The following is a 120,577-nucleotide window of genomic DNA, read 5'->3' on the forward strand; positions in this document are numbered from 1 at the left end:
TTGCTCTACAAAGTCGAACTTCAACTCTAAGTCGGGTATGGTGCTGCTATCATACCAAATCATGTAGCATTGTACTGTCACACCATTTTTACTCTTTACACCAGTCATTTTTTAAAAAAAATTAATAAAAATATCCTTCATGAAAACTAGATTCCGTTCAATATCTTGAATAGGTATACAGTTTTCAAGATATTCAATGGAAACTAGTTTCCACGAAGGATAGTTTTGCACACACAAAAAAAGAAAAGTGGCTAGCATGCAAAGAGCAAAACGGATAGTGCAAATAACAGGGCTCCAAAGGCTACACTTCGAGACAGACAGACAGTCCCAACCCGATCAAAGCATTTTTTATTTTATTTTTATAATGGATGTAGATAGTCTAGCAGAACTAGTCTTGTAGCACCAAAGTTTAGTGAAGTGTAGTATAAGTGTTGTGAATAACCCTTTGCTTTCCAATAGTTTATAACCCTTTTCAGTTTTCTCCCACTAAATACTATATTTTAGTTTAACTCATCAAGCTAAAGTAAATTGCGAGTAAAGTTCCAACTACGAAAATAAACTATCTTAACTAACCAAACCAATCAAATTTTAACCGAGCTAAGCTTAAACTAAACCTAACTCAATTCAATTCTTTTTCTTCCCAAAATGAAAGTAAGTGAATGTAATATATCAACACGACATTATGTCAAAATTGGGATTAAAATAAATAGGTAATACCACATTTTAGAGCTTGAGTTTTGTTTTGTTTTTTTATTTTGGAAAAAGAGTAGAATTAGCATTTTAACATGTTGAAGCAAAGCCATATGATAAGAGTACTTGTTAAGGAGAAGTCACCCACCGGCCGGACAAGCGAAAGATGCAATTGCTTTTTGACCACCAAATATAGTACACGGCCCAATGAAAAGTCTATAATATTGGAGCATAATGAAATTACATTACACCCAGGTAATTTAGATTACCTGAACATACGCCAAATTGTTTATTGCACAAACAATGTTATCTAAGGTCTTTCTAAGCTTGTTTTCTTTTTCTCTTAAAAAAAGAAGAAAAAGAAAAGCATGGAATAATATTCTCTTTTGGTCAATGAGGAACGAAAATAACAAGTTCATAGAACCATAGGCTGAGCATCTGCCACTTTTGATGTTTTAGAATGCTTGCCAACCATTGGCTCAACACCCAACCATTTTTGAATATGTTGAAACACTGTTTCATCTCGTAATATTCCACGGTGAGAAGCAGCAACTCCCACCCTTTCAGTGGCTTCAAGTCCATCACCCTGTATTATGAAGAGACAGAAGAACTCCACAAATTAATAATGAACAACCATAATCATTTTTTACTACATGATACATTCATAGAATAAGTAATTGCTATCATAAGATAAATTTAGAACTATGTATTAATTAAGCATCACATAGTTCAAACAAATGGCTTTCTATTTGAACTACTTCCATATGCATCAATCTTCAAAAGCCAGTAAATAAATGCATTGAAGGCATTACAGCTCTGCCCAAAGCAGTTTATGAAAATTTCAACATGGCTACAACTTAGTGTTATACAGAATAGAGAAAGATCAGAGAGAGTACCTTGGCAGATTCAGAAGGAACCGTTCCATCTCCATCGACGTAAGAATATAGTGGCTGAAAACATAAACAAGAAAATTGCTTAATGCATGCATGTATACACACACAATAATGTATTATTGACATGAAATGACAGAATTATATCCTAGAGACAAAAAAAATGCAGAGTAAAATGGCAAAACAATAAAGCAGTAGAATTTTCAATCTCTTTTGTATCAATCATAGATATTCTCTTGAAACTAAAATAAACATAAAACAATGCAAGAGAAAAGATATGCTCTTCTAAAATATGCACATTTCTCTAAAACTAAATACATGGAAGGAACTGCAAAAGCAGCAGCCTGCCCTAAATCATATCCTACTTATTTTGTCAAAACCATTAATAACAAAACAAAAAAAAAGAAAAAATGCTTCTTCCTCCACCATAACTAATTCAATCTCTGTTTCTCTTGCTAATTTTGTTTCATCGTTTTTGGTTTATTCTCTACCACAAGAGAAGAGGTGTGATTCTTGATCACTGATCCTTCTTTACTTCTATTTCCTGACTTCAAGAATTGCAATGGATCACCATCACTCAAAATGCTACTCTTTGAGTTAGTTAACCTTTCTGTGTTCCCATCAAAGGTAGGTAATTCCACCTTTCTTGTCGAAGAACTAGCCTTTGCTTCGCCACATTCTGACCCACTCTCCATGTTGTTCTTGTCCAGCTCAGTTGAATGGGGATCATCCTCCTCATTCAATATCTTGTGCAGCATGTGTTTCAACTCTGAAATGCTGGTCTTGCAAGAATGATGCCTCCTTCTTCAATGACCCATTGATTCTGGTTTGTCTTCCTGTTTCTTCACCAACAGTTCAAAATTTGCTTAAGCTCAAATGAATTGTTTGTCCCCTTTTTTCCGAGTGCTGTGAAACTCCGTTTCTTTTTCTCAATAAGAGATTTGATTCTTTCCTTCTTTTCTTTCTGCTTTCCATACTAGTTCTAACAAACAGAAAAGAAGAAAAGATAACACAGGTCATTCAAGACACCTGTAACCTCCCATCCAATCCTACTCTTCATTTGTCTGTCACTTCTCTCAGCCTCCTCTTCTACATCGACAACTTAACAGAATATCCCACCCCTTCCATGCCCTTCTTTCTCTCCCTTTGCCACATAAGCCTTCTGTAATATCTGTAGTGTTAGTGAATATTCCCTCTTTCCTCCCTTGCATATCTCACGTGATCCAGCATAGGGGTGCCAAAGAGATAACTCATGAGTTACAAGACATGGACTATTAATGCTCAATAAAACTAGAACTGCAATATTTGTAACTTTGAATTTTTTTTAGAAGAAAGTCATAATGTTCTTACTAATATTTTTATTTTCAGTCTGTAGAGGGAGCCCTAATTTTTTTTATAAGAAAGACCCAGAATTGTTTCAAGTTCAAATTTAAAATTCAGGATTTGCTGGTGTCAAGTTTAGGATTATGGCAAATACTAGCCTCTCAGTAGAGATATAAATCGATGCAGTATCAATGACCTATTTTTAAAGAATGAAGATTGAAGAGTCATTAGCGGCCTTCATCTATGGCATCTAAGAGATTTAAGTGACTCACCATTGTGTGGCATATTTCAGATAAGTCCTCTATTGGAGAGTTTTCCGAACCATAACTGCATTAGGCATGAAAATTGGGACATGTGAGAAGCAAAAATAGTATAGAAACTTTTGAATATAAAGAACTGGAAATTGCATTTAAATTCTCATAAGGATGAGATTATCCTTCTTTTGTATCAAGCTCGATTATCTGTGATAAGATTCTCCTTCTTATGTAGACCAAAATTATGAAAAAGGGTTTTAAAATTTTATAAAAAAAAGTCCAGATAATGGAAAAAGTTCAGAATATAAGAAACTGATTATGGGGTATTGTAAAATTCAGATCAAAATTGTAAGGAGGATAAACATCTCAATTTCAATTTTGTAAGGAAATCCAGTTTCTACCGAACTTTCCAATCTCTCAAACTAAATTAATACGGTTTATAGATGTACTTTTTTTTTTCTAAAAAGCAATTTAGTCACATACCAAACATCAAAAGGTGTGTCCAATGATGTCCCATAAATGTTATAGAAACAGACTCCATCTGGCAGTTTAGCATTAGCTATAAGTTGACGTGTTTCAACAGCCCAGTCAAGGATATCAAAGTTAAAAGGCAGTGATATCGTTTTCCCTTTATAATTTACCTGCAAAAAATTTCACCTATAAGTCCTTGGTATAAGTAGATAGGAAAATTGCATGAGAAATCTTTTTTTTATTAGAAAAAGAAAGATAACATGTGTCATTAAATTCTATGACTGATATACCTTCAATGATTTAACAGAACTTTAATAATAAAGATATATTTGAATTCAATAGTTTTTATATTATCTTATAACTTACTTATCTATTTTAACAGTATTATATTTTAGAGCATGCTTGGGTCTATGTTTGCAGCACCTTGAACGGACGTTTGCAGAAGAAACCCTTTGGTAACTTTCGGATTCAACATATGTTCAGAGACTGGCTAATGGGTTTCCAAACATAGGCTTAATAATGGATTGATTGTATAAATACTAAAAGTTCAAGTTTGCTCCTAAACATGTCAACAAATTACTTGGTAATCATACAAGAAAAATCAAAGTTTCATCATATAAATCCTTGAATATTTTAAAGCATATATGCCCACACATCTTACATTTCATCAAACCTAAAGAAAAGTTCAAATAGATTACCTCATTGTCCCTCAGTGCTTCTTCAAATAAAGAGATACTCTGGGTTGGTCCATAAGATTCCAAATTGATGTTATTGTCCCCATCCTTGGTATGCTTTCGCCAAACTAGAATTTCTGGTTGCTTTTTCCATTCATAATATGGATTTGCCAACATCTCATAGATTGATGGACACTCCACTAGCTAATGTGGTAAGAAAGATCATTCCAAAAAACTTAGTTGTTTAACAATATGTTACAAAGAGTAAGAAAATTGTCACTATTCTCAAAGGAATGAATTGAACTATGACCAAGCTTTGGATCTCAAGAACTATTGGATATGAGCTGCAGACATCAGTGAATAACTCTGACGGGTGCCAGATAGGTTAAACAGTGTGGAGCCTTCCATGGCTAAGTTAGAATGGGAGAGAAGCTCTCAGAGAAAGTCTGAAAGTGTATACATGGGGAATGATCTTAGCCATTGGAGGCTTCATAGCAGAAAACAACTCCAGCACCCCTCACAGCCATTCTGTCCTGTATGCAGCTCATATCCATTAGTTCCAAAGGATTCAAAGCTCAGTCACCATCCATTCCTTTGAAAAGCCAGTTCATTTGAACTGGATCTTGACCCCTTCCTTGGAAATGATGCCATGATTTAAACTTTTGAAAGTGCAATGGAAATTTTTCCTTGGAAAAATATTATCCCAATGGTCAATATTCAATTCAAAGATTATGACTGAACTAATTAATTGGGAACAAGAATTTACCAATTGATGCATAGTCCACCTTTTCACAAAAAAATAGCTTTGAAAGCCATCAACAAACTCTAATCCAGTTAATAAAGAATCATTGATGCACCCTGGGGCTCCTGTTCATGTGTAATTCATATTCAAGCATGGATGGTTAAGACATCTGGGAAAAAGGAAAAAAGAATAGTATAAAGGAAAATATCCTAAGCTCTTAACATTTGTGATGCAGAGCAGCAGGAAATTTTATTCAATATATTTATGATCGCACATTTTTCTGACACTTTCATCACATCAATATATTTGAGTAAGGTCCATAGTTAAAACAACTCTACAAGAAAAGAGATTTGTTACTCTTAGTAACCAAATATTGGAAGACAATTACGGTTTGGTATTTATTTCTATCCGGTCAGTGGAAAAACGTCAGAAACAAATCAAGTCACTCATGAAGAACAGACAGATAAAATTATGGATTTGAAAGGGGTCCATGCTAATCAAATATATGAGATGAAAATTTCCATTTGAATATGAAGAGTAGATAATCAAATTAAATGATATTTTTGGCTTGCTGGGGGTGTCTAGGAGGTGGGTGCCAACTTAGTTGGAATTCAGTTTCTTGTTCACGACTGCAGCTTGCCATTTCCAAAAAAAAAAAAAGATAATTACTCTTGAGTAGTTTCACAAATTTGTAGAGTACAAGATTGTCCATAAATTACATACCAATAAGAAATTATTGCTTATGAGTTTCACATTGACTATATCATATGGCTATCAAGTTTATATTCAGCAAACCTAATGTTCCTAAATTTTCTATCACAGACTAATACAATTGACTATTGATTACCCCTATACATACTAGAAAAGGTAGGGCAAACTAGGGGAAACCACACAAGAACAGAAGAATCACCTTGGAAAGGGCAAGCCAAGCAAATCCACTTATTCACATATTTCGTAAACACCTGCCAAGGAACAATGTAAACAACCACTAGTTACGCTATAACTTCCCTCCTATATATTGTAGAAATAGCACAAGCATTGAAAGAGGCCATGGAGAAAAGTTATGCAGACATCTCTATAAAGCGACATGAAACACGATATCATGATTCCTCCCATGGAATGGGAAATCAAATTGACTTTTCTTCCCCCAGAAGCTTTGTGAGCAGTTTCCAACTTGCTTTTAAGACCTTCCATTACCTTGCCAATCCTACCATCAACAACAACAGCAATAATAAACACATAGTTTGGACTTGGGCTCAATTTGAATAAACTTCTCCAGAATCACTTACAGGAAAATAAAAAAGATGGTAAAATGATTGGACTTTTCCAATAAATTAAAATTAGCTTATGCACCTCATCCTTTAGAGAAGTCAGATGATGTGCATAAGAACTTTTATAGAATTTATTTCACCTAACTTCTTACTTGAAACTTTCTATCCAAACATAGCCTTACATGACAAACTTAGTGGAGATATAAGGCTGATCTAGTGGTGAAGGGAGAAGGAAAGGGGGAGAGGTCGCGGGATTGAATCCCCTGCTGACAACTAACTAACATTTGCCGATAAAAAGAAATGACAAGCTCATTAAACTTCATAATAGTGTACCTATTGCTTTGCCTGAAATCATATCCGTATCCAAAGAGTGTGGTTCCCTTGTTGTAACCACATCCAACAAGCATGTCAATCATGTCATGAAAATGATACACCTCCGTCAAATGTATACACTTGGTAAACTGCCACACAACATAACAGAAACACTTAAGCACAAGAAAACCAAATAAATAAACAAACAATGCTTACAAAAAACAAAAAAATTAACTATAAGCATAACCCCTTAAGATTGGTTAATTACCCATGATGGATCCAAAATATCGATCGCATAGAGGCCGTGATCATCGTCAGGGACCACAATTTCAGACTTCTTGTCCAACGTTTCAGTGTAACCTGAAAGGCCGTGCCAATTTTGCTAGAGAATGATGATTGAACTGAAAAATTGAAATGCATAGGGTGGTGTGGTAGTAGTAACAGAAGTGTTAAGCAAGGACCTGTTTGGGGATTGTAAAGGGACCAAATCTTGTTTCGGAACTCGACGTCAGCGAGGAGGAGTCTGACCCAAACCCGAGTGGTGAACCCGAATTTCTTGGGCTTGGAATTGACAATGGAGCCGCCCATGCCCGAAACCAGCAGGACCGGGTCGCGATCCGCCACCCCCTTGGCCTCCTCGGATCCAAAACACGGGCAAAAACGCATCGCTTCTTCTTCCGCTTCTCACTTCTCAGACTCTGAAGCTGCTTAAGGAGTTCCAACTACCCAACATGAAGAAACTACTACCCTATTAGCCTATTACTATGCACGCACCATTTTATTTATTTATTTACCCGTGAGAATAATAATAATATTATTATTAGTATTGGTTCGTACTTGTTGTTGGTAGAACTAGAAAGACTGAAAGACTTTCCTCTCCTGCTTCTTTCTGGATTTTTCTCCTTTATCGTCTATAGTAAGGAAACCACTGCTCAACTTCTGTACAGTGTACTGGCCATTAATTTTGCTTACACGCCCTTCTTCTTTGCTTTATTTGCTTTACACTACCATGAAGAGTAAAAATTTACAGGTTCATTTTATAATAACTATTAGTTAGAAAGTATACTCTATTGACACCCTAGAGGCTTCTTGGAATTGCACATATATAATATTCTTCAACAAACTAACTAAAAGATTAGTTAAAATATAAAAAGTTATTTGATAACTGCAAATGGTTAAATTAATTTATTAAATAATAAATATTTGATAAAATTATATGTTTAAGTAAGTAAAAAATATAAAATAAGATAAATAAGTGTATGCATGTAATTTGAGTAGATGAATTCGGTTTGAAACTTAAAATCAAAATTTGAGTTACCAACCTAACTAATTGAATTTATAATTTTTCAATTTTAATCGATCTAAATTTTTTTTTTATTCGAATTAGTTTATATTTATCATATAATCCGGTTGATATAATATTCCACTCATGCTATTGTATCATATTTTAACCTATCAATTAAATATGTATACACAGTAATATTTTATCATATTTTACAAACTTCAATTAAATGTAACATATGTCTATTTTAAGTTGATTAAGTAAAACAACACTAGATGTTGATATGATGTGTGATAAATTTAAATTTTTACTCGTCTTTTTAAAGTGAAATAAATATAAGTAATTATGTGAATATTTTGGAGGGTTAAAGTTTTTCCTATCTTAAATGAGAGTGATATATCCTTCTCCTAAATTTTTTATTAAAAAAAATATATCGCCTACGCCTCATGCATATGTTTATTGGACTTACTTATACGAGATCATCAATTTCTCCTTTTTGTCCAACCAAGCACGAGCTTTTTCCATATGTGTCACAATTTGCCATGTTCATCCAAAGCAAATTCTTTCCATATTTATCGATTTGTTGAGCTATTTGAATTATTATTTCATTCCACATTTGGCAAGAGTTGAAAAGGCAAAGGATGTAAACATATTTTTTCTTTGCTGAATATTATTTATGCATATTTGGTATACCCCTAAATTAAATTATTACTAGTGAATGAAACACAAGTGACGAAGTAAATTGTGCCAAGCTTTGTAAGAAGAGAAAAATGGTTAGGTTAGAAGGAAAATAATGTCAAATTGAGGAACCAGAGAATAAATTAGTGATTTAGTTATAACTTAAACTTAAGTCGAAAAATAATTAAATAAATAGACACGTGCTTCCCTAACACAAATATAAAATGGAGCCACGTGTTTCGTCATAGACTAGTAGAAAATTCTTGTACGGCATGTGCAAGCATCTAAAGTTATAAATGGTATATCCTTTTGCCAACAATGCCATGTGGCTCTCAATGGATTTTCCGGAATATTCGTAGCTCTTATCACATTTTTTTAACATTCTCAAAAAATTAATTAATAAATATAAATATTAAATATTTTATAATATTTAAAATTTAATTGAAATAAACTTATTAGATAAAAAATTACATTATTTTCTGATAATAAATTATCATGTATAAAAAATATTGATAAAATTAATAAATACTCTATATTTCATTTTAATAACATGATAATAAAAAAGTATTTATAAAAAAATTATCATATTTATATCAAAAATAAATTATAAATGATTATAAGTTTATTAATTTTTAGAATTATATATATATAATAAAAACAATATTTACAGTTTTTTAATACTTTTTTTAGACCCATTTACTATAAACATAAACCATCTCCCAATTGATTATAAAAAAAATAACATTTCAATCTTGATAGTAATTTACATTCTTCGTATTTATTTTAAGATATAAAACAAAGTATCGAGAAAGTAAACTTAAGAACATTACATACTAATGTTTGAGACAAGTTTTGAATAAATACTTTAAAGAATTGTTAATTTTCAGAAATACAAAATGTTTTTATTAGCCCTTCTTTCTTATTCTCACAGAGAAAGTGGACATGTTATATTCATCTGGAAACAAAATTTATTTTCTACCGTAACTATTTATTTTCACTTCATCCTTATGCCTTTTCATTTACTTTTATTCTTTCAATCTCTTAATTAAATAATCTTTTTTCTAAAATTATCGAATGACAACTAAATATTTTTGTGGATATAAAATTTCTAAACGTAATACTCTTACAAATATAATTCCTAAGAATATATATATATATATATATATATATATGATGGCAACTCCCAACTAGTAAATTATATGGCACGTCATTACGAAATCTGATAGATGAATCAGCCAAGGGAAGGTGATCGTTGAAAATAAGTGGGAAAAGAACGTGTTTTTTATCCTGTTTTTAGTGGAGGCTTTTTTGTTTTTTTAATTCAAAGTAGTGTGCTTTTGGTAATTATTTATTAAAATTAGACACTTAAAAAAATTGCTGTGTTGTGGATGCTTTTTACTAAGCGACAGACCTTTCATTTTATATTTTATTCTTATCGTGTCAATAGAGAACTGAAGATGCAAATTTATGTAAAGTATGCTTATATCTATAATTATATATAAAAGAAATAAGATATTTTAGTATAGATATTTTATCTTTATAACTACAACTTATAAGTTATTATTTTATTCCTATAATTATTTTTACAAATTATTCACTAATTTTTATTTAAAAATATAACATAAAAAGAGAAGTTAGGTACGGAGTGTATATTTTCCCCTAGTTAGATATAATTGCATCCCTTAAAAAAAGTATAGTTGCATTATTTACTATAAAAATGAAAAGAAATAAAAAAAATCACTTCATAACATTATTTTAAGAGGAATATTAATTATATATTTTATTATTTTTATTATCAATTAACAATTATTAAAAGCACGCGAGTCTCACTCTTCATCACTAATTAAAAATACATATAATTTTGTAAAATTTGAATAAACTTTAAGAAATGACATAAAATATGTTAAGCACTTAAGCCACTCCTGTAAGCTCAATTATCGTGGGCATGTGGTACTAGGCCTCCAGCTTTTATTAACCAGTTTAAACTTTAAACACCCTATCCATTTCCAGCTTCCCTTATCCCTACTTACTAACCAAAGTACCAACAACAATTAATATCCTTTCCTTTCCTTCTTAAAGTAATTAATATCCCTTCCTTACTTCTAGTATTATAGATCGAAATAGTTCACATGGCTCGTGGAAAGTCTATAATCTATTTCAGAGGAATTTTTTTAAAGTATTTAGTTAAGAATTAGATTTTAAATTATTTAAAAAACTTTCTAATTCTAAAAAACCAAGTGATTGAATTTTAGCTTAGATAACTTTTTAGTCATTATAGTTATAGGATTGTTTTCGTTTTAGTTCTCTTCACTTTTGTTGGATAAGGAATACTATTTAGATAAAGGAGTTGTAACATAAGGAATTAAACTTGATGTGTTTTGTAGATTAGAACAACAATTGCAATGTGTTAACGACATAGGTTTGAAAATGAAGAGGATTCGTATACTGTGTGTTTAGTTTATATTTTTATTTTCTATTTTTATTTTTTGTTTTCATTTAAAATTCTAAAAATATGATTTGACTTCTTATTTTTTATTTTTATTTTCAGGAGATAAAAATACTGAAAATTTATGATATATTGACTTGTTTTGTATTTTTAGATTTGTTTAAAATTATATTCTTTGTCACCCTATTTTCATTTTTAGATTTTATTGTTTCTATTTTCTAGTTCGTTTGGGAAAATATTTTCATTGAAAATATTTTTAAAAATCCAACCAAACACATTTTCATCATCATTTTCTGTTTCTAGTGAAAATAAAAACAAGAAATAACCTAACCAAACATCCCTTTATCCCTCAAAGTTGTTGTGCTTAAATCCATTTCCTCATGAATCTTTCATAATGTTTGGTTTGCTCAAATAATTTAAATTGATAGTAATGAATACTTGATAAATTCTTTGCTCTATTAATGCTTGACATGATTTATGTACTTGTCGTAATTAAAGTTTTATATTCTCTATTTTTTTTTTTACTTCAACCAAACCTCTGAAGTTTTTAGCGTCATTATAAGAAAATTGTTGTCAATAACAACAAACTCGAGAAGAATTAGATTAAACATTGTTTATATTTCCTTTACTTTATTTTAGCGTAGTTTGTTTGTTTTTCTTTGGTTCTTTTTAGTGTCTTTAATTGTCTTTTCATTTCTTGTCTCTTTTTTCTTTCTTTAAATTTCATATTTTTCATTTTTTAATTATTTTGTTTATCCTTTCATTGTTTATTTTTCTCTCTTATATTCTTTTAAACTTCTACTTTTAATTTCTTGCTATTTCATTGGTTGAATGTATGTACAAATTTGTGACAAAGATTTTGGCAGACTTCAAAAGGTATTTCGTGGAGGTATTGATCAGAGACAAAGTTCATTCTTGGGGGGAATCTCTGGCATAATATGATAATAGCAAATGAAGTTGTAAATGAAGCTAAAAAAAGAGAAAAATACATGGTTTTAAAATGGATTATGAAAAGACATAAAAATCAGTGTGTTAGAAGTTTCTTTTATATATAATGATAGATTGAGATTCTATGAAAATTGGATTAGGTGGATTGAATGATGCTTAGTTTATAGTTTGATTTCTATTATTGTTAATAGAAGTCTAAGCAAGTAATTTATGTTATAAAGGGGATTAAGACAAAGTGATCCATAAGCGCCTTTTATTTTCACCATCATGGTAGAGGAGAGGAAGATATCTTCAAAATAAAAAAAACTTGCTTTCGGGTTTCGAAGTGGAAAAAAACAGTGTTGAAGCAATCTTATTGTAGTATGCGAATGATACAATCTTTTTGTGAAAATTTTACTCTTAACAATGTAGTGGTAATTAAGAGTGTCATGCAATGCTTTGAATTTGTTTTTAGATTGAAAGATAATTTTTATAAAAGTAGATTTGGAAGAATTGGAGTGGAAGGGGAAATTATTGAGAGATTCTCAAGCTACTTTAATTATTGAATTTTGCATCATCCATTTAGTTTATTTGGGTATGTGAATGGTACTAATCCAAATAAAAAGGAGACTTGGGATCCCATTGCCAAATTTACCAAGAAGTTTGCATCTCGGAAGCATAATGCTTGAGCTTGGAGATGCTGGACATGATGTCGAAGCTTTTGTAACCATCGTCGTGGTCATCAAAGAAAGTGGCGGAGAGGTCAAGGATGGTGGGTTTTTGAGCATGCAACATTGGAGATAAAGTTGGTAGTAAAAGTTTTTTTTTTTTTTTATCGAAAACATAGGTGGTAAAAATGACATGGACACTCACATAAATGAGTATTTATTGATTAAGAACTAATCAGGTGACCCGTGTGTCATGTGATGCACTTGTTGTTTTTCTTTTTTTATATAATTTATATTTAATATCAATTAAATTGAAAACATAAGTTTATAATCAATTCAAAATTCAATATACTAAATATTAATTTAATTAGTATGTTCATTAATTTAAGAATTATAAAAGTTTGATGCAAATAAACTTTTAATGCTTTTATTATCAATGTTGTTACCTTAAATTAATCAAATTGAATTAACATAATTAATCATTAATTTTTATTATTTTTTATTAGTAAAACATAACAATCCCTTTCTTGGGCCCAACCTCAAAAAATACTTATTGGAAACTCATATTAGCAACATGTTAGCTTAACTAATCACAATCACCTTTTTTTACGTCACATGCTTTGCACACCAACCCTTTTCATAGCAAGCATCTATAATGTCTCTTCCATAATTGAGAAGGACATAAAAGAGAAGAGAAATTAAAAGGGAAAAGAGAGATTGAGAAGAGGGGTTTGAAAGGATTTGAGAACATGGACCATAAAAATTGAGATTTTAGAGGATTCAAAGATAAAAATTGAGATTTTAGAGGATTCAAAGAATGTAAATTGCAAATGTGAGATTTGAGGGCATAAACTTTGATAATAAACAATATGTGTGAGAGAGCGGGAGAAAAGGACATAAATTCATAGGTACATTTTAAAATTCACAAAAATTGAACATTTGACGTGGGAGAGGACTTGGAAAATGAAAAAACACTACTACACCGTTAAATTGCATAAAAACCGAAAAAGACATTTACTTCTCGAGATCTATGTACTAATCAAACAAAAATTGTGTAAATCAAATGTCATTAATAAGGCTAATTAGGTTGTCGATAAATGACCAATAAGAAATGTTTACTTAAGGTCGAAGAGGAAGATGAATAAACATAAATGTTTAACTAAGTTTTTTAAACATTTAATTAAATTACTTCTAAAAAATGATAGTAAGTCATGACTAATTTAATTAAAATAATTAAATTTCGTTAAAATTGTTGACAAAAATGTTTAATTAAAATTTTTAAACATTTAATTAAATTATCACTAAAAACGTTAGTAAATAGTAACAAATTATGACTAATTTAATTAAAAGAATTAAATTACACAAAAAACAATTTTATTGATGTGATATATGAATAATGGTGAAAATTTTAGCCAAAAAACATCACATAAGTAACAACTTTTATATATATTATGTCACTGTCTACAAGTGGGGGTAACTAATTATATATCTTTTGTAGTCACAGATCGTTGTCCTACGTACTTTTAGTTGGCCTTTGTATCCTACACTAACACGATATTACGTAGACAATCTGTTGTTTTGCAAGTCTTTCCCATTGATAATTTTAATTGTTGCTTTTTTTTACTGCATTAATTAATTATTGATGCTATCTCAACTGGGTGTTGTACGCATTAGATAAATAATGCAGCTTAGCAACCGGAAGTATTAAGTTAAATGCATTTATCAATGGCTTCTTCCTGCCATATTTGAAAATTGAGAGTATCACTTGTAGTGGCAGACCTACAAGTCATATGAGGATATGCAGTTACACCCTCTCATTTTTTAAAATTCATCAAATTTAAAAATAAAATCTTATATTTTTATATTTTATTTCATCTATATTTATATAATTGAACCCACTGATTTTATTTTTTATAATTTACACCCACTGACTTAGGGTCTTAGATCGCCAGTGATCACTTACCATTTTTCCCGAACTAGGCTCCTTACATTATTCCAATTTTCTGTAGTTCCATTTTCAATCTCTGAAATATGCTGTTGGTTTCACTACTTCCTTTAACAGACAATAGTTTATTTACAGATTGATTGTTCTGTATTTTAGAAGTAATGTGGAGTTTTTGTCACATGGCAGCGCCTATTGGATATTTGTAAACCTTAATTGTTCAATTAGGAAATCCATACAACTTTTCTGTCAATTGTCAGAAAGGGTGTTATTCAATTTGATAGAGAACCTCCGACTAAAAATATTTGATACAAATTTTTGGAGAACATGAACAGATGGGCATCAAGTGGCCTTCTTTTTTCCGAGCAGTAAGCTCAAAGAATACGTGTTTCCCTTCTGTTCAGCAGCTTCTACTCGACTTTTGCCAATCTACAGAGTTATTTGTACATGGTATCAGTATGTTACAAACAAGTATTTCGATCAATGTCGAGTAGTACAATAAACCAAAAAAATCGTAAAACAGTGACAAAATGCATATTATTGAGATGGAAAATACCTTGTCCATGACCCAATAACCAATAGTTGGCATGTACTGAACGAGATACATGACAGCAAGCACAGGCTGCACTCAAAGGATTTAAGGATTAAAGTTGCAATCTGGAAATTATAGTTCATACTAATTGAAAGAATCAACAACAGTATACTCACCATAAAGAATGCACAATATGCATGCAAGACAATTAGCCTATCTATCATAACCAAAAGCAAGTATTAAGCAGATTCACTGTACGAAATACAGAGAATCTATGGAGGCACAAACATTGAAAGATGGCGGCATATTTAAACAGAAGTATATTGGTAATATCAATGCTTTTACCTGATATGATATCCAAGCTTCCTTTAAGCCATGAGTTGCAGCAATAATAGTCAGCTCTGCACACCTTTCAGATGGCACACGCTTCTGTGGAGACAGAATTTTCAATGAAACAATGTATCCAGTGCAACACCACGTGGCACGAGTTCAAGTGGACAATATAGTAACAACTAACAACAAAGGAAAGAGGGTTCTGCATAATCCACGATCTCATTTTCTTTTCAAAATAACATTCGATACTTACATATTTTTAATTCCTGTTTCATTTAGCAAACATGATATCAGCAAGCCATATTCATAGTTTTAAAATAACAATTCAATATGTGCCTACTATATCAAAAGGAAAAATATGTAGTAAAATTACATTCATCAGCTTTGGCTAAAAAAAGTACCATGAAAACAATTTTTTTAATTCTTGCAAAGCAGGCATCTATAAACATAGAATTATATCTTTATTCATCACTCTCAGTGAATTAGAAGTTTCTAAAGATACTTGTACTGTGTATTATGGTGGGAAGAAAGTAAAGAAAAAATACACTCAAGTTTTGTCTTTCTTTACAGTAGTAATGGATGATGAATTAGCAAATACACAAACCTCAGATGGAACCCTTGATCCAGCATTATTTGATGTTTCTATTGGACCAGGACAGACCACAGTTACCTGGATTCCTTTCTGACAAAGCTGCCACCATTAAATGATTAGTAGTGCATGATAATTAGAACAAAACAGCATCCATTGTACCCATTTTTTCTTCTCATTGGAGGAAAACTACTGCATTTTATCTTCCAGTTATGCACTATAGTATGCTTTATCATGGTAAATTGCATTCCTTCTACTGAAGATAATATACACACTCAACATACCTCTGAACGCAAGGTATGGAAGTAACCATTGAGCGCATATTTAGAAGCAGAGTATACAGCCTGACCTGGGGCAGGTGTCTTTCCTGCTGCACTACTCATCTGATAGTAAATGAAAATACAAAAAAGATTATCAATTTATGAATGGAAAAAGGGTTAAAAGCAATATTGAACAAGTTCTCCAAAATTATGTGCATTAGTTATTAGCATAGCCAGAAACTAATTCAATAACATAAAACATGCCAATATATTTTTACCAAACAGTTAAGATTGTGATTGTCCATTCAAGGATAATATGTAACTGAAAAGCAGACTAGTGACTACTCTCTTTTTTGTTACACTTGTTTTGGTAAATAAACCAATTTAGTCAAAACATCGGCCAGCAAGCTCCACCTGCTGAGGTTTCTAACCACTTAAAGTTTTTTGGTTTGCAGTTGGTGCACTTTCTGGAGCACCCAAACGTGAAGGTAAGAAATCCATGGATTGCCATTCAACGTGGAAATAAACGTGAAAACAAACACACACTTAATATACTATTGCCATGCAGATTCCAAACCAAAATCAGATATTATCAAAGAATTCTTGTGTACCACCACAAAATGACCATGCCCCCTCTTCAACATGAAAGGTGCCAAGAGCTTTGTGAGAGTTATTGTCCCCAGAACATTGACATCAAAGGTAGCCTAATCAGGAGAAAAGAATAATATTAAACTTCATATGACTACTTTTAATGTTTTGAAAGAAGACTAAAAAGGGGGGAAAACCTATTTTAAAGTAAAGCTTTGGTAAAAAATGGCAGGAGTGAAAGTCTCCTCTATGAGATACCTTAAGACCTTCCTCAGTTACATCTAAAATTGATGTTTTCTGCAAAAAAAAAAAATTAATAATAATCAATTCATAATACCTTTAATGAAATTAGCATATAATATATAAATACCCATTAAAACAGATAGGTGAAGAGAAATTCCATCAACTCTCAACAAAGCATCATCACTATATCATACTGGCATGAAATGATAAGCAAGCATCATCCAATGGCATTTTCTCAATTGCTGGTGTTCAGTTAATAAAGATAGTTGCTACAAGTATGCTGACATGCAGAGACGCCAATCAAATTTATCACATTTGAAGTAGGAATTCCTGCTGATGAAATGTTTTTCAACTCTGAAGTTATTGTGCTATCTAGGAATTGGAATAAACATACACAAATAGAACCACACACACATTCTGTACAGTGAATTAGTGACTAATAATGTTGTCTATAAATTGTATTTCCAAATTAAAGGAGGGTAGTCAACTTTTATTTACTCTTGTTTTACACTAATATAACATAAACATATAGAAGTATTGTTTCCTGGTGTAATTTCAGATTATGAAACAAACCATTAGATAAAGCAATCAGTCACTTACAGGACGCTCAAAAGCTGCATTATGGACCATGTAATCAACACCAGAATCCGGAAAAAAGGATTCCGCTTTCTCAACAGCTATCCTAAGAGAATCCTCTCCGGATGATAAATCCAATGGTAAGATCTTGACGTCATCAGGTGCATGCTTACCTGGTGGTATGCAAACCACATATTAATAGAGCATGGCATGTGTCTATATCATTATTTGTACACAATATAATAAGTAATTTAGACCTCACACGTAGCTGCCAGTAAAACAACATACCTTTCAGCTGTGTCCTTACTCGGTTTAGCTCAGCTTCATTCCTTGCAGAGATAATAAGCTTGGCCCCTAAACTTGCAAACTGTTTAGCCAGAATCTCCCCTTCATACAATTCATTGAAGAAACAAGGAAAAAAAAGGAATCAGTTATAAAAGCAATTTTTTTTTGGTTCTCCATAGGTAATCTTCTTGGATAGCAATCATGTTTGAGACAGTGTTGGATACTAAAAGTGGTCACCTCTCCCAGTGGAGATTTGAATCTTAGTTTATCACATTGTGGGAGACTAGTCCCATCTGCTAGACCCAACACCCATTGGTTTATGCAAGCAAAATTAGTTACAATTAAGTAAAAGATTCTGGCTGTTCAAAGGAATCCTTCTATATTGTAGAGAAGAATTTAAGTAAAAAAGAATCCTGAAATAATAAAATAAAATACTCAAAAACTGGTATCGTTCAACATTGCAGATTAATTAGATTAAGGCACCTGTTCAATAAATTGAATTGCATTAAATGTCTTTATTAAATTAGTCGGATTTGGGATTGGGCCTAAGGGTATTCCCACAGTGGAAAGACATGAAACTAATCTCCCCAGGAAGTTGAATACCCGCTAAAGGGCAACTCCTCTATCCACAGGTGTTGCTCTATTTGCATAGTGAGGGATTGAAGTCCTGTTATATGTTTAAAGGACCACATGTGCCACACATTGTGGGTTTTGATTCCTTCACTTATCAAAGTGATTTCTGAATGAATTGGAATTGATATTGAATTTGATGTAAGTCCAATGTTAACATGAATGAATGAATCAACCCTATAGATTTAGAAGAGTGATATAAAAAAAATATAAAAAAATGGTAGAGTTGTTGTTATACCAATTCCACGGCTAGCACCAGTAATCCAAACAACCTGGGAGGAAACGAAACATTGAAAAGACAAAGTCATTTATTTAAGACACGAAGAATGAGGAAATCAAGTGTGTGCATCTCATTCATTCATGTAACCTTATCTTCAATCTCTTGGCGCTTAGGTTGCTTCTTAGACATCAAAGTGAAATCGCCTAATTAAAAAAAAAAGAGAGAGAGAGAGAGAATTAGAATCGAAATAAAAAATAAAAAAAGGATAAAAGAAGAGAGAAGAAAGAAGTGAAATGATAATACCATAAGCGATGAGGAACTTGTAAAGAAAGATGAAGAAAAGGAAGATGCAAATGAACACGATCAACATGGGGCTTTGCGATGCAGTACAATTCTACAAGCTTATGCTGTGCAGTTATTTTCGGGTTTTCGTTGCTGCGGCGTCAAATGCCTTGGCGATTTTTGAACCGGAACGGAAAGCCTATAAGCTACTTACAACAAAGCTGATTTTTTCTTTTGACGTTTAGTAAATGCAAACTTTTTTTTTTAGATACTTGTATCCTCAAATTTGGAAAGTTTTTAAAATGTTATGATTACATTAGGAATAAATAGATTAATAATATCATCACATTATAATTATTTATTTTTATAATAATTATTTTAAAAAATTTACTAAAAATATATACTTTTGTTATAAATCAATTCTATTCGAATTAGATACAATTATTATATAGTTTTTTTTTATGAATATTTAAAGTTTTCTAAATTTTTTTTTATTTCTCCATTACTTGATTTTCTATTTTCGTTTTCAATGTCTTTATGTTGTTATAAGGTGTTTTACTTGTGTTTTTATTTATGGTTTCTATTTTTTATTTACAAAAATATCATCATGCTTTCAATTTGTTTTACAGAAATTTAGAAACTCCTTTTTAATATTTTTCATGCAATTCTTTGTAAACAGAAAATAAATTAAAAAAGCGTGACAATTTTATAATTAAAAAGTAAAAGAAAAAAAAAGGAATAAAATGAAATCTTTGAACTAATGAGGTAGAAAAGATAAGAGACGTCTTCTTTGTACAATGACAACAATAATGTTAAAGTTTAAACTCTATATATAAATATTTCTTTGTACCTTTCATTCTTTTATATGTATTGAAAATTGCAAACCCTGAATTAAGTTATTATTTATTGTTATTATTAAAAATTTATTTCTTTTTAATTGGAGGGTGGGTTGGAAAATGGAGGAGGACCGAGACAGAGGGATGAAGAAAGTTGGGCCTAACGTGTGAAGCCCAGCAAGTGCAGGAGAAGAGGTGTTTGGGTGGCATTTTATCATCCATCTAACAGAGAGGAGAGTGAAGTTTTGTGGTGTGGTTTAGTGTCAAATGGCGGCGAGTAGAAGCACTTTTCCTCTGATGAAATACTTGAGAGTGCGCGTCGACGCTCTTCCCCGCAACACTCCCTTAACCCTCGCTCCCAACTTTTTGATTCGCCGCTTCTGTGAAGAGGTTAGGGGTTGTTTTCTCGACAAGTCTGAGGTCACAGATCGCGTCATTTCCTGCGTCAAAAACTTCCAGAAAGTTGATCCTTCAAAGGTGAACTCAATCTCATTTCCGTTTACATCTGTTTGCTTTTCGCTTAGGCTTAATTTGTTTCTCGATCGTGTTATATTTTCAATTGCTACGAACCCTAGAATAGCTGTTTTATCTCTCACAGTCACTTTATTGGTGATGTTAAATTAGAATCCAGGTTTTGAAAAAAAGGTTTCAATCGCGATTTCGGCTGCAACGTCAATTATGTTTGAGTGTTTCGCGACCGTAATTGTGACCTTGACCGTATCGGTCGCATTTGTATGCAATTTCTCGCAATATCAAGAAACCCTAGTTTAGAATCTTAGTTTGAACAAACCACTAATTTCGTCGTGATTTTGGCTGCAATGCAATGATGTTGGAGTGTCGTAACTGTGACCGTGGCCACATCACTCACATTTGTATGCAATTTCTCGTAATATCAAGAAACCCTAGTTTAGAATCTTAGTTTCAATAAACCTCAAAGTGAGCATTAGTTTGGCTGCAACGGCTATGACGTTGGAATGTTTTCAAACCGTAATTAAGACCGTGACCACATCGGTCGCATTTGTATGCAAAATGCAATTTCTTGCAATATCAAAGAACCGCCACCATAATTTAAAACCTCGGTTAAAATATTATTGTTGTCCCTCAAGTATTACCTTCACTTTTAAATAGTCTCTAGAGTAATAAAACAACTTAAGTATTACCCCAAGTATGAAAGCAATCCACATTTTTCCCTACCCATCAGTGTTGTTGCTAATCCGTTTTGTGCATTGGAAAAAATGAACGTTTGATGCCTCTGAAATAGCAATCCAAACACATAGTTAGTCCTAAGTTGAAGGGTTTTTTAATATTTGGGGTCTAGTAAGCATGATTTTTATATTGTTTTTTCACTTTAGGGACTATATAGGAGAGAGAGAGTAATCAAGATAAAATTGATGGTTTATTTGATGACGTTAGGTATATATTTTCGCTGTTTAACCTATGAACTCTGTTTTCCAATGCATTAAAGTTTTGACTACTTTATTGGGCTGTTTTAATTATTTGGCTTCATTTGTTTTGAAATTTTATATTTCTAATGTTTATTGACGTTATTCTGAGTGTTTGTATTTGACAGGTTAACCCTAATGCTCACTTCCAGAATGACCTTGGATTGGATAGTTTAGATTCAGTAGAGATTGTGATGGCTCTTGAGGAGGAGTTTGGGTTCGAGATTCCTGATAATGAGGCAGACAAGATCAACTCCATTAAACTTGCAGTGGACTTCATTGCATCTCATCCTCAGGCAAAGTAGTGGAATTCTTTTGTTTCTCAACATCTAGTTTAGATGATCCATCAGACATTTTTGCTTCCATAGTGGAACTTTGTTTTCTCATCCCTCAGAAGGGTGTTAGCTGGGGATGTGCCAGCTTCATTTGGCGGTATTGGCATCCAGAACTTCACATTCTGTGTTCCTCCTATATTCCTGTCAATAAGAATTGTGTTAAATTTCCGATTATGAAATTGTGAGGTCTTGAGTTGTCCTCAGGAACAGATGCACTATGCTATTCTCTTTTGCTCTGTTTTCTGTTATTACATCATCCGTAATAATTTTGCTTTTGTTTAATCTCCATGCATCATAATTGAAGTTATACATTTATACTCTGCCAGATGGTTCTTATGTAATGAGTTGTTTCCGTGTTAAGAAAGAACTGCTCTTTTAGAGTTCTAATCTAGCTTCTGGTGATTTATTGTGACGTGTCATGAGTTTGTTGGTGAGTTAAAATTTGAATTTTTATGAGTTTATAATTTTAGGCAGAGAAATTGAGTTGAATTGCTGGAAAACTTATTTCTTCATAGGCTCGGGTGGGATTTTCAATCTTGTCCATAATTGAGTCTTAGTGCGTGAATCCTTCACATTTTTGGTCGTGGGAAATAATTTTTTGTGCCAATTTTTTTCTCTATTATATAAAAGATGCTTGCACCACTGAAAATAAAATCTTAGTACAAGGCATTTCTATCTGGGTTTCAATTAAAATGTCTTTTTCTTTTTGTTTATAATCAAGACCGGACCGGAGGAAGTATATTACAACCAAGTTGAATGCCTTAGATTTAAAAAAAAAAATTCAAAATTAATTGTATAGTTTACAAATTTGATTTTTTTTAATTGGAAAGAAGATGAGGAAAAAATAGAAGAAAATTTGAAACATTGTTTCTTGGGGGTTGCTTTGGGCACCTAACATTTTTGTCATTGTCTCTAGCGTGTTGTTTCTGCTTCTTCTTTATCTGATGCTTCTTCTTCATCCTCTGCTTCTTCTTTGTTCAGCTTTTTCTTCGTCATCTGGTTCTTCTTCCTTTGCATCGCGCACGTGATTCTTCTCACGATCATTGCTGCTTCCTTTGGTACTTCTTCTTCCTAGTTCGTCATCTTCATTTTATATATCCTTTGTTTTCTGTTTGTTTTTGTCATGTACTTTACTTGATTCATTGTTTTGTTTGATTGAATGAATCAATGTGTTGTTTCGTTGTATTGAATCAAATATTTGTTTGATGTGTTCTGAATTGGTTGCCAAAAATGTAATTTTTGTGAAAAAAATCCATACGGATCTTGGTCATACGGATTGTTGATTCATATGGGTTATTTTATTTTATTTTATTTTATAATTAAGAGTATAAATTAAAAAATAAATTATTATATATAGTTATCAATTTATTTGAATTTTTATATATTATATTAATATATTTATAATTAATAGCTTTTTCATAAGTACATGAGCCAAGCCAATTAATTATCTAAATAGACTTTTTTCAAAAGTTCCGCCAAACCTATATTCACTAAATATGGTTTTTTTTTACAACTCTAAGTTCAATCTTTTAATTAAACATACCATATATAAAAGAGATCAGGTCATAAACTTCTGCCTCACTAGTTCTCATCCTTAGGATTAGAAGTGATATATTTGAGGATGAATTTAGTGGCATATAGATCCAAAATATTTTTTCCAAGTGGGAGCAAAAAGATAATCTAACATTTCTCGGATGAAAAATAATACAAGTTTTATTAACATGATATTAGCTTTGAAAATAGTAAAAATTAAAAAGATAAAGAAGGTAAAATAAACTATTATATATATATATATATATCAATTTATTTTTCTTCTATCTTGACCACTTTTTGTGGTCATTTTTTTAAAAAAATCAACTTATGGGAGCAAGAAAAAATATTTAATATATAAAAAAACAAATACTTGGATGAAGGGTTTAATTAAATTCACATATATATATATATATATATATATATATATATAAAGATGAAATAATTTATGATAATTTATTTAAAGTTGTAGTTGACATTAGAAATTAAAAAAAATTTATATACATATTTATCAATTTATCTGAATTTTTATATATGATATTAATATATATTTAAATTCTCATTTTAAATATATTTTAAAAACTTTTTTTAATCAATAATAAGAATAAAATAATAAATTTTTTAATATATATAATTATGTTTAACAACGTTAATAATTCAAAATTGGTTGTGTTTAAGGATTTAATGAATTTTTTATTAGTTAGCATCAATCAAATGGGATGGTTTTCTTCCTTTTTTGTTTATTCTTATAATTAATGATGGAATTTTTTAATGAGAACAAATATTACTGACGGATAATCTATTGGTCAAATCTGTTGCAAACACTTTTTAAAAAAATTGTCAATAATTTTCGTTACAAAATGCTTAAATTACTGATAGAAAAAATTCGTCAGAAATATTAACATTTACGATAAGAAATCATAACTCAATTTTTGTGACGAATGATGAGAAAAATGTAATTCACATTTTTCTTGTAGTGTTGGTAGATCTTCTACGATGGACATTCCTTCATTCGGAACAATATGAACATAGTTGTCATGAATATAATGCTTATTGATGTCTATATTTAGAGGCTAACCATCTTAGCTAGTGAGTTTGACTATTTACTTGCCCGCAAAGGCTTGTTAAAGAGAAATTTCTTCATTAACATCCAAGTCATCCTCTTCTCTTATAAAGACATCATGGGATTGTTTTCTAACACAAAATAACAATTCCACATTTCCACATTTTCCCCATTACTGATTTCCTCTCACTGAAGGTGATCTTGGATTCATTCAGTGCACCATAAAAAATTGAGATTTTGAAGATCTCTCACAATGTCTAGGTTTTCCCTTTAGCATCAAGAGAGCTTGTCCAAAGGTACTTCTAAGTCAAACTTTTCCCTACAAACAACTCCTTAAGAGTGCATTATTGTTAAACAACATGAGAAACATTGGCATCTACTATAGTCTTAGTGTTTAGAGTGTATGCAGGAATAACATAAGATTTGGCCATAGAAAATCCACCGCACTTGGGCAAGCGTGTACCCTATAGCAAAATTTATCTAATAAATATATACACATTAAGACATATCGACTTGTACATTGTAACTAATTTCAGAATATTCAGAAATAAAACTTTTATAGTTTCTCTCAAAATCTCCAATCATTTCTCTAATATATAATATATCAAAGATTTTCTATGCTTGAAACATTTGATGCTTTTTAGGTTAGCAATTTTGGATCATATATATATATATATATATATTATATAATTGAATGAGTTAGGATCATTATATAATTAGCCAAAATATTAAAGTGGTATAATTAATATAAAAGTATAAGGACATATATGTGGCTAATTGTGCAAATACCATAAGTGATATTATAATTTGATGAGGGTCAAATTATAATTATCAAATTGCTTGGAAGACCATAACCTATTACCAAGAAACAATGGTTTTTTACATTTAGAATATCATATAATCAATCTTTTCATCAACCTTTCATCATCATTCTATTATGATTAATCTATTCTTTCGGTATTTAGTTTTTTCATCATGATTTTGAGTATGAGACCACAAAGAAATTCTAGTCATTTTTGTACAATAATTTCTTTCTACATGAATAGAAAACATGTAGTTAGGATTAATAATGGTCTCTTAAAATTAAATTGAATTCCAACATTTGAAATTGAATCCCAACATTGCTCTAAATTAACACATGAATAAAAAAAAATAGATGGATCATTTATCACCCTATACTAGAAGGAATGTTGTACCTGACATATAGAAAACAATGATAAGAGAAAAACATTGAGCCTCTAACATCACATGTATGATTTTGCAGCAGAAATAAAAGGATGGTCGAGAAGCATGTTGGCCGTCCATCTCTGAGCAGAATCCTTGACGAAACACTTGTTCAAGAAATCTTGGCAAAGAGAACTCAGCCCAGAAGGCAACGGTGGTGCTTCTTTGAGGAATGCAAGTTTGAACATCAAGTCCCTTGTGGTAGGAATGTGGTTCCATGCTGGAAACCCGGTCATCATCTCGATTACCAAGCACCCAAGAGACCATATATCCAATGGTGTTTCGATTCGGCCCATGACGGATTCCGGTGACATGTAAAATGGGGAGCCTCTGAACTTGATCTTCCAAAAGTCTGCATCAAACACCTCGTCTTTGGTCCTTGAAAGTCCGAAATCCGCGATCTTGAGTTGATAATCCACATCATTCTCCTCGCCCGAAGGAAAGAGAAGAATGTTGTCTGGTTTCAAATCGCAATGAACGACCCCGAATCGATGAACGAGAGAAAGCCCTTTGAGAAGCATGCGTGAGTATACTCTCACTTGGCTCTCCGAGAGTGGTTTCTTTCTGATCAAGTCTCCCAGAGAACCGCAAGGGGCAAACTCCATGAGGAGATTGTAGACAAAACGACCATTCTCCAAGGTGAATAGGCTCCAAATGCATCGGAGAATTTCTTTGCAGCCAAAGAATGAATCTAATATGGTTTCTTCTTTCTGCAATGAATCTAAACCGTGAGGCTTTGAAGTCTTGACAGCTATTAGCTCTCCTTTTGCTTCTTCCGGGGCAGTAAGCACAGCTAGGGAGACGGTTCCATAAGAACCCTCTCCCAATATCTTTAGCTTCTCCCATTCAGTCACAGCTTCATGATCAGACCTTGCAGCCACGATATGATCCATGTTTCTCAAAATAGGTTGTCTCTCCAACGAAAAACAAGAAAGATCTTACACCAGCACGATCGTAAGTGCAATGGAGGTCACCAACCCTAAGCGATAAGCGATAGAGAGGATATAGTATGATAGAGAAATAGCCATTTGTATGTGTTGTATAAATATTTATAAACCATGAGCTATCTATCTTTTAAGACTTTGAAATTACTGATTCAAAAAATGATTATATTTTCGCGGGAAACATTAATAATCTGACCGCCTCTTCGATCAAGATCAATTAATACCTATATTCAGATTTAATTCTTCTAAAGAAAAAAAAAAAGAATAGATCCTACTATGCCTTTTTTATTTAAATATCTAACTTTCCCGTCAGCCTAAAATAATCTAGAATATTTTATAATGATTTCAACAATTTTAACTATCATATTTGTCTTACTCTAAATTTCACACTCTCAATTTCTTATTTTTTCTTTTTCTATTTCTTCTCATTGCTTAATAATTAGACTTACGTCACTTAAGTACAACTAAGTCCATATAGATTCGATACTTAGATTTTCATTTTAATTTTTATTATTTATAATAAAATTAATATAGTTATCAACGAGTTAACAACAGGATTGTGAACGTAGGAATAAGGATAAGGGCTTGAACTTTATTAAACAAAATTATATTGTGTATGTAGGCATGAGGTATTAAATCATTAAATATTTTTGTTTTTGAAAGACACGGGTTAAATCATTATAATTTTGATATTATGGATATATGCATGAAAAATCGAATCACATCAAATAAATTTTTTTAAAAAAATTCTTATTTCTTTATAGTGTTACCTTTATTTCTTTCATTGTATGTTTTCTCATCATTGTATGTGAAGAGGTGTGTGTTTTACCAAACACGCTGGCCAAGTGTTCTATAGTATATGTTGTTGCAGGTGGTGATGTCTATAGATTACATTGTTTAATTTTTGGTCCTATTGGATGTTACTTTTTTTTGTTGCTTATATTGAGGTAAATTGATAAAGTTTTAATTGGAATTAGTTTTCTCTTTACTTTGTTAAATGAGCATATATGGGATCAATATTCATGTTGTCTTCCGAATTTGAGTGATAAGAAGTATGAAATCATCAAGAGTAGTTGTAGCTTGTAGGTATTTGTTGAGGGATTTTCACACCGTATATTTGGAATTGAATCTATTTAGTTCTTTCTTTTTTTAAAAAAAAAGTGAACGTGGAATCAAATTTCTTGATCTTTGTTTGTTACGCTTTAATTTACCATATGAGCCTCCAGATACAAATCATCTTGCAAGTATCTTGACACATGATTTGGGAATTTGAATTAGATATATTCTACATATGTTTTGCTCTGCCATTTTTGCTGTCATATTCTTTTGCTGTTGAATTTTAATCAACTTTCATGATGAACTTAGTTATCTGGAGACGTTCCTGCTCTAATTACAATTCTTCTGTATATTTTCACCAACACTTAATTATAATTCTTCTGAAATTCAGTTTGTCATTTTGACAAAACTATATATATCAACTCAAATTTTATTAAGACCCCCCTCCCAAAAAAACGAGAAAAACAAAAGATAGGATGCCAATTCAGCCCAACAAACACCTAAGCTACAATCGGCCCATTATACAATCAAGCCTCCACAAACTTAGGTCATTCAATGTTTTCTATATCAAAACACCTTTCAATTGCCATTTAGAAGTTATATCAAGTTTTGAAGTTTGTCTTACAATCACTTCATCTCTAGAGCAATCAATCTTTTAGTTGATTAAGTGCATGATTACATTAAAATTTACAAACTTAAGTTTGTAAAAGTATTTTGAGCTTTACTTCTTTCAAACTAAGTTATGAAAAAATAAATTTGAGGAGTAAATAAATATGGTTCCAAATTCATTTTGCTCTCAAACGTACTTTTAGAATGACTTCACTCGAAATCCAAACACACCCTAAATCATATTATGTACGTGATGCTGATTATTTCAGAAACAATGGTCAGTGGGTTATCTATGTAGTTTATGTCCTGTTATGTTGTGAATTGTGTGCAACGTTTATTTTTCCACTGGCTTCTGGTACCTTTTTTTTCTCACATGTATCCCCTTTGGAGAAGCAATATATTTTTGTGAATTTTGATCTCTGGTTTGAAGAACTAATATCATTTATTAGACTCAATCTTCATTTAGCTTCCGGTACCATGCAATTGTAACACAAACCATTTTTTCATTTTATTATTTTTTTAAAATTAAAATAAACAAATTCTTATAAACCTAAATATTTATATTAACAAAATTCTTTATAACAAATATCCCAAACGTATTAGTTAAAAGACCAACAAATAAAATATAAAAATCACAATAAGAATATATGAAAAAATACTACTCTTTTTTGGACTGAAATATATAAGTAAATTTTAACTAATTTTTTCTTATTTAATGATAGTATTTATAAAATATATTTCATTTAATTGGGGTTTTGTTTTCAATAATTCTTTTTCTTTTTTTGTCTTATATAATTAATATAAATGTTACTTTAAGAAGTAAACTAACTTTTTTATTGAGTCTATGAAAATTAAATAATATTAATTTTTTTTCTTATATTTCAATCCAGAGATAACACTTATTTTTTTTTTAGGAAAAAATGTAAATTATATTAAATCCAGAATGATACATCAAATGGGACATACCCTGCAGTTCGAGAAGATCAAAGGTCTTCCTAATACATGAAGACTTATATCAAAATGTTAAAACAAATGTAACAGGTACGCTTGTCTATACATAAGAAATCTTGCTAATAACCTCTATTACAGAAAATTGATAATCTTCAAAAATCAGTTTGTTCTTAGACAGTCATATACAGTAGACTCTAATTGTTATAGTTAGACAACGAAATTTTCCTTAAACACCTTATAACACTTATTAAATGGAGAAATGAAGGCTCGGAAACTTTAGAGGACTTTAAGTCATCATTGACTATTCATACGCGTTCCTCAAGTCGTCCACGAAAAAACGTGGAAGGAGATTCAATTGAACAAAAAATGTCTTTCTCACTATGCCTTCTTGTAAGGTCTCGAAGACTTTGACTTCCTCTTTGTCTCATTTTATATAAAAAGAAAATCTAAAAAAATAAAAAATGACACAGAAATGCAATAGAGAAACGGTACCATTGGCTATTGCTACGTCAAATTGTCCCTCTACTCGACAGTTGCAACACTAATTAGCATTTCAACCATCTACATCATTTTATTTCCAAGTAAAGACCACGCTAAAGCGGCAAGACAAATAAATAGTAAATTATCAAACTTGTCTTAGAATTAATTAAATATTGTACTATAGTGATACTTTAGTGTGTGTGGCATATATGTAATTATGATGGCATGAGAAGGGCAAAGAAGTAGATAGGTCCTTTAAAAATCTACTCTGCAATTGGAAACAAGTGGTGTCAGAAAGCAAATATTGCCTATTCGGCAATATGGCGGAAAATGGTTCAATTGAGCTGAACAAGTTTGTGTTGTTTTGTTTGTTGTTGCTAATACAAGTGGCAGTTTCTGAAATCATTTTTGAAGAGCGATTTGATGGTATTGCTGTTTTCTTCTCTGTTATTTTTTTTATATATATACTTATTTTTTAGTTATATCATATTTATGTGTTTCAACCGTTACCACATGTGGGTAGTTAGTTAGTTTGAGTTGGTGAATACCGACTAGTTAGTTAATTGGTACTTAAGTAGATGATTCATTATATATTTATATTTATATAAGTCACGTATGTATGTATGGTTAGTATGTAATGTTTTTTTTTCTTATTTAGTGAATTTCAATTTCTTAGATCACTCTTCTCCACCAATGATTTCCAGCACCCACTTCCTTAACAACTATTCCTTTGTTTGGTTGGATATGGAGAAGGCACCAGTTTTTCATTTTCAATTCATACTTTTTCACTGATAATTTAAGAATGCCACTTTTTTTCCCTTTTGTCTTTTGCTTTCACTACTTTGCATCACTACTTTATGCACAAAAGCAAAATGAAACAAAACATTCATGGCATCACTACTAAAAATATTAATTTGAAAATGAAAAAACAAACCAAACAGCTCCATATCAAAGGAATCCAACTTGTAGTTTATAGGGGGTTTTGGTTTTTCACTGATGATAGGAATATATGATATGAGTATGATAATGTGTTGGTTTTTGTATAGATGGATGGCGAAGTAGGTGGGTGAAATCAGACTGGAAAAGCAGTGAGGGCAAAGCAGGTTCATTCAAGCACACAGCTGGAAAATGGGCTGGTGATCCAGATGACAAAGGTACTTGTTGATTTAGTATAACTTCATAATGCTTTTGCTACACATAAAATGTGAATGGATTTTATTGAGTTATTATTAGTATGTTTTAACAAAAAGTTTAGGATGGACATTTGCATTTATATTAATGATATCTGTGTTTAAATAAATGGATTCTCTCTCTCTTTCTCAACATTTAAGGGTGAACTAGGGTAGGAAAGAAAGACATCCATCATCCATGAGCCAATGATTCAGTTAGCAAACCTGTTAGGTATGAGAACATTTTGGAGTTAGCTTGTATTTTTTTAGAATATAAATATAAGGAACTTTTGTGTAATTTTCATAATAGAGAGGAGGTTTGTGCAGAAATGCAGAATACAGATCAGAGGAGAGTAATTTACTCCCACAAAATTTTAATTAGTGAATAACTTGTATTTGTTTCCTTTCTTAATATGTACAAAAACCTTCAGTGATGCCAAACATTACACTTCACATTATCATACTCATATCATATATGGTTGGTTTTGTAACATGTTGCCATTTTGTGGATATTGTAGGTATTCAAACATCCAGTGATGCCAAACACTTTGCCATCTCTGCAAAAATACCAGAATTCACAAACAAGAACAGAACATTGGTCCTTCAGTATTCTGTAAAATTTGAGCAAGAGATTGAATGTGGTGGAGGGTACATCAAGCTTCTCTCTGGATTTGTTAATCAAAAGAAGTTTGGTGGAGATACACCATATATGTATGTTGCTTATTCCATTTTCTTCACTTTGTTTTTGCTTCTTGATTTATATCAAGTGAACAGATAGTAAATCTGCAACCTAACTAAGCTAACTACTTTTAAAAATATTAAAAGAAATTGACTATCTCCTCTTTTGTATTTTCTATTTTTTGAAGCTTAAGTAAACTAATGAAAACTTAAATTACAACATGAAATGAAAAATAATATATCAATGCTGAAATTTTGGTTCTTGCCAGACAAGTAGATGATATAAAGAGAAACAAAATAGAATAAAAAGATGGTTGGATATAAGATGATAGCATTTACTACTCTCTTTATAATATGCACTTGCAGTTTTTCAAAAATACATAATGATCATCATTTACTTGTAACTTCCTCAATTCTCCATCTTAGGCTGCATAGATAAAAAAAAAAAGTGCCTAGTTCATGATACTGTCACATTAGCTGTTGAGATATAAAACTTCTCTCCTAATGAATGGACCTTATTACTCAAAAGACCCAACATCTGTATTCCATACTTGTTTTAGTATGTTAATAATTTAAACCCTCAAGCTTAGTTCTTTCACTTCAAGACGGGCATTGGAACAGAATTTTGTTTCTTTACAAAATTTGTGAAAGGGTGTCCTTTGATTATAATGTTAGTCCAAGATCTAATTTTCTAGAGGATAGGAAATTGAGTTATAATGACTTGTAAATTCATATTGAATATTACTTGTTTTATAAAACTTTGTCATGCCAATGGTTTATGATCCTACCCTTCTTGTTACTGGTAGTACTATTTTTATGATGTGACAATGTGAAGCACGGTAGAACAAATAATAGACTGCGAATTGACCTACTACCTTAAAAAAAATTCTAAAGCATGTTAATATATGTTATAAGGTTTTCCGATCAGAAGGTACTCATCATCTTACTGTGATTAGAAAATAGCATTCAAGGGGTGAAATATACTAATATAGAGATTTCATTATAGTGTAGAAAACTCGGTTCAGAAGTAACATAAAAAAGAAAGTTTATGCATGTTGAACTCTAAACTTCTATTTTATATGCATGTTATTTTTATCCTTTTACTAGCTTGCTTTGATCATAACATCTCATTTTGCTTCAGTTGCATTATTTTTATAACACTTTATGTACCACATCTGGTCTAACTTCATTTTTTTCTTGATCCATGTTTTCTAGTTTTACCTTAAAAAACAGAAAGAAAGAATGTCCTGCTGACACATTCTCTATAGTTTAATGTTTGGACCAGATTTATGTGGCACGGATACAAAGAAGCTCCATGTGATACTCTCCTACCACGGTCAAAATTACCCCATAAAGAAGGACCTGCAATGTGAAACTGACAGGTTAACTCATTTCTACACATTCATTCTCAGGCCAGATGCCACATACAGTGTCCTGGTTGATAATAGAGAGAGAGATTCTGGAAGCATGTATACAGATTGGGATATTCTTCCTCCACGAAAAATCAAAGATGTCAAGGCCAAAAAGGTTTCATTTTGAGCTGTTTTACTCAGTAGTTAACTTCAGAATTCTGATGTTGTCCTTTTGCATGTTTTGATGCTTTTGGTCTTCTACATATCTTATAACAATATTATAAGATTTCCTAGAGTACCATAAAGAGAATTAACTTATCTTAATCAGATCCTATTGTTGAGATATTTTTTTTTGTTTCTGACTATAACTTGTATTTTGAAATTAAAACATCTTCCAAATTGCAGCCTGCAGACTGGGAGGAAAGAGAATACATTGAAGACCCTGATGATGTCAAACCTGAGGTATCCAAAAACTCTAATGATAATGGAACAAGGGGATGGTAGTTTTAGTCCATGAGATGGCAAGCTCATTTATTTGTTTATTGCTATTGCAGGGATATGATTCAATCCCAAGAGAAATTCCTGACCCAAATGCTAAAGAGGTTAGTGTTAGTTCCTTGCTTATCTGATTTGATGCATTATTTGGTTTTCTAATGTGATTATTTCTCAATAGGGAGATAATTGAGCAGCTTTTTTTTTATACATTTGTTTCCTTTTAATTAGCCTGAAAACTGGGATGAAGAGGAAGATGGGAAATGGAAACCACCAAAGATACCAAATCCAGCATACAAAGGACCATGGAAAAGAAAGGTTAGTTGATCAAGTCTGAGGAGCTAACCATTATGCCACAAACATTAATTTTTCCCCATTCTTATTCGATTTTCTTTCATTATCCATTCAATCTTACTTGCAACCTCTATGTTGACAGAAAATCAAGAACCCTAACTACAAAGGGAAATGGAAAACTCCATGGATAGATAATCCAGGTATGTTCAAATGTATATCTAGGTTCTTTGTATAATTTAATATATATTACGGATTTTCCTACATACTAAGGAATGCTTAAATTTCATGTTTTCCTTTATCAGAGTTTGAAGACGACCCTGATCTTTATGTGCTTAAGCCTATCAAGTATGTAGGTATTGAAGTTTGGCAGGTATGATGAATGTAAACTTCCAAATTTGGTGTTGGCATGTTATATGATACTGTAGACTTCTCTCTCTCCCTCTCCATAAAGTGCAAAGCTGTTAGGCTAAAATGGATGGATGCAGTTACTATAAGCCAAATACTGTGTTTCAGGTTAAAGGCGGTTCAGTTTTTGACAACGTTTTGATTTGTGACGACCCTGATTATGCAAAACAAGTTGTTGAGGAGGTGTTTGCCAACAGGGAGGTGGGTTTTTCTCTTGCATCTGATTTAACTCAATATGCGACTTGTAGGTGGCACTTGGGTTGCATATTAAACAACAACTAATACTTTTTTCGTATACAATTGTATTGAAATTTTCATTGATTTTATAGAAAGTAATTGTATTTATTTAAATCTATATTATTTATGTAAACTTGTTATTGCATTGTGGGTTTTCTTTCCAACAAATGTACATTTTCTTGGTGAAATAGTGTCTATACTTTTGAGCTGTTTTCTTTTTAGTCTTCATGGAGTTTTTTAATGAATGAAGTCTGTAATGAACATGTGTTCAATGTAGTCCTATAATCAACTGTCATCCAAATTAGGCTGTAAATAGAGTCAGTTGCAGCTTATTTGGATGAAAATGTGTAACATGATTTGATGTGCAAAGTAGACATTTACCAATCAAACATCTATCAGCTTGTTTGGATGGCTATCAACAATTGGAGATAACTTGAGACTTGAACACAAATAGTAAATTAAGGGACTCAATTGAAAATTTGAAACAGCATGGACAGATATGAATGCAAGTTTAAAATGTATGGTCTAGAAACTTAATCAAGCCTTTTTAACTTACATTTTATTTGCCTCAACAAACGTCTATTTAATAGAAAGAACAGTGTATTCAATTCTCCTTAATATGTGTCTTGTCTTGGGGTACATGTTAAGATTACTCTTATTTTTTGGCATCTCAGATTGAAAAGGAAGGTTTTGAGGAAGCAGAGAAAGTGAGAAAAGCCAAAGAGGAGGAGGTACACTTTTGAGTTCCATCATCTGTATTGAGTCACCTGGGTTTCTTTCTTCCAGGATCCTAACTCTTATTTTTGCAGGAGGCTCAAAGAGCAAGAGAAGAAGGTGAAAGGCGTAGACGAGAGAGAGGTCATGATCGACGATATCGGGACAGATATAGAGACAAATATAGAAGGGTATGTATCATACATGAATACATTCAATGTTTATTCTTTTCCTTTTGAGGACAAGACAAATGGCATAGGTACTAGATTGGAATAAGACTCCAGTTCTAGAGCAGTGTTCTAGTATTTATAAATGTGTCTTTGATCTAATCTCTCTTTTAAAATGTGTGGAAGGTAAACCAATTTTCCTAATAATGTTATGGGGACTATTTTACTTGAGTTAAGCCTTACCTTATGGGAATTTGTCATTAAGTTCTCTTAATAATTATATATACTTGTGACTGGTCATTTTTAGAGCAGAATACTATGTGATGCCCTTGAAAGTTGAAACTAAAAGTTTAGCCAATGAATTAGGGAACGTATGAACTTTGTTTTGAAACATTAGCTACAGTACTTCAGTTAGATCTCAATAAATGTATTTGAAAGAGAATAAATGAAGAGATTGAATTGGTTTATTTGTTACTCATGATGACTTTGGCAAACTGTTTTGAGATTTAATCCTCATAAAAAAATAAAATAAAAGATGTTTAAAGAATTATGAGGGATTGGTAAATAACATTCTCCATGATGTTCTTTTTGAAAAGAAAACCGATTGTCGTTATGGTTATCTATGTTTTGGATTTAGATGCTGATTTCCCAATACTCTTTTTATTTCCTTGTTTTGCAACAATGATTAGCTTTTCTTACACTTAGTTGTTTTCCTATGTGCAGCATCGCTATGATTACGATGGTCATGTAAGTCGCCTTTTTTTCCTAAGTTATTCTCTCTAATGCTTAATTAAATTCATTGAAATATAGGTGACATTTTGGTGATCAATCTCCTAATTTGTTCACCTTAATTCATTTTTGAATCACAACTTTACATGTCACTGCATTAATTAAAAAAAATTAAGTTGAGAAAAAAGTTGTCAGCACGTGGTTGAGGAATGAGTGTGATTGATTTGCAATCTTTGACATCTTTATGATGTTGTTGTACTCGGAATGACTTTCTTTGATATGCAGGACGAGCTTTGATGGGATAAAACGTCCTTCTCAATTATCTGGTTGACAAATTTCAAGATTGTTATGAATTATAGTTACATTGATAGTCCATCTCATGTTACTTTCCAAGGGAAACTTTTTAATTTTAAATAAAAGTGGTTTATTTGTCGCATATCTATATAGGAGTATTATTTTTGTCTTGTCTTCTTTCAGTTGTCATGCATTTACTATAGACTGGGGAATATAAACCCAAACCCAATTTGCCATCGATAAGAAGCTTGCAACAAGGGCTATAGAAATGTGCACGAGTTTTTTTTTTTAGCAGCGTTTTTACATTCTTCGTATAACATCCTATTAATTATTTGTGATATTGGAACAAAAATAAACAGCATAAACTCTAAATAATGTTATTTACAATAGAGGGGGAAAAAGATAAATGTGAGATAAAATGAGTGATGTGATGAAGAAAAAAATGGTTATAAAAAATATTGTGGGAAATTGTTACAAGAGGATTATTCAAAAACTATATTAAATTGACAAAAAAATATGTATTCCTTGTATAATTTAATATTTCCTGTGTTTTCTATTTCATAAGTGCTTACAGGAAATCTTGCTAGGATCCCCGTGTATGTTGTTTTTGGGTAACTATTTGTCCATTAAGTAAAATAAAATAAAATGATCAAGAGTGAATTTGTTGTGAATATATGTATACATGATCTTGATGATGTCAAAAGAAGAATCAAACAAAGTTGCTTTAAAAGATAAGCATGACTTCAAGATTAATACAAGATTGTTTCAACAAACAAAGTCTTGCTTCAAGATTAATTCAAGATCAAGACTTGCCTTAAAACAGAGTGCTTTCAAGACATGCAAGGCTCTGGTAATCGATCATCAGGAAGTGTAATCAATTACCAGAAGACAGGGTTGAGAAATAGTTGTTGAAAAAGGTTTTGAATTTGAATTTTCAACATGTAATCGATTACCATATGTCTGTAATCGGTTACCAGCAACGAAACTCTTGAAATTCAAATTCAAAAGTCATGACCCTTCAAATTATAATTGTGTAATCGATTATACAAACATTGTAATCAATTACCAGTGAAGAGTTTTCAGGAAATATGCCAACAGTCACATCTTTTCATTGGATTTGTGAATAATCATCAAAGGCCTATAAATAGATGACTGGGCATGAATTTTATGAGAGAGTTTTGATTGATCAAAATGTCTTATCCTCTCAAAAGACAATGAGAGAGATTCCAAAAGAACTTGATTGTCAAATGCTCTCTCAAAAGAAATCATTGGTCAAACACCTGCCAAATCTATAGGGATTTTTACATGGATCTTCATTGTAATATTCTTCTCTTGAAGAGAGAATTCTTCTTCCATTCTTCTTACTCAATGAAATTAATTAAGGGACCGAGAGTCTCTTGAGTTGTAAGGATTCTTGAACACAAGGAATGGGTTGTCCCTGTGTGGTTCAGAAGTTGTAAAGGATTTTACAAAGATAATGGAAATCTCGAGTGGGTTACTAAAGATAGTGAAAATCTCAAATGGGTTGCTTGAGTACTGGACGTAGGCACGGGCTGTGGCCAAACCAGGTGTTTGCATTCTCTCTTCCTTTATCTTATTTATTTTGTTGCAATCAATTGTGTCTTGCATATTTAAAGAACATTGTTAAATTGATTGTTGTTACTTTTTCTGCATTCTAAACTTATTCCTCTTAAGATTATTGAGGTATCAAGGTCTAACATTTGTCAGTCATAGAACATTTGGTATGTCTTGGTGCCTGTTCAAAATTATTCAAAACTGAGTGTGACTTGAAAGAGCCCCTTGCAGGCTAAAGCCGAATAAGGAATAGCAAGCATATGATTTGTTTTTAGTTTTAACTATATAAAATCAGGTTATCGACAAAATACATTTTAAGTTTGCACGACTTGAGACTCAGAAACAGACTTGAAGACATGCAAGTCGGGGTCTCGTAAAGCTAGTTACTCTTGAGTACAAGGACAAGTTGTAACATTGCAGGTGAAAAAATCAACCAAAACATGAGCATGAACTATGGAATATTTAGGTAGACATTATAGCCTCCATATGAGATAATTTTACCCTTTCAAACAAGCAGTAGCAGATGAAAAAAATAAAGAACTTTATATAAATTTATTTATAATTTATTCCATTCTTCATTGTTGCTTTTTAATAAATGGTTGCTATATACCCTTCAAACTTCAAAGAGCAGGGCCTCTCCTTGTTTCGGTAATTATTATTTTGTTTTCCAATGCTGACATGATATCATACGAGGGAACGAGAATAATAAAGCTGTAATGTTTTTTTTTATTCGTGGATCCTCTGTTCTTCACATTGATAATAGTAGAAACATCATGCAATATCAGAGGAAACCAAAATAATATTCGTGTCAAAATTTCAATATATAACATTAATAACATTAATCAATCTAACCGGAAAACTTATCGCTGTTTCAAAGTTTACAAGCAATTCAGTTTAAAATTTCTTTTCATTTGGGCACAGAGCTATTAATATGAAATTAAAATTATCAAATACTGCTACTAAAAGGTCAACCTAAGATTTCATTGATTACCAACGCCCTCAAATAATGCCTTCTGCGGTAGAGGAAGCTAACTTATCATCTTCTACGCACACCACCAGAACTTGGTCCACGCTGTACTGCAGATCCTGGTTGCTGCTGTGCCGGAGCACCAGGTTGTCCGCCAGCTTGTTCCTCGGGCATATTCATAGCTTGAGTAACAGCATTCATTACTATGAGTCCAAGCGGGATCAGGTACATCCACTGGTATCGAGAAAGATTCCAGATGAAAATGTTAATTCAGAAATGCATACGTTTATAGTTTTGTTTTGAAAAGAAAAAAGAGAAAAGGTATAGTTATCGCTTTAAAGATCAAGCCATGACGTAGTTGTAGTTGTATACTCACGTATTTGGCCCAAAAGGACCTTTCTATTGGCTGTACAGCCTCACCGTCTCCCTCCAGCCCGCCAAGCGCCTCTTCAGTAAATATTGGAGCTCTGTTGAAGCAAAAAAGATTTGTTTAATTAGAAATACACAGTATGATGTTAAAGATAGCAGGTTTAATAACCATGTTCCAAATGATAGCAGGTTTAAGATTGTTCCTTTTTGGATTTCTGATTATGTCCTGAAGCATATGAAAATCAAACCAAGGTATCTCATCAAATAATCAACGTTTGTTTAGCTTTAGTTAAATGAGTTTAATCCTGAGAGCAAATTTTCCTCTAAACCAAATAGATGGGTGAGTTGGTTACTTAAGCATCTTAACAGCATTTTCAAAATCAATAACATAAGACTTGAATAAGCAAAAGATCGATTGATTAGAAAACATTTGAACATTTGTCAAACATACCAGTTACGATATACAAGAAATAATACTGCATAACTTCAAAAACAAAAATAAATAAATAGTGGTGGGGAATAGTGAAAGCCAGACAAGGCTCTATAGTCTATATTCACCACCAACTTCATCTAAGCAGCCTTTCTACTATACTAGGAATAAATATGCGAGAAAACCAGCATTATGCATTACTGAAATTCATTTTCAAGAAGGAAAGAATAAAGAAAGAGAATAGAACATATTTTCCGAGCTTTTTATTGGTTAAAAAGTTTTCCATAACTGAATGTTACTGCCTTAGTAACCATGCTAGGAACACATGCTGCTTTTCTGAAACTCTTTGTATATTAAGTAAAAAAAAAAATAACAATTAAGATTTAAGAGTGAAATTATCAATCATTGAACATATACCTTGGTGCCTGTTCACTGCTTTTTAGAACTGTGTGTGACTTGAAAGACCACTTTCCAGGCTAAAACCAAAAGAACATGTATAAGATTAGCCTTTGCAATATAAAATCAGGCAATAGACATAAATTTTATGTCTGCACAGGCTTATGAAATACATTTGATGACATGCAGATTAGGGTTTTTGCACACCCTGTAACTCATAAGAATAAGGACAAGTTTTGGCATGGCAGGGTTATAAAATCAACCAGAACATGAGAATGGATTATGAAATATTCAGGTTCTAAAGGCACAATAAGCATGGATCAGGACTATAATATATTAACAAGGTATGTCTAAACTTCCATAAACCAGCTTTGGATCTAAACACTCTTTTATATTGAAACACGAGATCATAAATTACCTCTTATGACATTGGCATACATTCATACAATAATCATTCTAGATGCTTAACAAATAACTATATATATGGCAAAAACACATAAAACTGTTGAATAATTTCTGTACTTATATGAGGTGTTGCATATAGCAATATTTTTAGATGCTTAAATAACTATGATAAAAGCACTGAATAATTTACGTATTTATATGATTTTGGGTATGTTAAGGAAAGAGATAGTATTATTGACGATTGAGTCCTGGTACAACACAAACAATTAGAAAAAAAGATATTGGCCCTGCCTTTTTAAAAAATCAACAGTGTGAGTACAAAAGAACAGAAGCAAGAGAAGAAGAAAACAGAGGACAACAAGTTGAAAAGTTTTAAAAGTTGAGCTAAGCTCGATGAAAAACAAGAAATAAGAGCAATTGTCAAAAATAGAAGTGATTTACAAGCTTCAGTTGTCGGGGATAAGGGCAAGCCCCTGGGGCACCATAACTGACAGCCAAGATGTTAACACCTTCCTGAAACAGAAATTGAAAGAGTGAAATTAAAAAGAATGTGAAGATAGATCTGTTAGAAAAGCTATACAACCAAAGTTCAGTTCTGCTTCCTGGTTGAAGTATTCTTCTACAGTATTGCACAGGGAACACCATTCGTGCTCTTGCAAGTTTTTTCATTTATATGAAATATGAGAAAGCAAATGCTAATACATGCCCTTAAGGCATTTGTTGAGGAATAAAAAATGAAAAGTAAAGCTTTTAAGTTCCGAATCACCTAATGTCTTCAATGTTGTACTTTTCAATTGTTAATTTAAAACCAGAACCTTTGGGGCACTACTTACTACTTAGCATGACACATACAAAAAAAAAAATCATTAAATGTTCAAAACCCTTTCTCTACTCCTTCAAATCTCACTACCAAAATAACAGCTATTGAAGAGTTGAAAATAAAGCCAACTACGGTCTATACCTTTTTTTTTCTTCATATAAAAAATGAAAAGTAAAGCTTTTAAGTTCCGAATCACCTAATGTTTTCAATGTTGCACTTTTCATTTGTTAATTTAAAACCAGAACCTTTGGGGCACTACTTACTACTTAGCATGACCCATACAAAAAAGAATCATTAAATGTTCAAAACCCTTTCTCTACTACTTCAAATCTCACTACCAAAACAACAGCTATTGAAGAGTTGAAAATAAAGCCAACTATGGTCTATGCCTTTTTTTTTCTTCATATAAAAAAAGCAGGTAGGAATTTAATAAAAAAATCAATTTATACAAAAATGCCTTGAGTATGTCATGAACCAAGTAGCTAGGCTATGACAGTAGCTTGGATGAACCAAGCCCCTTCATGTATCAAGATTTGAACTAAGCATAGAAGTTATCTTCCCAAATAAAAGAGAGCCAATGCAGCATAAACAACATATTGAATTATATTAAGGCCAATTACCATTTGTATTACAAAATGCTCCTCCAATCCATCCCCTGGAAGACATCGCTGGATTCGGAAAGGCAGAATTGTTAGTTCTAATTTGGATTCAATAGCTCAATAAGTCACTTTAACACCAAATAAATAAAAGAGCCACAACCACCAAAAAGGCAACCAATGCAATGGCAGCATAACAAGGATTCAAGCTATTGACAAACATTCTTAAAAGGGAAAAAGCTTACCAGCAAATGAGGGAGAAAGAGAGAGAGAGAGAGAGAGAAGAAACAGATCATTTTTCATTTAAATATCACACGATAAAAGCAACACAAATCATGCCAAGCATTATTAGAAAAACATTGCTAACTACAATAGCACATTACCACAGTATCACCATTACCTACAGCACCAAATTCAATGCTAGAAAAGGAACAAACAAACCAAGGAACAAAAAGCTAGACACTCCCCAAGCACAAACCCAACTACTAAAAACCATAGTAGGAGTGAGAAAGGAACATCAACTTTTTATTCATATTTCATACTATCCAATGGACAACAACTTGATTCATATTCATACTTACTGCTTTCACTGAAGAAATAATATATTCCCGGCCGGGAGGACTCAAAACATTGGACGGCAGTCTAATCCTATAGAAATCATCTTCTCGCAACAGCTCCTGTAATAAGAGAAGAGTGCCACATCTTTAGATAACGCTAACATGCCAAAATATAAACACAGTAACACACATACAAAAATAGTTCAATGCAAAGAAAACAAAGAATTACTTTAAATTTCCTCTGCTCAACGTCAGTCAAAAGATCACGCTTAAACCGCAGCTTCGTCAGCGTCTATCACAACAAATCAAAACCACTTCTCAGCACAACATCACAAATCTCGCATATATTATATCCACCATAACTCAGCGCAATAAGATGGAAGGAACTAACGCGACAAAATATTAGTGGAATCGAACAGAAGTAGATTCGAATCGACACAAATTCAATTCATAAATCGCATATCAGCTCCTAAATTATAACATAAACAGAGAGAGGAGGAAGGGAACCTGGGCGCCGTGGTTCCAAGTCTTGAGGCGAGCGGAGAAGTTGCCGGCGTCGGAGAAATCGGAGTCGCCGAAAGCGTGTTGGAGAGGGAACTGGATCTTGGAATCGGAGGAGGAGTCGGAAAGCCTCTTCCTCGAGGTGGAGGCGGTGGAAGGTGGATGCGAATCGGAATCGAAGGAGGTTCGTCCTCCTTCGATGCCGAACTCTTCGTCGTCGAGGAGAAGCTCGTCCGATTGGAAACCTAGCGCGCAGGTGAGCAACAGAGTCAGCGGCAGAACCCACCGTAAGAGTGATAAACCCATTCTCTCCGCCGTCTGATTTCTCAAAGCGAGGCCTGCTGATGTTAATATGTTATTCCCGCTGTCAATAGTTGATTTCGTTTTTTCTTTTCTTTGCCACTACCACTGTACTATGCTCTCTAGTAGCCAGCACCAGCAGGGAATATATATAATAAGTGTTTTTCTTTTATTAGTATTGGGTGAGTTTGTTTAAATAAAAATAATTTAGACAAATACATAAAAAAAATCTGCCTGTTTTATTTAAAAAACACTTATTTAAAAAAAAAACTTAAACAAACTAACTTAAAATTTGTTTCTAAAAAAAATAGAAAACTGTTCAGTAAAAGTTATTTAGACAGACATATTAAAAAATAAAAATTTGTTTTTTATTAAAAAGTGTTTTAAAAAAATAAACTTAAACAAATTCACACATTATTATTATTATTACTTGGATATTTAGATAAATGATAATTTAGTCTTAATATTTAATAATGATCATTTACCTTTTTTATTATTATTATTAATTATAACAATACACCCTTACTTATGAGGTTTTGACACGTTACACTATTAATAGTAATCATTTATGTGTTTTAAAATTTTGAAATGTGATTGAAATTTTTAAAAACACAATTTCTTCTTTTTACTAAATTAGAAGCACGTTTTCAAAATTTATTCAAAAATTACCTTGTTGGAACATTTAGTTTAAGGACAAAATTTAGTTTCATGAGAATTTTTTATGTTATGAACATCGTTGTTAAAATTGTGTTTTAAATCATAGAATTGCACAATTTTACAATTTCATAGAGCCTCTCGAATTAAAACGGTAACAAAATCAAAATCTAAGTAGACTCAGGTGAATTTGCGTAGACTTGGGCGAGTTTGCATAAACTCAGGCAAGTTAACATACACTCGCGAGTCTGCGGCGAGTTTGCATGTTTGCAAAAAAATGAAACGACATCGTTTCATTTTTCTTTCTTCCTCCTCCCTTCGTGCCTGCGTTAGAGTGTTTGTTGTTTGAGGGTTTGTGTTTTTCTTTCTTCCTCACTCCATCCCGGCTATTCCATCACGACGGTGCAAAAGCGAAGGCAAGGTGTTATGTGCTCGTGCGTGGTGGCAGTGACGATGGTGCAAAGCAAAACTGCAAGTGGTCGAGACGTTGAGTGCATGTTTATTTCGAGAGATCGTGATTGTGCGAGTATGTGGTGGCCGCAACAATGGTGAAGTGCATAGCCACGACGGTGTTGAAGGGAGTGAGACAGAGTCATTAACTAGTGTTCTCTTATGTGTTATGTTTTCCCTTTTCATCCTCCGCAACGGATTTTCTTCTTTTACTGTTCTCTATTTGAAGTTCTTTTTCATTGTTAAATCTTTTAGGTCCTTGTTAAATTTGTAGTCTGACTTTTGCTTACCTTGATGTGGCCAATTTGATGACACTTGGCCTCATTGGTCTTCTCTTTGCATTTACGTTTCTGTTGTTTCCTTGTTTGGAGAAATGCAACATCATTTTAAGTCTTGTGTGTTTCCAAAACTTGCTTCAATTGTCAAATCCAAATGTATGCAATTGTGTTTATTTGTTTGTGTTTTTATTTTATTTTTTGAATGGATAATCATGTTCATGTCCATTAATGGTTTACCAGAACTTGCATTTATGTTAAACAACAATAAGTATTATTGTGGATAAATAGTACTCAGAGTATGAGACTAATAACAAAATAAGTGTATATGTGCAAGTTACAGCGGTAAAAATTCACTCCCCTCTCCCTCTGCATTCATCTCCTGAGTGTATTATTCTACATTCAACTCCAGAATCACAAATAATAATTGTAGTGAGGTATTGAGTGTTATACCTGCAACGTGAGTGAGTTCCAACTCCAACAAGTATAACCATTTTGAAGCGATGGATATCTCATAATATCATGATTATATTAAGAATATCTTAGATGAATTATTGTTAAAATTTGTTATTTTGATTAAACGAATCCACTTAGAATCACAAGTCTGACAACCATGGTTATCAATCTTCTTTTTTTTAAATAACATTCTCATAAACAATGTTTTTCAGAAAATCTTTTTTTATGTTTCTCACAAAAATATTCTCATAAGAAAATGTGGGAATCTAACTTTAATAAGTTAAAAATAAATTTTATTATGGTAAAAAAATCGGATTATTCTTATTAAATAATTCTCAATAATAATAATTTCCGGACAAGAAAAAATTATTTGCCACACACCCCTTATAAGATAAGATACATTGTGTAATGTATTTATTACAAAATTGGAGCGTCAATAGGTGTTAGGCATACAAAATATTTTCTTTAATCCCTGAAACCATGTTTTTTGAGATTGTCATAAATATGTTTCATACGTATAAAATATTTTTAAAAAGAGATATAACAAACTTACTTTGGCAAAAAATAAAAAAATAAACAAATTACTTTTCATGAACATTGTAAAGAATTTCAGTGAATTGTCTTGTTTGAGTATGAAACAATTTTGACTATTGACCTTACTTTTATGAAATTTATGATAGGTAAAGTGTGTCTAAGATCTTATTTCCACTCATTATTTAATTTATTTCCATTAACTTAAATAATCTCATAAGCATGGCAGTCAAAAAACCTCTCAAAGGATCTTAACGTTATTCCTCACATTGAAGTCGTGAAGTGAATATTGAGAGAAACTAACTCATTTACTAGATAATCATCGAAAATAAAGCAACTTAATTGTTATAAAAGAAAAGAAAATTAGCTTTAAAGACATGGTGAGTAAGCTTTTGAAAAAAAAGAGAGGCAATATCTATTCTTTCTCCCTCGCACCTTCGTCTCTCCCATACTACTATCTTTTTTCTCTCTAATGTCTCCCAAGTCATTTTTTTTAGGTTGAAAGGATACAAAATTGACTAAATACCATTGGTCCGTGACATTATGAGACCTTGTCCTTAAGATTTAAAAAAAGCATCCAAAAGTCTATGCCACCAGTAAATTTGTGACTTAGCATGTTATGTGCTATATAGGCAGACACATTGTATGCCACTTGGTTGCACAGTAGGTGATAACTCACCAGGGATCGAAATGATAATATCTATGTAATTTTTTTAGCAATTAACACAAATTTTTCTTCTTCTTCACTTGACATACTTCATATTCCAAAACTTCAGGTGTCATGTTTGTAAGTGGGAAGCTCAAGGTTAAATAACATCATCAGTCTTCTTTTCCTCATCTCACAACTCATCATCTCTCCACTTTGTCTTTTTCACTTATCACATCATCATATTCCTTTTTCTCCATTTCAAATCTCATTTCTTTCTCTTCATTTTATTACATATACACATAATGTGTTAACCAAGTGGTCTCAATAAGTCAAGAAGGAGAAAAATTAAGTTAAGTTACATCAAACCTCTAATCCTAAGAGAATCGAATATATTCAAATATATATAATATTTAAGCATGTATATATATAATTATAGTTTGACCTAATGAGAAAGATAATACTTACTCTCATCTAGAATTATTCTAGAATTATCTTAACCCTAAGTCTATCGCTATAGGATATTATTAAATCTACTTAACAAAGTGATATACACAATATAAAGAGATAAGGGTTAGAAGATAATGCACTAGTGATTTTTATACTAGTTCAATCAACCCAACCTGCATCCAGCACTCAAGCTGTAACTCGTAATTTTCCATTGAGAATGATAATTACAAAGAACAAGCGGGTTATGCCACTATCCATGACAACCCCTTTAAAGACACCCTTATTAAATCCTAAACTAAACCACTAAGTTAGTGAATACAAAAAATGAGCTAATTATGTCACCACATGTGGTAACTCCTACAAGGGCATCCTTTTTGGACCTTAGACACTAGTGAATCTAACCAGGAAACAACAAGCTAATTATATCGTCACCTATAACAATCTGTCAAATGAACACTTTCCTTCATATATAAACCCTCGAGATCTAACATCTTGAGTGATAACTTCCTGGCAATAACTCTTTATAGTTGGAATAACAACTCACTTAAGTTCTAATACTCACTCTTTCTCACTTTAATCGCGCATCAAAGATCCAAGCTACTTGATTTTCATGCATGTTAATAATAAGCCACTTGTAGTTGTTATGATGACTTTTATGATCTTTTTATAGTAATACATGTCAATAATATGTCATATATGGTGCCTTACTTGGATCTTTGAATTTGAAATTATTCTCATTTATTATTACAATGTAGTATAAAGACGATCAAATTTATAATATTGAAAATAATTATAACTTTAACTATATATTAAATTTTCTCCGGGCTAACAATTTCTTGCATATGCATAAAAAATAATTTCAAAATTTAAATTCAAATTTAATTATCTTAAATTGACTGATGTAAATCAAATCAAATATTTACAAAATACTATTTAACGACACGTGTCACTTGAACCCTTCAAAACACTATTTTACGACCTATGTCAACCCTTCAAAACACTATTTTACGACCTATGTCACTTGAATTCCTATACCAGCAGCCTCATTCGACACTTATATATATGATTTCATCAAATATATGTTACAAATCATACACTACATGTAAGGGGTATAAATATCCATAAAAACTTGAATATTGTTAAACTTTCTCACAATCACATAAACCTTAGTTATAAAGTTTAACCTTTTATTAATACAATGTTTAACATTTTCTCACACCATAAGATGAAACTAAAAAAATTATAATTGATTAAATTTATTTGTATTAATAAAACTAACAAATGATTTGTTCTTATCCATTAAACCTCATTCATGAGATCTCTAATCATATATGTTGAGTTATCATCCCTTATTTATTTTCAAGTGGCTTAAGTGTTATCCCTTTTATGTTTTAAAGTTTTTGGCCAAATTCTTTTTGACTTCACATATTCAGTAAATTTTTTATTGTTTTAAACAATTGCTTTATTACATTATTTTTAAATTTCCTTTTAAGTATTTTTTATATTTATTTTATTATTTAATGGGTGGAAACAGAATAAGTACATTAAATTACTTACAAATAAAATTTTATATTTTTAATTTCTTATTATCATGCATACATATCAAAATATCAAATACAATATTTCTTTTTTGTTTAAATAAAAAAAAATAGAGGCAAAGCAAAAGTCACCGACCACCAAACCTGTCTTAACCCTAATACTGGTTGACATTACATAATTTCGAGGGTAAATATTCATTCACTCAATAACAACACAAACCCAACCCAAAGATAAAAACACAACACAAGACACTGAACTCACTGGTGTGCAACCATGGATGCGATACGGAAGCAGCTCGATGTGTTGATGGGAGCGAACCGTAACGGCGACGTCCGTGAAGTCAATCGCAAGTACTACGATCGCGACGTCTGTCGCCTCTACCTCGTCGGTCTCTGCCCTCACGAACTCTTCCAGTTAACGGTAACCTTTTTCTTCCGTTTTCTCACTCCTCGTTCTTCGTTTAGGGCTTCATTATTTTTTTGATTCCCTTTCTCTCTGTCTCCGTTTCAGAAAATGGATATGGGCCCCTGCCCTAAGGTCCACTCCTTGCAGCTCCGGAAAGAGTATCCTTCTAGATCTCTAGGGTTAGGGTATTGCAATCAAAACAAAACAATTTGGTTCACTTTAGCTTCTATCGAAATTGAGTAAATTACACTGATCCCTGTGATTTTTTTGAGATTGCACACTACTCCCCTATAATTTAAGTGGTTAGTGTAATGAATAAGGAGTGTGAAACTGTCAATGTAATATTTTTCAAAGGGATAGGAAATAAAGGTATAAGGAGAAAATTGACGAAATCTCTCAGGGTGCCGGTGTAATTTTCTTATTAAAATTTTATTCAAATTAAACAAGGTTGTTTCATTGTCTTAATTTTTTTTATCTATAGGAATCGTTAGGGAGTTTACAATAACTCACGTACCGTACTCAACCAACTGAGCTAGATTCCTTGACACATTGACATTGTCTTAATTTTAAAATCAAACAGTAAGAAAGAGCAGTCTGTTTATGACATGTCATTAGATGCAATTATGTTATGGTTATTGTGTATTTGGGACAGTGCTTAACTGTTTCTAGATATGAGGAGGCGAAAGCAAAGGGGACCGATAATTATGACAGGGAGTTGGAGGATGTTATAGACAAGCTTATTGGTGAGTGTGACAGGAAAATAGGGAGGGCTCTAAAGCGGCTCGAGGATGACGATGCGAAAGCTGCGATTGCGATTTCGGTCTCTGAAGTTACTCAAGTGAGTCTTGGTTGAGTCCTTGCTATGGAAGGTTTGCCGGTGGCAGTGATTTTGTGAGTTGTGATAATTGTTTTGTCTTGCTTGCAGACAGATGAGGTGCTTGAGTTGTCGAAGCAAATCAAAGAGAAATTGAAAGAAGCTGATCAATATGGTATTGTACAGTTGTTACTGTGTGAACTTTTTTGCTTTTAGATGATTTGGTGTTTCTGTTTCTTTAACTGTAGAGAAGAATAGAATGCTAGTGGGGGATAATACGTTACTTGGAACTGTTATGGTCATAAACCGGTCAATACTTTTTGTCTCAGAGCTGTAGCCTCTGGCTTAGGTCGAATATGAACATTTTTAATGGCAATTTTTGTCCATGGTTGTGAGTATGCACTTGTGGAATTCGGCAAATGTTTGATAAGTGTGCTTTGTTTTAGGAATTGAATGGATCCTTTTGTATAATAGGTATTTAAGTCCCCATCCCTAGATAACTTCTCTTTTAAAGTCAAATGATTTAATTGTAAATTTTTATAATATGAAAACTGTAGAACAAATTTCAACTTGATTAGATTTACAACTAATTGATATTTGATTTTATTCTTAACCCAAAATTGATATGAGACTTGGTATCTAAACTTAATATGTATGATTTGATTATCTTTTATCATTCCAATATTTGGCCAATTTAACAAGTCTGGTAGGTCAAGTGAAAAAGAGTTGAATTATGGAAGTATTTGAAAATATGATGCGAATGAAGTCATGGTTGGTGCTAATTTTTTAAGTTTGGAGCATCTCTTAAATGGTGAAAAACCTAATCCTTGTTATTTTTTTCCTGTTTTTGTGAAATAGAACATTATAGGATCATTTGATTCATGTAGCCGAACTTACTGAGTGGTAAAAGGTTTGGTTGTTGAGGTTTTTAACTTTGTCTAAATTGAATTTGCAGATCTTGAAGGCAAGTCAGATCTCAAGATTCGAGCTTTAGAGGTTGTAGAGGAACTTAGAACTAAGAGAGCGGACAAGCAGGTTAGTGGTCTCTCTTTAACATGAAGGTCCATGTGTGATTGTAACTGTTGTATTTTCCCCCCTAATTCATGTGTCAGACCATCAAGATAATTATCTAATTTTTGAGGAGATACTAACAACTCCTTTGGCTTCCTATCAATTTCCAAACAGTCTATGCTTCTTTTAGATGCCTTCAACAAAGATAGGGCATCTTTGCCCACACCTCTGCCAAATCCACCACCTTTGGCACCTCTTCCTGTAGTTGCTCCTGATGCTCGAACACAAGAGATGATAAATGAAAAGCTGAAGAAGGCTGAGGATCTTGGTAAGTCAGTTATATGATCTTTTTCATCTTATATATATATATATATATATATATATATATATGTTTTTTTTAAACTAATATATTGTAACGTGAGCCTCTAGGAAGACTTGATTTGGTTGTGTTTTAATATTTTTGTCTAATATTTTTTTTGGTCTAGAAAATGTGTTTTAATGTCAATATCGATATATAATTGACTGCTGCATGGTAATCATGACTCTTGATAGCATTTTTTAATGATATGTATTTTTTGAATAAACAGGTGAGCAAGGAATGGTTGATGAGGCTCAAAAAGCACTGGAAGAGGCTGAAGCACTTAAGAAGGTCCATATGTTTTATTTATTATTATGGATTTCTCAACGAAGTTACTACAATTTTGTATTATTGTATTGTTTGCATACTATTTTAAATTTCAAATGGTGGAATCCACGTGTAACTGGTGTAATAGCTCTAACAATCTGATTTTTCTATCTCAGCTTCCTGCCAGGCAAGAGCCAGTGTTGGATTCTTCAAAGTATACGGCGGCAGATGTCCGGATTGTGAGTAGATTTTCCATGATCTGTAAATCTTTTTTTATATAATTAAATATTAAATAATGTGTCCCCCACCACTGGAAATGATACATGGTATATATTAAATGTATAGAAGAAGTTTCCATTCCAAGTCCTCTTAAGTATCATAATTGTTGACTCTGTCCAATAAATTTACATTATTAGCTATTTGTCCTTGTATTCAACTCGAGAGGTATTCCATGCTATGCCTTGTCCTGAAAAGAATTCTTTCCAAGTGTCTGTGGGAGAGCTGTATATACATATTTATCTTTTTTTCCAACTTTGCAGAAAAGTAAATTTGCAAATAATTTCCCATTCATTGCCATGTATCCTCAATTTTTGAAATGGTGTTTTTTTTTTTTTGTTTTTTTTCCTGAGAATTTATGGCTTATTTAGTTATAATATATATAACTTTAATGATTCTTATACCTCTTTTACTCGTATATAACAATTCAGACTGATCAGAAGCTACGTGTGTGCGACATTTGTGGAGCATTTTTGAGTGTTTATGACAGGTAACAACTGATTTGTGTCCCCTACATCTTTTCCCTCCTTTGTTAAATTTTGCTAGGGATTTATGGAGTTAGAATTTGGGGTTTCAAGTGCTTCAGCTTTTGACCCGTTAGTAATACCTCTTGTCACCAGCAGGCTCTTGTGCCAGTTTTACGAGGATAACTTTTGCAGCTAAAGAATGTGCGTCTTTTCTGTTTTTTGCTTGTAGATCATGCTATTCTTAGCTAGAAATTTTTGGGGAAATAATGTCCTATATCAATATATTGTGCTGCTGCTTTTGTATGTTTTACTTTAACATTTTGATTTGTATTATTATTTACAGTGATCGCCGTTTAGCTGATCATTTTGGAGGCAAACTACATTTAGGGTATATGCAGATTCGCGAGAAGTTAGCTGAACTTCAAGTAAGACATCTTTAGTGCATTTCTAATCTTGTGTACTTATCATTTTGATTTGATGTTTGTTCTGACAATGTATGCAAGTTATTGCATTTCTTATCTATACTTTTATCAAATCTATCAAACCGGCTGATACATGCCACAGCGCATCTCCTCATCAATTGGCTTCATGCATCATGTGGATTTTACTTTTTGACATTTAATTTTAAATTTTTAATGCCTTTTTTAAATTTGCCAGATATGTGCCAATGATCTCATCACCACCAGTCATTGTTGTTCCTTTTTCTAACAAACCATTCAGCCTTCTTACTTTTCATGCCGATGCTCATTCCCTAGTATTTTTTTTTTTTTTTTGTTTTCTCAATAGAAAATGGGGATATTTACCTTTTATTTTGATGCATTTGTTTTATTTTTTTATGCTGATTTAGTTATTATTGTAATATAAAGAAAATGAGAATATTTCAGATTGTTCTATGTTCCAGTGAACTGAATCAAGTGATTGAACTTGTGTCTTCAGTGGTGATCCTACCTATCATAGCAAGTTTGTCACTTGTGCACCTAGTACTATTTAATACCAAAAAATTGTTAACTCTAAATGCTACTTCTGATTATTTCCAAGTGTTTGACCATTAGGCAAAAGGAAGAGTAAAAAAAAACAGATGGTGGGGTTGACTTCGTTTGGTCTGGGGTTGTGTTTTTGGGCGTGTATAGTGTATTTTGTATGTCCGATAATATATCAACTTTTAGTTTAATTGGGAAGAGGAAGGATCTTAGACCATGTTTTCTGGCTCAGGAAGAAAGAAACAAGAGCCGAAAGACTGATCGGCTTGATGACAGGAGGTAAATTTCATTGCTTAATACTGCAGAAACATTTTGATGGGCAGTTAAATAAAATTTCATATTTAGTTAAATATTGTGTGCATTTATTTGCATAGATCAAAAGAACGGAGTAGGGATCGAGACAGGGAGTCGAGTAGGGACCGTGAACGTGGTGATAGTCGTGAACGAGGGCGAGACCATGATCGTAGGAGCAGAGATCGTGATAGGCATTATGATAGAGATCGTGGATATGATCGCGACCGTGACAGAGACTCAGACCGCACCCGCTCCTATGACTCAAGAAGCCGTCGGAGGTCACGCTCTAGATCCCAAGAGCGATCTAGAGATTATGATCGACATAGGTACAGACTTCCTTGACTATCCTTGGATACTTTTTTTTTTTTTGTCTTTTTTCAACATGCTTGTGTAGTTAACAATGGAAAAAAACTTAGAGGATCCAATGAGTGACACAATTTGGCCCATGATCTAAGAGTCAAGTAGGGCTTACTAGATTGTCACTCTTAAAGCATCCCTTGTGGTATCCAAATACAGGAGCACAGTAAATTTCTGTGTGAAAGTCTTGCTTTACTTCCTTTGTTTGATTCTTTTCTTTTTCTTCCATTATTATGAATTTAGCTCCAGGGTGTGTACTTTAGAGACAAAAACAGGGATCAAGGAAAAAAGTTTAGTTTGTAACATGCATGGATTGTGCATGTGCATATGATAGCAATCGTTGATCTTTTCTTCAATCAGTTGAAATCCCATAGTTACTTATCCTGTAAAATAAAGCAAAATCTTTTTTTATTTATTTATTGGTGTCTCTACCTAACCTGCCTTGTTTGTTTTTGCCAGGCGTCATGATCGATACTAGCAATTGCCATGAATCTTATGGGTATGAGAAAATGTCTAGTTTAGGTGGGTGTTGAACCTCATGTTGGACAAATAATTTTGCAATTTCTTCTGTATTGAACCGTTTCTTGGATGATGGATGTAACTCAAGCTTTAGGTGTCAGCTAAACTATGGTTTGATGTTGCTTTGCAGACATTAAAACCAATTTGTAATCTGCCTTACTTTGGAGCAGTTCTTGCTATGTGCTTAAAAATAGTAGTTTGATTGGATTGCCATTTACAGTCCTCTCGTGCAAAATAAATGAATTAAAAAAAATGCTCACGCATGTCACATTTCGTATTTAAGTAACTCTGGAATTGATTTAACCAATCAATTTTCTTGCTGAGGCAGTGGGAGTTAATTTGTTGTTGAAATATAGTTTAACAGACTAGTGACCCGGTGCACTAGATTTGCTTTATCCGGTATCAATAGCGAACTGCGAGCAACAAATAAAACACCCTTTACGAGATATCAATGCTGACATTTTTTATTTTCTATAAAGAAAGAATAAATACACAAATTTGTCTTTTAAAATATATAAAAATGTCTTTGAATGAATAAAAATGTCGATACATATTAGTTCTGTCATTAGTATTTGGAGTCTTAACATTTTTGTTGATGTAACAATTGAGGATTGATTTGTCATGGGAAAAGAGTGGCACATAGGGTACTGGCTTGATAGAGTTAATTTGTCATAAAAAAATGTTAATGAACTAATTTGTTATTTTGAAGCCACAAATTAGATTCATGTTAAATTCCTAAAATTTAGTACCTTCCCCAACTTTCCATATATCTTCTCTCCACAATTCAGTTCTTAGTTCACAAATTAGTTCGTTTTTTTTTTCATTCCTTGAATTTTCATCAATTCCTACCAAACACACTCTTAAAACGGTGTAGTTCAATTTCTTGAATGAGATATGGTATATCGGATTAGGTCCCTCTACTTGAACTAGGTCAATTTTGTTAACCCCGGATGATATGGATCGGATATGGTAGGGATGCATGATTTTGGTGAATCCTATTCTGAATGTTGCTAAAGATTATAAAAATAAACCGATAGATTGTATTTAATTGAAATACATACATTTTACAATAATAATTACTTTAGAATTCATATTGCAACCTGTATGCATACAAGGAAGAAAGCACAAAGAAAAGGGAAAATCAAATTTGCCTAGAAGCAGCGTCGGCGACAAAAGGCAAGTGCGGCGTGCGTCCCAAGACGCAAGAAGCAACACTGTAAACGAAGCAGATGAGGCTGAAGATGAAAATGGCGTTGCTGGACCAGACGAGGATGGGGCCGCCGCGGGCGGGGGAGAAGATGCGGTGGAAGAGGAGGGGGAGGACGAGGAGGACGTCCAGGGTGACGGCCTGCATGGCGTTGAACCTGACGTAGCGGGGGAAACTAGGGTTTCTGACGATCCCCAAGTAGAGCGCGAAGAAGGCGACGAAGGAGGAGTAAGGGATGGATCTGTAGAAGGCGAGGAGGGGCACGATGGGGTCGAAGAGGACGGCCAGGGTAGGGTTCTGCGCCAGGAGGTAGCGGCCGTACTGGAGGGAGTTGAAGAATGGGAGTGCGTAGGATGCGATTGAGATTAGCCGCTCCGTCGGTGGTGGAGTTGCGGTGTTCGACATGCGAGTCCCAACGGCGCCGTTTTGAGGGTTCTTCTTCGATTTGAGAGGTAAGAAGGGTGTGGGTCTTGTGAGTGAGGGTTTGAGGGTGGGAGTGGGAAGGAAGCAGCATGGTCGGAGAAGAGGAAGAGTAGCCATCTTTCACGTTTCTAACTCACCACCACTCTGCAACTTTCTAGCCAGTTTTGATTTTTAGGGCTTTTTTCTTCACCTAGTTCATTCAAGGGGCTGGGCTGGGCTGGCATACTCTGCAAACCAAAATAATGGTTGTTACTTCCTGCTGCTTACAAATTTCATCCTTCTGCACCCCTTTTAATTTTTTAACGGGTAAATTACGACAATATTTCCCAAAATTTCATGTAATTATACAAACCTCTCTTATTTTTTTAGGGTTCGTTGAAATGAAATATGAGGGAATTGAGATGAAAGTTTTGAATTAAAATAAAATATAAAAACGTAAATCTCACCTCATTTATTGCATTGTTCATTTAACTCTTTTTCCACTCTTTTCCCTCCAAAATGAAGGGATCCTTGGTGTAAGGCCTCATGGAGTGTTAGTATAATCTTTTTAAACATATAAATGATCTTGTATAATTCAACTCATACATTTAGTGATGTATTTTCTACGACTATATGATTATTATGAGAAAAATATTACCAGTTCTTAGACCTATGTAAGGGTATAAAAATATTTAGGATATGGCAAGATTTTGATTTCAAATCCGTGACTAGTGAAGATTGTAATAAATATTTATTATCTGTCAACTCGAGATATTTTGAAGAACTTTTCATAAATCCATGACACTTAATTGGAGTTTAGGGAATTTGAATCTTGACCTTTCATCCTTCCTCTATCTTGAGTGTGACTCCTCTTCCTCCAACATCAATGGATGGGAGATTCGGTACTTATAAAAGACTTTTTAATACTTGAGTCAATGAGGACTCTAATTTTGGAAAAGTATTACAACAATAAATAAATATATAAATTAATTAAAGATGAGAAAACAAATAAGAGTATATTCTTTCTGGTGTTAAATATAAAAAAAATTACTTTTTCTCGATTTAAAATTAAATTTTTTAACAATATTTATTTTATATTATTTAATGTTTCTCTCTTAGAGAGAGAGAGAGAGGGAGTCCAATGAAACATCATTCTATCTAAACTAGCGATAAGGTTGAAGTTCGTGAGTTTTACTCATTTACCTATATAAGTTTGCATTAGTATGGTTTGACAGAGAGAAAAAAGATTATGATTTAGAATGTGGTTGGGGTACATTTGTCCTACCTCTACCAACTTACGCTTCGATGTAAATTTAGGAGTAATTCATCACGTTTCATAGACTGATGTTCTAATTCCATGTATCAAAGATCTAAGACAAAGTTTGTATAAAAAATCTTACAGGATACATTAATCGTTAATTAATTTTCTCTGATCCAAATTTACCTAATAATATATTGTGTAAATAAGCACAATAAATTTCATACATCTTGTGCTCTAACGACTATGGATCTTAATAGTAATCTACTGAGGGGCACATTTATCAACTAAAATTGTATAATTTAATTTGCTTATTATGTGTTAATTGAAAATTACCCCTCCACATCAGAATCGGGATTGATTGATTTGCCCCTTCTTTATTGTAATTGTTTCTTTTAATTAATACCACCCTTTATTTCCAGTTCCTCCTCATACTTGGCTACCTTTTACATAGGCTACTCCATACCATCTTATATTTACAAACTGCTAGAAAATGAAAATGGCATTACCAATTTTAACAAAAAAATTGACCAAACTGATCCATGCGAACAATATCCCACCCGTATAACAAAAATAGCCTCACAACACATATGCTTATGTTCTTTGAACATCTAACGCCATTTTGATTCAAAAACCAGTGAAGACAATCATTACAGCCGCACAACATTTTTTCCCTAGTAATATTTTGCAAGAGCTTTGGTGATACATAGTTTGAAGAAGAAAATCACTGGAAAGCCCGGAAATAGATTTTTGGGATTGTAAAAGGGGTGCCGCTTGATTTTTACGAGGCACAGGAACTATTATTTCTTGTTATATGGCTGGTAACTATTATGTTTAGTAGTGGCCAAAGCAAAACTTTATCTATATGGCGGGTGATCAATAGAGACTAAGCCCGCGTCTGGTAACTATTATTTCTTGTTTTTTTTAATTGTCTAAGAAAGCTGGTAAAATACAGCAATAGTATCTCCAAAAAAAGTTACCCTAAACATGCACTTAAGCTAGTACCCCTTTGCTCTTCTTCTGAGCTCATTAAGCTCCTTCTCAAGCTCCAAGTCAAGGAAGGGAATTTCTTTACTGGTTGGAACACTTCTTCCAGGTGGAAGTTCTCCCCGCTGCTAACAGAAAAACGAAAAAATAAAATAAAACAAAATCACAATGAAGCATTAAATACAAGAGAGGATAATTGACACCACACCAGTTCAAATTAAAATCAATCTTACATAATTAAACAGTTGAATTGATTTTTGTTGCATTTTTTCTTCCAAAATTTAGCTTTGGATTAAAATTTCTTATGTAATATAAATCATATCCATGAAATTTCACATCAAAACAAAATTAGTATATGTAAGTTCCCATGATGAACGGGCTTGTGTTGATGACTAATATATAGAGAAAGTGAAACAGTCATAGATAGAGGAATACCTTAGAGCTTCCAGATAATTCTTTCTTTAACTCTGCAAGATCATCATCGACAGAAGAGTTCTCCAGTAGTGCAAACTGCAAATGACAAGAGTAAGAAATGCCTTTTGTTTAGTGTGAGGGAGGAAAGAATTCAACGAACCACACAGATATAAAACTTAGAAGATGTGGCTCAAAACAGTGAACTGCTGTAGCAAAATGCAAATTATAGTGTACACAAAACCAATAGGAAGAGTTCCACGAATTTCAGATCCACTTCTAGCACATACAAAGATACACTTCAACATAAATGCAGCATTACTAATAATGAAATGAAAATAAAGAAACTTCTTGATAAGGGAAATAATAGCACAGTCAAACTTAAGAAGTTTGTGATTTCTTCTTTTTATCTTGCTTTCTATCAATAACTTTTCTACTTGGATGCCCCATATATGTATAACCAAAAACTTGAAACTGAAACAGTCCCTTTTTGTTTAAAGAAGAAAAAGATCTTAAAAGAGATATACAGCTTAGTTATATATGAGAAGTTATACTACCTTTCCCTCAAGATTGTCAGTACTCAACTGATTCAAAGCATCTGCCTGAGCCTCCATGGTTAATACTGTAAAAATAAAATCAAATAAATTTCTAAGGCTTGCTTGAAGTAAATTGTATAAGAACTATATATACACGTCAAGTCATCAACTATTGATACATGAATGGAAGCCATTTCTTCCATATGGAGCCTTCAAAAGGGTGTAAATATAGATATTAAAAAATGAAAAAACTAACCCTTTTCCTCCATCTTATCAAAAGCTGCAAGGGCACTGCTTGTGTTGATATTGCCCACCATCTCACTAACTATGGTTGAAGTCCTGAAGAGAAGAAAAAGAATTAGCTATGTAAAAGAACAAAGGTGAGAGACCAATACATGACTTTCAAAGAATGAAAGATGAGCTAAAGACAAACTTTGCAGACTGAGCTCTTGCTTTGAGGGTATCTTTCTTTGACTTTGCCTCCTGTATCTTGCTCTCCAAAAGCTGTTGAGAAAAAAAAAATAGTTACATGCATTACTCCAACATGATTCCCAAACAGTGCTAATTAATAACTGATTTTAAAAGAATTCAGCAATAGCAACACAGTGCAATGCAAGCTTGACAAACATCTGCTTATTTGCTTTGTTCAAAACAGCAGTAGCTTAAACTGCCAGAAAATTTTCATGAACCAAGATAAAAAAAAAAAATCACATACCTATACTACAATATAGAGCTGATTAGCTGAATAAAAAAAAAAAATGGTTTACTACTTTAGGAACCACATCTCTTTCACTTCCACCGTTCAAAATTTAAAATTTATTTTACATGTAAATAATATAATTGTAAATTGTAAATTGATTGAAGTTCATCAAATGACAGCATGCTCTTACTACTACTGATTTCAATTCTCTCCCTTAATTCACTCCACTTCCCCAGTTCTTTCCTCATTTTTTTACTCTCTCCCATTCAAGCTCTCTAACTACCTCACATTTCTACATTTTCCTCCTTCTCATTCAATTTGAATTGAAAATAAATTAAACTAATAAAAGATAGTAAGTGGTCAACAACCGAGTTCTGGTATTATGTCTGGAAAGTTATGGAATGGCCACCAGTGCAAAACTTAACAAAAAAGATGCAACTAACCTGTGTTTTGGACACAAGATCATCAGCAACATTCTTTTGCTGATCAAGCTGCATCTTCAAAGCAGTTGCATTATCCTGTACATACCACATATAATGCAAACAGCAGAAATCAACTTCAATATACCCAAACAACTCATTTTACAAGTTACAACACAAACACAAAATAAGAGTTTGCACATGCGCACAAGCATACACATAACATAATGCAAAGGGCAGAAATCAATATCATATTTCAATCTACCCAAACAGCTTGTTTTCAATTCATAATGACCAACTAGCCCTAAACAACACAGACACAAAATAAACGAGTCTGCCCACACACACAATGCAAAAGGCAGAAATCAAAGTCCAGTCTAGCCATTTTCAATTCATAAGGATTTACAAAAACTAAACAGCACACAAAAAACAAATTTATCTGCATATCTGCAGTTGTAATTAGGGATTACCTAAGTATTTGTTTTCCGTTGGTTTCTCTGTCTATGTATGACAAAGCAGGGATGTTTTCATTAGATAAGAGCTGTTTTAAAAAGAGTGAAATTCTAAAACCAAGAAAATGGCTGATTATGAGAAGTAAGACTAATAGCTATTTCAGTATATAAGTAGGGAAGGTATTTCAGAATTAGTGACAGGTATTTAGAATTTCTATTAACAAGCACAACCAATTATCATTTCTTCCAAGCCATCTTTGTCAACTAACAATCATCATAAATACAAGAATCTTGAAATTCACAAAAAACATTATACCCAATCAACAGACACCCTTCATTCCCCCACTAGAAGAACCAGCTGCATCAATATAGTGTGTTTCTATGACAGCAACATGAACTAGTGCACAATCCAGCAAGATCTTTGCCAATTGAATAACACTAACTACTACTGGTTTAGAGATTCCTTTAAATAAAAAGACATTACAGTGCCTCTGATTCTGTATGCATTTGCCTACTGCTATAATAAATTTCAAAACCATAAAGTAACAGTTGAAGAGCTGTGTGCTGGGTTTAAGGAAGAAAGCTAATATTGGAAACAATAGGGAAAAAAAAAGAAAAGTTGGAGAAACCAACAGTGACCAAGTTTAACTAGCAATGAAACCACATACAACCAACTCAAATGTGAAAGATTTAACACACATTCCCTTTCCTTTTCATCCATTAATGATAATTGATAAAGAATGGGTGCACTGTGTACTGATAAAATGGATAATCTCATATCAAGACCTATATGTAATGCATATTATTCACATTTATGATGCATAAAACTCAAATACAACAAAGCTTTTAGATAGTCAAATGACGTACCGCATAAGACTTTCTTCTCTTAAGTGCCTCACGGGCAAGTTCCTCGTCTCCCTTCTGAAGAGCAAGTTGCGCCCTTCGATACCTATCATCAAGGTAAGGGAAGGGGAATAACTACTGGGCAATGAATTATGAGTGCAAATAGAATAGAAGTTCTTTAAACCAAAAAAGTAACAAAAAAAGAATACCAATCATCAGAAGCTTTTTCTATGGATTTGTACTTGCTTTCTAACTGCTTTTGAGATGCTAGAACCTGGAGAAAATAAAAATACATGATTTTATTGAAAACATCCATTCATCTTAGTGTTCACCATATCCTTATGCATTAGCAATCCCCCCCCCCCACCCCCCCCCCCCCCCCCCCTTCTTTACAAATTGAATAAAAGTAAAACCCAGGCTGGAATATAAAGATTGACCCCTCAAGATAGGGAGACACAAAATATAAATGTGAATAAAATAAAAGGTGTGACAAACTCATAACATACCTGTGCTGTAGCTTGGCGAACCTTGATCAAATCATTGTTCATATCCAGCACAGCTTGTTCTAATATCTTCTCAGGGTCTTCAAAGGAGCTTATAATGGCATTAGCATATGACTGCATTAATTCAAAGTCATCAACATACAATATAAATTGAAACCAAAGTAGGGGATGGAAAAATAAAAGTTCCACTATATGTATATGTTGATGTTACCTTGATAACTCTAGCAAATCTGCTAAAAAGATTCATTTGAGTGCCAAGGGCACCGCCACCATGACAATTACATTTCAATCTATCTGAGTAGGTTACCCGCATGCCAGGAACTTCCAATGCTCCTGCTGCAATATATAGGACCCCATATGATCAATGTTCATGTTCCTTCAAGTTTCAGTTGAAGAAACATTTTTCATTCATGGTAACACATCCATAAAATTATATTTTTATATACACAGTGACCACCCTTTTTATTGGTTTGTTGAAATGAAAATTTCTACCATAAAAAAGGTACCAACTTTTACAACCGTAGCCAGCTTTTGGGTGAATCAAAGGATCATAAAAAACGTGTCTTCCCATAGGGTATAAGGGAAGAGATGGAAAACAACATGAACAACAACAATAGTGATAACAAGGGTTAGAAACAAAGGCAGGGACTTACAGCGGTATCTGAGAAATGATGATTTAAAGGGTGGAAGTGTGGAATTTCTTGTTGAAACGAAGCCCGAAGCCGTGATAGGCGTGGCCTTCATAGCAATGGCCATTTATTTTTTCTTTTCTCACGGCTCAACTCAACTCAACCCTGTGATTGTGTGTATTGTCCTCTCCTCTCTGTTCTGCACCGACCACAATCGGGTTCGAGTTCGATCCTCCTTTTTCTCGAACAGTGATGGTTTTGTGCCACAGTACAGGTACACCCGCGTTTAACCTTTTTTCACAAGTAACAAGATGGAGATAGAAAATCTTTTTTTTTTACAATATAAATATAATTTAAAATAAAGGTTCATAACAATTAATTTTTTTAATCATATTTATTAAATTTAAATTTAAATAAATAAATATTTCATTTATATTTTAAATTTTATGATAGATAATTTTAATTATGATATAAGATTATTTCTAATTATTAATATTTTTGGTGTAAATTTATTTTACATTACAATGTCAATTAATTGAAAATTACTCTTACTAATCTTTAAATCAATTACTATAAAACTAGATAATTTTATCATACATAATAATTAATAATGGAATAAAAACTTTCACATTATCAATATATTCTCATTAAATTATTATTTTTAAATTAGATTAATTATTGTTATGAGCACGTTGTTATATTTAAATTAAAATTAAAATTTATTTTACTTTAAGTTCTAATAAATAGAATTATCTTTAGAGTATTATTGTTATAAATATACTATTATCTTTGATTTAAATGTCTTTATATTAATTTTACTATTTTAATTTATATAATTAAATAATTGTGTGTGTAAAAAATATTTATTCTGTATATTTATATGTGTTTGAAAATGATTTTTTAAAAAAAATTTCTTAAGAAATTGATAAAATATATATTTTTCATAAACAAGAATTTAATTTTCGTGTATAATTAGTGTAAGAAAAAAATACTGTTGATTTATCAGAAATAACCATTAGCGTGGATTTAAAAAATTATTATAAAAATTAATAAATTTATCTAAATAATTATTTGTATTTTTTACCACCATCAATAAGATTTCTAGATCTTGAGTTTGACACTCAAGTATTTCTACAAGTTATAAAACATTTGAGGCAATTATGAGATTAATATTTGATAAAAAAAAATATCAATAGACACTCCTTTCTCTTTAAAGTTAAGTTTTGCACAAGTTAAATTAAATTTTCTCTCACAAACTTAGTGCATGTTTGAAATCCTAATGCATCATTGATTTTTTACATTTGATATCCACGTCCAAACAAAAGATATATATTAGCTCTCAATTTTTCAGGTTTTGGATCCATATTTTGTGATTATAACATAAAACCAAACATATAGTTAGTGTGTTTACCATGCCTATTAAGTTAGTTGGCAAATTATAATGAGATGAGAAGGTTAAGAGCATAACATAAATAAATATTATAATGTGATAAGAAAATAAAAAAATATATAAATGTTAAAAGATATTATTTATAGTTCTATATATAAGAAACAAAAGATAATATTTTTTATTTTAATTATAAAAAATATAAGATTATTTTATTATTAAGTTTTTTTTATCCCTAATTGATTGTGAGGTCTATCAATGATAACACTTATTTCTTCAAGAGAGTGTGTATTTATTAAGTTATCAACAAAGAAGATGAGAAATGTTAGTGACATTTTTTTTAACAATCTTTGTATGATTGGTTAAAATAATTGAAAATCATCATTTTTGGTAAGTTTTTTTCTTGATTTAATAATTTTTTCTCTAAATTTATATTAAATGGAAAACGAAACCTACAAAATAAATGTTTTCCAATAAATTATAACCAATAATAAAATCATAAAGTAAGAAAGAGTGTCATTAGTATTCTTAAAAAAGATATACTCATTGGTTGGTTGAAATTTTTTTTTTTAAAAAAATAATCACATCTTAAATTATTAAAGTTGATCTTAGAATAAAATTAAAATTATGATAAATTAATCTAACAATTTTTATTCATCTTAATGAATTAGATAGCTATTTTTTATATAGGGTTAAAGGTAATATAATAAATGAAGATAAATTAAAAGATCAAGAAAAAAATAAAAGAAGAAAAAAATCACAAGTTATTCTATCTTTATTTTATTTTCTAAAAGAAGAAAAGAATAAAAGTGTAATAAGATAGTTCTGGATGTAGGGCACGTGAGAGGGTTAAAGAAGCGCCACTGGTTATGCGCCGTGTGTTACTGTTCTCAGTTCCCACCCATCACTTCACTTCCTTTCATCCAAACTCTTTTGCCTCTCTCTCTCTCTCTCTCTCTCTCGTGTTTTTGATTTGAGAATTGAGATCGAGTCTTTTGAGACATGGCATCCTCGTTGGCACCAGCTACCAAAGCCGCCACTAATTTGCGCCTCACACACTCTCTCCGCTTCTCTCCTAAACCCAACAACCTACGCTTTGCCACCAAGGTTCGTTACTGTTAGCAGTGTTCTTTCTCTCTTTATTTTAGGTCGCAACCTCTACCTCTACCTTACCTTAACCCTTGCTTTCCATTTTTCATACAATAATGTTCCAAATTACACACCACACTTTTTTAAATATGTATCTTCCATAGCTATAAAAACAATAAACACATCACATTTTGTTTTATTCATTTTATTGTTGCATGTGCAGCCTGGTATTACGCTGTTATGCACGAGGGTTAAGGCCCAACTAAATGAGGTAAACACTCTCTTCCCTTCACTTCTACATTATGTCTTTCGTATCTATGTTTGTTCTTAAATGTGAATTTGGTGAAGAGGGCAACTTAGAGGGAAAATTGTGGATTTATAATCATTGATTGGAAAATTAACAATTGAGACTTTGATACATTTGGACTCTGTTTGGATAAACTTCTTCATACGTACTTATAGAGAAGAAAATGAACTTAGCTTATCCTGTAAGCTAAAATCAACTCTGCAATCTAATTTCTCCAAAACCTGAGATGCATAAGTTGATTTTAGTTTAATCCATTTTACCTTTTTAATTTCTTCCTCAAGTGTTTTTGAAGAAGTTCATCCAAACATCAGTAGAATGTGTAAACTTGTTAAAATCTTCTCCTGTGACACACATATTGGTCTCATCTTTTTGGCTTCAACAAGGTTGCCCTTGATAGTTCCTCCAATGCTACTTCTCCTCCTATGAAAGCCAAATCAAAGGAGGAACCACCCGCAAAGCCTTTAGCAGAACCATCTTCTTCAGTGTTGGCAACTCAAGAATCGGTCTCTCAGTTTATTACTCAAGTTGCAAGTCTTGTCAAGTAAGCAGATGCTTAAGTCTTGTTTCCTTCTATTAGTAATAGCAAATGTATAAGCTTTTTGCTGCATGATTGGAGTGGAGCAATCAGCTATGAAAAACTTCATGTCCAATTTTCTCCTGCAGGCTTGTTGATTCAAGAGACATTGTGGAGTTGAAGCTGAAGCAGCATGACGTTGAAGTAACAATCAGGAAAAAGGAGGCTATGCCTCAGCCACCACCTGCTCCTCAACCTTCTGTGGTGTATTCACCCCCTCCACCAGCGTTGCCACCACCACCTGTACCAGCATCTACTCCAGCACCTACTCTAGCTCGTCCAACCCCTACACCAACTTCAGCCCCTGCTGTGAAGTCAGCTAAATCATCACTTCCGCCTCTTAAAAGCCCCATGGCAGGGACATTCTACCGAAGTCCTGCACCTGGTGAACCTTCCTTTGTGAAGGTACATTTTATCTATTATATAGTTTTACATTTTTGTGTCATGCTTTTTTGAAACCTAATGCGAAGTATTCTTCCTTTAGGTTGGAGACAAAGTAAAGAAGGGGCAAGTTGTATGCATCATTGAGGCAATGAAATTGATGAATGAAATTGAAGTAAGTTCAAAGGTTTTATATTTATTTTTATTGGTAACTGTTGATTAAAACAGGGGATTCTACATGTTATACCTTTATGTGGGCACTTATTGCCGATAAAAAAAATAAAATGTGGGCACTTATTTGATGCATCTACTGCCTCTTATCATTTCTGTTTGCATTATCAAAATGTTGAATTTTGTGATCTAGAGTCTAGAACTTGTACCACAGAATGAGGTTAGTTTTATTAGCATTTTCCCTTTCTTCTATGCTCATATTTGTGATTCTTTTTTGTGAGGATTATGTTACTTAACATTTATTTATGTGATATAAAACATTAATTAATGTAAACCACAAAAAAGAGTTTCTTTGTGCAAAATAAATCTTCATTAAATTCTCAATTGATTGTTAGCAACGGATGATGCAGCAGAATGTTAAAATAGAGAACATTACTCATTACATGACTTCCTTATTAAGTAAATTATGCCAATGGAAATGGAACATCAAAGATGTTGACATGTGTCAAAGAAGACGTTGTTAGCATTCTTAATATGAAAGTGCTTTTGCACTCCTGGGTTTGTCTAGCAAGGGAAAAGCTGAAAGAAACCATTTGAAGAGCACTGGGATGAAGCCATGAATCCCCTTTGGAGTTTTTCTTATTCATATCTTTAAAAAATGGGAAATAAGGTAAAAACAAAGTGACATTTTTGTAATTATCAGTAAAAATGAGAAATGAAAACAAAAAACATTTTTTTCAAACCAAATAGACCCCTTCATTTGTCTAACAAAGGAAAAGCAGAAGGAAACCATGTGAACATCACTGTGATGAAGCCATGAAAACAAGTCTATAACAACTCAAGTGTAGGGGTAAAGATTTTTACCAAAAAATCTAAATTCCAATTCAGCCAAAGACACCACCGAACATCATATGAAACACACTACATAACATCATAATAGGGGATGAGGGTGAAATTAAGCAGACTGTTGGATATGCAGAGGTAGAGGACGAGCATTTGATATTAGAGGATGAGGATGAACTAAGTGATATTTATCTTGGGAATGGTGCCAAATAGTTAAATTATGCATTAGGATCTAAGCATAGGAATTGGGAAATAGGAATTTGCATTTTGCCATCTTATTGATATCCTTTTTAGGTGTTGAAGACTTAAACTTTGTGCAGCTAGTCCCTATTTTTTGTCATTTTGATAGATGGCTTGAATCTTGGATTATTTTGAAGTTCATTTGTGATATATCAGCTTATGTTTCAGTTTATACAATGATGTATTCTCTTGTTTAACTTAATAATACTAATATCTTCCTCTTAAAAAAAATAATACTATTATCTTTATGTGAAAATATATTTTTTGTTATTTTTATTTATTGATCATGTATGTTATGAACTTATGATTCATAATAAGATTCAATTCACGTTTCGGAATGTAGGTCTTCTGATTCACAGGTCGAATCTCAATTAGATAACCTTCCTCTAGTCTGTCTGTTATTCAGAATCAATCCATATCAGTTTACCTTTCACTTCTGCTTCAATGGTTTCAGACTTCACAATAGGACAGATATGGATTTTTCCTTTTTCATTGGATGCCATGGTGTCACTATCTTCCCAATTGCTGAAGGTGGAAGTACTTCTGCTTGTGGCCACTCCAACAACGGAATTCCTGGTGTTTTTGCTTTAGTGGCTTCTGATCTGTTCTTGCTGGCTTGGATAATTGGGCGGTGATTCCTTCTTCTCCACAACCAATACCATTTCTTCAATTTGATCAAACTCTCTTTTTGCATCATCATTTTCCACATGTGTCTTACTGTTGACCTTGGTTATTGAGTGGTCCCCTTCAATCTCTACAATGACTTTGGATTGTTCTCCATTTTGCAGCTTATTTGTACCAATTCTTGTCTCTGATCATTTTAGACTCATTGTAAAACATTGTTGTCTCTCCCAGATAGCAAGCATCCCAGTGAGCAAATGCTGCAGTTATCAAATCCTCCATAACTTTCCTTACTGCAAGAGTATACATATTCATAATCTGAAATTTTTCACTGATCTCCCCCCCTCAGATCCAGCAGGTTGGACCAATGCCAGGATCCCAGAAATTAGAACAGAAATGAGGGTTTTATTTAATATAAAAACAGCTCAATCAGAAGATACATAAGAGGAATCACTCTCTCTCTAAGAGCAAAAGCATCTTGGAGAAAATACTCTCTCTACCCAGCCAAAAGGCCTAACCACCAAAATGAACCTCCTCCCCTGTATTACTCTAACCTTGCTCCCCTATATACGTTCTAACAACCTGCCAACTGAGCTCCTCCACACCCTCCCAGAGCCTTCTTCCCATTAGTATAGAGTCCAATAGTTGTGCCACTTGACCCATTATCTAAACTGAACACTGTTACTGCAGCGTTAGGACCAAGGGTCCTATCATGGTTGATATCTCATTCATAAATGAGTTTGTCAGTAATTCAGTATTTAATTAGCTATTTAGGATTCAGAGTATTTTTGCAGTTTCACAAGTTAACATATATCTAGTCTTTCTGAAGATAGTGGCACTTCACGGTTCACACTCGTATATACAATTTCCTGCTAGTAGTATATTCTTAATCCATTCTTTAGGAGAAAATAGCTTGTGAAATCAATTGGACTCATTACATTTAGTTCAAAATAGCTACTCCTTACTGTTTTTGGTGGAGACGCAGCAGTGAAGTGACAAAACTTATTGAATTTTAAGGATGCATTATGGTTGACATTTCCATACAACAAACTTTTCATTAAACAAAATTGTATGCAATAAGCCTAATTTTGATGATTTGTCTCTTGGTTTGTAACTATGAGATGCAAATCAAAAGTCGAAAAGAAATGTTCAGGTTGTATCATTTTTTTAAATTGTCTAGATGGTCCTGTGGGTTATCTCTTCTATCTCAAAACTATAAAATTGTGTTCTATACAGGCTGATCAGTCAGGAACTATAGTTGAAATCGTTGCGGAAGATGCCAAGTCTGTAAGCGTTGACACTGTGAGTATATTCTAGGGCCTTCTGATTAATAACTCAACTGTTAAATTGACTTGCACTGTAGGTTTGACTTCTTTCGTTTCCTTGCAGCCCCTATTTGTGATTCAACCATAGAGCTCAGAGTATTTGAATAGTAGAGGAAGTGTAGGAAGATTTTGTTCTAAATTGGGATGACACAGTTGAGAAGAATTCTTGTTTACAATGGATTTATTCCTTATTGTTCGCTTCTACATGATTGCACTATGTTCTAGTGAACTTTTTTTTTTGTTTCAACTTTCAGGCAAGTTAATGTGTATGATATTAACCTCAAGTAGTCTGTTTTTACTTCTTGTTTTGAAATGGTGAGGGAGCATTTGAGCCAAATTATCGTGTTTGGATATACTTTTATATAACACTTATAAGACAAGAAAATAAAAAGGTAATACAAATAGAGTTTTTCATATAAACTTAAATCGAATTGATGTTCTAAACTTTTATAGAAATTCTCTTATCTTCCTTCTTTAAAAGCTGAGGGACATGATTTTAGGTTTATGAGAAAAACTTAATTTATTAATGTTTATGGAGAAGTTTATTCAAACGAAAAACATGGTCATGTTGAGGATTCCTCCCCCAACCCAAATAAGGGTGTTAAAAAGATTCCTTATTCCCAACAAGCAAGTCCGAACCTGTAAAGCAGTACAATTAATGTTGATTGCTGAGCCTAACCTTCTTCTAATCTTGGAATAATGCATGGGAACGTTAACGTCAATCACGTCTGTGTTAAATTCCAAGGGAGTTTGGGAATCAATGTTTAATGCTGCTCATGTTTCCCTTTCCTTGTGATTGTCTCGTTCTTTAGGGTTTAGACTCTTTATTCCTTGCCCATTAACCAAAAATTAAAAGGTAATTAGAAATTATAGAAATGTGAGGTAAATAAAAATCTTTAACTAGTATATAATAGGTTAATTAAGATGTTAGTCCCTCCAAAATTCAAGGTTTTCTAATTTTAAAATTTCTAAATAAGTTTATAAAAAATGTTTTTCATTATCAATTGATTTTTTCCCCTCCATTCATAATATTTTTCAAACTTAAATTGAATAAAAACATATCATTCTCATGTTTATTAATTTTTTTTTGTATAAAAAAGTTTAAGGGAGGATGTGAGAATGTGTTGGATCTCTCATATTTATCAAAATTAAGATATGTTTCAAATTTTAATAAATGTTTATAAAGATACTTATACTTATATATTATCCACCAATCATATCCTCACATTAATAATCAAATTTGAACTCATATGTAATTCTTATGAATTAGACTGATTTTTATGGGTCTTGTAATCATGTTTATTAATTTGATATAAGGTGTTAAAAATAAAAAATTAAGATCGATTAAGTTTAAGCAATAATATCTTTGAGGAATAAAAAATATAAGATAATTCATGCAGACACGTCACATCACATGCCTTATTATTGTTCAAAAAAAAGAACTTTGTTTTATCCGTTTTTAAAAATAATAATTCCAAAATTCATTTAAAAACCATTTCACTCCTTTATTACAAACATATTTTGTTTTCAAGGTTTAAAAATAAAAATATAAAATACTGAAACCTTATGGGAGTATTTTCAGTTTCCAACACCCCCCTACTATAAAGGACGTAAGGGATTGCAAAAGAAAGAAAAAGATCGAATTAAATTCATTCACTCATTCATTTATTATCATTAGGTAAACAACAGAACACAAAGAAAGAAAGAAAGAAAGAAAAAAATTTCCGAATCATCGATGGGTGGTAAATCTGGCGTAGTTTGGATTTTGCTGCCGCTGATCGCCGCCGCGTCGTGTCTGTTATCGCCGGCGACGGCGAATTCGACGACGATATACGAGGAGCTCCGGGCGCAGGGTCTTCCGGTGGGGCTTCTCCCGAAGGGAATCGCGAAGTACTCGCTGAACGCTAGCAGCGGGGAATTCGAGGTGTGGATGAAGGAACCGTGCAACGCGAAGTTCGAGAACGAGGTGCACTACGACTCCAACATAAAGGGTGTTCTAGGGTACGGTCGGATCGGGAAATTATCCGGTGTGTCGGCGCAGGAGCTCTTCCTGTGGTTTCCCGTGAAGGGAATTAGGGTTGATGTTCCGACCTCGGGGCTCATTCATTTCGATGTTGGTGTTGCGGATAAGCAGTTCTCCCTCTCGCTCTTTGAAGATCCTCCTGATTGTAACCCCCAGGCCCAGGTTGGTTTATTTATCATCCATTCAATTTTTTTCATTTTTTTCTTCTTTTCTTTTGGTTTTGGGGATCTGATATTTATGAGGTTTTGTTGTTGGACACAATTTAGATGCATTTTTTTATGTGTTTTATTAGTGGGATTCTCCTGTTAAGATTAGAGTTTTTTCTTCTAGGAATCTGTGTAATATAAATTTGCATTAAAATCAATGTAGATTGGGGAGGTGAAACTTCTATTCTTAGAGGAGAATATCACTTGAGAATACTTGGGAAATTGCATCTGAATTTTGTGCTTTTCTTGTTTAGCTATGTGGAATATAAATTTATGTTTTTTTTTTTCTTTTTCTTGTGGGGTGTCTTACATTTATGATTCTTGTTATATTTGGGTTTCTGAACTTGGATGGATTTCACTACGTGGTTAGTTGTTATTTGGCTAAATAATATTTTTGAAAATTTTGGTTTTTAACTGTACCGAATGGTATCTTGTGATTCGTGTAACGGACCACCTCATCTAGTGGGATAAGCTTTTGTTGTTGTTTGTTGGGATATAAGGGGAAGGGAGAGTTAGTTAATATAGTTAGACTACTAATGAGTTAGTTAGTTAGTTAGTTAGTTAGAGGGGTTTATTAAATATAAGGGAAGGAGAGAGGGGGATCTTATCATTTGTAGATTGAGCATTAGCTTTTTGTGAAAGGAGAAATCCTTTGTAAAGGAGAAACCCTTGGATGAGAGCTTTCTCTCCTGTTTTGTATTCTTTTCTTACTAGTCAATAAAATTCTTTCTTTCTTTTTTTTCTCATTTCAATTCTTGGTTCCTAACATTGTTGTTGTTTCAATTAAAATTGGAATTCTACTTGGTAACTATCATAATAAAGATTTACATTAAAATTTAACATAGATTATCAAAGGTGAAATCTTAATTCTGATTGGAGAATAACACCAAAAACACCTAGGCAACTGAATCTAAATTTTGTCCTTTCTTATTTAGGTACGTGATATTTATGGTCTTTTCATGCTGGGTAGCTGAAAATTATGTTTTTGTTATCTGGGTCTCGGAAATTTTGTTTATTTTTTTTGTGGAGTTTGTGAAATATATGATTTTCATGCGTTGGGTATTTATGATTGATTGATTTGGTGTTCAATTTATTCAGGTTAATGTTGGTGGTGGTGAAGGTGAGCGGAGGGCTGCTTGGTAGAAGAAGATAGGAGGAATGTTGCCGCATTTCAAATACAGCTCAATCGGCCCCTCTATGCCAGTGGTTGGTCTTCATTGATATATATATATATATATATATATATATATATATATATACACATATATATGATGTACAGTGCGGTCTTTTTCATATCTGCTGTTTTGATTGAATCAATCGCCTGTCTCAAGGGACAAAGGATGACAATTTTGGTGGTCGGCAAGCATATGGGTTTTTTTTGGCAAAATCTGTTACAGAAAAGGATGTAGGGTTAGGTTGGTTTTGCTAATATACTAAGGTTTTACTATCTGTATTTGGGTCTTGTTATTGTGCATATAAATGTTTCAGACTGTTGTTAGATTCAACTATATTAAATAAAACAACATAATCTGTTAGGTGGTTCTTCTATTATGATTTTTTTATTATCAATGATTCTTCTATTATGACTGGTAATAGTCGCTTATTCCTACAATTTATATTGTTATTTGTTAGTACTGTGTGTGTGTGTGTTTCTATGGCAGTGTGTTGGGAATGTTACTCCTTTCTGTGTGTATTAGCCTAGTTGATTCAACTCATGCTTTGATAGAGGCCATTTTCAACTATTTATGATTTTTGGCTCTCAAAAATCATTGGTTGTTCCAGGGGAAAGTTAGAATTGATTTTGAATCATTAAACAAGATCGGGATGTGTATCCAAATTAATCTCAGCCATAGATTTGCATTGGAATTCGATTTTTATTAGAAAAGTGCTAAAATTTATTTTCTACTGTAAAACAAGCAATTTAAATTTATAATCCTGCATCATATTTTGGCATGGTTCTACACAGAGCAAGACATTACTGCAGAGCAAAAATGGAAATGGCTTCCTTTAAACTTTCGAAAAAGATATGTGGACGCTAAATTAATGTTAGTTAATATGATACTATAATAGGAAGAGAGATAGAAAGAAACAATACATATTAATTGAGTGTTTGATAAGTCGTGCATGTTCATGATAAAATTCACGTCAAAATTTAGAAAAAGGACACAAACGATACTGATTAGTTTTGGGAGGAATGTGCATCAACTGTGGCAGATACTCAACTATATGCAGTAACTAATCTACTTGAGGACACTTTTTTGTCATGGATTACAGCTGTACTCTGAATTTTAAATGAACCTTCAAGTGAGATGGAAAATATACCATAAGTAGTGATCCCGTGTTTGGTAAATATATTAAAAACTACATAATCGTGGGTAGTTTATTAAATAAGACATACAAAATTTTGTAATTTTTAATATATTTTAATCAATTATATAAAGTGTTTAAAAAGTGTTATAAAATTGTGTTATTAAATGAGGCTTACGGTGGCCATAAATTCTGATGTTGCTAAACCAAAAATGTAATTTAGGTAAATATCTTCGCATCTAAGTTTCATTTTGTTTTCTGTTCCATAACTCATTAAGTTCTAACTATCTTTTTGCCAAATTCAGCAACTGTGTAAGGCCATGTTATAAATGATTTTTTATGGAAAACGATACCCATTCCTTTTGGGATTAAGGAATTGCCACTGAGCTCAAGTAACCAAGATAAGAGATCCAGCAAATTAAATACATCAAAGATGTAATAATCATATTAAACAGTATTCTGCCTGGTGAGTTTCAAGAAAATTAAATACATCAAAGATGTTAAAATCATGTTAAACAATAATCTGCCTGCTGAGAAGGTGTCTTTTAATCAACCAGTGTGCCTGCATCTACTAATTTACAATGCGCTAATATGCCACAAACTTCATTATTGCGTTGTGACACTCTTGGCAAGATTACGAGGCTGGTCGACGTTATGTCCCCTGAGAACAGTGAGATGATATGCCAATAACTGCATCGGAAAGAAATACTTCGTTGAAATATATAAGATACATACAAATCTTCCTTCGTACAATATACAAAAATAAGATCAGCCTCTAAAGATTCTAGGTGACGAAAAGGAAATAGATGTGCAAAATTCGCATGAGAAATCCAGACACTGAAATTTATATTCAAATATCTAACAAGCTCAAGAAATAATAAAGAAATGGAAATCACTATCAACATGCAGTTGAGAATTAGTTTATATATAGATAGACAGACAAATAATAGAATCTTTGACACTAATATAGGAAGATTTCCCTTTGTTAAATGTAGCAACGCTGTAAGGATAAAATAAAGCAGTAAAAATGAAAAAAAAAAAGGATTGTAAACATACCTGTAATGGAACTACATTAATTACAGGTTGAAGACAGTCCTCAACTAGTGGAACTTCAATTACCCTACAAGATTCATTAGGGCATACAGAGGAAGCATCCCCTTTTGAACACATAACTATCAGACGACCTCTGCGGGCATTAAGTTGCTGAATAACAGACTGCTGTTTGCTGTCAAAGATAAAATATGTCAATAACAAACTCCTAATTTCAGATAATAAAGCTACTCAACAGTCACAACCAACCTGAAGCAGGCATCACGGGTAGCTAAAACAACAATTGGGAGATTTTCATCCACTAATGCCAAAGGACCATGCTTCATCTCACCAGCAAGTATCCCTTCACTATGCATTAGAGCCACTTCCTTTACTTTCAAAGCTCCCTCAAGAGCAGTTGCATAGTTGTATCCTCTCCCAAAGACAAGAAGAGACTGCTCAGCAATCAACTGCTTTGCTAGATCCTTCATCTCCAGATCAAGCTTCAGCACCTCTCTGACTTTATCTGCATTCCAACATGTTAATTAGATTACTTTTACAACTGTCCTGAGTAGCTTCATGGGGTATTTGGTATACTATTTTGAACAATACTTCAAAAAATAGTTTTTTAGCATGATGGAAGGGTTGTCCTAGAACTCCTGAAGATTCTAATTTCTTTAATTTTTTTGTGAGAGAAGTTTGGGGGAGGAGAGGTTACTCCATTCCAAGCAAGCTCAATGCATGCCACAGGCCTCTGCCAGGGTTTTGTACTTGGAAACCATTTAGTTAAGGCTACCAATTGAACCAAGTCAACCAACCCACATTAACGATGATTCTATTTTTGAATAATGAGTTTCCATGAAATGATGAAAACTCAAAGTAACACCCATTGGTTTTCTAGATTTCCACCTCGCACTTATTCTCTTACCAAGTATGGTATATGGTTATTGGTTTCCACCTCTGCAGATATCATTGTTTTTGCTGGAACTATTCTATCACTAGTCCCTTTCAATGCTACTATTATGATATCATCACCTCTATCATCATTAATTTATGCTATAATATTTAGTTTACAAGTTAACATTTGATATGATGTCAGTGTACATAAGTGTTTACATTTGATATCATCACCTCTATCATCAATATTTTTACACAAATTATTCTATTTAAATAATTTATAAAAACTGTGTGGAACACACGAATAAGTAGTTAACATATTATTATGAACTTAATTTTTATACTAAAACTTCAGCACTTTACAGTAAGACTATAAGTATGTAAATTTAAATCTATTATGTTTTATGTTCCCCCCCCCCCCCCCCCCGAGTATTTTAGTTCTATAGTCTTTGTGCCACTAGTGTAAACATTTTCTAGATACTGACATGATGGTATATCAGATATTAACTCTTATTTACTGACGTTGTCATCATTGGTATATTTGTAAGAATGATTAACCTTGAAAAAATTCATTTTAAATCCTATTGACCAACCAAGTAGCTAACATATTCACCCTAGAGAATCTAATTTTAAAACTTGAGAATCATTAGAAATTATACTCTAATAGGACAGGACATGTAGGATTAACCATCCACTGCAAAATGTACAAAATTCTCAGCCAGTAGAAACTCACTTGGCAGATCAAAAAGACCATCTATGATAGCTTCTCTTCTGGCTTGATTTGAAATTGTATCGCCTCCTATTGCAAGAGCTAACATGACCATCACTACTATTTGACTTGTGTATGCCTACAGTAGTTATAAATGTGTGCGAGTAAACCATTGGTTAAACAAATAATAAGACAATATAAAATGAAATGAAGAAAATAACATCCTTAAATGCAACATTTACCTTGGTACTTGCCACACCAATCTCAGCACCAGCATTTATATGAACACCACAATGTGTATTCCTTGCTATTGCACTACCAACAGTGTTTGTTATCCCAACACACAATGCACCATTGTCTAAAGCATATTGCAGTGCAAGTAAAGTGTCTGCAGTTTCACCAGATTGACTAACAAAAACGGCAGTATCCTCCCGGTATATTGGTCCCTCCCGATCCAATAGATCACTAGCAATTTCCATAGTAACAGGAACACCTATAATAATGTATAAAATAAAATAAAACATTGTAAGAATGGGCATACTTTTTAATCAGCCAAACTTAAAAAAGATTTGTCATACAGGATACAGCACTGACCTGAAAGTTCTTCCAATATGGGTCTAGCTGCCAAAGCAGCATTATAACTTGTACCACAACCAATGAAAAGTATCCTTCTACTTCGCCTAATTGTTTTGAGGTGATCCTTCAGCCCTCCCAGCAGAACAGACTTGGATTTGTTAGATCCTCGATGTATAAGCCTCCCCCTCATTGTGGTTGTTAGAGACTCTGGCTGCTCATGAATTTCCTTTTGCATGTAATGCTCATAATTACCTTTATTTATTTGCTCAACCTCCATCTCAAGAACAGATAATGCACGTCGCACGGAGAAAGCTCTGGAAAGAGAAGCACCATGTTCTCCCATGTCATTCTCAAATTTCAAAATAGAAACCCCACCATCCTGACACAACCATTTCAATGTAAGAACAATATATTGTTTTCAAATTGACATGATTTCATCACACCAGAAAGGGAAGAGTGCAAGGGATAGAGAAGTGATCCAATAAGAAATCATAAAAACAATCTTTACAAAAAAAAATACTCATGAATTATTTGCCAGAGATTAAAATATCTAGACATGAAAACACATTGGCTAGCAAGTGCAGCATTGAAAAGAGAGGGTGCAGTCTGTACCTTGAGATGAACTACTTCACCATCCTCAATAACTAGCACTTTCTTTGTATGCTCAACCACAGCATTGGCATCACTGGACAAAAACAATTCTCTGGGCTTTCCATCTTTTGATAGGAATTTGTTATCCTCAAATGCTGAACCATGTTCTTTATTTTCTGCCAATTCCTGCAAAGTAGAGCAGTAATTACTTTAATCATTGTCAATCCGAAAATATCCACTTTCACTAAATATCCATTAATCATGAATAAATTAAACTAGGAAAGGTAGTATAATTATTATGAGATACACAATAGAAATCTAAACTCATTCATAGTGAAAAGAGGATGGTTCAAGCATTGAATTGTTGTCATTATGCATCACCACTGCATTTCCAGTTCTTGTCTCCTGTATTTATAATTCCGGCAGTATGCATCACCACTGCATTTGCAGTCATTATGTTTAAATTCTTTTTGGTTATTGGAATCTATGATTTTTCGGCCAACGTAAAACATGTCATGGTCTCAAACATGGATCACTCCAGACAAATTATGTTGGATTGGGATCAATGATTTTTCCATGTTACTGAGTTTTGACAAAGCAGTATTATAACTCGAAGTTCTTCTTAGTGTGACTCTGTCTATGACTTTCCCCATTCATTGCCGAATTGAAGGATTTGGTAGAACTTAGATAACTCGAGTGAATTGCAGTAGGTCCTGTTTCCAGTTTCTTGTGGAAAACTTTCCTGTTTCCTGTCATTTGGACTGCAGTGATAGGATTAATACAAACTATTTGTTGGAGCCTTGGACGTTTGCAGACCACCCAAAGCTCTCCTAATGTTTCTGACACGTAAAACGAAATTATTCATTGCCCTTTGTTTTATAACAATCATTGCCATGGCAGTGTCAGCTAAGCAGAACGAACCAAAGCTTAAGCTCAATCTATGCATTTTTAATCAAAAGTTTGTTAGCTTATACTAACTAGAGTGCAAACATATCAATGGCTGCGTACGCTGTGGCCCATTTTCATGTGTCAAGAGGTTAAATGCCAAGAAAAAATGACTCTCTGACTAAAAGCATCATTAACGAAGTCAACAGAAAAAATAGAACAATTGTTGCCAAAAAAGACATTGGAAGATCAATTTACATATAGGTCACTATTTAAGAAACTTATTACTAAATTGCATTCAACTTACTTTAACACCTAGCAGCAGTGGGCTACCACGCTTGCAGGCAATCAATTCATTAGGATAATGTGGACTTTTGAAAATAAGGGCATAAGCTCCTTCAAGATGCCTCATAACTTCAAGAACAACTTGACTGAAGGTAACAACCTGACCTCCTGCAAGATAATTGGAAATGTACTTCAAGCTAACATCACCCAAAACCATAATGTTATTCACACCCATCTAAGAGAAGCAGAAAATGCAGCTTACATATAATAAACCTCTTAAAACAATTGTAATCAGTGTAAACATAAATATTAAGGATTCCCAACAGAATAAATGTTGCACTCAAGGTTTATCACATTTAGAACAAAACGATGATAATCATGGATCACGAGTTGCACTCAAGGTTATAAGTCAATCTAAGACTGCAATTTCAGCCACAACATCAATGTTTTTGGAGTCTCTACGACAGCATCGTGACCACAACTGGGATCACATCAGCTGCAACATGAATGTTTTATGGCATTATATATGACTCATGTCACTAGGGCTATCAGTGACATGGGTAAGGCTGCGTACAATATCCCTCCCCCATACCTTCGCATAGCGAAGAGCCTCTGGGCAATGGGGTACGAAGTTTTTATATATGACTCATGTCACTGACACCACCACCTTGTAGGAAAAGGCCTCCTCTTTATCCCTAAAAGATTGAAGTCTTGTAGGCAAGGTTTTAAAAAAACTATCTACAACACAATTGTGGCACAAAGGTTTTTGGGTCTCTTTGACCGCATCCTGACTGGCATCAGTCACATTTGCCTATAACTTTCTAAAACACCAAGGATTGCGACAAAACCACAATCGCTATCTAAAACATCACAGCATAAAAATGGTAAAAATTTGTCTATCTCCACCCTCATTCCTCCCTCTTCCCATTCATACAGGATTTCACAATGTACATCAACATAGCATCACACTGCCAGTGAAGCAACTGTGAACAGAGTAACCGACAACATTCACACACACCTTGACCCTATAAAGCTCATGCATTGGTTTAAAACCAGAAAAAAAAAAAACGCTTTCACCAATTCATCAATAAAAAAAATTACCGGACGCTTCATTCGCCTTGTCGTAGACAAACTTGGCAAGCTTGGGGATGACCTCGGTGTCAGTTTCAGATTCAAAGGTGAAGCCATGTCTAAGCAGCGTCTCCTTCAAAACCTGAACACACACACAATAACATCTGAGAAACACTGATCAGAGAGATAAAACATGCAGCACTAGCCACATGGAGTGTGTATGAGAGAGCGCCTTACCTCGTAATTAGTGATGACTCCATTGTGAACAACCAAGAACTCGTTCCCATGACCAGAGCTCTGAGGGTGACTGTTCCGCGGCGCAGGCTCTCCGTGAGTCGCCCAGCGAGTGTGCGCGATTCCCGCGTGCGTGCCGAAGCATTCCCCCAAGTTCAGTTCAGTTTCTCCCACTTCTGTTAATTCAAATCGGATGCTATGGCAACGGAGTACGGTGGCGAAGAAACAAGAAGAAAAAAGAGGAACGCATGAATGAATTGTTGTTAGATACCTTGATAGACGGATTTGACGAGCGATTCGATGTTTCCTTCCTGACGGAAAACCAGAGGAGGAGGCGAAAGAGAGAATTGAGAAGAAGAGGAATCGTCGATTGCGATGCCTGCGGAATCGTATCCGCGGTACTCCAATCTCCTCAAGCCATTGAAGAGAACCTGCAAGATGTATTGTCTCTCTCTGTTGAGGTTGTAATTCAGATACGCAAATATTCCACACATTTTCACTTGTTTTTTGCTCTTTCTTTCAATTCAGATTTGAATGGCGGCCATGCCCCCCGCCGCTCAAGGGACGCTTTCTTCTTCGCATTTTTATTTTCAAACGCACTGCAATTTCCGGTTAGGAATTACGCGCAACTTGGACCCGAGGGTACTCTCGTCATTCCACTCTACATCAGCTTCTCTGATGTGGCGCTTTTCCATTCGATGGATGCAAAAAGCTTCGGAGTACCTCTCCACTCCCCAACTTACACCTAGTTGGCTAGTTCTTTCTTTGTCTTTTGCTTCTTTTTTTTTTTTTCCTTGGAAAAGTATTCACATACACTCAGCTTTATTATACACCTAGAAAAAGAGAAATAAAATAAAAAATATAAATATTATAAGTATTATGATGTGATATGATAAAAGAAATAGAGAAAAGTTGAGTGTTGATGAGGTGTTTGTGTATGATTATTTTTTTTCTTCCACTCTCATTTCTTTATTTTACTTTTTGCCAAGAAATTAAATCAATTAATAATAATATTTATTTCAGTGTACTTGTTAAATGTAACTTAATTTAATAATTCTAATGGTATTTAATGAAAAAATAAATTACTTACATTAATGTTAATATATAATTTTGAAGTCATTAATATTATTTCCATTTAATTTGAATAGTTCAATATTAATTTTGTTATTAACTATTAACGTTCTATTTATTTATTGTATAATTTTGTATTAAAATAATAATTAAAGATAGAAATTAATAAATAAACTATTATGTATATATACTAATATAATTGATTTAATTCAATTCTTAAATACTATAATAATAATAATAACAATAATAATATGTTAATAATTTTTTCTTACCAATAATTAGTTTTAAACTACTTCTTGTTAAGATATGTAAATGCGGTTTTTTAATTAGGATGTTATTTTTACATATAAGTAGTCGATATAAAAATGTTTTATTTTATTTGGTTGTTAATCTAAAAATGTATATTTATAAAACTTTGGTAAATTAAACTAATAAAGTTTACAGAATAATATGGTTGTAACATTTTTAATAATTAGAGGATTTGATTGAAATTTTTAATAATCGAGAAAGTCAATTAAACTTTTATAAATAATTAAGAGACTAATTATATAATTAAGTGAACTTTTTGAATATACTCTATCCTTAATAATAAGACATTGTTGACTAATTCATACACATTAAGAAAGTTGATTAATTTAATTATTTTATTAATATTACATTTTTTAAAAAAAGTATTAATATTAGAATTTTTAGTAAAAAAAACAATTAATATTATATTAAAAAATTAACATGATACTTATTTTAAAATAATTTTTTTCCCTCCAAATGCGACATTTATTTCGATACATGATAATTATAATAAAATATATTTTTAATCCCTTAAAATTTAATCAAAATTGATTTTATTCTTTATATTTTTAAAATCAGAATTTTGATCCATGAAAATTTGGTCAAAATTATTTTTATGAGAATCTTAATTTTGATCCCTTATGTCATGTGGCATCCACGTGATACACACATAACATCCACGTGAATGTCACCTTACAGTGGTTAGCCATGTCACCAAAAATATTATGTGGCGTCACATAAATGACGAAAGAACAAATCGTGTATATTCATCATCATTAATTGATCAGGTTGCATAAACGTGGCTAGTTCCTGTAATTTGAATCAAAACTTATTGTATTGACATCGAGAATCCATATTTGAATGTCAATACAACAATTGAAGCAACCAACTCCAATATCCTATCATTTTCATGCAACAACAAATTACCATCACGATATTAATAAAAAAAATTACGATCAGAAAAGAACATTTAAATGTGATTTAAGTCATGATCATATGATAAGGATTTAGAAACATATATCGTAATCCGATTTGACAAGTATACATCCAACCATATGCGGGGCTAAAAAGTTGGCCCATACTATAAGAAAGCTATGGCTTCTGAAGTCTGAACTATACACTAAGTTCACATCCTGTTAATTACATTGCAATGCATAATTTAGATAGTATTAGCTTACCAAAATATACCTCTCTGGCTGGGTTTAGATATACCTTGACATCTCTGATTCAATATCCATATTTATCACACGCATTTTTATTTTATTTAAACAAATATCAGCTAGACCACTTTATAGACACCCCATGATCAAGTTGATAACTTGAATAATTGAGGAACGCTTCCCTGGACTTGGGGAATAAACAATTACGGTTTGCAATAATCACATGATGACATTTCTTCATCTTCCAATCATCATCAGCTTACAATTGCATAAAATACTTACAAAGGGTGTCAAGCATAATATTTTTACAGAGAGAGAATACTTTTATATATTCTTAGCTAGATCGAACTTTGTCTATGGCATCAACCAAATCATCGTATTTAGCTCCAGTAACTTCTTTTACAACCTTGTTGTCCTTCAGAATTTTGAAAGTGGGAACCGCTTTAATTCCCAGCTCTTTTGCTAAGGGCTGCCAACAAACCATTAAACAAATTCATACCATGTTTGTCAAGGAAAGTATTGGTTAACTTTAGGCTTAAGCAAGGGTGTTCATAAATAAATTAAAATAGCACATTACATCCATACCCTGTTGTCTTGGTTGCAATCAAGCTTTAGAAAGACAACATCCAGATACTTTTCAGATAATTCTTGAAACTTTGGAGCCATCACTTTGCAAGGGCCACACCTGAAAAAGAATTCATAAATTCATATCGAAGGTTATCCAAAGGTTCAGTTGGTAATAAGCAGCAATGATAACAATGACATAAAAGATCAACCAAATCCTTAAAATGAGATAAACATTCGTGCAGTACCACATCAGAGAATGACAAAAACAAATTAACATTCCTTAAATTATAATTACTTAAGAAACTTGCTTTCACCTTTTCATAAACTAATGAAATAATCAGCTTATCAGTATTTAGGTCACATGACATCTCTAAAATTTCATGTATAATCCACTCTTGTGCACATGGCTGAAAAAATAAAACACAAGTATACTCTTAGGCAAGGTAAATCGGGTAAAGCTAGTTGTCAATGACTACATACAAGTGACCTGATTCGGGACCATTTGCTTCATAACATGTATAGGTCATTGCAAAGCACATAATTGCTAAAAAGCTTGACACTTGATTGTATCTCAAAGGCCAACTTAGAAGCTTTCCACCAATGTCAGACTCGAAAGCATAAACAGTAATGTTCATCTTAACATTCGGCCCACATACTGATGTTCAGCATTTTCATCCAAGTACTTCTGTCATGGTACTTTATTCTCACTTTATCATTAATTAAGTTCCTTGCCTGATATATTTAACAAGAGAAATACCTCCTCATCTTTTATTACCCAAATTTGGCTGTTTTAAAGTAAAATAAGGGGTTACCTTGTTGGCAAAAGCAACAAGTTATAACTATTAAAGACTATGATATATTGCACACACATTTATAATAAACTATGCATGAAGTGTGGTTATAACTTCTCACTTTTCCCTCTAAAATGAACCCCACCCTTCGGAGGAATTCAATTCTCTTTCTCCCACACTTCATAAGATGAACTTTAGTATTTTTTGTTCGGGGTGTGACCTTGGCAGAGATTCATCTAGAGCCTTCCCCACATAGGCAAAGACTACACACTGTGATATTGTTCAGTGATATATTGTGAGAGAACGTAAGCCTGATCTACAATTGACTATCCGTGGAACGGGTAAAAAATGCCAGCTTTTACATATTTCTGAAAGCAGGAAAAGAACTGAAAATCACTGAGAGAGAGAGGATTTATAAACCAATAATTTTTTTAACTAGAATTTTATAAACCACCAATCAAGTCACAGAAAATATGTGCAAACTGTGATATTAAGTAAGCTTTTGAGTGCCATTGAAACTATGACCAAGGTTTTAAATCGCAGTCACGGTTACAAATTTATTGCAATCTTTAATATTGCAAGAAATTGTAGACAAATGTGGCCAATGCAGCCGCAATTTGGTACTAGAGACCTCAAAAACCTTGAGCTGACTGTTTTTCAAAACCCTGACCAAGACTGAGCTTGTTCCAATCACAGAAGTAGTTTGGATTTTTCACTTCTTGTTGTTTGGTAGTGTGGGAAAATCACTTTCAACATACTTTCATGCTAGCCGGGGGATGAGTACAAATGAATGCCATTCCAGTTTCCAAATTAGACCTCATATATCTTTTTTGTACAACCAAACAAGTGTAAACAGCAAAGTGATTTTCATTTCTCTTTTTCCCCTTTTCATCTAAAGCAAGAGAAGACCGAATTAATTGAGGAGTGATATCAATGTTGATCTTGACTCTTCGCAAAATCAGCATATATAAAGCAAACCATAACCATGTTTACCAAGGAATCTCACAGCTAAGAGAGACAACCTGGGTAGCTGTACTACTAAACAAAGTAAAGTATAATTCTTTTTCGTCAATTCCAATCCAATCCATCATCACATAACATAACATTATTATAAAAAAAAAAAGCACATGATTATCATTTATAACAATATTATAACCTATCATATAATCATATGATTATACATAACCTAAGATAGTAAGATACATACCATTGTGTGTACATGTCAAGGACAACGGTTTTATCCCCGGCAGCCTTAACGATCGGCCAGAAGGTGTCCTTGTTAACCTCAGTGACCTGTCCCACTGTGACTGTGGGCCCCGCAGTTTCCAAACTAGATCTTACACTAACACTCCCACTCCTCCTCAAACTCAAACTTCTAGTAGTACTTAGACTCACACTAGCAATGTTTATGTTACCAAAACAAGACCCAAGTGAAGGTCTCAAAGAATAGGAAGCACTATCTAAGGAAGGAACCCATTTAAACTTAGGTGAGATACAAAGATTCAGAGCCATAATTGGTGCTTCGTGGGGGGTGTTCCAATCTCTCTAATGCCAAAAGAGAGAACTCAACTGAGATATGGTGGTGGGTGTGTTGTGGAGGGGAGGGACTACAATGTGAAAAGACGTTATTGTCCTTGTGATTTGTGTATGGTATTTTTTGCCATCTCATAAAGAGGGTGGTCTTGGTAAATTACACCGAGTAGCCACGTAGAAGAGAGTGAGAGTGAGAGTGAGAGTGAGAGTGAGAGTGAGAGCGATGTTGGAACAATTAAGGTCCCTAGTTTTTTATTCGTTATTACCAAACTGCCCTGTGTGATTTTTTTTTGGGTGTCGAGAAAAACAAAAACACCTTTGTGACCTCTCCTTCTCCACATAAATGCTAACAAAATCTTTGATCCCCCTGAAAAAAATCTATAGTCTCTTCTGTTGTTCCGTTCACGGGATATTCGAATAGAACTATTCCCACACGTATGATTTTGTATTTGAGTAAATTTTATCACTTAATCACAAAGATTTTTTTTATAAAAAAAATGCACTCATATTCTATTTATTTTTTTCAATTAATCCTAATGTGCGCCAACATTGTTCTTGAAATTTACGTCCTTGTCGTGATGGAAAATATAAAGGAAAAAAAAAGACACATGAAAGAGACCACATTACATCTGGAAAAGAGAGAGAGAGACAACATTACAATTTACAATTGATTTTTCAGTTAACCATGTATTAGTTTATTAGAAAATTTGATCATTTTTTAATGATAGGTGTCAAGTGAAACCGCAATTATGCATGCAGTTGAAATATCTTACTAGATCAATAAATTTGAACCTTATCCTTGCATTATCCAATCAATTTAATCATATATTAGTCATTCATTTTTATTATTCAACTCGTTGACAACATAAAAAATAAAAACTCTGCTCCTCCTTTCTATCTATCTCATTAGATTCTTTCTGTACATGTTTCGATCCTTTGGTGCCATATTGTTTCTACCAATAGTTGTATTTGAACTTATATTCCGGCATGTAATTTTACTAATTCACAATCGGACATGTATAAAATGAAAAGTTTATTCTTGATTTTAGAAAAAAATTTATAAAAATCTTTCATTTGTCTCTCTTTCTCTTTGATGGAAATTTTATTTTTTCAACATGTATCCTAATTTTTTAAATTGAAATAAAATTTAATATTATTAGAAATATCAAAAAATGTCATATTCATAAATGTGGAAAATATACCGGATTAGTATTAATTATTATTCTAATATTTGTTATTCTATTTTTTTTAGTTTTTTTTATAAAAACTCATCTCGTTTCTACATTTATATTAATTTTAATTAAGTTTATATTTTTTAAATACATTTTTCTTATTTTTCTCTAGCACAAGGTAACTAAATCACATGATTAATTTGAAAATGGTAATATGCAACATTTCGATTGGATCACATCAAAATAAAAGAGAATCGAAAATAAGTACAAATATAAAAATATGTAATTGAGGATGACTTAAATAAATAAATTAATATTATTTATATAAATAAGATGAATTTATTTTTTGATAGTCTATTACTTAGAACTTAATAATTAAACATGTTTGATTTGAAATAATTATGGGATGAATAATTTTATGAAAAGTTTCTCAAAAAATATATAAATAAGAATAAAATCATCAAAAAATTGATAATAAGAAATGTTAGAAAATATTTCTATTAAAGATTCAATTCAAATATTATTTAAATGATTTAATTTTAACTCAACATATTAATCATTTATGTTGAATTAGTTAATTAAGGGAACATTACTTTACTTTTACTATCTTGAACTTGGATTAAAAAAAAACATTACTTTACATTTTATATAATATAATTTTCATCATCTGATTATTACATATCCCGCTCATTGCCTATTAAAAGAAAATAAAAAAACATCCCGCGTCATTTATACACGTCTTTCAAGTTTCAACAATAAATAATATACAATTCTAAAATTATGCACTTACCATCGTCCCTAACTTTTATCTTAAAAAAAAAAAAAAAGAAGAAGAAGAACTACTAACTAATGAACTAATCTAACAACCTATGCTGGCAATACACCAAAAAAATCGTGTGTAATTTGTTATGAAGCATTATCGGATCAAATGTTGAAATTCGTAACAATACCAATTTCTACTAGTAGAAAGTCAGGTGGTACCTCTCAATCCTCGAAGAATCAATCACATTAGTTGCATGAGAGATTAAAAAATTAATTGACAAAAAAAAACATAAACATATCATAGAAGAGGGCTAGTTGGGCATTGGTGTGCTGGTATGTGGAAGCTTGCTTGTGGGGAACTAAAGGGCCAAGAAAGATCAAAGGCTCATGTCGTTAGAGATAGACAATAAGTGCTTGGGGTATTGGATTAGGGGATACACCTCAGGATTATCTTTGCCCTTATCTACAATATAATTAGCTTGGAAGATTCAACATAGTTTATTAGAACTTGGAAGATTGGACATAGTTTATTAAAAAATAGGTGATGGGTTGATATTATTATTTGATTATAAATTATTATATATGATAAATTTATTGATTTTGATAATAATTATTTTAAAATTCATAATATTGGTGATTTTTAATTAGTTGATTGTATAAAATTATTTTAGAAGGTTAGTAATGACTATTAAACAAATAGTTTATATAGCTTTTTATTATTTATTTTAGACTTAATTATAATTTTGAGTATCACAATTATAAAATTTTAATCTTTTAAGTATTATAATTGTGTCAATTGAGTCACCAAAGTATCACAAATTTGTGGATTTAGACCCCAAATTTTAATTGTGCCAATTGGTTTCTTTATCATAATGGTATGATTTTAGTCTATTTATTTAAATAGATCAACATAATTCTTGTTAAAATGTACGAAATAATATATACCTTAGATTATAAAATCTTATAGTTGTAATATTCAAAAACCCAATTGGTGCAACCAAAATTCAAAAAACTAAAATCACATATGATACTTAAAATATTCTGTTAACACAATTAAATCTTAAAAGACAAAATTTCCACAATTACAATAGGACAAAAAATATAATTAAACATTTCTTTTATATTTATAAGCATCCACAATTCTACAAGAAATAACACCGTCCCATTTAAAATATTATATTATACCATTTAACTTCATATGTAACCAATGTTGTATAAATGTATTTTTGTTATCCAAAACACCTATTTTTATCGATCATAAAATAAAAAAAGAAATATAAAGTTGTTTATAATAGTTAATTTTTAATACACAACTTATAATTATTTGAAGAGAATTTAACATGTCTTAGTCAACCCGATAATCTTAGATATTGCAGTACTCTTTTAAAATCAGTAACTTTGATTTAATCTTTATCTTTATAGTTTCTTTCGTTTTAATCCAACTGAATCTTAATCAAATATATTCATTTAAGGTGGCATCATAGTAATAATTTGATTAATTAAACTTTAAGAAATAAAAAGAAAGTAAGAAAGAAACTGTTGATTTGATAACTTTTATGAAATTTCAAAAATTAAACACTAAATATCTTTATTTTAAAATAGTGAATAAAAAAAAAATCAAAGTTGTATTTTATCCTAATTAAAAATATGACAATCACAATTTTACTGTGCAATGACACCACAAGAGGAATTGATTTTGAGAATTAATGGGTGATAGTAAAACACAAGAACTGATTTTGATATAATTCATTTATATTTTTAAAAGGAGGAAACAAGAGGAAGAGGAAGCCAGAATGGAAAATTTGATCCAAGACACGACGACTCTTGTTAAAATGGAGGGGTTTCCATGTACTGATATACCACCATTAGTACTCTTAAATAAGAATTTTATCATCTGTACTTGACTTGTAAACGTAAGTTGACATAAGTGGTCAAACATCTAAATTTATTTTTTCAAGGATTCAGGCCTATTTGAATGTCCTCCCCATACTTTCCTAAAAATAACATGGAAATTCGATTTGAAGGTTCATTGATTTCAACTTATCCCTTGATGATGGGTTCTTTGACTATTTAATTTCCCAAATTCTTCTACCAATAGGCCATCTTACTTAAAATTAGTGGTCTTTTCCAAAACTTTTTTTTTTTTTGAAGGATTTTCCAAAACTTCTTCATCATAAAACCGAAATATTTAAATTAGGTAGTTATGTAATAATGTTAATTATTAATTAATGATATATGAGCATGATGAAACATTACTTAAATACTACTCATTTTAACTCATATGAGTAAAAATAACTAATTACACACTAATTAAAAAAATTTATTTAACATTATTTAATTTTCATAATCTCAAGTAAAAAATTAGATTATTTCTAAAATATCTTCATTGAAACTTATTAACTTATTATCATAAATAAAAATGAGTCATTAAAAATACAATTAAAAATTAATGAATAATATTTTAAAAATGATATCATTAAATTAAATATGATAAAATTAGTTAGATTTATTTATATTTAAATCTAACATATAAGATTTTTTTTTTTACTTACATATGAATCTACAAGTAACATTTTCAATACCAAAACCCACGGAAGAAGCAATGCATACCTAACCCCCTCTAAAAAAAACTTTAATATGATACTTTCTTTGTCCTAAAATATTAGTGTTTAAGATTTTGTGTTTAAGATTTTTTCACTTAGACCAAGAAAGTAAGTATTTGAAGATAATTATCATTTATAAGGAAATAATTTTATTAAAATATCCTTATTCTTGATATTAATTTCAATAAATATATTATTAAGTTTTTCAATACAACATTATTTATTAAAAAACAAAATTGAAATAGATGTTTTAATATCTATTGAAAAGTGAAAATACCAGTCAATTTAATTTTTTTTCAAAGGTTAAAATTATAATTATTTTGGGACGGAGAGGATATAAAATTATGTGTAAGTTTGTTTAAACTTAAAAAAAAACTTTAAAATAAGTATTTTTATATATAAAGCTTTTTGAAGTAATAGATAAGATTTGTTTGTTAAAGTAACTAAAAAATATATTTTTTTAAGTATAAACAATTTAGTCAAACACACTAAAAAAAACTACTTATTTTATTAAAATAAATACTTATTTCAACAAATAAATTTATCCTACGTAAAAAAAAGAGAGTCAATTATAATTAATTGTTGAGATTGTGAGTTGTGAAAGTTGTATACCGAACCTTCCATTTCAATCCGCTCATCAATTATTAAATAATTAACATGAGACCAAATCTAATTTTAATAGGAAAACAGATTATGCACATTAAAGGAAATCAAAATATAACAACAAAAATGGTGAGGCATGGAATCAGAGTTGAAGATTCAAGTGATCTTACCAAAAATGGGGTGGCAAAGTTTAGTCAATGGCGCGTGTTTGGATGAGAGAAGAAAAAAAAAAGTGAAGCGGAAAATTGGATTCATACGATGCACATTGCGAAGCAAAAAACAAGGAAACGGAAGAACAAGCATATGTCATGACATCAAAACGGAAGGAACAAAACTCAACGAAGCAACCAAAGGACCAAAAATAATAAAACAAGAGAGAGAAACAAAGAAAACGCTACAATTTTAATAAAGAACAAAAACAACAACGTTGTTGTTTATTTATGGTTTAAGCCATTTTTATTAATGGTTTAAGCCATTTTTATTAATGGTTTTTCCCCTCTAAAATACATCATACATCGTACAAGACGTGTCGTTTGCCGTTGAAACCGCGAAAATTCCCTCTTTTCTCTCTTTCTCTTTCACACGTCTTTGTTTTACAAAGCGGCTTCGATTTATTTTTGTGTTTGTTTCTTCCCCTTTCCCTCTTCTCTGTTTTCACCGACCCTTGTTTTCTATCTGGGTCGGCAAATGGTTTTCAATTAGTGTTTCTGTGTTGTTTCTTCATTGTTGCTTTCTCTCGAAGCTAGCTCAACCCGAGATGGATCTGAGAGAAAGTTTGGTACTTCTTCTTGTGGGGTCGTTCGTCGTGCAATTTTGTTGCAATGCCAATGCGAATTTGGTGTTCCCCGTTGAGCGCAAATTCAAAGGTCCCGTTGAAAACCTCGCTGCTATCAAAGCTCATGATGCTGGTCGCCGAGGTAGATTTCTCTCTGTCGTTGATGTCGCTCTTGGTGGCAATGGCCGTCCTACTTCAAATGGGTTGGCTTTACTTCTTCCTCTTCCTTCTCTTTTCATTTTGTTCTTTCGCATGCACTTCAATTGTTTTTTTTTTGTTCAACCACCCTAGAATCCGAGGTATCCCACAAGCTTCGACCCTTTGGATAGGCAATAAGACTAATCCTCGGTCCGAGGCTTAGTCACATTTAAAGCTCCTTGCCCCTCCCCGAGAATGTATTCTGTGGGGATGGAATCCAGGTCCTCCCCCACAAACTCAACTATGTGTTGCCAATTGAACTACACCAATTGGGTTATGCACTTCAATTCTTGTTCATTTGTTTGGTTTGTTGTGGTTAATTATGTGTGTTTTTCTGCCTTACATGATTTGAAGCTTGTCACCTTTTTTGTTGTTGTTTATTATTTTCCATTTGTTCAGGCTGTATTATACCAAAATTGGGCTTGGCCCAAAGGACTACTATGTGCAAGTTGATACAGGAAGTGACACTCTGTGGGTGAATTGTGTTGGCTGCACAGCATGTCCCAAGAAAAGTGGTCTTGGGGTATGTGTCTACTGCTTAAACATTCATGTGATTTGGTTGAAATATAAGTATATTGAGAGTTGCTATGGGTAGTATACTAGTATGGTACATGCTTGTTTTTCCCTAGTTATCAGTATCTTGGATGAGAGAAATTAATTCTCTGCATTCACACATTCATGGATCAGAACCGTTGGATGATGGTGCACATTTTAAGTGGGATTTGTTGAGATAAATATGAGTCGTTTGTGATCTTCATCCAATAATTTTGATCAGCTGAATGTGTGAATGAGGGAGGGAAGAAAGAAGAGTATTGGAGTAGTCCCTATGTATATGACATTTGAGTCATGCTTGATATAGTAGAATTTATATTGCTTGACTACTTGCTGATGTAGGTTTTACTATATTATTGTAACGTTTCAGATGGACTTGACCCTCTATGACCCTAACTTATCCAAAACTTCAAAGGCGGTTCCTTGTGACGATGAATTTTGCACTTCCACATATGATGGTCAAATTTCTGGCTGCACAAAAGGCATGTCCTGCCCATACAGCATAACTTATGGAGATGGAAGTACGACCTCTGGGTCCTATATTAAGGATGATCTTACATTTGATCGAGTTGTTGGTGATCTCCGTACTGTGCCTGATAATACCAGTGTGATTTTTGGGTGAGTGTAATTTATAATTCTTCACATTAAACACACACAGTTGAGTAGGTGAAGTAGACAGACAACTTGGCAAGTAATTGAACCTGTGACGTCATCACATCCCGACCTTAAAGACCGGTGCCAATGCCAATTGAGCTCCAAGCTCATTGGCATATTATTGTCAAATATTGCTGGCCCCAATAGGATTTTCTCTGCTGTAAATCGCAGTTAATTGTTTTGTTCTATATGTAGATACTTTTGGTTCTAATCATTTGTCTGTTTCTACTAGATTTTCCTTGGGGAATCTTGAGTAGTGTCTTAAGTTTATTTATTTTTCTTTGGGTTAAAGGGGAGCCTTGGTCGGTGCAAGCGTAATGGTAGGAGTTGTTGCCATGTGAGCCAAAGGTCCTGGTTACCCTTCCCTAGATCCTGTGCATCGCAGATGCTTTATAACACCAGGCTTAGCTTTTTATTTTTGGGAGTTGAGAGTTTCACCACATCTTTTTGTTTATGCTTGCAGCTATATATATATATATATATATATGTATATATATATATATATATATATATATATATATATATATATATATAGCTTTCTAGGTTGATAAAGACATAAATGCCACCATTGTATTTGGTTTTTATGACTTCCTGAGTATTCTCTTGCTGATAGGTGTGGTTCTAAACAATCTGGGACATTGAGTTCAACTACTGATACATCCCTTGATGGAATAATTGGTTTTGGACAAGCAAATTCTTCTGTGCTTTCACAGCTTGCTGCAGCTGGAAAGGTGAAAAGGATATTTTCACACTGCCTTGACAGCATTAGTGGAGGAGGAATATTTGCCATAGGGGAAGTGGTGCAGCCAAAAGTTAAGACAACTCCATTGTTACAAGGAATGTATGTACTGAATCATCTTAGCTTTTTGTTCCCATGCCATGTTATTTCCAGTAAATGTATTTGATTTGTTTTGTTTGTTTGATAATAGTAATTTGATGGATTGATGGGGTATCTATTTAATGATGACCCCACTGCCATTTAAGTTCTGGAGAAGCATCTATTAGGTTTCATAAATGTAATTTTTCTGAAGACTTGTATTGACTTAAGAATTTTTTATTGTCTAGTCAAATTTAGCAAAGGCCTTATGATTATGGTATAAAATTTATTAATGAAAATACTGTAAATGTGAGATATATAACTTGAGCACAAATAACCTGTGATGGGTTTTTATTTCTATATTGCCATATAATAATATATTGCTTCACCTAAATGTCGTTATTGTAGATGTGTCTAGAAATCAACCTTCTCAGGGGTTTTCTTTTCTTTTTACACCTGTTTAAGGTCTTGTTTTGAATTATTTAAGATTTAAAATTGTAAAAATATTTCTTTATGGTTACTGTAAGAAAAAATTGTATATTTGAAATTTCAGCTCTATTTCTGTTGCTAGTATTTACTATTTATATATGCAATTCCTTTTGTTTTCTATAGTCCACTTGAGGGGCCAATGAATCTCATAGACAACTGAATAGAGATTTCTTTTTGCATCTTCTACTCTTGTAGGGCCTTCATCTTTTATGAAGGTAGACTCACTGTGCAATCTCTGATATAAGCAATAAAACTTTCAACATAAGAGCTCTGGCAGATGTTATATTAGATTCTTCTAATGCATTTTATATCAAGTTTAGGTTTTGGTAATGGAATTATGTCATCACTGTAGTCTACTGACTATTTCAGGGCACACTACAATGTGGTTTTGAAGGACATAGAGGTTGCTGGGGACCCTATACAGCTCCCCTCAGATATATTGGATTCTTCAAGTGGGAGGGGAACAATAATAGATAGTGGTACAACCTTGGCTTATCTTCCAGTCTCAATTTATGACCAGCTATTGGAGAAGGTAAGAGTAATTTTAAGAGTTAAGTAAATCAATTTTTTCCACCTGAATTCTCATGATTATTCTTGTGATAGATTTTGGCTCAGAGGAGTGGAATGAAATTATATCTTGTTGAGGATCAGTTTACTTGTTTCCATTATTCTGATGAAGAAAGGTATGATACTTATCTTTCTGACTTTATTTTACTTTATATAGAGGGGCAGTGTTGCACTTCTCTTTTCTTTTGAAATAAGTATCATTTTTCTGTATTTAGGTGCAATGCTCTTTTTGTTTGATTTGTCATTGTTTAATTGACATATACACCATATTACTATAATTTGTGGGAGATACTAAGGTTCATTTTCTTGGTTGTTTAATCCATAGGGTATGGTGATGCCAGATTGTCATTTAAATTTATCTTAAAAAATATGTAGTTATCACTGTTTTGATGATATTAGTAATCAAATATTCTGGATTATGCAAGGGGGGAATGATTATGACAAAACAAAGCAACTTTGTTTTTGTATTATATTTTGAACTTTAGGAGTGACAGAGCTTTGACATAATCAATCTGTTGACTTTAAAATTACTGATTAGATTATTGATGAAGTAAATGAATCTGATAGTATTATATGGATTATTTAATAGCCAAGGATGCATTGCCGGCATCCTCTTCTAATAATACTCTGGGATGACCTTGCACCTTTTCATTTTCTGTTGGGTTTTTGTATTACTTTGTCCTTTTTTTCTTTGCTTAGGAAAGCAGCTATTGAGTTGGTTGAATGATTCAACAAATAATCTCTTGTATGATTGTTCAACTTGACTATATATATATATATATAAAATTAAAATTCCATCCATATGTACAAAGAATTTTATACCAGAAGACAATTAAATAAGATAGTCTTATAAATGCAGAAATATTAATGGGCTCAAATTGTTCAAATGATATTGTGATATATAATATATATTCTTTCAGTGAATTTCATCAGTTCAAGAAGGCAATGAGTTCATTTTTATTTTCTTGCATATGCAGCTCTTAACTTGTTGACCGTTGAATTTTTGCAGTGTTGATGATTTATTTCCAACTGTAAAGTTTACCTTTGAGGAGGGGCTTACTCTGACAACTTATCCTCGCGATTACCTATTCCTGTTTAAAGTGAGTGAGTACATGATTTGTGGTTTTATATCAACAGAGTTCTGATTTGATAACCTTTGTGACTGCTGGATGCTCAATCAGTCAAACAATATACAATTTTTTTCATATGAAAACTATAATATTAAGTTTAACCTGTTCTGTGAATTGATTTCTCCCTCTTTGATTGATTAATGGTTTTATATTTGCATAGATTCTGATTTGATAACCTTTGTGGCTGCTAGATGCTCAAACACTGTACAAGTTTATTTTCATATGAAAACTATACTATTAAGTTTAACCTGTTGCTTGAATTGATTTCTCCCTCTTGGAAATTTACTGGGTGTTTGTACATTGTGGAATTGAAAGTTAAAGTCTGTTTATATATCTTCACTACACTGTTGACTGCAACTATAATTTAAGCTGTCATCTGGAGAATTTTACAATGCAATTGTTTTATTTAAATGTATGCAATTTTTTGTTCAGAAAAATTCAATTTTGATAAATTTGTTTCAGACGTTCAATAGTACTATTCATTGATATTATGTTATTGTCATTGTCCTCCAGAAGGACATGTGGTGTGTTGGCTGGCAAAAAAGTATGGCACAAACTAAGGATGGAAAGGAACTAATTCTTCTTGGAGGTAAAGTTTAGAATAAAACTTCACTTATAATTTAATCTGTTGACTTCTTGGTATAATTTGGTAGAAGGCATGATTTGTTCATTTAGTCCTTCTTATAAAATAAGAACTTGTACATCCTCTAAGCTGTAGAGTCTGTTTCTGTTATATGTTAGCTATTCTTGTCAAAATTAAAAACTTCAATATTGCTATTGTTATGTTTGTACTTACACCTTGTACCTGGCTGATGGTAGTTTAAATGTACAACTTATGATCATTTTACATTAGTACCATCAGATAACTATCATTTTTTATTTGGAATTATTTCCAATTGCAGATTTGGTGCTGGCAAACAAATTAGTCGTATATGATCTTGACAATATGGCCATTGGATGGGCTGATTACAATTGTGAGTACCCTCTTATTATATGCTAAATTTACAAAGGTTGCTCCATTCATAACGCCTTAGATTTGTTTCTTTTAATACTCCCTAATAACAATCATATTCCATCAATTTCCTGCTTTTGATGTCTCTATCCCCGAGAAAGTATTACATGGTCCAGTGCCACGTAATCTCAGTTAATTTTCACATAATATGTAACCATATTTTTCAATTTTGAAAGAAAGAAAGTTAATAACATGTCTCATGAAAATTGGTCGAGACCATGTGGTCCTAGACCAAACAATAATTTCTCTTCTATCCCCTTTCATTTCATTTCTCCTTAAACAAACTTCATTTGTTGCAGCTACTTTCATTTATGTCTATTGGATTTTACAGTTAAATTTGTTGATACTGACATGTGCTACAATGACCTTTGCATTGTCTTCTTGATTCTTTAGGCTCTTCAAGCATCAAAGTGAAGGATGACAAGACTGGATCTGTATATACAATGGGTGCACACGATCTTTCTTCAGCTTCTACCGTGCTAATTGGAAAAATATTAACGTTCTTTGTGTTGCTTATTACCATGCTAAGCACTTAACTGATATCGAGAGATGGCATTTATTTCATTTCGTTGTAACATAATTCCTTCATTCCTTGAATGGTGGTGAGCTTGATGTGAATAAATTAACCATTTCTCGTCGTGTTCATAGAAATATAGAAGTGAGAAAGGGAAGAGTTTTCAAAGTTCTTTTCAATTTCCTCCTTCCTGTATAATGTTTTAAATGGGGAAGGCAAAATATTCTAATGGATGCGATATCATTTTTTTATTAGATATAGCTGCATACGAAAATTGTTAAAAAATAGCTTCATGTAAAAATTTCATATCAATTATGTGAATTCCACTATATTTTGCTCAGTAAATCACTATCACCCTCTAAAAAGTAAAACATGAATTTTGTATTTGTAATTGCGTCATTGAAAAAGTGAGGGGTAGGGTGATGGAAGGTTCCACTTCCATAGATTTTTCTCCCCACTTTTGGTTGTTTTGACTTTCACCAGCAAGAAGTAAAACTTATCTTCATTAAGCAAACTATCACACACATCCTGAATATTTGTTAGCTTGTTTTAAAACACAATAATCAATTAGTGGTCCTTTGAGGTTGTGGCATCAAAAGAAGGAAACGTCACAGTTTATAGGTACACTTACAAATGTGAACATATTTACTTTGACAAAACAACCTGATGACACCTGATGACACCTGATGATTATGAGCTGATAGTCACACTTTATAATGATAACTCTTGGAGAACAAAGACATACAAGTTCAGTTGATAAAATGGCAGGCTAGCTTTACAAAGTTGTCCTTAGAAATTGTACCACCAAATAAATAACTGCCAGGAGTAGTGCAATCTGGTATGCATCCTGTTGAAAACTGTCGTCCCTCTGGAAGAACTGAATAAAAGCACACACAGGCAATCAAATCAATAACTCATGAAAGAAAATGACCTGTGTACTAATCTTCATGTGTATGGCAATCTTTCTTGCAAGGCATTTATAGTTTCATACCAACATGTTAAGGAATGCAATGGCATAGAGATTTGAACAACTTGATTGATTCATTATGAAGGTATGTCTGGTTAAACTTAAGAAAATGGTTTGTGACTTTGACCCTGCTTGGATAAACTTCCAAATAAATGTCTATAAGAGAAGAAAATATCAAGGTAAAATGAATTAAGTTTCTTCCGAAAGTAAAAATTACCTTGTGTAAAAGTTAAAATTAGGATAAGTTAAATGAGAGAACTTCTATAAGTACTTATTGAGAAGTTCATTCAAATTTGATCTTTCTTGTACACTCTTTTAATTTATTTTAATACATTTCATAATGAAGTCAAAATACACTTATTCATTTAAGTACTTATAATTTAAACTCTTAAGCCAGGCATGCCTTAAGTAAAACAAAAGCACTGTAGATGAAGAAAGGTTGGATACTGAAGTCAGGCATTCGGGATTAATTTATAGGGGGGAAAAAGAACTCACCTTGGTTGGATCACCTGAAGGATCTGGATACATCTCCAAGTTCTCTTTTTTGGTTGACATTTTACTACTCAAATTCTTAGCACTGTCACCCAAATCTTTGACAGATTCAACAGCAGCAAAGAGAGCACGTGATGTCCAGAAAAATGCCTGAGCACTAGCAGATGAAGCTGATAAGTCCCAGAATTCTTCATGCTCAATGACTTGGCCACTAATTTGGTTAAGAGTAAATTTGGAAGTAACTCTAATTATCAGATCTCCTCCTAACACAGATTTTGGTTTCCCTCTTATTGTCCACTTGATACTTAAAACACTGGTTGACAGCATCACCATTTCCTGCACAGTCTGTCACCACACAAAGATTTTAAAATACTCCACACTTCCTTTCTATGTCTAGATTTAGGAAAGATGATTTTATTTCATTATATCAATACAACATTCATTTTGTTCTAATTGTATCTTTTAGTACTAATAAGTGAAAGAAAAGATTATTAGAGTAATTAATTTCATATCAATGTACTTGCTCACCTTTAAACATTTTGTCACTTTAAAAGAGTCAATCCTAAAAGAAATAAAATGAAAACTAGAAATAAAAAAATTCAGTCCAATGTACTATATTTATTTTCTTTCTAAAGCTATTCAACAAAAGATAGACACTAGTAATACGTAGATGTAGCTTAGGTATTTCCAGCATACCAAATTACAACGAAGGCATTCATCAAACAATGGTAGCTATAAGATGAGAAGGAACAACATAATATCCCTTCTTCGTGGATTAATTGCTACTTTAGGAGAAGGATCCTAGAAATTGAACTCACCACAGATGGGTTGTCTAGTGCACCGGTTGCCCATAGTCGTCTTTTATACTTTTCACGACCGGTAAAGCTCCTAATAGGATCCTGAACGTGGTAACAATATCATAGACATAACATAAAAAGAGTGGCAGAGATAGAAAATATTTATTGGAATAACTAAACTATGAGATCAATCCAAAAGCATAAAGAAATAACAACATTTAAATTTTGAGATAGTTAACCATATTTATGCTAAGAATGATGTTAATGACTGTCTTAAGACTCAAGAGTACTAATTAAAACATTAGTAAATAGAATTGTTTTGTTATAAATCATAATGAGATTATGTTAATGACATTAGATGTTACATTTTTGTATGAAATTTTTACTTCTGATTCTTTAAACAGAAATATCCTTAAGTCCTAGTTAGATCATTATTTTAATTATCAAAATTTTATAACCTTTTGTGGGTTAGCCATGGCTGCCTTTAACTTTGTATCAAAATTTGTGCCAAAAATGTGACTCTGCATTTGCATAAGAAATCAACAAGTAAAACAAACTGCTATGCCTTGTTCTATTGCAAAAGGGTACCACCACTATAAGAAATGAATCATGTTATTTTCATGATGAGCATGTCATAAATAGAACATGTAGTGTGCTAAGGAGAATTAAAGCAAGACCTTGTATGCGACAGAAACAGCAAAGATTCCAAGTGCTCGATTTCCCTCCCTTAGCTCAAGTATATCTCGTGCAAGTTGTCTTGCAGTGGATTCTACCAAGGGACTGCTGATGCACTCAAACTCATTGCAAAGCTCACCAAAGTCCATACCATCAACCATCTTATCGGCTTCTGAATACGATGTCTTGATTGCAGTATCAGATGACACTTCACTTCTATCAGCATCATTGGCAACTGCAAAACATCTTAATACATAACATAACATAACATAACATATATACAAAGACCCTAATTGGATAAACTACTCTGTTAGCACCTACAATGGAAGAAAATAAGAGCTTCTTCATAAACTAAATTCAATTTATGTACCTTTACTTTTCGAGAAGTTAAATGAAAAGAGTTTCTATAAAATTTAAATGCAAGTTGATTTTAGCTTGTTCAGAAATTCAATTCATTTTACCTTCTTGTTTTGGCTTTTAATAAGCACTTCTGAATAAATTTATCCAAACAACACCTAATTCATAACTTAACTGCTATATTCTCATGCACTTACTAGGGAAAACAACAAACATTAATCATAAAATCCTGTATGAATAATCAATATTCAAATTGAATGAAACTAATATCCATATCGTCCATGTACCTCTGTATAATCAATATTTATTACTCTCGTAATAATAAATAAGAACAATACTTACATGACAAAACTTAGATGTTATTTCATCAGCACTTTTGAGGTTGTTCTCTAATCAAAATTGAAATTTCACCTTGAAGAGCATAGGATACTGAGGTAAAACTCCAATTTTAATCGATGGACGATGCTAAAAGTACCAATGAAACTTCATTTATGGTTTATCCATTCCCATAATAACAATCCTCCCTATATACATGATCTAATAATTTAAAAATTATCATCAACACAACCCTATTAAATTTATATATGAATGATCAACTATAGTTTAAAATATTTCACATTCCAAGTTATATAATATGTAAAGTAAGTCCAAGGTAAAATAACTAAAGCTTAAGCTTTAAGCTCACCAACAAAAAAAAGTTTGCTATTAATTTTTATAAAGAAAAAAATGTCACATATGTTAACAAAAAAAATCACATTTTTTAGTAAAAATGCTTACTATATAACTCTTTTATTTAAAGAAAAAAATTTCTATTAAAATTTCTTTTAAACCTCACTCCTGGTTGGACCGGCCTAATAATACGGATATATAAAACAGTAAACTATAGATAAGAAGAAAAAACATGGCATGCCACTAACTAGTTATGTTTATGATTGACGTTGAATTGTTGTTGTGTATATGAATATGAAGAGAAGTAATGAAACCTCGCAATAAGAAAGAGTGGTAGTGATGATCATGCAAGAAAGAGGGCATGCACGTGGAAGAGGAATGAAAAATCTTGCTGGTGGTGCATTTATTCCGGCGGAAACTGGCGGCGGTGGAGAGAGAAGCAGCGGCGAGCGAACAAGAAAACGCGGTTGTCAAAGTCATGTCTCCCCATTCCGTGGCTGAAGGTGTGTTGTTTGGGATTACAAACCAGATATGCAGAGAACATGAGCCTCTTCTTTTTTCATTTTTTTTCTTAATTCACACTTAACTTCTGGATAAGGTGGGCCTTTCCCTTATCAAATGCCATGCAAATATGCAATATACATTTTTTTTTTTGGTTAAAGTAGTAATTATTTGTCGATACTTATATTTTATAATGCAAAGAGGAAGACCATTGAGTGTATAAGTTAATTGGTTGATAATAAGAGATATAAAATTGGTTGGATGATTAAAAAATAATCACATGTCTGATTCCTCCTATTAACAAAAAATTAATAAATTAATAATTAGTATTTATCGATAAAAAATGATTAAAAATAAATATAAATTATTCAATGGCCTAAAGTTTGGATCGGTAACGAGGTTGTATTAAAACTTTGTAAAAAATTGTGTCACTATTAAGTTATTTGTCATATTTGAGTCAAAATACTTAAAAACATAAAATAGAGGAAGGGTAATATTTTTTGACTAATTGAAAAATCCAATTTTTTCCGCTTTTTTATTTTATAATTAAAATCATATTTATGTTTGGGTCAAATTAATTTAATACTATTGTTGTTTCATGTCTTATTGGGTTGGGCTAGCACAAGCCCAAGATTTCTTTAGGATCTTATCATTTACACCATTTTTACCTTTCAATTATTCATTATATTTTTTCTCTCAAAGAAGTACACTCATTTTTCTTATCAAAAATGTATTTTTGGATTTACTTATACTTATTCTAGAAATATATCTCTGAAACTATGATTCATAGTTTTAAAGATATACTTCCAAAATAGGTATTTATTTTTCAATAAAATATCACCTAAGAATTAAGACAATTGACAAGAAATAAAAAAATGATAAACACTTATCTTATATACATATTTGTTAGTCTTATTTTTATTCTATCATTAGTATTCTTTAAATTCTATCTAAAGTCTTACTTTCATCTTATTTTTATTATTCTTTAAACCTTAATTTTAAACTATCTTCATCATATATTCATTATATTATACTGCATTTTCATCATCATTATATAATATTTTGTGTTTCCCTTCATGTGACAAGGCGTTTCAAGGTATGTTTATCACTAAATTCATGTGGTATTGAATTCTTGACATAGACTTGAATTAAAAATGAATGAATGCACTTAAAAGAAAGAAACCATGGTCAAAAGCTTTTCTTTGTAATTAAGATGTATAATATACGAAATTAGTGATGAGTGTATCTTGAAATGTAGTGTCACATGAAGAAAAAGACAATATATTATATAATAATGATGAAAACACAATATTATATAATGAATATATGGTGACGATAATTTAAAATTAGGGTTTAAAGAATAATAAAGATAAGATAAAAGTAAGATTTTAAATAATGTTTAAAAAAACATTAATGATAAGATGAAAATAAAACTAATAAATATGAATATAAGATAAGCGTTTATTATCTTTTTTTTTATTTCTTGTCAACAATCTTAATTCTTAAGTGATGTTTTATTAAAAAATATATACCTATTCTAAAAGTATATCTCTGAAACTATGAATCATAGTTCCAAAGATACATTTCTTAAAAGCAAAAAGAGTGTACTTCTTTAAGAAAAAAGATATAATGGATAATTGAGTGGTAGAAAGGTGGTAGGGGTGTACTTAGAAAGATGGGGGCATAAATAGAAAGATGTTCACTCGTTAACAAGGGAGGCTTAGATAGAAAACCAAGAAAAGAGTAACAAAATAAAAAAATAAAAAAAGGATCACGATCCTGCTATTTCCAAATTGCATTTTGTTGGTAAACTTTGATAAATTTGGAGGTTTGTTTCTCATGCATCTTTTCCATGATATTAATGTGACTAGTAATCATCTTTTTCTCTTTGATGTTTGCTTCTACTGACGGTTAATTGATTGTTTGTGTAAGTTACTCAGACTGAAAATCTATTGAACAAAGCATCTCTAGAAGGTATGAAGCAGCATGGTGGCTAAGAAAAAAAATAGTTTGATAACTGTTAATCATCTAGAAGTGTCCAGGCATAATTTCTTCTATTTAGGTTTCGTTCCATGCATTGAAAAAATCTATTCTTACACATACGTAATAGTGTAGTGTTGTTGTCAAATGGTAATATTTAATTACAAGTGTTGGAAGATGTATTTGATGGGTGAATTTGGTTCTTTCGAAGAGCCTGTTTCAAGTTGGAACCGGAAATTGAATTGAAGTGCTTCGTTGAAATAGTTGAAGATTTTAGTAGAGAACAGAAATCGAAGATTGAAGTAATGAGGAAGTGAAAGTGCTGAAAATTGTTAGATGTTGAAGACAAATTTACTATATACGTAGATTATTTATTGAACTTTTTATATGTTTTAAAACATATTAGCTTGATGGAATAGTGCGAAAAATACAATTGTATATTGTTATGTGATTCATATTTTGAGATTGTCAAAGGCAAAAGAGAATGAATATAATAATTTCTTGGGTTTTCAACATAGGTAGAATGAGTGAGAAAGAAGAACTTAGTCTTGTATGGGATATACGCCCAACATGAATTTATTCGCCTAGGGCACAAGCAACTGCAAGTCTCAGCCAACACTGTAGGTCCACGTGCCAGTGCTTAACTTCTGGGAAAGCATGTTTCAAGTTTCTAAATTTTAATTTGAACCTGTTGTGATTGAATTCTTTGTCTATGATCTCTTTTCACATAATTAGAATATTTAATGTTTGTTGACGGACAAAATTGATAGTAATCACAGGTCTTGATGATCAAATAAACACAACAATTAAAAAAAAAAGATTTTAATAATGATCATCGGTAAAGACTCTGACACTCAAGTTAATATATGAGTGAAGAGAATAAAAATATGAGATTAGGTCCATGTTTTTTGTTACATTCTTAAATCTCTAAACTTTTAAAGTTGTGTTTATATGTAGTATATCAATTTGTTAACATACTTTTCAACCACTTTTTAACATAATGACACTGAACTCTTATTGGAGCCTATGCTACTAAATCAATTGTTTTTTTTTTTAATCAACAATTAAGAATTGTTTTCTTCAACTTGCTACATCAAAAACTAAATCACAAGCTTCTCTTTTATATACAGTGTAGATAGTAGCATAAAAAGTTGTTAGGCGACTACGTTACATGTACAAATGATTGGTGTAAGGTCATTGGAGTCACTTGAGGCCTGTGAAGCACAAGTCGGTAACCTAACTTGTGGAGATCAATTTTGATAGGTCTATCTTGGTGTAAGTCAACAATTGGGTCGTTATAAGCATTGGTTAGGTGGGTTGATCAGATAACCACAAGGTATCAAGGTCGGAGCCCCTGCCTTTCAATGTTGATGTGTATATCCATGACGAGTGGAAGACAGTACGTAGGTTAGAGGGTGGTCAGGAACAATGCTTTGTGATTTCCTTTGATCGATTAAATTGCAAATTATTTGTTGCCTAAATTTGCAATTGAAAATAAATTAAAATTTAACTTTTCCTTGACCTCTTAGCTATATGTGTCATTATGTCTTACGATTAGTAATAGGGTTTGAGCGTATGTTTTTGTTGTGATTTCTTGTAATTAATGCTTATTTCTAGTTTAATTTTTCCTAAGAATCAGTGTTCATAATTAGTAATAAAGGGATTGTTTATCAAGGAATTGAGGTCAAACCAACTTAGTGAAATCAAATATTAATTAATTACATGATTAGAAGAAACTTAGAATCGAATAAGATTACATTAGAGAATAAGTAAGAGAATTATAAGCCTACCCATTTTTGTTTTTTAATTTCTATTTAGCCAATATTTGTGTTCAACTTCGTTAATGTCAATTAAATCCCAAAAATCAAAAACCTTATTGCTAATGGCATGGTAGCTAAAAGCCATGAAGATGAAGGACTTACCTCTACAACCAACCCTAAACACCTTTTTTTTTTTATGGAAAGTTGAACAGCACATGATGATTGTCTAATTGAAATCAAACCAAAAAAAAAACCAAACGAAAAAGATCGAACACTCGCTTAGCTCCACTAAATCTTATTGCTAATGACATGGTTGCTAAAAGCCAAGAAAATCAAATGAAAGAACATACCTCTACAACCCCTAAACACCTTTTCTACGAAAGTAAAACAAAATCAAACCAAAACCCAATGAAAATCGAATATTCTCTTAACACTACACCTGAACTTAGTAGATATTTATTTAAATGAGTAATTCCTCAAATTAAAACCTAAAATTATAAGGATTAGTTAATTTAATTTCTAAAATTATAAATAATAAATTTAATATTTGACAATCACATTTATTATTCTAATAGTTTCTAAAATTGACACCAGTAGTCAATTTAGTTCCTTACAAAATTAATTATTTTAGTCTTTAAATTTGATAATTATTATAAGTTTGGTTTCTAAATTTAATAATCATCCAATTTGATCCCAAATATTAAGAATTAAAGTAACTTCTGTTTAATAAGAATTAACATTAATTAACTAATGCACAACAAAGTTAGTTATTTAAATTAACTAATGCTCAGCCATCGAAATGACTAATAGTTATTAAAGTCAGGAAATATATCCCTAAGAAAATAACTAATACTTCCTCTATCCCATTTACTTAAACGTTTTTTTTTGGGTGGGGGAATGACCCATCCTTTTGTCATTTTACAATATTAATATATGTTTTTGATTGGATAATAATATAAAATTATTTTACATCATTAATATATAATTTTTTTTCTTTGATGTAATTAATATAAAAGATAAAGGATATATTAGAAAATTGCATAATATTTTTTTATGCAATATAAAAGATTAATGGTATTTCTTAATTTTTTGTTTCAAAACCTTAAACATCAAACAAAATAGAATGCAGAGAATAATTACTAATTCCAATAATTGATTTTTTCCAATAATTAATGAAATATAAAAAGATTTAGGAAACTATACATTAGTCCAACATTACATGCAAAGTGTGACTTAACAAATATTATTAACATATTTTTAGGAACTAAAATATAATAAATAATTAAATTTATGAATTTTGATAAAACTAAATATAATATTAGAGACATTTTTAGAATTTTATTAAATTTAAGGATTAAAATTATGACAATTTCAGGAATTAAATCAATGATTTACTCCTTGTAATATAGATAATTTCAAAGGACTAATATAATACTTTATTCGAATTTGTTCATATTCGTAATTGCGTTCTGTAACCCTCAAGACCTCAACTTGATGGTTTTTCGCATTAATATGGGTCATAGACTCAATTCCTCACATGAAGTTAAATCAAAGTTAATTATAAACATATATTCTATTATCTTTCATTTCATTTTGATTATATTTTCTTTGTATATATCTTTTCTCACACCACATTTCATATGTACCACTTTCTTTTCTATTTATTTTTTTCTCTTGCACTCTCTTTTCACCGTCCCAAAAAGGGATGGATCTGGGATTACAATTTCCCTTAAATTAACTCAAAATCAGGTCGCAGACGGCACCAAATTCCAAAAGCACAAAGTGTTACCTGAAAAAAAAAGAAGTAAATCTATAAGCAGAAACAAAGTTGTCAATTTCTTTTAATTTTTCAGGTTCAGAGAATGGAATTTGAATGTTTTTTTATTTTCCTTTTTGTGGGGTCTACACCTTCAAATAGAGTTTGTAGGTAAAATTGTGTATGAAGAGGATTTGGCTATTTTCTACCTTGTTTTGTTGTATGTAATTGCTTGCATAGCATGCTCTTCTTGGTTTTTTTTCCCACCCCATGATGTTTTGTGTTGGCTTAAGGATGAGTACTTCTGTGCTAAACACCATGTTTTTTTCCCTGATGTTCCTATTGTCCATGCAACAGCAACAACTGCTTGTCTCAGTTGCCTATGGCAAAAAAGAAAAATATATATAAAAATTTAATTTTAAGGAAATAAATAAATAAAAACGCAAAATTACCCAGCATATGGTTAGCACCTCTCGAACGTAAATACAATAATACACTCTCTGACATATTTAATTTAATATATTTTATATTATTAACTAAAAGTTATTGAAAATTAAAAGAATTGTAAATGAGACTTAAATGATACTATTAAAAAATTTAATTTTTAATAAAATTTAACTAACAAATTTTTTTAAAAATGTTACTTACATTTTTCTTGTCATCATTGGTACCCATATATATCATCACATATTTCCACTTAAAATTCAATTGCGTCTTGTTGGTCATAGAAAAGTAGTATTTCAAGTTTTCAACACAAATAAAGTCTCCAATTACTAGTCCATCGTATATATCCCCAAAAAATTAAAGCAAAAGGAAATCAAGTTATTCTCTATCTTTTTCTGATATATCAACGCTTCTAGAAAAGTAGCTAGGTTAGTTCATTGCCACCCTATCTTTTCCTCTCTAGCTTATGCCACTGAGGAGGCGTGGAAAATTATGTTATGCTTTCTACTGAAGGGCAAAGAGTATTTGAAAAAGAACAGGTATGACTTTTCTAACATACTACAATGAATAATGTTTTATCAACACTTAGTGCGCATCGACATAGCAAGAAACACACGAGTCAAAACTTGTAAATATAATATGTGATATATATAAAATAAGAAAAAAAGTTTTAAAAAATTACTAAATGAAAGTTTTAAAAGCCTAATGATATTCATTCATCTCATTTTGAAAGAAATTATTATATCTACAATCAATCTTTTCTTGACATGGTTTATTGACCAAACTAAACCACTTTTAATAACTAGATATCAAAATGTTATTCTAAAACATATTATTGGCATGGCACAATTTTGACAATTGACCAGATCAACTCTCCCGTCAAATTAACAAGTTTCATGACACATGACAGGCAAAGGAAAATTAGTAAGTAAATATAATGAGTTCCATGTCACATGGCAACCAACTTGCTAGTTTCTCTAGTGAGTTTTAGTTATGTGCATTTTTTAAAAAAAATATGGGACTTGTGTGAGTCAGATTGACAAGTCCTATGTAACATTTTTTGTAGACATTAGTCTTGATGAATATTATAATATAAATTTGGTTATGTGTCACTATGATCTCATACCAAAGCTAGCTAAAATGGTTTGTCTTGTTGTGTTAGTCTGAACCCGCATGAAGAAATATAGAGTTTGAGATACAAATTATAAACATGAATTAAATGTGAGTCTTTTAATCCCGATCCAATGAAGTCTATGTTATAAATGGGTTTGAGTCGAGCTAGCTCAAATGGGTTTAGCAGGTTGCCTGATTCTTTGTCAAGTTGATAGGCTCAAATGGGTGTGAGTCTTTTATTACTTATAAGCCTATAGTCTCTAATGGGTTGAGTAACTCGTTTTGTCATTTATATTCTGCATCTACAATATATTTTCTTAATTTTGGGAGAAAATAAGAGAGAAATAAGTAAAAAGAAAAAAAGGAAAAGAGAAAAAATGATAGATAATTTGATGGGAAAATAAGAGAAAGATAAAAAAAAATGAAATGGAAGTATGATGAAAAATTAATAATAAAAAAGTGTACCATAAACATTTTCTTTTGTAATATTGAGAGATGTTCAATGTTCTATTACTTTACATAAGTTTGTTTGCTTCATAGAAATTAAATACTAGGGGATGGCGTACATATAAATTTAAAATTTCCATCTCTTTTTTATTATTATTATGAAATTCCCATCTCTTGTAGCTAATATCCAAGCTCGAATAAAAATGATATCTTCATTTATTAATCCAAGGATGACGCGAAGGTATGCACTGAAACGCTTTTCTATAACACATGGAATTTGGAGCCTCTGGATATAAATGGCAAGCAGGCGAGTTAATGCATGGATAAGGTTTTGTGAAAGTGAAACAGCAACTGGTGGTGTCACCAAAGTTGAAGGAAGGACAAGCTAGCACTTCCTCAACGCATGTTGGTACAAGTAGATAAAAACTTGTATTTGATACAATTTTTTTTTTATCTTTTTTATGTCTATAAGGTCAAAATTCTTTTGATATCTGATAGACAATTCTTCTAAGTAAGATTTTCTTAACATTTAAGAACCAATTGATTAACTTCATTTGGATGAGACTTCGTAATTCAAGGATCAGTTCACAAACCTAACATCTCATTAGTGTCATGTATAATAGTATTAAAAGTGTCTCCTTGTTCTGTCTCATTTTTTGAAGGGAAAATATATATATGTATATATATATATATATATATATATATATATATATATATTAAACACTTCCATAATCATCAAGTACCAACTATATATCAACCACCCCAACTGAACTTCTTCTATAAGCCAAGTCCTGACTCTGAGTCATCCACTAGAGATCCAGAAAAAACTAATTGAGAAAATGAAAACCACGTTTGTCCTTTTATAGAATTAATGAAAAGTAGAAGGAGGCAAAGGGGCCACTAACGCACAAATCTTTGAAATCAGCGCAATTATTAATTTCCCACTAACTGCATTTGCGTCCTATATGCATGCCACTATTCTTCTTGTTAATAGTCATTGTTGTGCCCTTGGGTTTCTCAAGTCTTAGACAGCAACATTAAGCATATTGCATTTGAGAGCAAGTCCAAATGAGGGCGAAAGGGTATAGAATAAAGACAAAAATGCAAACATGTTTGCCAGAATAGCATAAATTGATTGATAAAAAGAGCCTATGTTAAAATTCCATTCCATTATTCCACAAAGGAAACAGCATCCCACTAGTACTACTGCGCTGAGTGTACACACACATGCATCATGCACATTATATGATTAATTAAAGCAATAACCACCCAAATGCTTTGTATTTGTTTAACTTAATTAGGCTTAGTCTTAGTAATTAATTTTCCAAATAGGGTGACCCAAATTTTGGTTTGGTTTGACTCCTTAATTTTCTTACTAGCTTTATTTGTTTTTACTTTGTCTAATGCCGACAATGACAAGGTGAACAGTGACAAAGCCACGTTAGATTGAGAGGCTTCCAAAATTTTATGGCCCAAAGAATAGAGGTATCTTTAAAAAAAACTTAAAAATACTTTTCATATATATAATATAATTCATTTTATTTTTGCTATTTAAATTTCACTTTTTTTATTTTATTACCTATTTTTTTTATAATTTATTTTATTACTCGCTGTTAGTTACCATCCCTTAAATAATAACCTGATATAATGTTATTATGCTGCATTATCATTTAATGATATAACATTTTGTTAATCTAATTCATAAAATTTAGTTTATCAGGCTCTACTAAACAAATAATATCTCATCCTTTTATTGTACTGTTTAATTTTTTATACGGCTTTACTGATTAAACTTAAATCTTATACATTGTTATTAAAAAAAATCTTATAGATATGCTGACCAGATTTTTTTCAATTGTTTATCGATACGAATTAGTAACCACAGAATGAAGATTTTTCTTGTTCAGCAAATAAAAAAATGTTTATTTCCATTCAATAAAGTTTTTTTATGTTGTACTTCTACTTTTACACTTTAAGACGTTAGTAAAGCTTATATTTTGTTGTATATAGCTGTTTATTTTGTTTCTCTCGTCAGAAGCATCTCTCTTATAGCTGTTTATTTTGTAAGTATTCTCCGCTTTTTCCTCCGTGATTTCTTCGGTGAGATGTATTTGGATCAATCCATAGTTAGAATTTTAATTTGTCAAAAGTAGTTTTGTTGAAATTTCCTATGCTACAATGGTAAGTGTTTAGAAAAATTGATGAAGCTGCATGATGATAGTTGTAATTTTTTCAATAATGTAATATTGGTAGGATATATTTCTTAATGGTACATTTTTAATAAATTTTCATCATAATAATTTATAATTATTTGTGCCCTCCTTGTCATATAGCAGGGATCTCAAATTTCTTTAGTGTTTTCACATCACCCATAACAAGTTAATTAATAATTATCAAGAAAGTTAAAGTTGGTACATTAACAACATTTTTTAAAAAAAGTCAATAAAACTAACTAATTTACCTATTTTTATTAGTTTGTGTAGAGAGAATATCATTCTAAAACCAAATTAGTATAGTCCTCCCTCACAAGAATCTTTTATGATATAAAGTAAGAAAGTTTTAATACACTTATTTTCTTTCAAAATAAGGACACATTAGACAATTCTCTTTTAATTATTTTATTCCTCATTTATTTAATAAATATTATTAATTAATAGGATATTTAATAGCAAGTCAATTTTAAATGCACATTTATTATGATATACAGTAAGAAAGTTTTGACAGTTTTTTCCCTCAAAATAAAGGTACATTAGACAAAAAAAATTAGTTATTTTATTTTTCATTTATTTAATAAATATTATTAATTAGCAGGATATTGTACAAAGTGAATTTTAAATGCACATTTATAAGGAGGTATATGCAGAAGAAAAATAGATTTTTATGCATTCATTTATTATATATGATATAAATACTATGTTTAATATATTCAGTTGAAATTATTTCAATTTAATATTTTCAAAAGAAAATAAATGTACTAGTATATATATAGATATCATAAAAAAATTAAATTAATCAATTATAATATTTTAACTAAGAATAGTAAAAAAAACATATTTCGTTTAACTAAAGATCGTCAATTTAAATTATTAAAATTATAAAAGAATATAAAAAAAACTTAAAGAATTATTTTTTTAACTTCCAGAAATGGTATTTAATTATAAAAAATCTCCAAAAATATAAATTATTGTTAAATAGTTATTATAATTTACGTCGAAAACAAAATATTCCGTTCATGGCACGGGTACAAAGGCTAATTACTTAAAAATTAAGCACACGTGTGACGTGGTTTCCCTAACAAATGCAACTCGCATGTAGTGATTGACCCACCCAAGCTGCGGGTTTTCTTCTTAGCTTTCTTCCAATGCCGTGCTATAAATTCCAAACTTACCTTTTATCTAACAAACATTTTTAAATCAAATAATGCCTGCCCTTGACTATTGCATTAAAGCTTAAGTAATGATTCTTTTCTTTTCTTTTCTTTCTTAATATATTCACACACACACACACACATACTTCACACTTATATATATGGGCATGCCTTGCTCCTTGATTCATTCCATCACTTTTCTTCCCAACACTCTTGGGTGAGGAATTGGACACCCAGAAGAATTGAATGGCCATGGAAAATCAAAATTTTCTAGAGTATTGGGTTTTGCCACTACTTATGATGCTTTTGTTGGGTCATTGGATCTCTGTTCAAGCTGCCCCTTCACCCTCTCTCATCACTCAACTCCCTGGCTTTAACGCCAATTTCCCATCCAAGCACTATTCCGGGTACGCACACATCATTTTCATATATCAATCAATCATGGAGATGTAGAAACAAATATCTTAATTACAATTACTTTTTTACATAAATTTCTCAACAAATTAACCCCCACAAACTTATTGCAGAACTTAAATCCAATTTACACGTCTTCACTTTTTCAAAACTTTATAAGGGTTTCGTAATTACAATTTTCGTACAAGTTGGGAATTAATTTAAATTAAGCCTTAATACATTAGATATTTTGGTTTCATCAATTAACTCGAGTGACGTCACTACTAATTAAAACGGGCTACCTTTTTGGTAAACTAAAGGAGATATTTTTTTTTTTGTTGGGATCAATTATTGACTTCAGGTATATAAGTATTGATGGAAATGCTGAAAGTGGGAAGAACCTGTTCTACTACTTTGTTAGTTCAGAAAGTAGTCCAGAGAAGGACCCAGTTGTGCTATGGCTGAATGGTGGACCTGGGTGCTCCAGCTTTGATGGCTTTGTTTACGAGCATGGTATGCTAATTATTGTACCTTCTTATTTTATATTCATTGGAAACGATAATAACGGTACTTAATTTATATATGTCTCACCATCAAATTAATCTTCAACCATTAATTACCAACAAGTCATTATTAGTTTAAGTAAAATTGAGTAAGATATCTTATTTAAATTTCTACGTTAATTAGTTCTCCCTAATCAACCTGGTCATGACTTGCCTAGTTCCATCTAGGTCCAAGGCAACATTTGAATTTTGAAAAATTTGGTCACTTTTCTTTTAGTTAGAAGTCGCCGTCTGTTTATGAAATCGGGGACCAATTTTAAATATTACGCGTCTTTATATTAATTTCGAATGCGTGCATATAAGGGAAAAATGTTGAGCCACTTACATGGTAAGAGTTTTAGATATTGTTCTCTCGGACGTCCTTTCCTCACCTTGAATAAATATTATAATTATTTATTGTGTTGGTCATATATACATGTGATTGTGAAATGTGGGTGCATGCAGGACCATTCAACTTTGAGGCTGCAAATTCAAAAGGGAATCTACCCACTTTGCATATCAATCCTTACAGCTGGTCTAAGGTAATTAAGAACGTCACTCCCAGAAATTAAGTTATTGGATTAGGCTAAGATATCAATAATATCAACATTTTTCAGTGTTAATTTATATATAATAATTCAGTTTATGTTTATCACCAAATCTTGTCTTAAGACGGCATGAAGTATACATATGTGTCAAGTTTTGACTGATTTTTATTAAATTAATTATTTTTATTAGATACATATACTTGAACATAATAATTTTCTCAACTTGCCAACTTACACATCAATCCCTAGAGCACATGGAATGATGGAAAAGAATTGAAGAGGATATATTTGTCCTTGGTCATTTGTTTAATAAATATTTAATGTTCGATTATGAAATAATATAATATTTTCATATGGATAGAAGAAATTAGAAACGGTTTCCAATATTTTAAATTTTTAAAATTAGACTTGAATTCATTAATGTTAGTTTTCCATTTCTTTTCTAGTTTCCATTTCATTCACATTGAAAAAATGCATTTCTCTCACAAATTACAATTAATATTTTTCATTTTCATTTGAAGTAATGGCACCTTTATATTTACTATCTATATCCATCTTAATTTCAGGTTTCCAACATTATATATTTGGATTCCCCTGCTGGTGTTGGGCTCTCTTACTCCAAGAACACAAGCAAATATGCCACTGGGGATCTAGAAACTGCGTCTGATACCCATGTTTTCCTCTTAAAGGTACTTCCAAGAGAATATATTAATTAGCATTTGAAGGATATATAAGAATAGGATCAAATTAACCCAATTAGTATATTACGTACGTATTATTCTAATATTCTATTTTAGATGTACGTTTATATATACACCAAACTTCATTAATTGTTTGTTTGCATGTCACAATGATACACGAAGCATATGTAATAATTATACTTTTTTAAGTTTTTTGTTTTTAATTGGCAGTGGTTTCAGCAATTTCCGGAATTCCAGGCTAATCCATTTTATATTGCTGGAGAGTCTTATGCCGGAGTTTATGTGCCTACTCTTGCTTTTGAAGTTGCTAAAGGTAAAAAAGTTATGTCTAATAAGCGATAGGTATAACAATGCCATGCCCGCTTCATGAATTTATAATTTTTGTTCGCAAGTTTGTAACCTTTTAATATAATTTTAGAGTCTAAGTTTCATATACTATCCACGAAAAAAAAATCATATTGTCAATTAATAAAAAAATTATAGTTGGTACATAATTTTTAAAATAATTATTATAAAATTAAATAAAATTTTCATATATAATGATTTTTTTATTGGATGACAAAAGTAAAAACTCTTTATACTATAAATGTATTGGCTATTTTTCTCTAAATTTTAGTGTTGCCTGTGAGTACATGTATATGTTGTGAACCTATAAAAACAAAAGTTACATACTCAGAAAGTATGTGTGATACTACAGTGATATACCAAAGTTTTTAATTCCAACTTTATATATATATATATATATATATATATATATATATATATATATATATATATATATATGATTATGATTGTTAGTTTATGAGCATAAATTATTTGTGTGTGCCAGGAATCCGGAGTGGTACAAAGCCCGTGATCAATTTTAAGGTATAATTTTTTTTATACATTATTATATATTGTAAATTTTAAAGTGTTTTGACGTAGAAAGCCGGCAAATATTTAATAATGATAAAATATTAAAAGGTGCATATAAATTATGTTACGATTACACAGTTTTAAAGTACTGACGTAGAAAGCCAGCAAATACCTTAAATTTCATTTGACTTTTGTTTCTTGTGTAGGGTTACATGGTTGGAAATGGTGTCACGGACGAAATATTTGACGGCAATGCTCTTATCCCATTTGTGCACGGGATGGGCCTCATATCCGACAGTATCTATGAGGTATTCAATAAATATTAATTTAATTTATCAAGTACAGCTTAATTCATTGTTAATTAACTTATTTTATATATAAGGCAATAAAATTTTATATATTAACGGTTATTTCCTTGTAAAGTAATACTAGAATAATAATTTTATAAAATTAATCTTATTAAATAAATAAAAGAAAATAATAATATTAGGTTAAAAAAGTAAAGTGACATTGGTGAAAAAAGATAATTAATATTATATTGAAAAACTAAATATGACATTTATTTTGGAATGATTTTTTTTAAAAATATGACATTTATTTTAGGATGAAGATAAATATATTACTTGTAATTATATTTTATTTTTTGTTAAATTTTTTTAATTGATGTCTTGAAAACATTAGTTAGCATTTATTTGGTCTCATTATTGATATTATACAAATCAATTACAATTTGCAGAATTTACAATCTTCTTGCAAAGGAAACTACTACGATGCTTACTCTTTGGACGAAAATGATGTGTGTTACAAGACCATTGAAAAAGTTGATAGGGTGAGACATATTCATAGAGAACAACAAGATGGCAGCATGAATGGGTTTCTTTTTTTTTCTCATTATTATTATTATTATGAATAATAAAAACTAATTAACAATACTGTCTCTTTGTTGGGTACATGATCATCATTGCTATGCTATCAGGCCATTGATGGGCTTAACGTGTACAACATACTAGAGCCATGCTACCATTTCCCCAATGCTGCCACAGCCAAAGAAAATGGAACCTTACCAAGGAGTTTCAAGCAATTAGGAGTTACTGAGAGGCCTCTCCCAGTGAGAAAGAGAATGTTTGGTAGAGCTTGGCCTTTTAGAGCACCAGTCAAACCTGGTCTTGTTACATTATGGCCCCAGTTGGCTCAAACTAGGCACGTCGCATGTGTTGTAAGTTATCAATTGTGTCTCTATATTATGCTTAATCTTGTTTATATACTCAAGTATGTTGTGGCCAAATCTTGTTAATCAGTGAAACTTTTAGAGAGTCTTGACTCAATCATAGCTAGTGCAACATTTTCTTTTTAATCCATAGCTAATTTAAATGTGAAGATAAGAAAAAAATTATTAAGTGATTCAATATTATCATGGTCCCTATTTATCTCTATGACACCTGATTGGTTAATATTATTAATTTTTTCTTGTAAATTAATAAATTTATATACATGTCATGTAGAGATCGGTTTAAACTATGAATAGGTAATGTATTATAACTGAAGTGAAATGATAAAATTAATTCTGGTTTTGATTTGGCAAAGAGCAGAGTGATGAAGTAGCAAGTTCATGGCTAAACAACGTTGCAGTCAGGAAAGCCATCCATGCTGAATCGGTAGGTAATCACCATAATTAGTGTTATTAATTATGTTTTATTTTAACAGTTAAGGTAATAAATAACTGAGGATTTATTTTATACATAATATCTGCACAGGAAAAAGTGGCGGGTCCGTGGGAATTATGTTCGAGTAGGATAGAGTACCATCACAATGCTGGAAGCATGATTCCTTACCACAAGAACCTAACCAGGCTTGGCTATAGGGCACTTATTTTCAGGTGCCAACTACAATCTTGAATTTCAATAATACTAATTAGAACTTAGTGCTTGTTTGATTTACAGTTTGAATGGATGAACACACATTCCAAGACACCGTTTTGTGAGAAATAACATTTTTTTTTCTGAACCTCCGTTTAGGGGTGTAGGACGGTAAATCAAACACACTATTAATTAATTAATTAAAAATTGCTTTTGTGAAACTCTTAATTAACCTCCTCCATTGTTTCACGTGTGTATGATCATGGGTCATGGCAGTGGCGACCATGATATGTGTGTACCGTTTACTGGAAGTGAGGCTTGGACACGATCTTTGGGTTACAAGATTGTGGATGAATGGAGGCCATGGAACTCAAATAACCAAGTTGCTGGGTATGCATATTAACACACTCTCTCGAACCACTCTCACATTGTTCCAATGCCTAGCAAATTCTTGTACTTGTGTTTGTAAAGTTGTTCAATTAGCTAGCATCCAAATAAATACATACTATATGAACTTAATATAAATTAATGTTCAATTGAAATGGCATTATTCTTTCATTTGCCACAGGTACTTGCAAGCGTACGAGAACAACCTCACCTTCCTCACAATCAAGGTAAATTAAATCAACCTAGTTTTTTATTTTTACCAACAAAAAAGAGATTTGAACCCACGATCTCTTCCTTCTTCATTCACCTTTTCCTGGGTCAACCTTATATCTTCTATTAAATCAACTTACTAGTAACATGAAATAGTAAATTTTCAAATTGTTAATTAGGTGATTTTGTTTTATTTACTTCTTTACCTAATGAATCATATGGTGTAGGGAGCTGGGCACACCGTGCCGGAATATAAGCCGCGGGAGGCGTTGGATTTTTACAGCCGTTGGTTGGAAGGGAAGCTAATATAAGGAAATGCATCATGTGGCGTAAAATAAAACATACATGATCGATTATTAATGAATAGAAGTTACAGCAGTGTATTTTAGCTTTTTCGTTAGTGATTTATCCTTTACATTAAATCATATATGCATGGGATTTCGCAAAAAGGAAACAAAAAGAAATCATATGTAAGGGATTATTATTATTTAACTGTAATTTGATTGATATATCAATCCTTTCGAAGAGAGGATGTTGGAAGCTTGTAATATGATAAGCATAAGCCTTTCGTTTTTGTAAGTGCGGGCCAGTCAGCCAGGCATTCTAGCACCTTATAACCAATCATCCATGAACACATTTATTAGCTAGCTTCTCGATTTAGGTTCCATTTAATTAGAAGACGAGTGCTTGACTACAAATTATTTGAACTTATTTTATGACGCAAGTATTTTGTGTATGTATTTGGAAGAATTTAAGAAAATAACTTATGGAGTGGAATACTTCTATCAAGATTTACTCTAGTCATGGAGTAACTTAATCTTCACTCTACATACATATAGAGAGAGAGAGGAGTTTTATTACGAGATAATTTGAAGAATGAACTTTGACCATTGGATCAAATCATGAAAAAATAGCTTTGTGTATGTTAATTCGAGTAGTTAATCTTGATCATATAACTTCAATAACTCGGGTGTTTTTATCTTAATTATTTGTGATAAAATATAAAGGTCAATATCTATTTTTCACTATTATATGAAAAAATATTGTGGGGGTGGATTACAAAATCATTTGTCAATCTCTTCCTTACAATTAAAGAGAGAAGAAAATTTTGATTTCTATCTTTGATTTTATTTTCCCATCCTTACAAAATTAATAAAATATAATAAAAATTACAAAGATGTCAAATAAGTTTAAACTTACAAATGATTTCGAATTAACATACTCACGAATTAAATAAGTTAAAATAATGTTATCCAATTTTTTTTAGAATTGATTTGTCCCGCTTCACTTAACCAAAAAGTTGAGATGAAATAGTCATTCAAGTGAGATGGATCAACTCATGTTAACATGTTTTATTTTTCTTTTTTTAAAATTTATTCTTTTTTATTTTAAATTTCATTGATATTTATTCTTTTAAGTCCGTTGTTACAAATTAGTATTTTTAATCTTGCTCAAATCAAGTAGAACTATTAAAAGTAACAAATTTCTCATTGTAACACAACTATGTGCTCATAGTTCAAACTTGATATCCTTTAGAAAAAATGCTCAAACTTAACACCACTTGTTTTAAAGAATCTAGTGTCAATTGATGCATGCTCGGTGGTTGTTGGCAGACCTGGTGTTTTCATGTTTTTCTATTTTTTGTGAATTTAAATTTTGTATTTTTTTTTAAAAAAAAAAATTAAGTGAAACATGTTGCAAGTTAGCCTACTTAATCAATCAACTCATGTTCGATTGAGCTGGGTACAATATTATCAGTTTACTAAAGTGAGCCTGAGTTAAGTTGACTCACTTTTTGAATCAACCTAAATGACTTAAATGATTTAAGTTGACTTACTTTGACACCTTTTATTATACATTTATTTTAATAATTCATGTTTGCACTTTATTACCATGTTAACATTTTTGTGAATATCAAATTAATAGATAAGTTAAAATTACATGGTGGGAATCAAATTTAAGTTTTGTATAAAAAAAAAAAAAAAGACAACCAAATTAAAAGAACAATAATCGTTTAAGAAATCAACAATGAAAAGTCTTTATAGGAAAGTGATGTAATACACTCCTCCGTGATTTCTAATAAAATTTGAACAATAAGAATTTTGTATTTATTGAACATGGATTTTTGAAGTGTAATGTAAATGCTAGCTTTCATGTACAAAGTCAACAGACGAGCTAAGAAATGTGTATCAGAGATGAAGAGGGTTGGCTACTTTGTGTTGGTGAAATCGGCTTGGATGGTCCCCTGTGTCCAAGTAATCTTTTGCAAGCATTGCACTGGATAATTGATTTGGACATGTCACATGTAATCTTTGAATTACACTGCAAAGGAGTAGTGGACAAAGTTCATGATACCAGACCAGATTTTTCTCAAGTTGGTTTCATCAATTAATCAGTGAATCCAGGGAACTTCTATTTCTTTTTCCAAACTTTCGGGTTGAGTTGTTTAGGGAACAAACTATTATAGCTGTTCACACTCTGGTTAGGGTAGCCATTTATAATGTTAGTGCATTTATTTATCATATAAAATGTAAGAGTTTGTTTGGTATTAACCCTTCAAATTATCACAAGAAAAAAAAATTGATTAATCTAAAGTTTGAGAAAGAGTGATAGGTAAAATTCAGTTAAGA

At 31.9% G+C, this 120,577-nt stretch overlaps 16 protein-coding genes across 18 annotated transcripts; 7 read left to right on the plus strand and 9 right to left on the minus strand.

Moving 5' to 3' along the window:
- Nucleotides 1–839: 839 nt before the first annotated feature.
- On the minus strand, nucleotides 840–7,512 carry LOC114396777 (phospholipase A(1) LCAT3). Its single transcript, XM_028358932.1, has 11 exons — nucleotides 7,089–7,512; nucleotides 6,896–6,987; nucleotides 6,649–6,776; nucleotides 6,116–6,251; nucleotides 5,955–6,006; nucleotides 5,069–5,169; nucleotides 4,327–4,506; nucleotides 3,641–3,798; nucleotides 3,176–3,230; nucleotides 1,587–1,640; nucleotides 840–1,276 (listed from the first exon to the last, which is right to left on the minus strand). Exons 1-11 carry the CDS (start codon nucleotides 7,291–7,293, stop codon nucleotides 1,106–1,108), a joined length of 1,332 nt encoding a protein of 443 aa, XP_028214733.1. The 5' UTR covers nucleotides 7,294–7,512; the 3' UTR covers nucleotides 840–1,105.
- Nucleotides 7,513–14,748: 7,236 nt separating this feature from the next.
- Nucleotides 14,749–19,330, minus strand: LOC114394704 (dehydrogenase/reductase SDR family member 7). 2 transcript variants are annotated; one of them, XR_003662820.1, is made up of 13 exons: nucleotides 19,130–19,330; nucleotides 18,974–19,029; nucleotides 18,845–18,878; nucleotides 17,980–18,078; nucleotides 17,716–17,864; nucleotides 17,131–17,169; nucleotides 16,896–16,988; nucleotides 16,309–16,407; nucleotides 16,040–16,126; nucleotides 15,448–15,531; nucleotides 15,279–15,319; nucleotides 15,127–15,192; nucleotides 14,932–14,999 (listed from the first exon to the last, which is right to left on the minus strand). XR_003662820.1 is itself a non-coding variant. In XM_028356375.1 (12 exons), exons 1-12 carry the CDS (start codon nucleotides 19,194–19,196, stop codon nucleotides 14,913–14,915), a joined length of 960 nt encoding a protein of 319 aa, XP_028212176.1. In that variant the 5' UTR covers nucleotides 19,197–19,327; the 3' UTR covers nucleotides 14,749–14,912. The 2 variants fall into 2 exon arrangements, 1 of the variants encoding a protein (XP_028212176.1); XM_028356375.1 differs by lacking the exon at nucleotides 15,279–15,319 and having other exon boundaries at nucleotides 14,749–14,999; nucleotides 19,130–19,327.
- A 743-nt stretch (nucleotides 19,331–20,073) lies between these two features.
- Nucleotides 20,074–22,108, plus strand: LOC114397705 (acyl carrier protein 2, mitochondrial-like). The gene is made up of 2 exons (XM_028359879.1): nucleotides 20,074–20,421; nucleotides 21,515–22,108. Exons 1-2 carry the CDS (start codon nucleotides 20,212–20,214, stop codon nucleotides 21,689–21,691), a joined length of 387 nt encoding a protein of 128 aa, XP_028215680.1. The 5' UTR covers nucleotides 20,074–20,211; the 3' UTR covers nucleotides 21,692–22,108.
- Nucleotides 22,109–25,558: 3,450 nt separating this feature from the next.
- On the minus strand, nucleotides 25,559–26,431 carry LOC114397387 (mitogen-activated protein kinase kinase kinase 17-like). The gene has a single exon (XM_028359439.1). The coding sequence runs from the start codon at nucleotides 26,429–26,431 to the stop codon at nucleotides 25,559–25,561; it is 873 nt and encodes a 290-aa protein (XP_028215240.1).
- A 3,415-nt stretch (nucleotides 26,432–29,846) lies between these two features.
- On the plus strand, nucleotides 29,847–36,347 carry LOC114394983 (calreticulin-3-like). Its single transcript, XM_028356667.1, has 14 exons — nucleotides 29,847–30,004; nucleotides 30,625–30,732; nucleotides 31,266–31,458; nucleotides 32,694–32,952; nucleotides 33,183–33,239; nucleotides 33,332–33,379; nucleotides 33,501–33,587; nucleotides 33,706–33,763; nucleotides 33,866–33,933; nucleotides 34,077–34,169; nucleotides 34,880–34,936; nucleotides 35,015–35,110; nucleotides 35,810–35,833; nucleotides 36,101–36,347. The coding sequence occupies exons 1-14, from the start codon at nucleotides 29,899–29,901 to the stop codon at nucleotides 36,110–36,112; spliced, it is 1,266 nt and encodes a 421-aa protein (XP_028212468.1). The 5' UTR covers nucleotides 29,847–29,898; the 3' UTR covers nucleotides 36,113–36,347.
- Nucleotides 36,348–38,465: 2,118 nt separating this feature from the next.
- Nucleotides 38,466–43,157, minus strand: LOC114394985 (ER membrane protein complex subunit 10-like). The gene is made up of 8 exons (XM_028356669.1): nucleotides 42,732–43,157; nucleotides 42,454–42,516; nucleotides 42,249–42,344; nucleotides 41,692–41,739; nucleotides 40,693–40,764; nucleotides 39,868–39,926; nucleotides 39,028–39,118; nucleotides 38,466–38,885 (listed from the first exon to the last, which is right to left on the minus strand). Exons 1-8 carry the CDS (start codon nucleotides 43,029–43,031, stop codon nucleotides 38,721–38,723), a joined length of 894 nt encoding a protein of 297 aa, XP_028212470.1. The 5' UTR covers nucleotides 43,032–43,157; the 3' UTR covers nucleotides 38,466–38,720.
- Nucleotides 43,158–48,210: 5,053 nt separating this feature from the next.
- Nucleotides 48,211–53,993, plus strand: LOC114394984 (putative RNA-binding protein Luc7-like 2). Its single transcript, XM_028356668.1, has 13 exons — nucleotides 48,211–48,446; nucleotides 48,537–48,589; nucleotides 49,101–49,269; nucleotides 49,357–49,420; nucleotides 50,201–50,280; nucleotides 50,431–50,584; nucleotides 50,844–50,905; nucleotides 51,058–51,120; nucleotides 51,589–51,647; nucleotides 51,968–52,049; nucleotides 52,837–52,883; nucleotides 52,979–53,224; nucleotides 53,715–53,993. The coding sequence occupies exons 1-13, from the start codon at nucleotides 48,300–48,302 to the stop codon at nucleotides 53,731–53,733; spliced, it is 1,245 nt and encodes a 414-aa protein (XP_028212469.1). The 5' UTR covers nucleotides 48,211–48,299; the 3' UTR covers nucleotides 53,734–53,993.
- Nucleotides 53,994–54,791: 798 nt separating this feature from the next.
- Nucleotides 54,792–55,642, minus strand: LOC114394986 (protein TIC 20-II, chloroplastic). Its single transcript, XM_028356670.1, has one exon. The coding sequence runs from the start codon at nucleotides 55,519–55,521 to the stop codon at nucleotides 54,916–54,918; it is 606 nt and encodes a 201-aa protein (XP_028212471.1). The 5' UTR covers nucleotides 55,522–55,642; the 3' UTR covers nucleotides 54,792–54,915.
- Nucleotides 55,643–57,244: 1,602 nt separating this feature from the next.
- LOC114395054 (membrane-associated protein VIPP1, chloroplastic-like) lies at nucleotides 57,245–62,413 on the minus strand. Of its 2 annotated transcripts, none has more exons than XM_028356743.1 (11): nucleotides 62,146–62,413; nucleotides 61,704–61,828; nucleotides 61,496–61,606; nucleotides 61,199–61,263; nucleotides 61,014–61,095; nucleotides 59,719–59,793; nucleotides 59,009–59,079; nucleotides 58,832–58,914; nucleotides 58,597–58,661; nucleotides 58,064–58,138; nucleotides 57,245–57,756 (listed from the first exon to the last, which is right to left on the minus strand). In XM_028356743.1, the coding sequence occupies exons 1-11, from the start codon at nucleotides 62,246–62,248 to the stop codon at nucleotides 57,640–57,642; spliced, it is 972 nt and encodes a 323-aa protein (XP_028212544.1). In that variant the 5' UTR covers nucleotides 62,249–62,413; the 3' UTR covers nucleotides 57,245–57,639. The 2 variants fall into 2 exon arrangements, with proteins under 2 accessions (XP_028212544.1, XP_028212545.1); XM_028356744.1 differs by having other exon boundaries at nucleotides 57,245–57,753; nucleotides 62,146–62,412.
- A 1,958-nt stretch (nucleotides 62,414–64,371) lies between these two features.
- On the plus strand, nucleotides 64,372–69,396 carry LOC114397707 (biotin carboxyl carrier protein of acetyl-CoA carboxylase, chloroplastic). The gene is made up of 7 exons (XM_028359881.1): nucleotides 64,372–64,615; nucleotides 64,821–64,868; nucleotides 65,288–65,445; nucleotides 65,568–65,883; nucleotides 65,963–66,034; nucleotides 68,971–69,036; nucleotides 69,124–69,396. Exons 1-7 carry the CDS (start codon nucleotides 64,511–64,513, stop codon nucleotides 69,145–69,147), a joined length of 789 nt encoding a protein of 262 aa, XP_028215682.1. The 5' UTR covers nucleotides 64,372–64,510; the 3' UTR covers nucleotides 69,148–69,396.
- A 1,265-nt stretch (nucleotides 69,397–70,661) lies between these two features.
- Nucleotides 70,662–72,857, plus strand: LOC114394979. The gene is made up of 2 exons (XM_028356663.1): nucleotides 70,662–71,244; nucleotides 72,387–72,857. Exons 1-2 carry the CDS (start codon nucleotides 70,795–70,797, stop codon nucleotides 72,429–72,431), a joined length of 495 nt encoding a protein of 164 aa, XP_028212464.1. The 5' UTR covers nucleotides 70,662–70,794; the 3' UTR covers nucleotides 72,432–72,857.
- Nucleotides 72,858–73,983: 1,126 nt separating this feature from the next.
- On the minus strand, nucleotides 73,984–80,466 carry LOC114396644 (glutamine--fructose-6-phosphate aminotransferase [isomerizing] 2-like). The gene is made up of 11 exons (XM_028358732.1): nucleotides 80,144–80,466; nucleotides 79,876–80,048; nucleotides 79,669–79,780; nucleotides 78,590–78,735; nucleotides 77,419–77,583; nucleotides 76,825–77,185; nucleotides 76,473–76,723; nucleotides 76,255–76,369; nucleotides 74,895–75,150; nucleotides 74,652–74,820; nucleotides 73,984–74,285 (listed from the first exon to the last, which is right to left on the minus strand). The coding sequence occupies exons 1-11, from the start codon at nucleotides 80,364–80,366 to the stop codon at nucleotides 74,202–74,204; spliced, it is 2,055 nt and encodes a 684-aa protein (XP_028214533.1). The 5' UTR covers nucleotides 80,367–80,466; the 3' UTR covers nucleotides 73,984–74,201.
- A 1,984-nt stretch (nucleotides 80,467–82,450) lies between these two features.
- LOC114397723 (thioredoxin F-type, chloroplastic-like) lies at nucleotides 82,451–85,314 on the minus strand. Its single transcript, XM_028359906.1, has 3 exons — nucleotides 84,957–85,314; nucleotides 82,977–83,076; nucleotides 82,451–82,860 (listed from the first exon to the last, which is right to left on the minus strand). Exons 1-3 carry the CDS (start codon nucleotides 85,259–85,261, stop codon nucleotides 82,726–82,728), a joined length of 540 nt encoding a protein of 179 aa, XP_028215707.1. The 5' UTR covers nucleotides 85,262–85,314; the 3' UTR covers nucleotides 82,451–82,725.
- A 5,562-nt stretch (nucleotides 85,315–90,876) lies between these two features.
- Nucleotides 90,877–97,384, plus strand: LOC114396344 (aspartic proteinase-like protein 2). Its single transcript, XM_028358266.1, has 10 exons — nucleotides 90,877–91,400; nucleotides 91,795–91,918; nucleotides 92,318–92,565; nucleotides 93,215–93,442; nucleotides 94,277–94,439; nucleotides 94,511–94,590; nucleotides 95,484–95,574; nucleotides 96,118–96,193; nucleotides 96,507–96,578; nucleotides 97,010–97,384. Exons 1-10 carry the CDS (start codon nucleotides 91,180–91,182, stop codon nucleotides 97,150–97,152), a joined length of 1,446 nt encoding a protein of 481 aa, XP_028214067.1. The 5' UTR covers nucleotides 90,877–91,179; the 3' UTR covers nucleotides 97,153–97,384.
- Nucleotides 97,385–97,635: 251 nt separating this feature from the next.
- Nucleotides 97,636–101,633, minus strand: LOC114396345. The gene is made up of 5 exons (XM_028358267.1): nucleotides 101,402–101,633; nucleotides 100,064–100,296; nucleotides 99,408–99,488; nucleotides 98,593–98,934; nucleotides 97,636–98,007 (listed from the first exon to the last, which is right to left on the minus strand). The coding sequence occupies exons 1-5, from the start codon at nucleotides 101,565–101,567 to the stop codon at nucleotides 97,906–97,908; spliced, it is 924 nt and encodes a 307-aa protein (XP_028214068.1). The 5' UTR covers nucleotides 101,568–101,633; the 3' UTR covers nucleotides 97,636–97,905.
- Nucleotides 101,634–112,519: 10,886 nt separating this feature from the next.
- On the plus strand, nucleotides 112,520–118,542 carry LOC114396627 (serine carboxypeptidase-like 20). Its single transcript, XM_028358712.1, has 14 exons — nucleotides 112,520–112,862; nucleotides 113,210–113,361; nucleotides 113,856–113,932; nucleotides 114,505–114,627; nucleotides 114,850–114,952; nucleotides 115,469–115,506; nucleotides 115,701–115,802; nucleotides 116,231–116,323; nucleotides 116,471–116,710; nucleotides 117,084–117,149; nucleotides 117,249–117,370; nucleotides 117,627–117,740; nucleotides 117,919–117,964; nucleotides 118,175–118,542. Exons 1-14 carry the CDS (start codon nucleotides 112,702–112,704, stop codon nucleotides 118,256–118,258), a joined length of 1,521 nt encoding a protein of 506 aa, XP_028214513.1. The 5' UTR covers nucleotides 112,520–112,701; the 3' UTR covers nucleotides 118,259–118,542.
- Nucleotides 118,543–120,577: the final 2,035 nt, after the last annotated feature.

The sequence above is a fragment of the Glycine soja genome, chromosome 18, assembly GCF_004193775.1.
Source record: "Glycine soja cultivar W05 chromosome 18, ASM419377v2, whole genome shotgun sequence".
NCBI classification, from domain to species: domain Eukaryota; kingdom Viridiplantae; phylum Streptophyta; class Magnoliopsida; order Fabales; family Fabaceae; genus Glycine; species Glycine soja.

What these genes read in the sequence shown, in the direction of transcription:
- LOC114396644 (XM_028358732.1), bottom strand. Translation starts at nt 80,366, where the DNA reads ATGTGTGGAATATTTGCGTATCTGAATTACAACCTCAACAGAGAGAGA. An exon ending in GTGAAGTAGTTCATCTCAAG is followed by an intron (nt 77,186 to 77,418) that starts GTACAGACTGCA and finishes TGGTTGTGTCAG; the next exon opens with GATGGTGGGGTTTCTATTTT. An exon ending in TGGTCTTTTTGATCTGCCAA is followed by an intron (nt 75,151 to 76,254) that starts GTGAGTTTCTAC and finishes GTTGGAATGCAG; the next exon opens with ATAAAGTCAGAGAGGTGCTG.
- LOC114394985 (XM_028356669.1), bottom strand. Translation starts at nt 43,031, where the DNA reads ATGGGTTTATCACTCTTACGGTGGGTTCTGCCGCTGACTCTGTTGCTC. An exon ending in CTTGGAACCACGGCGCCCAG is followed by an intron (nt 42,517 to 42,731) that starts GTTCCCTTCCTC and finishes TTGTTGTGATAG; the next exon opens with ACGCTGACGAAGCTGCGGTT. An exon ending in ATCCCCGACAACTGAAGCTT is followed by an intron (nt 39,927 to 40,692) that starts GTAAATCACTTC and finishes TTTTGGTTTTAG; the next exon opens with CCTGGAAAGTGGTCTTTCAA.
- LOC114396344 (XM_028358266.1), top strand. Translation starts at nt 91,180, where the DNA reads ATGGATCTGAGAGAAAGTTTGGTACTTCTTCTTGTGGGGTCGTTCGTC. An exon ending in ACTCCATTGTTACAAGGAAT is followed by an intron (nt 93,443 to 94,276) that starts GTATGTACTGAA and finishes TGACTATTTCAG; the next exon opens with GGCACACTACAATGTGGTTT. An exon ending in GGAACTAATTCTTCTTGGAG is followed by an intron (nt 96,194 to 96,506) that starts GTAAAGTTTAGA and finishes TTCCAATTGCAG; the next exon opens with ATTTGGTGCTGGCAAACAAA.
- LOC114397707 (XM_028359881.1), top strand. Translation starts at nt 64,511, where the DNA reads ATGGCATCCTCGTTGGCACCAGCTACCAAAGCCGCCACTAATTTGCGC. An exon ending in TTAAGGCCCAACTAAATGAG is followed by an intron (nt 64,869 to 65,287) that starts GTAAACACTCTC and finishes GGCTTCAACAAG; the next exon opens with GTTGCCCTTGATAGTTCCTC. An exon ending in AGTCTGTAAGCGTTGACACT is followed by an intron (nt 69,037 to 69,123) that starts GTGAGTATATTC and finishes GTTTCCTTGCAG; the next exon opens with CCCCTATTTGTGATTCAACC.
- LOC114397723 (XM_028359906.1), bottom strand. Translation starts at nt 85,261, where the DNA reads ATGGCTCTGAATCTTTGTATCTCACCTAAGTTTAAATGGGTTCCTTCC. An exon ending in CTTGACATGTACACACAATG is followed by an intron (nt 83,077 to 84,956) that starts GTATGTATCTTA and finishes ATTCTTTTTCAG; the next exon opens with GTGTGGCCCTTGCAAAGTGA. An exon ending in ATTGCAACCAAGACAACAGG is followed by an intron (nt 82,861 to 82,976) that starts GTATGGATGTAA and finishes GTTTGTTGGCAG; the next exon opens with CCCTTAGCAAAAGAGCTGGG.
- LOC114394979 (XM_028356663.1), top strand. Translation starts at nt 70,795, where the DNA reads ATGGGTGGTAAATCTGGCGTAGTTTGGATTTTGCTGCCGCTGATCGCC. An exon ending in ATTGTAACCCCCAGGCCCAG is followed by an intron (nt 71,245 to 72,386) that starts GTTGGTTTATTT and finishes CAATTTATTCAG; the next exon opens with GTTAATGTTGGTGGTGGTGA.
- LOC114395054 (XM_028356743.1), bottom strand. Translation starts at nt 62,248, where the DNA reads ATGGCCATTGCTATGAAGGCCACGCCTATCACGGCTTCGGGCTTCGTT. An exon ending in ATCATTTCTCAGATACCGCT is followed by an intron (nt 61,829 to 62,145) that starts GTAAGTCCCTGC and finishes TATATATTGCAG; the next exon opens with CAGGAGCATTGGAAGTTCCT. An exon ending in ATCTTGTGTCCAAAACACAG is followed by an intron (nt 59,080 to 59,718) that starts GTTAGTTGCATC and finishes TTTTCTCAACAG; the next exon opens with CTTTTGGAGAGCAAGATACA.
- LOC114396627 (XM_028358712.1), top strand. Translation starts at nt 112,702, where the DNA reads ATGGCCATGGAAAATCAAAATTTTCTAGAGTATTGGGTTTTGCCACTA. An exon ending in TGCTTTTGAAGTTGCTAAAG is followed by an intron (nt 114,953 to 115,468) that starts GTAAAAAAGTTA and finishes TGTGTGTGCCAG; the next exon opens with GAATCCGGAGTGGTACAAAG. An exon ending in CCATTGAAAAAGTTGATAGG is followed by an intron (nt 116,324 to 116,470) that starts GTGAGACATATT and finishes CTATGCTATCAG; the next exon opens with GCCATTGATGGGCTTAACGT.
- LOC114396345 (XM_028358267.1), bottom strand. Translation starts at nt 101,567, where the DNA reads ATGACTTTGACAACCGCGTTTTCTTGTTCGCTCGCCGCTGCTTCTCTC. An exon ending in CCACTCTTTCTTATTGCGAG is followed by an intron (nt 100,297 to 101,401) that starts GTTTCATTACTT and finishes GATGTTTTGCAG; the next exon opens with TTGCCAATGATGCTGATAGA. An exon ending in CTGTTTCTGTCGCATACAAG is followed by an intron (nt 99,489 to 100,063) that starts GTCTTGCTTTAA and finishes TACCACGTTCAG; the next exon opens with GATCCTATTAGGAGCTTTAC.
- LOC114397387 (XM_028359439.1), bottom strand. Translation starts at nt 26,431, where the DNA reads ATGGATCATATCGTGGCTGCAAGGTCTGATCATGAAGCTGTGACTGAA.
- LOC114394984 (XM_028356668.1), top strand. Translation starts at nt 48,300, where the DNA reads ATGGATGCGATACGGAAGCAGCTCGATGTGTTGATGGGAGCGAACCGT. An exon ending in CTAAGAGAGCGGACAAGCAG is followed by an intron (nt 50,281 to 50,430) that starts GTTAGTGGTCTC and finishes ATTTCCAAACAG; the next exon opens with TCTATGCTTCTTTTAGATGC. An exon ending in GATCGGCTTGATGACAGGAG is followed by an intron (nt 52,884 to 52,978) that starts GTAAATTTCATT and finishes TTATTTGCATAG; the next exon opens with ATCAAAAGAACGGAGTAGGG.
- LOC114394704 (XM_028356375.1), bottom strand. Translation starts at nt 19,196, where the DNA reads ATGTTGATCGTGTTCATTTGCATCTTCCTTTTCTTCATCTTTCTTTAC. An exon ending in TGGTGCTAGCCGTGGAATTG is followed by an intron (nt 18,079 to 18,844) that starts GTATAACAACAA and finishes AATTGTATGAAG; the next exon opens with GGGAGATTCTGGCTAAACAG. An exon ending in GGCATGGTCATTTTGTGGTG is followed by an intron (nt 16,408 to 16,895) that starts GTACACAAGAAT and finishes ATTTACTATCAG; the next exon opens with ATGAGTAGTGCAGCAGGAAA.
- LOC114394986 (XM_028356670.1), bottom strand. Translation starts at nt 55,521, where the DNA reads ATGGCTACTCTTCCTCTTCTCCGACCATGCTGCTTCCTTCCCACTCCC.
- LOC114394983 (XM_028356667.1), top strand. Translation starts at nt 29,899, where the DNA reads ATGGCGGAAAATGGTTCAATTGAGCTGAACAAGTTTGTGTTGTTTTGT. An exon ending in AAGATGTCAAGGCCAAAAAG is followed by an intron (nt 32,953 to 33,182) that starts GTTTCATTTTGA and finishes TCCAAATTGCAG; the next exon opens with CCTGCAGACTGGGAGGAAAG. An exon ending in TAGGTATTGAAGTTTGGCAG is followed by an intron (nt 33,934 to 34,076) that starts GTATGATGAATG and finishes ACTGTGTTTCAG; the next exon opens with GTTAAAGGCGGTTCAGTTTT.
- LOC114397705 (XM_028359879.1), top strand. Translation starts at nt 20,212, where the DNA reads ATGGCGGCGAGTAGAAGCACTTTTCCTCTGATGAAATACTTGAGAGTG. An exon ending in AGAAAGTTGATCCTTCAAAG is followed by an intron (nt 20,422 to 21,514) that starts GTGAACTCAATC and finishes TGTATTTGACAG; the next exon opens with GTTAACCCTAATGCTCACTT.
- LOC114396777 (XM_028358932.1), bottom strand. Translation starts at nt 7,293, where the DNA reads ATGCGTTTTTGCCCGTGTTTTGGATCCGAGGAGGCCAAGGGGGTGGCG. An exon ending in GATTTCAGGCAAAGCAATAG is followed by an intron (nt 6,252 to 6,648) that starts GTACACTATTAT and finishes TGTTGATGGTAG; the next exon opens with GATTGGCAAGGTAATGGAAG. An exon ending in TCATGTCGCTTTATAGAGAT is followed by an intron (nt 6,007 to 6,115) that starts GTCTGCATAACT and finishes GTTCCTTGGCAG; the next exon opens with GTGTTTACGAAATATGTGAA.